Source organism: Maylandia zebra, linkage group LG12, assembly GCF_041146795.1.
Source record: "Maylandia zebra isolate NMK-2024a linkage group LG12, Mzebra_GT3a, whole genome shotgun sequence".
NCBI classification, from domain to species: Eukaryota; Metazoa; Chordata; class Actinopteri; order Cichliformes; family Cichlidae; genus Maylandia; species Maylandia zebra.
Window position 1 is genome coordinate 2,488,705 of NC_135178.1, and position 144,179 is coordinate 2,632,883.

The 144,179-nt window shown below is 43.6% G+C and overlaps 1 protein-coding gene and 1 long non-coding RNA gene across 3 annotated transcripts; one reads left to right on the plus strand and one right to left on the minus strand.

Annotated features, from left to right (window-relative positions):
* The first annotated feature begins 639 nt into the window (after nucleotides 1–639).
* On the plus strand, nucleotides 640–120,281 carry nr6a1a (nuclear receptor subfamily 6, group A, member 1a). Of its 2 annotated transcripts, XM_004558598.4 has the most exons (11): nucleotides 640–954; nucleotides 29,836–29,880; nucleotides 68,864–68,887; nucleotides 105,433–105,663; nucleotides 108,065–108,120; nucleotides 108,994–109,154; nucleotides 109,800–110,030; nucleotides 111,272–111,526; nucleotides 113,665–113,786; nucleotides 113,867–114,019; nucleotides 115,152–120,281. In XM_004558598.4, exons 1-11 carry the CDS (start codon nucleotides 888–890, stop codon nucleotides 115,280–115,282), a joined length of 1,476 nt encoding a protein of 491 aa, XP_004558655.3. In that variant the 5' UTR covers nucleotides 640–887; the 3' UTR covers nucleotides 115,283–120,281. The 2 variants fall into 2 exon arrangements, with proteins under 2 accessions (XP_004558655.3, XP_004558656.3); XM_004558599.3 differs by lacking the exons at nucleotides 640–954; nucleotides 29,836–29,880; nucleotides 68,864–68,887 and adding an exon at nucleotides 82,618–82,881.
* Nucleotides 37,836–49,025, minus strand: LOC143421419 (uncharacterized). Its single transcript, XR_013101049.1, has 2 exons — nucleotides 48,596–49,025; nucleotides 37,836–40,072 (listed from the first exon to the last, which is right to left on the minus strand). It is a non-coding gene; the product is annotated as an uncharacterized LOC143421419 (long non-coding RNA).
* Nucleotides 120,282–144,179: the final 23,898 nt, after the last annotated feature.

The following is a 144,179-nucleotide window of genomic DNA, read 5'->3' on the forward strand; positions in this document are numbered from 1 at the left end:
TCAAAGGAGCTTGCAAAGAAAAGAAGTCCAGACGCTTTTCTTTGCAACCACCTTTGACCATTTTCTTGTAGCTTTTACTTTCTGATAACTATGACATGACCTACTCTGCTCAGTTCCAACTCCACTCCTGAACTTTACTAGGATAGCTTAGCTATTTATCTTATACTGGGCCTTAGTACAGCATCCTCTCTTAATCAAGCTGTTTATTTCCTTTCCTCCTTCCTAATGATTGGCTGGCCCTAAAAATAAAACTTGTGGTAAGTGGGCTTCTGTTTACAGTTGGAGCTGTTTGCCTGAGATGCCCATATTAGGGAGACCTGCTATCATCATAAAGTGTCTAAATTAGAAATAAAACTGCCTGAAACTGAGTGTTTAGAGCAGTGTGAAGTCTGAGTTTTTGCTTCTCAGATCTGCACTGACTTCATCACTTGAGCATCTGAAACTACACCACTAATGTAAAGAAATAATAAATCATAGATATGAAAAAATATTGTGTCGTTATTATGTGAAAGGATTTCAGTCATAAATATAAGATGATGTGACGTTTTGCATAGAAGCCTTTGTCCAAGACTCCCATCACCACTAATTGATTTAAGAAGCTGCCGTCCACCACCCTCCTCGACATCCTCAAACGCACCATCGGTGGGGGGTGTGGATCCAGCTATTCCTTGCTGACTGGAAGCAGGAGGGTCAAAGCATGGGTCCGCGGTTCGAGTACTGAGTCAGTCAAGCTAAACACGGCGACCAAAGCAGCGCCAGCTTCACTTTAGACCGAAGCGCCAGTGCTGTCATCCTGCCCCTTCACCCCCACGCGCGTGGTTCTTTCTCCGCGGCGCGAAGGGGCGACGTCGGACTCGAGCTGACTCGGGTTCAGTCCATGCAGGAGGATGGAGATACAGAAGAGGGCGACTGGGTTCGACTACCCGGAGAGAAACGACGCCAAGCCAGTAAACGGTAGGCAAACCTGGCGTGGAACAGCCTCCTTCGCGTCCGCACACGAGCACACGTAGCCCGGCTGCTGCTGTCCCGGGCACCGCTGCTCACCTCAAAACATGAGCGCGTGGCTGTGGCTGTGTGATCAGCGCCTCATCACTGCTGCTGCACGAGCCTTTCACGTGCACCGCAGCCTTTCTGAAGCGGCGCTGATGAAAACGCGCAAGTTTAAAAAAGGAGCAGCGGGACAGCCGCGTGATTTTATTTTTATTAGACTCGGAGACGTTGGTAACGAAGTTAGCAGTGTAGCACGGATGAGTTTGTTTCACTGGTGGATATGACTTAATCGTGTGTGTGTGTGTGTGTGTGTGAGACACACAGAGAGAGATGGCGCTGGGCTCGCTGGGAACTGAGGTCGGAATGTTTTTATTTGGAGGTGGTCAGTCAGGCTCGGGAAGATCGTAAAAGGTGAACTTTTGAACTTGGAGAATGCCCCGAAGCCTTTAGTCCTTTAAGTCCTCAAAATCCGGCACTTCACAGGATGGCAAGAAGGCCATAACAGAGGATGCAGAGGTCCACCCCCCTACTGCACCGGTCCCGCTGACTTTTGTTTACAGTGGCACGGTGCTGCTGGAAAGGCTTCTTATTCAGTGTGCCTGATACTCGTTTCTAATATTCTGTGATGCTGACCAGCTCCAGGCTCACACTAAGCCCACAATGCCTTGCAGCAGACTGTCCCAGGCGCCAGTCCCATATCGTGCCCCCGTGCGGGTGGCTGAAGATTTATTGACATTTCCAAGATTAAAATTCCTTTAACCCTGCCAGCCCTGAGGACCTCAACGTGACTTATGGATATCGGGGTGGACTTTGTGTTCTGATCCACTTAATAAGTCTCATTATGAAGATTTAAGACTGTTTAAGAAGCACGTTAGATTGAAATGTCCCCCTAAGAATTTCCCTTAGATTTCTTAATTTAATAGTAAAATTAATGCATAAAATTTTTAGGCTTAGTTTCATTTTAATACTGAAATTATTTCGTGAATGTACCCACAATTATTTATTAATTTTGATTAAACATGAATAATTTAATATTTTTTAAAGTATGTTTTGTGGTGGTGACTGCTGCGTGAGTCGTTTCAGGCGTTGTCTTTGTTTCACTGAAACACATCCTCTGTGGGTTCCAGCAATAATCAACAGAATAATCAATAATGACGACAACAGCCTGAGCAGTTCTACAGATTAAATCATTTTAATTTTTCAATCGTAGCATAAAAACACGAGTAAAGAAATACACCCCAAAAAATAAAAAGTATTTCGTAAAACGTTTTGAAATCATTTTAGGCTCGTTGATAATTCTGTAAATAATGTTTTCCCTGCATATTGTTAGAATATGTCTCGTCAAAATGTTTATTTCTTCATCATGTCTTAATTCATTAATACCTGGTCTTAAAATTCAGGATATGGCAGGAATTTCTAAACGCCACACATGACTGAAGGAAACTAATAAACACTTCAAATGCACAGATAACCGATTATTCCACGTTTCTGTGGTGGTCAAACACAAAAGTTGATGATTAAAAATGAACGTTCAGCCTTCAGCTGTCGTTCACACTGTAACACCAAACTGTGAAACAAACAATACTTAATATTACCCATGAGTCAGTATCTTTAAAAAGACTGATAGCAGCTGATTCAATGGTCAGTGTTATCTTTGCAAACAAAACGGCTTATTTATCATTTCTAATTGTTTGCAGAGTAGAAAACAGTAGGTAAACAGAAATGACAAACAGGAGGAAATACATGAAAACAAAGTAACAGGCTGAGTATTTGTAACAGGATTTTACTTTGAATGGTTTTGGCCTGATGTCACTCAGCATCAGCTCGTATGTCCACACATCCCTACTTTCTCGTTTCATTTGAGATTTGATCTTGAAAGTGACCACTTTGATACTTTTTCATCAAAAGATGTTTAGCAGAGTGAATATTGTTGTTTACTTTAATGTGAGTTAACACACACACACACACACACACACACACACACACACACACACACGGGAAGATAGGTTTGATGCATGGGTGAAGTAGACTGGCATGAACTGGTTGAAACAAAGTGCTTTGTCAGCCCCTGCTCTGCTGGTACATTTGTTGTTGTGTGTGTTTTTCCCTTGGGGCAGAGTGAAGGGGGTAGCTGGCAGTGGGTGGGACAGGGACAGGATACAAACACCACCCCCGCCATCCCACCCCCGATTCTTGAATGAGCCAGGAGTACAGTAGAGGCATGTGGGGGTGGAGTGGAGTGTGGGGGTGACAGGAATGTAGATGTGATCCATCATGTTGTGTTTTTTTCTTAAGAACACTTCCTCTGCTGCCACAATATCAGTGTTAGCATCAGCAGCCACACACACACACACACACACACACACACACACACACACACACACACACACACACACACACACACACACGTTTTCATTCAAGTTAATCAAGAGAAGAAACAAAAATCATTGCAGCGCCTTCAGCATCATAGTGATTCTTGTCTTTCAGTCAAGCCTTTTTTGAACACACTCCCCACCAGGTGGTGTCGCGCTTGTTTTGTTGTTTAAAGAAAGGAAAAAAAGATAAATGTATCAGAGAGTGATAATACAAAACCAATATCATGTATGTTTCCGTTTCTAATGAAAAGCTCATTTTCCTCTGTGGTCTCTGTGGATGACAGACTTCACTGTGCTGTAAACTGAAGCTCAGCTTTCATGAAGCAGGACAATAATTTTCTCTGTTCGACTCGTGAAAAGCCTCGAGTGCACTTTTACTCTGTGGCTGTGAGTATTTTAACATTAGATGGTGAGCGTCCATATGGACGTCTGTTTTGTGACGTGTGGACTCGCCCATGTTGACTTAACATCACAGCGCACCGTCTGCACTCCAGGCGGTGGTTTATAAAGTGTAGCAAGAATGACTGCTTGGCTGTGGGTGTCTGCAGTGGAGTGTAACCAAAGCATCAGGTCTCTCACAGGTTCAACTCTGTAAGTCTTAACAAACGAAGATGTATTATCAGAAGATCCTGTAAGTGCTGCAATAAATGCACATCGCTGCAGCGAAAAACAAACAAATAAAGCAGGTGGCTTTATAATGTGACCCTGGTATAGATCAGCTTCATCACACAGGCCTGTGGTCAGTGAGTAGACAGATTTCTAAAATGATGGAGTAATACAAAAACCTACAAAAATGTCCTGTTGCAATTACATTACAAGTACATGTTTGGTTTTTAAAGTATATATTTGTTATTAAACATTCAGAATCTGTATTTATATTTATATATTTTTATTTTCTTTATATATCTGCAGCTGTGATCACTGTGATAGTGCCCTCAGTCGTGTCCAACGTAGAAATATCTCTAGATTTTCAGGTTTTCCTGTCTCGCTGCTGCGTCTCTCCTGATAATATGATAAGACTTTAGTAACAACATCAGGATCTGTTTGCTCTTTCATGATTATCCCACATACTGAGAGGACATCTGGCCTGATTGGTTTAACCTTCTATTTAGATGTCAGAGGTCATTACAGCTAATCTCAATTTGATTCTTGACCCAAGACAGCGTGCGTGGAGTACAATCTGATTACATCTTCTGCAAAATGTTTAGTATAACTCAGATACTTTTTTCACCCTTACAGGGAAACATTCACCTCCCTGATTTCATGTTAAGATGAGAGAAACTATTAAAGAGAAGTTAGTCGAGTATGAGCGGTGAAAACTGAGTCCTCATCAGTTCCAGAGGTCTAAATGCTGCAGTTCCTTCATGCTGATGGTGCTGTTTCCAGGCAACACATATTGCGGGTCAGCTGGTGATGGATGGGATGAAAGACAAATAATGGGGAGATTAATTAACACCATTTCAAAGGAACTAAAAGAACATGTTGGATGGATTAATTCAATTTTTAATAATGTTCTGGTTTGTTGTTCCAAAATGTTCCCCTGCAACAAGTGAAATATTTTAGTTTGGTGCTCAATTATTTCCATTTGCTTTCAGGCCCTTAAAAACATCTTGTCTCATAAAATCTTGATAAATATTTTTCCAGTTCCCTGTGATGGTCTAAGCCTTTTCCACTTCACTATGCTATTTTCAGTTCACAAACACTTCCAGGGTTTTCTTCGCCCTGAGCTCTGAATCTTCTCCTAAAGTTCTGCTTGTTGTTTTCTTCTTGTGTGTGCTGTGATGGACATGTTGGGGGAGGTGGCGGATGAGAGCTATGGGAACGGCAACCAGGGATGTTGCTCTTGAAGCATTAATGGCCCTGGTCTCTGCTGACCTCACCGTAACCCAGGAAAGTATTTACAACCTTCACTTGATCCATGAGGTATGGGGCTGGGACTGCTCTCTCACAGAAGTTTGCTGCCTTGATCCTGGCATAGGCTGAGCATCTAACAGCTGCTAATGAGCTGTGGGGGAGGATGACGAGGGAGGACATAGCATGCTGCTGTGAACCATATTTTGAGAGGGAATGTATTACAGTAAGTACAATTGGTCTGAGGCTGTTGGCAGTGCTTTTGCCAAGCTTCTGTTGTTTTTGACACGAAGCCTGGGCCAAAGGCTGTAAATGGCTTCAATTTGAGTTTGAATTTGGGTGGAAGATGAGTTTATAGGCAGCTGTAAAACACTGAACTTGGTATGCAGAGTAGGGATCCTGTAAAGCTGCAGTACTGAAGGATGCAGTTGTCTGGGAAGTTATAAAAGAGCAGCTGAGGAACTGCAATATTTCCATTTTAAAGGGGAAAAATAGGGGCTTCTGTTGCCACTCACTGCAGCTAGGTGTCACTTACTGGGATATCTGAATCAAAGATTTGCCTAAAGCAGCCGGTGACACCCTGGAAGTCTTTAGGGAAATATGGGTATTTCCTAACTGGTTGGCAGGTGTTTGCTGGAGGTTGCAAGCTGTCACTGGGTGAAACTAGTTGCAAACAGTGTGCTGCAAAAACCTTGTGTTCTCATTTCCAGCAGGTTGCTGTTTTCATCCGTAGTTCATATAATAGATCACAACTTGTCTACAAATGCTTGCTAATAAATCAGGGAGCATTAGTGAAAGTTTTTTTTTTTTTTTAGTGTACAGATTTCTAGAGAGGTCCTCACAAACTGTGGGATAAAGTTTCTGTCCCAACTAAGTAGCAGAGGCATTACAGAATTAATAAGAGGCTTTGGTAAGGTCAGCTATGAGCTAGAGCTGGGCGATATATCGAGTTTTTAAAAAATATCGATATATTTTTATACGAGATATAAGATCTGACAATATCCTTTATATCGATATAGTCTATGTTACGTTATAATTATACTTGTGGAGCCGCAAGTTTGCCTCTCTTTCGTCCACTTTCGTCTTTACGCAACGTTACTCGGCCTCGCCTCTCCTTCACTGAACACAACTCCCCCCTCCTCCCCCATCGCTTCACCTGCAGGAAGCGACAAGATGGACACGGCAAATCTCCTTTAACGAGTTACTGCGCATCGCCCCGTGCGTGGGGCGGGACGGCGTCAATGTGTTAGCTAGCTAACCACGCTAACGAGCTAACCACGCTAACGCCATGCAGCCCAGAGGTGCTGCACGGACTGAAATCCTTTCATTTTCTCAAAAGTTGACAGCGCGCCTTATGTATGAATTCTGGTTGTGCTTGATGGCCGCGCACCGATTTTATGTGGAACACGGCGCTCAGCAATCTGTCAAAAAATGTTTGAGTACGACTTTAGTAAGCTACGGAGCTGCACCGCTTGATGGATTGTCGGAGCATTACGGCTGAGCCTCGCGGAGTGATACGTACTGTGCTTCAACGTAATATTACCCTACTGTGTATAAGGACCATAAATGGCACCTGTAAGAGACGTGGTTGCGAAGCGGATTACAAACTCCAGGCTGTCAGTCACACAGTAGAAGTTGGGAACAGAGCAGCTGTGAAATCTGTCTTTGTTATTGTGCTCAGCGTCTTTTAGTTTACATTTTGACTGTACCATTGTGAGCTTTTTGTTATGCACAAAAACAACATTGTTTTCTTTTATTTATGGAGCATTATTATTTAATAAATGCTCATAATTTATTTTTGAGTAAATTTTATGTACATCTGCTCTGTTAATAAAGGTGCCTGTGTGACATCTGGGACACAGCTTTGACTAAGAACTCTCTTCTTGTTCTTACTTTATGGCTTTAAAAAAATATATCGAGATATATATCTTATATCGCCATCCAGCTAAAAAATATCGAGATATGAATTTTGGGTCATATCGCCCAGCCCTACTATGAGCTATATTTACCTGACAGCAAGAAAAAGAAACATAAGGTTTTCCACATTATCCTGTTACAGGAATTTTAGGTTCCAACGCAAAGGTCCATGCAGCAGGTTAGGCAGCACTGTCTTTGTCAGGAGAAGAAGAGGGAGAACGGTTTTCCCCACAAACAAAGCAGAGCTGAGTTTAGTGTCTCTAACAAGTCTTCAGGCATCCCACCAGAAAAATCTAAGAACCCTTCTTTACAGTTGTTTCAGGAGGAGTCTGGTTTCACAACACAGGTGCAGCACAAAATACACCTGAGGGAAAATGTTCCAGCCTCCAGAAAGTTCTACAGAATTCCAGCTGCAGCTTGGGTAATTGAAAGATCAACAAATGGTGAAGCCTAGTTATGCTAGTCCTAAAAAAAGATGGATCAGTGTTCAACTTTTAGCCGTTTTCCACTAGTACCCACTGGGCTTAGCTCCGCTGACTCGACTTGACTTTTAGGTTTTTCCATTAGGTGGAAGTACCTGATACCAGGTATGTTTTTAATACCTACTCTGCCAGAATCCCAAGCCATCTGATTGGCCAGTTAGTGGTGTCACTCTTGAGTCCTGCACAAAAATTAAAACCAGCATTTTTGAAACCCAGCAAGAAGTGAAATGGCTCTCCAAAACCAACACTGTGGTCCAGCGACGGTGTGCAGTCCTGTACCAACAGTTTAGAAGCAGGTATCTCATCGCCTTGATGTCCACCATTGTTGTGTGGTTTGTGTTGCATTGACATTTTGGGACGTTCAGCTGAATCTGATTAGCCGAGTGGGTACTAGTGGAAAAAAATTGGAATTAGTCTTCAAGTTTGATCCCTTACCTGATACCTCGCATTGACGAACTCTTGGAAAGGGTGATGAGAAGCTGTGGCCCCAGCACCAGAGACAAGGAAGGTGACAGCCTTCAAACTCCTTTTTGGACTGTTTCAGTTCAAGTTGCAGCAACCTTTCAGCATCTCATGGACCAGGTGTTGATGGATCTGTGTGTTCTCCACCTCAGATTTGCTGGCTTCACGAGCAGTCCTAATGAATGTAATCAGACACAGAGCCAGGTGGAGTACCTTGAATATGAGGTTGGACATGGACAAGTCAAGACTTTAAGTGGAGAAAGTGGAAGTCATTCATGCATACCCAGTGCCCACAACAAAGAGGAAGGTGCTGGCTTTTGTAGAACTAGTGGGGTGGAACACCAAGTTTATTCCCTACTTTGCAGAAAGGGCAGCACCTCCCTGGGATCGAACCACCAAGTTTTTGATTAGTACCTGACCTGAGACTCCTAAACTGCAGCCACCCCATTCTCTTCTTTTTTTTTTTCTGAACAGCTCAGTAGTCCCCCCCCATGCTGGGAGTACTGGTCATAGGTGACTGGCAGTGGAACCATAGTCGGGTGAAGCTCAGCACAGGACACTGATTGTTTCACAGTCAACAGACAAGATACACACAGAGCTCTGTGCACATCGTCAGGAAAATGCTAAACGGTGACTCTTCTCATTACTTCAGCACACATGCGTTGAGTAAATGCTGCCTGTTTGGACACTTCAAGCTGGTGGTTATGAACGGACTCAAGAATGCGTACACTGTAGTAATGGAAATATTCTGAATGCAGTAACTTCCTGCTTTGCTTGTGTGAAACATTAAAGCAGTATTCAAATCAAATCAAATCACTTTTATTGTCACGTCACATGTGCAGGTACATTGGTACAGCACATGTGAGTGAAATTCTTGTGTGCGAGCTTCACAAGCAACAGAGTTGTGCACATGCAGAACGTACATGTATTCACATGCAGAACGTACATGTATTCACATGCAGAACGTACATAAAATATGTAAGTTATTTCTTGTTAGATATTATTTTCACTCCTGAAATAGATGAATGTACTGCATTTTTTTCTAACTTAAAAGTGAACTAATGAAGAAAAACTTCAGACTCTTTGGCAGGACATTAACTCCGCTGCTACAGAAGTTTTATTTATTCAGCACAAAGTAAGAAAAGGCTGAAAAAGGCCAGTTTCCCAGCTAAAACTTTTTTTTGTCATTTTAACATTAATTACGAGGACATATTATAGCCTGCACCAAATCCTGATTAATCTTGTTCCTGTTTGGTGTAAGGCCTTTCTTGAGAATACTGTAAAATGTTCTTAATGAAGAAGCAAAGTTTTAGCTTTTTCATTCCTGTTTTAAGCTCATTTATATTGCTGTTCAGCCTGTTTTTGTACCTGTAAATCAGCTAATGCCGATGGATTGGAATGGGACACATGAGCAAACTTAACAGTTGCAGGTTTTGGTTTTGTTCAGGGGTGGGCGTCGGCGTTGCAGCAGTGGTGGTGTTGAAATGTTCTGTCAGTTAACTGACAGACGACCACCGCAGCCAACTAACATGATGTTTATAGGTTTATTTTCGTGCTGGTGTAACCGGACAATATCGCCTCATTTTTAGTGTAAAAATGTGAAAGTGCGACACATGTGGAGCATCCGTACAGTGCACACTGAACCTTGTGGCTCCATAAGCAGACTCAACTGTTTCTGCTGTTTTGTGAGATGATTATTATCAGATGGCTGCTGCAGGGCTTAGTTCGCACAGTGCTTGTACACTCACCGGCTGTATGAGGCAGTAAAACTCTAACCCCTGGTATGATGAAAGGGAAGTTGCTCCTTTGAGCATGTCAGCCCGCAGTGATGGTGCTCCCCCCCCCGCCCTCTGACCACAGCCTGACCCCCAGCGTGACTGCCGTCGGGATTACCACAGATAAACACAACGGTCACCAGCTTCATGTGGATGAATGCTCTATGAAACATTTATCCCACTGTTTCATGTCTAAAGTGGGTAATCAATTCAGTCTAATTATATATTGATGAATAATAATAAAAATAATATCAAATGATAACATGTATTGAAATAAGTGGAAAAATACACACTGTTCAAAATAAGCAAGCCTGTTTCTGCACGTCTGTTCTCACCTCGACTTGAATGCTGCATTCGTTGCCTCCTGTGCAGACGACCTGTCGAACAGAACCAGTCTGCTTTTTCTTCTCAGACCTTTGACATCAGATGTTCTTTTATCAGCCAGTTCTCTTAGAGATGCTTTTGTGGGGAAGATCTGACTATATCCTCTGTTTCTGAAACACTCGGACCAGCCCGTGTGGCACCAGTAACCATGCCACCTTTACTGTCACCTTTCTCCCCAATTCTGAAGTTCTTTTTGAATTTCAGCAACCCCGTGTCTGTCTTTATTCTTTAAACTGGGGTCCTCTACCAGAGGCCTGGGAGCTTGAGCGTCCTGCACAGCATCTTTGCTGTTCCTGGACAGAGATCTCGGTTGTCCTCTCTGGGATCTGCTGGACCCACTCTCCGAGTTTGGGAGTCACTATCCCAAGAGCTCCTATCCCCCCTTCAGCTTACACATCTTCTCTAGCTCCTCTCTCAGCACTTTGTGTTTCTCCAACTTCTCATGTTCCCTCTTCCTGAAATTGCCATCACTTGGTAAAAGTACGTCTATTACTACAACCTTCCTCCTCTGCTTGTCTACTAATACTGTGTGGGGTTGATTAGTCATCACCGCTTTGTCCATCTGTACCTGGAGGTACTACAGGACCTTAGCTGGTCACTCTCAACCATCCAAGTGGGCACTTTGACCTCAGGACATCAAGACCATACTCAGCACAGATGTTCCTCTATGCTATGCCAGCCACTCAGCTACAGCGTTATATGTCTGCCCTACCTACCAGCTTCTTGCACCCTGCTGTGATGAGCTGCATTTTCTCAGGGCCATCTTTGGTCTTGCATGGTGTGGTAGACCCCAGCCTCTATCAGTCTTGTGCTTAGAGGTTTTTCCTGTGCCGCCATGATTAGTGCCTCCAGCGTGGCTGGTGCATGCCGTGCAAAGGCCTGTGCTTCTGTGGCGACTGGCGCTCTTCTTTTTCGAGTTTCAGTGGCCCGAGTTATTCACCAAACTGTTGTGGTCATCTTCCCGATGTGCTTCTGGATCTTTGTTGTTTCATTCTGGATCGTGCTTCTGACACTCACTGGTCCTTCCTGGGTTTAGCATAGAGGCTGTTGAGCTCGGAGTGAGACCCTTCATACCTGATAAAGAGCTTTCTTATGTGTTTTAAGGCAATAAGATTACAGATATACAGCAACTGTGTATATTAAAAAATCTATGTCAGTACGAAAGAGCTTACATAATATCACACCTACACAAAATGCTATTATGGTCTGCTCTACACATGAAAAGTCAAACATTTGTGGAAACTCCTAAAATATCTGGATCTTAACAGATCTATAGCCTGTGCAGCGCTCTTCTAGCTTTCAAAGCAGAGACCGTGTTACATTAAAATGCTGCTGGTATCTTCAAACTATGCAGTCAGGCACGGAGGAGAATCTGCTCTCCATCATTTCAGCCAAAGCATGTGCTGAGAAGTTGAGGGGCACTGGGACAGCAGCATCACACGGTCACGGAGAAGCAGCAGAGAGGACAGAGTAGATGCTCCTGTGTGCTGTGTTACACAACAAGGTCAAGGGTCATGTGTAGAGGTCAAAGGGATGACCGCCAAGCAGCCTGTGAAGGCAGCCCTTGAGTTCCTTAACAATCTGTCAAATCTAATGGAGCACTGAGCGCTCGGGCTGTCAGACTGAAAGTCAGATTACTGATTGTTTTTTGAAAGGCTGTGTTTGATTAAGAGTTGTACCTGTGGGGAGAAGTACGAGGGACTCTTGGATCAGGTTTTTATTTAATAAACTTGGAAAAAGCTGTTGAAAGCATCCTATTTATAACTCTGTCTGCCTTCACTCTTTATTTACCCGGAGTTAATAGAGGCCGCCTGGTCTTCTTTGGTAGGTTTAGTTCATTTATTTTATATTTACTGTGGAATGCAACAACGGTTTAAAGTGAAAAACACGATTCTTCAAGATTATAATGAAGTGAAAACTGATATTCAGCATCAACAAAATATCAGTAACAATCTGTGTGAAATATGAACTCTAATAACTGTGTGCAAGGTTTGTGAGCCTTGTGCTGTCAGTTTTCCATATATTGTCACTTTTATACAGAAACTGTCTGCTCCGCTCATATGGCCACAGCGTTTTAATTTTGAACTTCTTTAGGTGGCTGTAGCTGCCTTAGACTGTCCTTCGCTGCTGTTTGTGGGGGAAGTGATTGGTTGAAGCTGGGTGTCGGTGGGCAACCTGATGTCAATGAAGCCCCAAGTAGATGAGCACACGGGTCTTCCTGGAACTCCTGGCGAGCCCGCTGTTTCTGCTGGTGTTTGCCACATGATTCTTGGTGAATTATGAAGCTGTTGGTAACAGAAATGTCCAGGAAATAATGGTAAACTGTAATGTGCCGCCTCCTGGTTTTCCTGTGGACTGAGTGGCTCCTCAGCATCAGGCCTGATGTGTCCACTCCTCCCATGTAGTGGTTTGCTCAAGACAAACTTTATCCTTCATCCATGTCACTTTCCTTCTGTCTTTCACTTTTTCTGTCAATTGACAGTAAAAATGGTTCTTCACACCTGCCGCTCGCTGCTCTGTGTGTAGGGCTGCCACCATTAGTCAACTAGTCACGATTACGTCGACTATCAAAATCGTCAACGACTAAGTCGACGACTTTGAAGCTTTGTAAGATCCCAAAAGACGCAGGAATAAGTAGCAGGATTTAAGAGTGTAATAACGGACTGAAACAGAAGATGGCAGCACTGCATGTACAAGGATGCCAGCTGCCGTTAAACCCCGAAGAAGAAGCAGCTGTGTCCGGTATCGTAGCTGTGTCCAAATTCAGGAACCGCATCCTCCTGTGCCCACATTTGTAGGCCGATTACGTTACAGCGACACGACAAAGCCTGTCCAAATTCGAAGACTCCGACAAATGCGCCCTTCATTCCCCAGATTTGAAAGATGGGTCGGGTGTATACTTCGTGGTCCAAAGCTATCCCAGAATTCATAGCGCAGCCCAGCTCAGTTTCCAACAATGGCGGCAGCTAGTTAGTTTTAATATTACTCTTATTATTCTTTCTGGGTCACAAAATAAACGTTTAACATATTTTCAGGCGAGAATGTAGCTGTGTAAACCTCAAATATCGGCTCAGTTTATCAGGACACCACATATTTTCAAAAGCGCTCCGACGTTTTCGGAGACGTCTGTTACCCACTAGCTCGTTAGCGAGCCGGGGGCTAGGCTAACTAGAGCCGTGAGAACACCGGACTCCCCGCAAATCGTTTTCAAACCCACCGCCGTCTTTCGCTACTCAGGTTAAACATGATATATAAGTCACTCAGATAACTTGAAATGTTATTGTTTGGCTTTTTTCAGTGTTTTATTTGTTCCTGAGTAAATCGGTTTGGCTGAGATTAAAGTTATAGTTTTTACACAGCTGAATAAACGTCAAACAGACAGCTGATTATCAGAAGTGTGAGATGCTCAGAATTTACTCCGGTGTCCTGTTATATTTTAGATAGCAAGGAGTTTATTAAACTTCACCGAAACAATCTGCAAATGTCATTAAAATTTAATAAACTATCATCTTGTCTTTATTTTTAGTTAGCACAGACCTGAAACACTTAAAGCTGTAAGCTAATGATAGTTATATAAGAGCAGATGCTGCTGGTGCAATAAGCTGTACGTTTTACGTCCAATGGATGATGATCTGATTAGTCGACTAATCGCAAAAATAATCGGTGACTAGTCGACTATCAGAATAATCGTTTGTGGCAGCCCTACCTGTGTGTCATTCATTCTTACCTGTGAGTGGACTATGGTGGCAGATGCATTGCTATGATGTTCTGTAAAGCTTGTCATTTGTGTGAACTGCACATGGTAAAATGTAGGCAGGGCTTATTTTTCTGTCTGTGTTCAGACAGCAGTAGCTTGTGAATGCTTTGTACTACCGTAATATGCCGAATATCCCTGTAAAGCTTCTCTTCTTTCTGAAACTTTTTACTACAAAAAAAATGGAGATTTCTGAAGGAACTTTTATATTAACAACAACATCATTGGACTACAGTCTCTATTTCTACGTTTGTTTGCTGCTGTTGCTCTTAACCAGATTGACATCACAAGAAGATCAGTCTTCAACAGAGCTCGACAGACCACGTGACTTTCAGCAAAATCAAAACACTGCATCAAGCGCTAGTATTTCCAGCACCGGTAATCATTAATTCTGCGGTTTTAATCCCTACTTTCATTTTATTTGCCCCAAAAACAGTGATGTACAAAACGACAGAGAACACGGCAGGTCCGCACAAAGACAGACGTGACGAGGAGGCAAAAAAAAAAAGAGGAAAAAAATCAAAGGAGTGAAAGGGTCAGATCCACACGAGCACAGAGTGGGGTAAGGACATTAGTGTGCTGCCCAACTTTCATCACGCACATATTTATTATTATATGGTTCTAAGTTTTAGGGCATATGTTTAGTAACTTCAGATCCTGCAACAAGCCCAGGTCCAGTTTACTTTGGTGATTTGGACGATTCCATCTCACAGCTGCTGTTACAGGCCAACGCATCTACAGGGACTGCAGAATTATTAGGCAAATGAGTATTTTGTCCACATCATCCTCTTCATGCATGTTGTCTTACTCCAAGCTGTATAGGCTCGAAAGCCTACTACCAATTAAGCATATTAGGTGATGTGCATCTCTGTAATGAGAAGGGGTGTGGTCTAATGACATCAACACCCTATATCAGGTGTGCATAATTATTAGGCAACGTCCTTTCCTTTGGCAAAATGGGTCAAAAGAAGGACTTGACAGGCTCAGAAAAGTCAAAAATAGTGAGATATCTTGCAGAGGGATGCAGCAGTCTCAAAATTGCAAAGCTTCTGAAGCGTGATCATCGAACAATCAAGCGTTTCATTCAAAATAGTCAACAGGGTCGCAAGAAGCGTGTGGAAAAACCAAGGCGCAAAATAACTGCCCATGAACTGAGAAAAGTCAAGCGTGCAGCTGCCAAGATGCCACTTGCCACCAGTTTGGCCATATTTCAGAGCTGCAACATCACTGGAGTGCCCAAAAGCACAAGGTGTGCAATACTCAGAGACATGGCCAAGGTAAGAAAGGCTGAAAGACGACCACCACTGAACAAGACACACAAGCTGAAACGTCAAGACTGGTTTTTCTAAGGTTTTATGGACTGATGAAATGAGAGTGAGTCTTGATGGGCCAGATGGATGGGCCCGTGGCTGGATTGGTAAAGGGCAGAGAGCTCCAGTCCCACTCAGACGCCAGCAAGGTGGAGGTGGAGTACTGGTTTGGGCTGGTATCATCAAAGATGAGCTTGTGGGGCCTTTTCAGGTTGAGGATGGAGTCAAGCTCAACTCCCAGTCCTACTGCCAGTTTCTGGAAGACACCTTCTTCAAGCAGTGGTACAGGAAGAAGTCTGCATCCTTCAAGAAAAACATGATTTTCATGCAGGACAATGCTCCATCACACGCGTCCAAGTACTCCACAGCGTGGCTGGCAAGAAAGGGTATAAAAGAAGAAAAACTAATGACATGGCCTCCTTGTTCACCTGATCTGAACCCCATTGAGAACCTGTGGTCCATCATCAAATGTGAGATTTACAAGGAGGGAAAACAGTACACCTCTCTGAACAGTGTCTGGGAGGCTGTGGTTGCTGCTGCACGCAATGTTGATGGTGAACAGATCAAAACACTGACAGAATCCATGGATGGCAGGCTTTTGAGTGTCCTTGCAAAGAAAGGTGGCTATATTGGTCGCTGATTTGTTTTTGTTTTGTTTTTGAATGTCAGAAATGTATATTTGTGAATGTGGAGATGTTTTATTGGTTTGACTGGTAAAAATAAATAATTGAAATGGGTATATATTTGTTTTTTGTTAAGTTGCCTAATAATTATGCACAGTAATAGTCACCTGCACACACAGATATCCCCCTAAAATAGCTCAAACTAAAAACAAACTAAAAACTACTTCCACAAACATTCAGCTTTGATATTAATGAGTTTTTTGGGTTCACTGAGAACATGGTTGTTGTTCAATAATAAAATTATTCCTCAAAGATACAACTTGCCTAATAATTCTGCACTCCCTGTATTTGTCGTTTCAGGTTGTAGTGTTACACAACATTTTCAGATCTAATAGAAATAAAATGACTGTTTCGTAATTCATTCAATTTGTCTTTATTTAGAACTGACATTATTGTTTCATTCTATTATAGAATCTTACAGGAAAGAGGCAACATTGTAAAAATCCATCGTGCTTTATTAGCTGCTTCAGTGAAAAACAAATCAACAATGCAAAAAAACCCAAAAACATTGCAAAACAGCATACTGGAAAACAGTTATTCATCACTTGATTGCTTCAATACAACCCTTCGGCACATATATGCAGACGTTTCGTGACTGTTTTGATCTCGCTCTCTCTCTCTTAACCGATCAAACTGGCTGTGGTAGCAGCTTTCAACTCGGTATGACCCAGGTTGACAGAGGGGCCCAGTCTGGATCGCATTCCTGCATTTTGTAGGCTGGTTTTCCTACAAAACACAACAAACATTAGCCTGCAAAGCCACAGTGAACAAAGCAGCAAAGCGCAACGAATTCAATTCAAATCAATATAAGACTTATTTGTAACCTACATCAATAATTATGTTATGATAAATTACGTAATAACTACAACAGCAGACTGACCTTTGTGGAAATGCTTGGAGCAGACTAACATGTGAGCTGGAGGGTTCTGGGACGTTATATTTGGTCTTCGAATGGCAGCAATTCAGGCCATCCGTCACCTCTTTGTTACTTCGGAAACACGGCTCGAACAATTTCTCTTCCACGACGGAATCTGATAACAACTGGTCTCTTTACCCGTCAGCTTCCCGTAGCTGTCATGCGACCGGCTATTGCAGCTAATAATACAATAGCTTCTTGCCAATTTTTCTGTTTCTTTTTATTGCTGTGTGACTGTTTTCTTGTGAAAGCCTGCGAGCACTAGTACCGCTTGCCACTCGTTCCCAGAATCCTTTGCGGTTTTGACGTCACATTTTCGAGCTCTATCCGGTCGTTCAGTCTGACGTCACTAGCCGTGTCTGGGCCTAAACTCTGCTGCAGGTCCATATATCAAACGATCACTATGGCATTACTGAGAGTTGAAAAACTGTCTAAAGTCTTTCATCTTTAATAAAATGATCAGCCTTCTCCTCTACCAGGTGTAACAATTGAGTTTAACATCCAGGCATCCATGAAAACGGAATTTATGACATTTAACGGAGTTAGAAGTTAGCAGGAAGTTAGCTCGCTAGCTTCTATCTAAATACAATATAGCATGTCCTGACTGCGGGGTTTTGGAAACAAATTAAAACGTACAGCTCTGTTATCACTTCCAACATAAATGAAGACCAAAAACTAAACAGCAGTGACGTTTGTAGGGTTACTGAAGTTGGGCTAGCTGGTATATAATGATGTGCTACGTGACCGCTAGCGACACAGCTATGTTAGCATAATATAAACAAGCTAACTTTTTTTCCACTCGATAAAAGTTAACGTGAGTGTTCTCGGTGGTCAGGAACAAATGTAATCGCATGGCGGGATGCTGTAAAAGGACCAAACTTCAGCCAGGAGAACAACTGAGATAATCCATCCACAATACGAGGTTAGTCATTCATATACTGCTGCATGGGCTGGGCTGTAGTTGCATCCTAAGGTTTTAAAAACTGAGCTTAAATAAATGATTAGCGGTAATAAAAGCCGAGGGAGGTCAACAGTGATCACTGACTGTTTTAGGAGCTTTTTGAGATCAAATAGAAGAAAATACAAAACATTAAACATGTTAACAACACAAAAGCCATATTAAACGCAGACTACTTTAGGCCCGGAAGTAGGATTCGTCACATCATCACTGAACAACCGGATTGTTGTATTTATGTAGATGACTGGGGAGATGCTGGGAAGCAATCATTTTGCACAAGCTTAAGTGTTCATGAAGGTGTTTGTCACATAGATACAAAATAAGCTCCGAGATTAAGCAGGTGTTAAACACAGGGTGCTTAGTTTATGTAAAACATGCAGTTTGTTGCTGTTTTGGTTTACGTGCTGAAAATGGTTTTATTTGTGTATATTCATGTGTTAGACTTGTACATAGTTAAACATGTATGGATCAAATAATGTTGAATTCTGGATTTGTAAGCAATGAAATTTGAAATAAGGGGGTAGGAACAGGACAAGCTCCTGTTCGAGCAGATGCATTCTGTACACATAGACATGAAAACGTGATGATTTTGAAGGTTTGTTTTTTCTCTTGTTGTTTCAGTTATATTTGCATGCATGGGATTTAAACTGGGGGAGAGAACCAATATTTCTTATTTCAGGGGGCAGAGAGCTCCACAGCCTGGGAGCAGAGCAGCTGAAAGCTCTGCTTCCCATGGTGCCAAAGTAAGTATCCACAGCTGGCCTGTGCAACAACCGATGCAGAGCCCATTAAAGATACTTGAAGCACTATTTTCGTAATTCTACTGTTTCAGTAACCCGGCCTTTTCACTGTTACTTTTGCAAACATTATGATGAACCTGGAGAAGTGTTTACCTTTGCTGACCGAGGCTAAAACGGCTTCATTTGATCTTACTTTGCTTTCTGCAGGGATAGGTTTGAGGGGTCATGCTTCTTTCTGATGCTGATGTTTATGGACTAGAATTTACATACATACCTGCACTCTGGATGTGTCGGGATGATACTTCAGTCTGAAGCCTGGAACACCTGGGGATCGAACTACAGACCTTCCACACCTCCCATCATGTACATTCTGCTTGTTCATTAGTGCTGCACGGTCGAATGATGCTCTCCTGTCTCCTTTTAGCCAGCAGGCATGTGGATATGAAGTTTATGACTATTCTGAATCTGCCTTATGATTCCTAAAAAGTAGCGCATGTAGACCTGCAAGCTGAATGTTTGTACTCTTAATTTCTTCCATCTTTTTAAGTTCATGATATGTTTGATGAAACGCTCGTTTTAACATGTTTACTACAGGTTTTCTATTAAGTTTACAAACACAGATTCAACAGGCTGTGCACGCACTGGAAGTACCTTTGACCCAGTGAATGTACAGTTAGACTTAATTAGCGGCCAGCTGGATAGGATGATTCCAGTAAGCAGCACGGCTAAAGCCAGGTGGTCGTATAACAGTGACAGCGTCTCCCCTCTCCGCTTGGTTATAACCCATCTGCTCCTTCAAGGCTATCTAAGGCAAGCTGAAACTCCTTACTGTTATGCATGGGTGTCTCTGCTGGAGGTGGGGTGGGAGATCAAGTGGTGCCCATGGGGTAAAGCAATCCTCTCTACTCTGACCTCTCAGCAAGCGCAGGATTCATTATGTCCTGCTGTTGTGGAGTGAAAACAATGGTCTATCTGTGGTCGGCACTTCCTCTCATCCATCTTCTAGTCAGGGTGGGTGATTGATTAAGCAGAGAGCCGACGTCACACAACCCACAACTGTATTGTTCATGTACATACCAAACGAGACAGTCATAACCTCGTCATAGCAACATGCTATTATAATCTTTGAGTTTCTGTAAATGTCCTGTAATCTTAGTTGTAGCGTCCTCAGTAAGTAAACCCATCACGCTCAGCCTGCAAGAGATACTGAGAGAAAGCAAGTTTTCATGAAATGGGTAAAATTACTGTCTGATATCTGTCAGCAGGATAATATGCAAGTAATACAGTTTTAATCTGCTGACAATTTAGAGTCAGTGTTGGAGTTGGGATACCTGTGTATATGGGATTTTCACCTCTTTGGAGTGTCCACGTTCCATAACATGTAGAAGTACATGTATGTAAGTGCACACTTGATTAAACGGGGAGCATCTTCTCATTTCTGAAACTACATTTGTTTAACATTTGGCTAAAATGCAGCCTAACCTCGAGTGTTCCTCCAGCAGCCTGGTAGATCTTTATGGCGTTATTTCCGTGCCTCTATTCTGAGCGCACGGAAAAAACATTTTGCAAGTACAAATGTTGCATTTTGAGGAGAAAATTATTTAGAGTGAAGAAAAGTTTAATTTGAGCGAACAAAATTCATTGCTGCGTGCAGGAAATGTTCAGTGTTTGCTGTTATCCACACAGTAACAGCCCCTCTCGCTCAGTTGTTGGCATTTGCCCTCAATAGAATAGAATAAGATGAACAGAACAACATACAAATGGTAAATGGCCTGTATTTATATAGCGCTTTACTAGTCCCTAAGGACCCCAAAGCGCTTTACATATCCATTCATCCACCCATTCACACACACATTCACACACTGGTGATGGAGCTACATTTAGCCACAGCCACCCTGGGGCGCACTGACAGAGGCGAGGCTGCCGGACACTGGCGCCACCGGGCCCTCTGACCACCACCATACAATACAAGTACTAATAAGTAAGTAATTAATAAGTACTAATAAAATACTTTATTACATAGGAAAAAGTGCACTTGGTGCTGTTGCACATGGAGGAGACAATCATCCATTTTTATTTATTTATTTTTTCAAATTGCACAGAAAAACCAAACCAGTAGGACCACACATCATATTTATCAGGATCTCATGATATGTTTAATGGGCCGATGTGGTTGTGTTTGCAGTGATGCTAAAGAGCAACACATACTTAAATTCTAGTTCATTACTGCCGTCCCTGACCTAAAGTAACAGTTGTTACCACTGGAAATAATCTTCCTGTTTCGCTGCCTTTGAATGTAAAGTCACACTTGCTGACTTAATCAGGTGTGTTTGTTAGTAGCAGCCAGGTGATCAATCTTAAGGCCGTACTTTGTTTTCATAGGACTGCATAGAGTGATCCTCGATAAGCACGGTGCGTCTAAAATAGCTGTTAGGTAACAGTTGAGGTTTGTTTGAAATACCGACCAATGCCTGCCAATTAAAGAAAAAATGTCGCCATCTATCCTCCCTTTCTGTGATCACACAAAGAGTTAGGAATGAGCAGGCCATGTGTGCTGATGTAACCTTCCAGTGTTTTGTATGCATATGACAAACCATATATTTCAGTCTCCTGTCAAGTTGAAGGTTAACACTGTTTGCTGGCAAAACACTGAAATATTGACCAAAATCTTCTTTGCACTTGATGCAGTACCTGCAATAAAAACCCACAACGTTGACTTTAGGGCATCAAAAACTGAAAAAATTAGCCTTTTATGAGAAAATAAGTAGATGACAAGTGTAAAACACATTAAAAGGAAGGATGGAAACACTGGGAACCTAAGGCACTTAAAGAAGTGGCAAACGATGTGCTGTGAACTGTGTGTTATAGTGGCATGTGGGTCATTCAGAAAGCTGTGGATACTGTTGTTTGCACGTGTCTGATGAGACGTCTTCACACAGGGACTGACTTGGAGTGATGTGATGACATGATAGGAAAAAGTGACAATTAATGACTTGAAGCGATGATGGACAAATAACCGCGAGTGGGTCCCAACTCCAGCCTTTCAGCTCCTAGTGGAGCGACTAAGATGACTGTCAGTGACAACAAAGAATACAACTCATAGAAATATAAGGGTAAGTACTTTGGAAGGTTACCTAGGCAACTGGAGCTTGTAATGTCAACAAGGCTTAAATGTAACTTGACTGACCGTACAGTGGCCAGGAGACGCTGAATGACTTCATATTAGAGATGAGACTTTTTCCACTCAGTCATTCCCCAAGCCTTTTTACTGCGGTATTCTCATATAACAAAGTGTTTGCCTTTAAATATTAACATTAAAGTTGAACTGCCTGAGCGTCACGACAGACGGCGATCTGATAAAAGTGGTCAGTTTTGTCTTTATCAGCAGGAGGCTGCTGCAGTCAAAAGGGGGCAGGGATTATCCTGTTAATGGGCTTATTCGCGGTATTCAAAGAAACACTTGTGACCTCGCTCATGTGGCCAATGACGGGTTGCTCTGACATTATATACTCTCCCACTTTTCTACATGCCTGTCAGTCTTTCCCGTCTTTGCAATGTTCAGTCTTTTAAAGCGGCCGTTCCAGTTTAGCATGATGTCCCAGAATGCTGCTGGGTGGGTTTTTAGCAATGAAATCAGAATGTCGCTAGTCTGGTTGGCATGGCAGGTAGACACTAAACTACTCGGATAACAAACTGGCGTTGCCCTCCGCTGGCCATGTGGAACCCTAGCCCATCTGGGACAGAGGAGCTGGGATGCTGATGGACTGATAGAGTTGCTGCATGAGTGCTGTGAAACCCCGGGCAGTGTAGTGGCTTCAGGTTGAGGATTTCTGTAGGTTTAGGGGACTGGTGTATATTTAATATGGAGGAAATGTAAATCTTTGTGGTGTCATGAACAAACATGCCCAGCCTTCTCAGGATGGAACAGAGCTTATCTTGTATTGTAATAGACATTTACAGTCCTGGCTTGGAATAGTGCTTGCTCACTGCAATACATAAGCAGTGAAATCATTACAAAGTGAGGCTTTCTTCTTTGTAACCACACTTTAGATTTTTGAGCCGTTTAGCCAGTAACTTAGATTACATGCAAGTAAGACTGGACAAAAAGACTGACGTATGTTACACTCAGTCATTGCTTGTTCTTATTTAGAGGTGTCAGGCTGGTATAACATTCATATATTTTAGCCTGTTGTTGTTTGCAAATGCAGAAAAATACATTTGCTCAATACAGCTCATAGCTGCCCGTTCTGATAGGCTGATGCAGTATTGAGCCACTTGTTATAAACCTTGCATTGAGCATGTCTCCATCCACAGGGGGACAGGAGGCCGTATGTTACTTTGATAGCGAGCTGATTAGCCCTGAAGTTGCAGAGGTTTTAAAGGTGAAAGGTTAAAGATGCAGCCTTTCATTGTCCGCACACAATGGGCCACGGCGGCGCAGGCTCTGCTGCATTGGCTGCTGCTGGAAGCCTTTCCAGCCTCAGGCTATCACGGTCAATAAGCCGTCATGAGGATTAGCAACAGAGACCACACACTGGAGAGCTCTGCTGCTGGTCTGTTATCGACAGACACGACAACCGAAACACGACTTGATCCCAGTTAGCGCTGGGCCAGATCATACCATTCACAGTAATACCGGTATAATGTTGGGCAACGATAACAAAATGAAATATGGCGATAGAATATGGGTAAAACGTGGCGGAAAAAGCATGGCGCCGATGGCGAATGAGAAGAGCGAAAGCGGATCGTTGAATGAAACAGATGAATCTGAACTGGTTTGTAAAAATGCTGCAGCTTCACTGGTGTGGAACTGGTTTAGCTTTCGTCCGTCAGATACACAACAAAGCACTATTTTTGGTAGCGCATGCTAGCGGGCCGTCGTTATTACCGTGTTGTTTGGAAAATACGACACACTTAAAATCAATCCTTTGATTTTTCTGAAAGTCGACAGAGCCCCTTATAATCCCGTGTGCCTTATGTATGAACTCTGGTTGTGTTTACTGACCTCGAAACGATTTTATGTGCACGGCGCTCGAAAATCTGTCAAATGTTTCAGTACGACTTTGCTGAGCTACGAAGCCGCACCGCTTGATGGAGTGTCGGAGCATTACGGCTATCGTAGGCGGAGCCTGGCGGAGTGATACGTACTGTGCTTCAACATAATGTTACCGTATTGTGTGTGTATAAGCTCTTTTTAAGTTTTGTTGATGTTATACATGGTTATGCTGAGGATATGTCGGCCAGTTTCCACTGGAAATGCCTTTTGGTTAAACTGTCAGCGAGGAGTTTGCACTGTTACATTTTTATATAACTTTAATGCAAAAAACAGCTGCTTGTTTAAGTGAAAATACATTGATGGGGGTTTTTGCACTACTAAAGTTGTGGAGTTGTAAAGTATTTTGTCTCGTGTCAATTATATCGTCAGTTATATCGTTATCACAAATTTTCAAATGTATATCGTGATAAATATTTTTGCTCTACTCCGTCACATAAACGTTGTTGTTAAGAGCTGACGAGAGAGCAGAAAGAAAATTGGAAAATGATGTGTGGCAGGACCGCTGTGCTCTCAGCGTGGCCTCTTACACACACTGGCCGGATATTGAAAGAAGACTTTCCTGCAGCACATGGTAGTGTTTTAGATTTTAAATGTGTTCTTGCTTCCAAACACCCACCATCTCCAATAATCTCATTCAAATCTGTAGTGTCTTATACTCAGACCTCTCGTACGGTCTGAGTATGAGTCTAATGGAAACAGAGTAGTAGTCAGCTATGCTTAGGGTTCCAGAAACAATGGTTATTCAGAAAGCAGTGAATACTGTGCCCTAAGACACGTCTTCACACAGGAATGGACTTGCAGCGATGTGCTGAGTGGACACCATAGAGGAGAAAAATCTAATTTAAAAAATGAACGACTTCACGGTGGTGCTGGGTCCCAGGTTAATCTTTTCAGCTTCAAGGTGAGCGCCTAAACTGACTGTCAGTGACAATGAAGAATACACTGCTGTGTATGTAAAGAGGGATGAGTACTTTAAAAGGTTGCCTAGGCAACAGGAGCTCGGATTGTCAACAGTGGTTGTAGTGATGAACGATAGTCTGTGGACCACGCCGGCGCTCCAATCAGTGTTAGTTTTGCTCATCCCCCATTATTCATCATTATAATAATAATATGTTGATACGACACTCAAATCTTGCTTGTTATAGTTTTCATGTTGAATCTCCACACGTGACAGATGTGATGAGTGTGGCTGCATCTGCAGAGACTCACTGGGTGATTTTGTGGCCGTGTGTGATGAGGGCACGATGAAGTGCAGGAGACACAGGTGGGAATCTTTTGGAAGAAACAAACAAAAAAGCGACAAACCCTTTACTGTGGTATTCTCATATAACAGAGGGGGTGTTTTTAACTCTTTTAAAGCCGGTCGGAGCGGGCACGCTCCGTTTTGCTAACTATTTTTAAATCCCGGTAGCACTGCAACCACATAAGCTAGCGCCATAATTTTTTTTGCATATGAAACCGGAGGAGTTGTACTTACATCTTATGCCATCAGCTTGCCCTAAGTCACAGTTTCCTTCCACATATAGCTTTGAAAAACTGCATAAAAAGCGCTTGCAGGAACAAAAACATAATATTCCAGAAACACGCTTTGCCGATCCGATCAGCACGAACTCTCGCATGTCCTCCATGTCCTGCCCGAAACCGGAAGTGACGTCATTTTGCGGAAATGTAGTTTTTTGCCTTCAGGGCCTCATGAGCCTATACTGGTGTTTTTAAAAGTTATGTTTGACTTTATGACTTCCTGTGTCGTTTCTGGGATGCTGAGGACTCATATTGCACTGCTGGAAATAGTTTATTTTGATGCACATGCTGTTATTTTGCAAATTTGCATCATAATATTTATTTTCGTTTTTCCTGCAGTATATGAAAATTGGTGTATTTCAAAAATAAAACTATAAACACACTCAAAATAAATTTCCTGTGGTGGGAAACTATTTTGTGCAACTTTTTTGTATTTACAGTTTTGAGGGATAAGCCTCTTAAATTTCTCTAACTAGAAATATATGTTAAAAAACAAAAACGATTTTCAATTTTTTTGTAGTTTATTGCACGTTTTTGAAATTTATGTAATTACTATGCACTTAATGCATGCATATTATTAAAATTTGGGCTATAATGGTTGTATTGATGTATAGCAACTTGAAATGCTCCCAAAAATGACACTACAGCCTGTAAAAATATAATATAAGCTCTGGCGGACTATGGCAGGTCTTAAAGGGTTAATTATTAACGTTGGTTTCTAACTGTAATAGGTCTCCTGCTTTTGTTACAATCTTATGGACAACACCAGTGGACGTGGAAACATTTGGCACTGACGCTGTGTCTGGATACAGCTTCACAGAGCTATAGTCGTGTTAATTGCTGTGAGCCTCACAAATGGAATCCCACTGATGCCCATTGTTGTGTGTGGGGGTGTGTGAGGAGTTAACACAAAGCACTTTTAACCAGGCTACTGTTAACCATCTTTAATAGATAGATGGTTTTTATTACTCATGTATGTTTTTGAAGTTTTGGATGCCAAAATACATTTTGTGTCAACGAAACTGTAAATGATAAATATATTTGTCCACAGTTCCATTCTCTGATTCGTGCTGATGTGGAGACAACATTTCAAAGCCTGAACCCTAAAGAGCAGTAATAAAAAAAACGTGACTTTTTTTAACAGGTTATCAGCGACTCGTTAATGATGAGGCTTATCTTAGGTACATCTGCCATACCTACACATGCCTCTTATAACTAAACTGTAATTGTAAGAGATGTAAGATAAAGACAGTTGGTGCAGTCACATAAAAGTAGGTTGTGGTCCTTCAGTCGACAAGTTCCAAATGCTTTGAGTCACATGGCAGATATAATGGCTGGAGGTGAACTTCTCTGCAGTTCGAGGTGACATCCAAACTTCTTGTCTCACTTCAAAGCTGCAGCTCCTCAGAACTGTGTGGAGGTGGGGAACTTGTTACATGGATGTTACATATGTAACGTATGTTTGTTCGGCTGACTGAGGCACGCGTGTGTTCGTGTGTGTGCTCCAGGGAGAACATATGCCCTGGTGTTGGAGGGGGGTTGGGAAGGAGGGGTCAGGTGCAGGCAGCTGGCGTGTGTCGGGTCAAGGGTCTACAGCTGTTGATAGCAGGGTGATACACTGACACAGATGGGGGGGGGGGGTTATGCACCAACATTCTGCACCAGTCTGGATGTGACTGATGGAGCTCGCTCGGTGCTATGTAAGTGAGAACCAGTCACTTGGTGGTTGCACAGATGGCCAGGCTGCTGCAGGAGGTGAGACGGGGAAAAAATGTGGGTCTAATAAAGCTGAGACAGCAAGTGGGTAACTAATATGAAGCAAACAGACTGTCGTGGGGTTAGGGGAGCCCGATGATGTGTCAGGCTGTGCATAAAAGATCCATAAAAATGTTTTCCCACTGTGTGGTCCAGCGCGGTCAGCTTTTACTGTTGCTACTAGTTTGGTGGAGACTTCGAGTCTTTGCGTACAACAGTTCTTCATACATGGACGCGGTGACACGTGAAGGAAACGTGCTGTAAAGTGCTTCCTACAGAAGCAGCATCAGATAGGAAGGTAGGGAGTATTCCCTGATCAGGGTTAGGGTTTGTTTCATAACTAATGACTGAAGCCTGGTCTCACAATAACCAAGTTAGCAAGTCAAAATGAATGATAGTGAAAACAAACGTGCACGAATGAACACACATAAGATAAGAAGGTAAGCTGTATTAAAACTACTCATGTTGTGTTAAGTGTTGGGGATTGATCAGAGTTATAATAATATTTTGGTTTATTTTTACTTTTTATAATGAAACTTTTTTAGCTTTAATGTTCTTAATGATATGGATGTTAGAGGTGAATGTGCGTGGCATTAAAGTTCAGATGTTGCAGCGCTCTGTGATGGCAGGTGACTCACAGGAAAGCACCCAAACTTCATCAGGTTGCTTGTGAAAACTAAATTGACCAAACTGAGATCAAACCAGAGAAATTTCCTCCACATTTTCATGCTAACACATTCCCCACATCACTACAGCTCCACCACCAGTCTGTAGTGCTGATACAAAGCAGGATGGATCCCCGCTTGGAGGATGTTTATGACCAATTCTGATGGTAACTGTCGGATTTTTTTTTTTTCCAGTAGAAATTGAGATGTCAGACTGGGCAACATGTTTCCAGTCTTCTATTGTCCAGCTTTGGTGAGCTTGTGTGAACTGTAGCCTGAGTGTGAACAATGATGGTGAGGTGGCTGTGGTCTGCTCTTAGGTCCACTCGGTTGCTGTTGTGTCACACCTCTTTGACACCACACACACAGTGTAAGGTCTGAGTGGGTCTGCCCTTTATTACTCCATGTAACTGAGAGTGCTCTTTCTGTTTCAGATTTGTGAGTACTCTGTACTGCCTCAGTTACTTTGTTTTGTTGATTTTTATTTTTGTTCACTATTTTTTGACGTCTAGTTTTAGTTGACTTGGACGCCTTGTTGGTGATCATCGACTGCATGTAGCTTTCCAGTCTTACAGTGGGAGCCCCTTAAAACTGCATTCATCTTAAAGGCCAGCAGGGGGAGACTCCTCGAGCTGCCAGATGTATTAAAGAAGGGCCCTGCTTTTCCCCTGCCGGATGACCTCGCGTAACACTTTCCTGAGGAGTGCACGATCTTCATCATTAGTTTAAATGCAACATTATGCTTATATTGTAAAGTCTCAGTGGAGCCAACAGGTTGAATAAAGCAGTATATGCATTACTATATGATACTGCAACCTGTGCTGCTCCCCACATGCTACTTAGTTTACAATCACCTAGAGGATCAGAACGAGTTTCCTTAGAGGCTTCACGCTGAGTCTTTTATAATACAGCCTGTTGTGGTGGGATTTGTCACAGGGGTGAGCATGAGTCACCAACCAGAAGGAAATAAGAGATCATCTCAATCTATTTACATAAAAAACAACATAAAATGAAGGAGATCGATGCTGAGTTTGCTAAAGTAAGACATGAATTTTAGTGATGAGGTTACAGGTGAAAAGATGTTTAAGACACTGGACTGAAACATTCACACATCATGATGCGTGAATGACGTCACTGTCATTATATTAATGCTGCTATCCTGTATATATTGTACATACTATTGTTTGAGTACTTACGATTGTTTTTTTTGTACTTTTTATATTTTACATTTATATTTATTATTGAAACTTGCACCAAGGGAGTGGCACTCCAATTTCGTTGTACTCTGTACAATGACAATAAAGGCTATTCTATTCTATTCTATTCTATTCTATTCTATGCAAGTCTCCTTTTCCACTGTGAGATCTACGATCAGAAGATGGATAAGCTATCTTTAGAAAAGCATAATAGTCTTAAGCTGTGGTGTTTAAGCAATATTCTGTTGGCACTCAAAGGTGTGTGAAACCTGTACCACTGATATCAAACAGGATGGATCCACACTTTTATGTTGTTCATGTGAAATTATGTCTGATTGTTGCAGTATCAGACCTGGCAACATTTTGTGGTGAGCTTGTGCGACAGTTTCTTATGCTTAGCTGCCTGGTGTGTTCTTCTGATGTTGGGGGGGTTTCTCTGCATGCATCCTCATCAAGCCGTGTTCATATCTGCATAGGACACACTGTGATGGGACTTTGTCTGTAAGCCAGGGGAGTGTGGCCACAATCTAGTTCAGGTAGACTACTCTCTCCTCTGGGCTCAGCATGTCTGCTCTGCTCACTGTTGTTCGCACTGGGCTGTAGCCTCCAGACTTCCAGCTTAAATGAATGGACTGGCCTTAAATGGCCTATGTGCTCTACCTGAGCACTCAAAGGGCTTTATGTAACTTGCCTCATTCGCCCAAGCTTTCTGTCTAACATTCACACACATTGGACATGTCCAGTACACCAGAGAGCAACGTGGGCTTGGTATATTTGGCGTGCAAACCAGAGCAGCTGTTAATAGACGACCTGCTCAGCTACCCTGAGCAGTAGCGTTGGTCAGTGTGGATGTGTGGGCTACAGGCACAACACAAGTCTGACTGACTGAACTGCCAAACTAAAAGAAGCCAAACTTTGTGCTATAACTTTTGTGTCTTACAGCAGTTAATTGCACGTTGGAGTTTGAATCCTTTTTGTTAATATTATCATAATTGCCAGTACTCTGTAACAATTGGAGCACTAACCTCGCACCTCTTTTCTGCAGGTTTTTACAGCGATCATCAGCTTGAAACTGAGCACAACAACATGGGTAAGTTCATAAACCTGCACTTACCTCAGATTTCAATCTTACTTATCTTCCCTTACTTTTCTGTTTAAGTACTAATGAAAAATATTTAGTTACATTTGCCCCCAGTATCTGTTTACTCCAAAATACATGAACTTTTCTCTGGTCCAACAACGCTGAACCTCACTTTTAGTTTCTGATCTTGAAAATGATCTTTGGACAAAGATCTCCCTCTAGTGGTAAAGTGAAATGTGAAATTAATAAATGGGTTCTAGTTTCCAATCAAAACCACAAGAGGGGGGTATAAACCCAACGACAGCCGCTTCCATCCACACGAGCATGGAGAGAGAAATCCAACAAGTGGAAATGAAATGTCTAAACACATTTACACGTTTCATAAAGCAACGAGTCTTGATGGTCTGCTTCAGCGATGTGATCTCAGAGAACTTCAATAAATGAAAGTAATCGACGTCTTTGTTGTCTTCAACATCTCTGCGCGGTGGACGCAGTGCAGAGATGCAACACGAGCTGTAGAAATGTGTCGGGAAGACGTGACTCCTGGTTTCAGGGGAAGCTGGATGCAGGGGGACAGGGTGAGGCAGTGGTCCAATGTTAAGGTCCAGGTTCAGATGAAGTTCACTCAGGACTCCCCTGGCTGCCATTGCAGCGCCAGGTGGCACCATGGAGAGGGTCATAGGTCATGCACAGTTCAAAAAGCGCTGACCTCACCGTGACTCCACGCTGACCTGTTTGTGTGCAGCTCTGCTCTCATAGTTCCTCCATAAACCTGTGTGTGTGTGTGTGTGTGTGTGTGTGTGTGTGTGTGTGTGTGTGTGTGTGTGTGTGTGTGTGTGTGTGTGTGTGTGTGTGTGTGTGTGTGGGGAGGAGGGGTCACTAAGAAGTAGAAGGAAGCCGAGAGGAACTATTAAACCTGCGCACACACTGAATGGTGGGCATTGTCAGCGTGCTGCAGGAGAAGGCGTGGATTTATGAGCCCAGGCATGATTGGGTTGTAAACTTGACGAGGTGGGTTCGCTCTGTTAGCTCTATTCTCATCCCAGGATGCTGCAGTGCACGCACTGGGCAAGGGTGACGCAGAGGTCAAGGGGGGCTGCAGAAAGCCTCCTCCGGCTTGTAAATGCTGTGACAGGGCTGGGAATTCACAGACCTCCATTCAGTGACCAAAAAAAGCCAGGTCAGGGACCGAATAGCTGCGCTCGCAGCAGCTGTTTCCAACACGAGCCCAGTACATGAAGTCCTAATATCAACTCTGTTATCTCAGAAATGTTTTTTCTTCACTAGAATCTTAATCTCTGAAGGTGAATCGTGTTGTGGTCATGAAGCAGCAGATGGTCATTTATTGGAGATGGATTTGTGCACCACGGGGCTGTAAACCCACGACAGTGTGCTGTCCTGGCCACAGATGTTCAGAGCTCTTTGGGGAAGCGTAAAGAGATGAAGTCCATTTAAAAAAAGAAAGAGCTGCACACTTCATCACTCACACGTTCATCTCCATCAGCTGGAAGTTAACTGTTTAAAAGCCAAATTCATGCAGATCTCTTGAATTCGTGCGGCAGTGACATTTGATTTGATTCTGGGAATAACTGAGCGTGTCGGAGATGAACCTCGGGCCAAAAACACCGAGTGTGTTTGGATTAATAGAAGGTCATTCTGTCTTGAACAGGGAGCCAAAGTATTACTGGGAATAATATTTTCACATGCTGCATTTGAATGTCCTGAACTAGTTCTACTGAAAGTCCAGTGCAGTGTTACAATAATCTCACCTGCTTGTCATGAATGCAGGTCAGAGTCAGGTTTTTTAACTTGATATATTTTTCAAGTAATAGAAAGGAGGTCTGGTGGCCTTATTAATACGATCATCAGAACTTGAATCACAGAAATGGAAGTTAAATCTGATCAAATTTAGACAAAGAGAAAGTCTTTGACACATCTGCAGTTAATGTGAGTGCAGCTCATTGTGAACAGAGGTTAGAAGATCAGAGTAGAATGTAGCTCTGTATCATCTACATAAGAGCAGCAGGACACATTATGACTCTTCATATTATTACCAAAATACTACATCAAGGTTAAAGAGTAGTAGACCAAGGACAGACCCTTGAGGAACCCCTGACTGAAGCCTGTGCAGGTCTAAAGCCATCGATCGAAATATTAAAAGTTCGACCCTTTAGCTGTGATGTAATCCAACCAGGAAGCTGACCTGTTAAAGCAACTCATGAAGTCTTTGAATTAAAATGAAAGGGATCAAATAAAACCAGGACTGTGAGTCACTGCTGGTCCTCGGTGACTTTAGTAAGAGCTGTTACTGAAACCTTATTGGTCCTTATCATTACAGACTGTGAGAAGTTCTTCATACAGCTGTTTGTAAATGTGTTTTTTTCCAAATATTGAGCTGAGAAAACGGTTTAGAAACATCTGTAAATACTCATGGCTCTGGAGTAGTGGAGTGATTACAGCACTTTTGAGAGAAACAGAGCTGGGTGGATGGGATCTAGATTTGTAGGTTAGCAGGTATGTGGACTCACAGCAGTAGTTTGATAAGAATGTGAAGCAGTGCTGGATAAACTAGAACAGCACACATGACCTCTAACACTAAAACATTTGTTGTGGAAGAAAGAAGCGAATTCGTGACATTTATTTATTGAAAGAATTTTGGTGAATGTGGTTTTGGAGCCATTAAGTCGTTTAAAGATGGATAAAAATAAACGACTGAATTAGACTCGTTATTGTTAATCAGCTGGAAGCTGATTGGGTGATGGGCCATTTCTATAGGTTTCAAAATGAATTTGTAGTTTATGTATATTTTCCATTTTAAACATAGTTAATTTCGTGTTTTGAGCTCCACCTCCAGTCGCCCTGTGCTGACCCGGTCCTCATTCTTCTCTGACCCCCTCCCCTTCAGTGACCAATGGCTTATCAGTGTCCTTTGGTGATGGTCTGTGGTTTCGTGGTTAATCATTACCAGGTGGGGACGAGACTTTCTCTTCTCAACTTTGTCCCTGAGCAGTTGGACTGACTGGATCTGTGCACACAGTTTCCCACTCAGTCCTGTAACTGTTCTACTCAAACTAGAAACAAAGCAAAATAATGTAATATATGTATTTCATGTCCGTCTTAGTGCATGTGGACTGGTGGTATATAAAGAAAAAGAGGCCATGAAATAGTTTAAGAACATTTATTTCCTTTTGCATTTATCAGACTGGACCTGGTTGACCGCGAGCAGAAACTGATACATTTAGTTTGTTTATTGGTTTTGTTCCTTCAGTTATTATATCGAAGTTCATTCCCATAAATTGGTGTGACAAATAAATGGTTTACAAAGTCACTCTGTGTTTACTCATATGGAATATTTTTACCTCACGTTTGTTAATGAATCAGTGACCTCTGCAGTGGTGCACATTACAAATGATGACATGTAGGGCGGTTTCATGATATTTATAATATTCCAATAGTTGTTGCTTTGGCTCAGCTGTTGGAGGACAGTCCTGCGTGCAGTCCTTTCACTTCGTTGTTCTCATTGTTCGCTCTGATGTGCTAAAATATTTGCAAACAGTTACAGTGTGACAGTGAAATGAACGGTCATAGAATAGCAGAATACTGTGTGTTTACATTTGCTGCGGCCTTTATCTTCCTGGTGCTGCTGCCCATGCACGGGCAGTGTGGGAGCTGATCATCAGTAGTCTGGTATCAAGGACTGTTAGCAAATGAGAAGACGTGGAATACATTTCTGGAGTTGTCATCTGACAAAATAAACTCTTTACACAACGTCAAAGCTGCTTTTCATCTTTCTGTTTTACTAATAGTCACTACACAAAAAGTGTCACGAGTTAAAGGCTCTGAGGGAGCTGCAGACCAGCGCTGTGTTGCTGTTTCGGACGATGAGATGTGAGAACTTCAAAGCCGATGCAAGAGATGTGCCAAAGCAGCTGACCTGTAATGTAAACGTGCCTCGTGAATGCGACACTGCACGGCACACACCATAAGGGGGCAGTAGATCCCTGCTGGACCCCCACGTGACGTATGATCCCACGTGCCACCTGGACCCAGTGAACTCAGCACCCATATGGAAGTACTTGGCCTGTGCCCAGCACATGCTTCTCCTTTGTCCTCACATAACTGGGCTAACTTCATATGGCTGTGTCCAGAAGTCATTCAGGATCACCAGGTTTAGATTTTCCTGCGTGCTACGGAGCAGAGCAGTCAAACACTTGCCCTGCTTCAGATGCCTCCTCTTTATTCCCTTCAGCTCACATAAAGTGGATTTCACCGTTGGCGGGGCTCTGCTGCTGCCCTCTGTGCTTTCTCATCGTTTTAGCCTTTAATAATTTACGTTGAGCCTAGATTTCGTTCGCTGTGCCTTTTTTCTTCCTTCGCTTGATGCGAGCTGCGTTGGCGTTGGACTGCAGGTCAGCCTGCGGAGTGTTTCCAGGTCAGGGAGAAGTGGGTCACGCAGTTCCCAGTGTCAGTGCCTGTAACTTCACAGTGTATGATGACAAAGCCCGACACCACAGGGATAAACAAGCACAGTTTGTGTGGCCCTGATATAAGTAGCAAACGTGTCCATCCGCCGCGTGCAGGCCTCTGTAGATAGTCCTCTTTACTCACAGTTGCAGAGAACCTGCGCTGACATTTCATTTACTCATTTATTTGTACATGAATCCCTCATTGAATGCCAGCACAGTTTACCTGGAGCTTTAGAATTGCAGCAGGCTTATCGTGGCTCCAGTTTATAGACGACGAGTGTTTTCTGCTGCAGCCGAATCCCAGATAAGAGGATTTCTTTAAAAAGGTCGACATTTAGATTTATCCTCTCTACGTTCATCTTCAGTTGTTTTTGTGCTCAGATCAAAGTATTTAACTTTTCAGTTCTTTCTTTCATAACATATCGTAATATTTTAAACACGGATATGTGCACAGAGTTTATGTTCCCTGATAATACACAGATATGTACACAAAATGGATCTGTGGCCCTCTGCTGCTTAGTAAACCAGTAAAGACCCAGGCTGCTCCTCAATGCCCCCCCAACACTTTCCCACTGTAAATGTAAAACACACACACACACACACACACACACACACACACACACACACACACACACACACACTTTGGGGTCTACTCTGGCTGGAAAAACATCAGTGTGTTTGAAATTTCCCAGCATGTTAACATAACCTTACAGTTACAGCATTCCCACATGTCTGCGTCTCCTCCAGTGACATATGGAAATAAGGCTCAACCCTTAAAAAAGTGTATATATTTAATCATATTTAAGGTGATTATAAACTGAAGTCATAATATATTTGGGTGCTGGTTGTGTAATTACAAAAGCCCCCCACAGCAGCCATGTCCGTTCTGTCCCTGACAGGCTCGCTTCCAGCCTTGGAATTCCTGGAATGTCGTGAAGTATGACTGACTTTGTAGCTCGTTGTATTTCCAGCCTGGCTAAAGGAAACGAGGCGACATTAACAAACAGGAGCAGAAGTATCGCTGAGGCTTTCAGTTAGTAATGGAAAACTCGGGTTGTGGAATTCGGCGTCTGGATCGTGGTGGGAGGACCGCTTTAGGCGACACTCCGAGCCCCCTGCCTACGCTGTGACTGCCCGCACCGAGGGAACAGTCGCCACAACATAACAGTAATGCTAAATAAATGCAAAGCGGCGTCCTCGATGTTCACACAGAGCCAGGATTCAGGGAATCGCCAAACAATCAGATGAAGCCTGGAAAAAAGAAAAACCTGCTGTTAGTCATTGTCAGTGATGCATCAGTCACACGATACAGTGACACCAACAATAAACCAATGATACGATCGTACAGGGAGTGGCTATAATTCTTCCCTTCAATGACATGCTGTATTCTACGATATATTAATGTTCTTAGATTATCCCATGTCCGAGTCTTTGCTCGTGTCACTCTGCTCATGTATGGAAAACCAAGTTTCAGTAAAATTCCTTCTTCCTCACTTTTCTGAGCATTTATTCTCTGATGTTAAGAATTCTCCCCTCACATGTGAGCACGATTAAAACCCAGTGTTTGTACTCGCAGGTGCTGGGACTGTGACAGGCCCACTGTGGGGAAAACCGTCTTAAAATCTTGTCTGTTTGTGGGTTTTTTGTTATGCGTCTTTTCAGACTGTGATCCATTTGTAGAATGAAAGCATTGCTCAGAGGCCTGGAACAAACCTTTGCTTGCTCCCTGTGATCAACTTACATTTACATTTAATTGCCATAAAAAAGACAAAAAAGTAGTTTTGTAGATGCATTTGACTTTGATTTTCCCTTAAACCCCCCATCAAACCTCTGTTCATATCAGAACTTTTCTGCTTCAGTGAGACACCCTGATATGTATGCATAAATATATATGTATGATATGTATGCATAAATATATATGTATGATATGTATGCATAAAAAAGAATCTAGTAATGTTAAGAAGTTATTATAGTGATAATAACTGATTCATTACTGCAGTAAGTCTAATAGCAGATGTTGTAACAACACACGGTGGATTTTTATGACTGTGATAAAAGTCAAAATGTGATATTGTGACAGTCCTTTTGTTAGAGATGTGCTGTTGTGTGGTGACAGTAATTGTACACTAACGGCTGCACAACAACAGTGGATAACAACGCATACAAACAGCCATGTGACGTGCTCGTTGTGCAGACAGTGCAGTATACATGCGGACATTCTTAATCCTGGCTTGGTATGCTTTCAGAATTGCGCAACAATTTAAACTAAGTGATGCACTACACATGTAATATGTGCATGAAGTTCTAGAACAAAGGTGTATGTGTTGTGTATACTGACTTCATCTGCCAAGGCAGCATTTGAAGAACTTGCTTCACAGAGAGTTTCAGGATTTATTAGTCCGGCTAATAAAAGGTTCTGAAATCGCATGTTTAAAATGACCGTACTCATCATTAGAGTCCTTGTTGCTCTGAATAGGTCTTATGAACAGAGGGCTGCTGGGTAATCAGCAGCTCAGGGTGTGTCGTGTCTCCGTTTAGCCAAAGAGCTCGTTCCTGTCATTACTGTGGAAGCGTCACAGCTGGATGTTATTTAAACCTGGGTGAAAATCATGACAAATCGTGGCTCTACACACCGCCAGCTGTTAACAGTAAACTGGTATATGTTTGAAAAGGTGTTCACAGGGCAGGGTCAGTGATGGCTATTTAAAATAAATCTTATGTACAGATGCATGCAGGGCTTCTGTGTGTGCATTCCAGTACATCCATTACTCCCATGTTACTGGGACTTAAAGTAGCATCTGCTGCTGCTTTGGCAATCTCAGACTTCATGTGTGTCACAATTACTTCTATGAACAATTATATTGCACAACATGAGCTCCCCTCCACAGGAGCCCTGCCCCGGTCACATTCATGGCTTTATTAACTGATCCGTTCCTTCGTTTGATGAACCCACCTTCTCTTCTGTCTTTTTCTTGGAGGCCTTCTACAAAAAAGCTTCTTCTTTAAACCCAGTCGTGGTGTTTGGGTAACGGGGTGTTTGAACCGCAGTCTGCATTCATTGATCAGTGAGTTATTCTGCTGCAAACCCACCGACAGCAATGAATGTTTATTGCAGCCTTTAAGAGTGAGCTCCTCCAGGGGTGCAGCTCCTCTGAGGTCTGTGCAGGAGACTCGATGGTGATCGGCTTGATCCAGAGTCCGTGTGCAGATGTGCAGACTGTTGTTTTGTTTCTTAAATGTTGCAGTTAATAAGAGCAGAACTAAAATGCATCATGGCAGAAAATCCAGAGTCATTTGTGCTGTGGTGTCCCTCAAGGTACAGTCAACGGTCGATGGTTTTCAGTCAGAGCTCAAACTCACCGACAGCGTTGAATGTTCCCCACGGGCACCAGAGAGTGACAACATTTGAATGTGTGTTGAGTTGTACAGTTGTACGAACCTGCAGATAGGACTGTCACGATACTTCGAACTTGATACTAATATTCAGTAAATACTTGATACGTGATGACATTTTTATTATCACAGACGGGGAAATGACAAACTTAAGAGATCATTTTCAAAATATAGATTAGAGTAACACTTGTCTGTCCAGATCTATTGAGCCACAGCTTTGTCATCATATTTTCATCCTGATCAAATACAGTCGCTCGCTGTTTCTGTCTGGTCCTCCGTAGCATTTTCTCGCTTTCAGTCGAGGACTTGAAGAGATGAGTAACATTTTTAGACATGAATAGTTGTGAATTAACGCCGCCTTCAACTGAATAAGCTGAATTTATCTGAATCAATGTTGCTTTTTTGACTGTTAATGTTACAGAGTGTCAGTCTTTCAGTTTGTTTTGCTAATAGTCAGCAGAATACTTGAGAAGCTAGTTGCAATGTGTCAGCAAAATTAGCGTGTGTGCTGTTTCTTTGGTTAACTCTATCAATAAACATTGAGTTTATTAGCATTGCTTTCTTTTAAATGTTACTATATGCTAGCATTGCAGAAACGATAGCCACGAAGTTAGCTACTGTACTGTACTTCATTAGCCTGTGGTTGCTAGCTGAGTAGGTAAAATCATTGATAACAGATCTTCTGGGGAAACATTGTTTACCTGGGATGATATCGTTAGCTCATCAGACGGTGTATGTTGGGTCGTAGCTACTGCTAGCTCTGTAGATAATATTAGCTAATGAGTGAACAATTTCTAGCTAAATAAAAAGGCTGGAGTATCTGGTTATTACAAAGCTTATAGCTAACATAATTAGAATATGCGGCTTATCTCATCCGATTTAGGTCTTTGACAGACCTGACCTCACTGTAGTGGTTTCTTACAGTGGGCAGTTCTGCATTTATCTGATATTTATTTGTTTCAGCCTCGGATGATCCCGGAGACATTGTGTGGTTTATCTTCGTGCTATTTTGTCTGTGCTAAATGACTATAACTCGTATTTGCCAGGTAGAAACAGACCAGCTAGAGTCCAACCCTGACTCAGTGACAGGATGGACTTCTCCATCTCCATGTTTTGGTCTCGCACTGAGACTGCAACGCCCTGCGATGTCCCAGCAGCCAGAGGTTTGATCCTGGGACGTACACCTCCTGCCACAGCTCTGCACTGCTGCTGATGCATGAAATCCTGCAGCAAACTGTGGCCATGACAAACCTGCACGGGACTCACTCAGTGGGTTATGTGGACACAGACTAACTGCGTTTGTGTTAACAGGTCAAAAAATGAATCCGTTTAAATCTGCAGGGTGCTGCTGCGAGCCCCTCTCATCAGCGGTGTTACTTTTGCACGGACAGAAAGAGCAGAGCTGGCAGCAGCGCCGGAAGCTTCCATGCAAAGACCAGCCTGTGCGTTTGCTCCACCTCAGCTGGAGTCCCTCTTTAAAGGGTTAATATTGTAATAATATATGAAATGTTGCTGCCAATGACCTATCTCAAGAATCCTATACTACTTATTGAAATTATTTTAGTTTTAATAATAAACATCAGCAGCTGTACGGGTGTGCAAACATGCTGTTCTTTAAAGGGTTAAAATCCCAAAAGTATCATTAAATACGAGTCGTTTTTAAAAAACTGATATTTTCACAGCTTTTTTGGGGAAGTTGCCGTTTTGTGGTCACGAGTGTCAGATGTCTTTTTTATTTTGACGTTAGATTATTTGCTGCAATCATACAGCAGTTTAAGGGAAGGTGTCTGTCGAAGCGCTCGAATTAAACTACCTCAAACTCTGAGCAGCTGGATAGTTACTGTCTGCTTATTGCAGCTCTTTAATGAGACATGCAGTACATGTTAAATTATTACCTGTCGGGTAGTAAAGAGCTTTTGAAAAATCCATATTTGTCTCACACAGAGACACGTCTTCCCTAAAACTGCTCTAACGTCAGGTGTGCCAGTCGTTTCTGTGTTATGTGGTTATAAAGGTGAGAAATATTAACTTTGAAGGTAATTTCCCACAAAAACGACAAGCTGTGCTGTTTCACAAGCCTCGGTGTCTGTCAGTGTGCGCTGCTGTGTTTGTCTTGGCCTGCGTGGAGCACCTCCATGCCAAAGCACGTTACCACCCTTGTTGGCGTGCAACCTCGAGTGACGAGAAGCCGGCAGGAGCGAGCGAGGAGAGGCGGTGATGCAAAGGTTGTGGTTTCCTTTAATAGCCCCGCAGACACGATGAGCGCCATCGTCTTCGTTTTCACTAAACTACCGAGAAAACTGGAGTGTCTGCGCTGAGCCGGCGCTGCTGTCACGTTCAGCCTGAAGCAGAAAAGAACACAAAAGGAAGCCGGGGTAAAAAATCAGACAAGTTGCAACTGAAAAGACAAAAGATAAGAGTCAGTCAGGCTGGTGGAAGGAGGCGAATGAGCGTGATCAGAGAATGCTGCCGTGCCCCACAGCTGAAACTAGTGCACTGCAGTGTTGAGCTAGTTAGAAATTACTGTTCCCTTTACCCTGCGCTGAACCTCAGCTACTGCTCTGGGAGTGCGCCTTCCTGTGTTCGCCTCTTTGAGGTTGGAAAATCATGCAGTCATGTTTTATTAATGCTCTCTGTGTGTCTGTCTCGCGCTCCGTCTTTCTCTCCCGTTTTGACTGCTTCCCCACAAAAGTGAAGAAGAGATTTGGAACAGCGTGTTTTATTTGTTCTGCATCCTCTTTTCACGTTGAATCGAGCCGCTTTATGTAGGTTGAGGTTTTGATTTGGAGGGGAACTGAAACCGGTTAGCGAGGTCGGGAATATATGATGCAACTCATTGTGCAGAGATTTGTTGCAGTTGTGCAGGATTAGTGTTGAGATGGTGGATGTGCACATTCTCCTGCTTTCTGCATAATGAATGATCACTTTGGGAAGAGAGGCACGATTCACTCTCTGCCACTTTGACACAGTTCACTGACCGTGGACGAGACATCACTGGAATTGAGTGTTGTCGCCCAAAATCATCGGAAACCTGGAATTCTGAAGATTATTTGTCCGTCAGAATTAAATAAAAGGGCCAACATGGCATCACTCTGATAAATAGGTAAATACTTGTCTTTATTGGACCGTAGCCTGTGAGTCACTTGGTATTCCCACGTGAATTTATGAGCCGTGGTCAGGCAGACGAAACGGTTTCTTTTCACTGAATAAATTCTCCCTCGTCTACCTAATTTCCTGCAGTGTGTTTGCTCTCAGACGAGGTGGGAAGTAATAATTTTTCAGGCCCCTTGGCTCTGGCTTCAATGGCTTCCCCTCCTTGGCATTTGGACTTTTTGGCTGCGAGCCCGAGATGCACAAAAGCTTTCCCCCACTCGACTCCCACTTCCTGTGTGTTAAGGGGCTACGCATCCACGCCATCACCTCAAACCGATGACTTATTGAACAGTTTTAGGTGTGGTTGCACTTCCTTTTTTCCTTTGAATAACACTCCTACTGGTGTGGGTATTATCATAACTGAAAAAGTTTGCATAACTGACAAACTTTAAAAAGGTTTAGGGTGTAAAAATAGCCGAGGGCGAGCATGAGAGGCTGACGGGGCCAGAGGGAAGAGTGCAACAGTGTGACTGAACCAGTGTGAACCCTGCGTCGTCAGCACATTCCTGGGGTTGGACAATGAGAAGCACACTGTGTACTGAGTGGCGCTGCCTGCATAGCTGGCTTCTGTGCAGCCAGGAGTACGTGCTGCCTGAAGTGAGGCCAATGCAACACAGATGCACAAAATTCTGCAAAATGCTCGATGAGCTGGGGAAAAGTGACCAGGGTGACTGTGGCACTGTCCCTTTGGTACCGTTAACCCTGCTGAAAAAGCCCGATGACCTAAACACTTGCTTAAATTGAAAAACGTGGTCTGTGTGGAAATCTGTTCTTAGAGTAGAACAACAGGCTGTGATTTTTATTGGACTGGGATTCGTTCGATTTAAGGTAACTGATCCTGGATTAGAGGCTGAATGATTCCAAACTCCTGGAAACTCGCAGTATAAAATCTTCTTGTGCCCTTTTCACACATGCAAGGACCCATAAAACCGAACGTATTTAGGAAACGTGTAGTATCGGTTCCTGCCGCTGACCATCCAAAACTGTCCTAACATGTGCGCGTTTCCTCTGACAGTACAAATGTTATGCACCTAGTGTAACTGTAGCCACAGTTAACCCAACACTCCCAGCACAGCTCCAGTGCTTGTTCAAAAATAGGCTACTCAGGCTGGGAGCCTGCCAGCATATGCTCTCACACACATTCCCATTCCATCAAGCCTCTTGACAATGATCATTATACAGTCCACCGGCGCTGGGAGACATCTCCTAATGGAAGAGCACGAGGAGATTAAATCGCTAAAATCACTTGGGCTGCGAATGATCCTCTTGGTGGGCAAACTCAATCAAACCCAACAAATATGCCTTAATTGCTGTGTCAGTCGCAAAATAGGCTTAAAGTCAGATTGGACGTTTTAATATCTGCTCGATTAAGAAGTTTTATAATGAGATGCTGCAGTGCAGCGGGGTCACTCTGTATCACATTTAGCTGTCACGCGTTTCCAAAACGAGCTGTAATGCTGGCTTCATGCCGTGCATTCGGGATGATGTCACTGGATTGCTCTTATATTGAAAACTGACGGTTCAAGTTGCTTTGATTGGTAAGAAAAATGAGCAAATGACATTTTAAACATTATTTTTGGTATTAATTTGTCTGCTGGCAGCATCGCATTCAAAACACAGGTGCACAAATGATGCCAGAGAGTCTGTGTACAGCGTCTTATTAATGCATTTGGTTTTCGAATATCACATTTAACATGTTTGGGACGTCACAGTGAAGTTCAGTTTGAGTTGAGTCGGTCAGATCACAGTCGTCTCTGCACTACAGCATACCAACATCTACAAGCACTAATCTAAACTTTGTTATGTTGTTTTGGAAAAATGCAAACGTGTCGAGGTGGTGAGACACTCTGCAGCCTCGACTCTAGAAAAGCACACAAAGATGTCGTCATTTTGCATAATATTTAAACATTGATCGTCTGTGACAAAGGTTGGTGCTGCGTCTCAAAGCTCTGGGCTCGGCCAATTTCATGGTTCAGTGTTTGTCTACAAGTACAGGTTCTCAAAATATTTTCTGTGCATATTTCTGAGGATCTAGCAGACGTTTACAGTCGTTCAAAAGCATACTTGCTGAACTTGCAGCGTCCATGCCAGGCCCGCTCCAGTGCAGGGACTTCCTCAGGCGGAGTGCCAAGCCTTTCCAGAAACTCCCTGCCTCCACGTGCCATGGATCATCTCGTCATGGCTCCAGGGGTTTCAGCGCCTATTCCTGCTGCCAGTCCCTTCCTCGGCATTAACCCGTGACTCTTTCTTACCTCTCCCCCCATCTCCTTGTCAGTTCCTCGTCGCAGCAGGCTTGCATCCTCCCCTTTTCCCTGCTGATTGGCGTGCTTCTGTTTTCCCTCTCTCTGCCTCTGCACCTTTGAACCCGGCGTCGATGCACTTGATCGCGTCACGTCAGTCTGGCTGCGGCTGACTTATCCACTTCTGCAGCACGCCTGAGAGAACTGCACTGTATGTCACACTGCTCTCTCTTCTCCAAAGCTGTGTCGGCTCATTTCGGTCGTGAGCACCGAGGCTGATGAATATGTATCTGCGGCTCCTTCTCGCAGCAGTTTTGAGGATCTCTAACAAAGCGGGATGAGAGAGCCCTTTGTGGCTGTCTGCTGGATTTAACCGTGACATTTCTCTGTTGCCTGCTGCCACTTTTTATCTTCGACAGACTCTATTCCCAGGTCGCGCTCGCGCCCCCCTTTGAACGCTGCATTGTCAAAACTCAGACCCACAATCCGCATTTCAGCTATGATGTATATCGTTATTAGCGTCTCTTTGAGCCTTAGTTGAGTCAGAAATGTTTCACTAACAACACTGAAAGAAACCCAAAAAGCTCACTTATGGTACATAATCCATGTTTTTTAATATGTGGAGTCGCCGCAGTGCAGTGGCGGGAACTCGAGGATCAGCGTTTCCTCTGCACTCCAATTCGCTGCAGTAAATCGCAGCGAGCGGTGAACCAGGCCGTCGCCATCTTCGTCATTGTCATCGTCGTCGTCTTAAACCACCTTCTGCACCCACCCCACCCACAAACAGCGGCTCAGAGCGAGGCGAGCCAAAATTGTGATTTCATATTTGTGTTATCAGTGGGAGGCAGCAGGGGAATGACCTGGATACTGCTCAACCTTTACTCCCGCCCGTGCCGCCTTACAGCCAGGCGCTGGATGGAGCTCGCCCCGTGAGCAGAGCTGCTGTGGGACGCAGTGAAACACCTCGTTGTCACACCAGTGATGAGGGCGTCTTTACTCTGCCGTCCCTCTTTCCTGCACCACCCCGTCCTCCATGTTTAGCGCCGTTCTTCCTAAGCTAAACCGAGCCACCGCGCTCCGTCTGTATTTTGTCTTCGTTTTATTTCTATGAAGCCACGTTACCCGAACATCACAAAGCATTGCGCCCCGTCCCAGCAGGGGATTGTGGGGACACTGTGCCCTCAATGCGCTGCTCTGCGCTTTGTGCTCTGTTGACCCGATCAGCTCCGCCTAAGCCTGAGTTAAGCTCATCTTTTTTGTCCTACTGTATTTATGAAAGACGGGCGAGCGTCGAGCAGATATCGACGTTCGTCGGACGCTGCGGTATAACTCGGGGACGTCTGAGTTGGAACGCCGCAGAGGTCGGAGTCGGCTGATCCTCTGCGGTTTGACGGCAGAGTTGCCGAGGCCGCTGCTTTTCGGATAGTCGCTCGGGGACTTAACCTCCTCCTTTGGCACCTTCCCCCTCTCTCTGTGTCTCGCTCTCTCTAGCAGAGGAAAATCTCTGCTGAATTTGTGTCTCCTTTCAGATTTCTAAGAGGCGTTAAACCTTTCTGGATTAAAGAAGCTAATCTGACAGGCAGAAGATTGTATTAGCCTGAGTGTTGGCAGAGCTTTTAATTTCTCCTCTCCTTTCATCCCCCCCATCCCGACTGCCTCTCCTGCTGACCTGCTCGATGGTATTATTGTGTTTTTCCTTTTGAATTACAGCAAAAACATCCACATCTTCCCGCTAGTCACGCTCCTCTTTCCGTCTCGCACGCTCTCTATCCCACTCCTCCTTCCATATCTCGCCTTCCTACCTCTCTTTCTCTCCGGCTCTTCCAGCAGTGACAGCATACTTGCGTGAACCCATGATTTATCATTTGCTAATCCGTGCTGATTATGGAGCTTTCCACGCGGCCCTTATCTGTTGCTGAGCTCGCTTTTCACTCCGTAGCTGCCAATTATCTTTGAGGCAGCCTGCAAACAGACCTGTCTCTGTCAGCCAGCTGCACAAGCGCCACCGAGGCCTCTTACTCTGTATACACAAGTGTGCGTGCACCGGAGCGCTGCCGACAGCCTCCCTGGGCACATGTATTTTTGGTGCTTATTGAAATGTCAGCACTGAAAAAGCTCAATAAGGTCTCGCCAAGCCCCACTGCAGAGGGGAGGGACGGGAAGCTTGGAAAAGTAACCTCCATCGTGCACACTCAAAGCTGGAGCCCGAGACAAAGCCACTGCACCCTGAAGTTTGCGTGTTAGTGTATCAGCATCAAGGTCAGGAGGGATTCGTGCGAGCTGCCACCTACGCAGTCAGGATGGGAGAGCTGGGACGGCGATGCCTCGTCGTGACTCGCCCAACACTTCCTCTAGCTGAGCGGCGGCACGGCCAGCGTTGGCATTTGACAGCACGAGGTCATCGAGGGGAGCGAGGCCTTGCCCGCGGGGAGGGTATGCAGATCACGGCGGTGCTCAGCTGACGCGGCGTCCAACCGTCAGCGTAATGGGAAGTGACATGCACATCAGAGCAATGTGGGTCAGAGCTCCAGACGACCAGCCCACGGCCTGTATCTGCTCTGCCTGTCTAATCTGCTGCAGCTCGACCAGACGAGGCTCCCTAATCGACCTTGATATTCAGTGAGCACGCATTACCATCTCCCCTTGTGCTTCAAACACACTCACGCACACACGAAGGGACCATCTGAGACTTTTAAAAGAGTCAAATGTAGCGGGGTGCCGCGGTACGACGATAATTAATTGTCAGGGAGGAAGGAAACAAGCAAGCGCGGCACGCTTGGCCTCGGGCTCTGCAGCCGTACGCGACAGAGTCTGTTTGGACTCCACAATGTTCACGAACTCACCGAACGTGCGTTTATCCCACCGTCTCTGCTGCTGTTCCTTTGATGTGTTTAATCTCCACTTTTAAAATATTTATCTGAGAGGCGGGATTCAAATGCCGGGCCTGCAGTTTTTCGGCAGTGCGATGTGGACTGAGCTGTGTGTTTTCCTCCAGTGGCTGAAAATGGGTCGAATGGACACACAGCTTAACAGGATTCCCATGACATGGTTGGCGTCTGAAGGGAGGAAGAGGAAGGGAAAGGAAAGGCCAGGGAGGGGGCGTCAGTAGGAAGCAGCGGTGTGGGGAGGGGAAAATAGCAAACTTTTTTTGTGAGTGTTTGCTGAGCACCTGTGTACAGAAAACAACTCCATCCTAGCTGGAGGGTAATGACACATGTGTTGAGGGGGGGGCGGGCTTGAAGTGTTTTGACATTTTCAGCTCAAACAGGATTTTTTTAAGCAGAGGGAAAAGAGGAGTTCAGCCTGCGCAAATCTGCCTCTGCCTCATCAAAGGCTGTAATTTCCTGTTCATTTCGGGCCCCCTTCCCCCAACCCCGAGCTCTCGTCTGCTAATCCCACCTCTGCAAAATGCCCCCACTGTCCCCCCCAATCCCGGGGCCCTCCTGCTGGTGTCCTGCCTGCCTACGCTTCAGCCTGCTCCGCTCCGGGCTGGGGTCTGGGGAGGCTATACGCTTTGTGTCAGCAGGCTTGTGGCAGAGCGTCAACAAATCCTCATTGTCCCGTGCGGGAGTGGTGACAGAGGAGGTGGATGGGAGGGGTGGAGGAGGCATCGCTGTCTGGTTTCTATTCAAAGCCACATATACACACATGTGTGTATGTATATCGCACACACGGGCCTGCGAGGGCACAGAGGGGTTTACACAGCTCCAAGCTTGGGACCAAAGTCCATCCAGAGCACGGGTCGCACTTACACAACCGCTGCCTTCCTGAACTGATCAGCCAATCAACAAGTGATAACCGGACTCGAAGCACCAAGAATCCTAAAAAACACAAAGAATCCCTCGAGTTCACGTTATCAGTCTGTCAGCACAGGACTCTAACATGCGATCCTGTAACAGTCAACAAAGTCCTCGCATGCAGACAAAACCCTTGTGTTAGCAGCTGCATGTGGGCCGAAGAGTGTAGTTTCCACTCAAAGCTCGTGTTGATTGGAGGCTACAGAGTGTACAACATCAGCTGCCGGTGGTGAGGGCTGAGATGTGTATCTGGCTAACAAGACTCTACATGTAGAGGCATTTCACAGAACGACTCTGTGCTCGTCCACTTCTGTATTTGAAATTAATCTTTTCCAGACCGCGACTGTTTTGTTGTCACCGTCGGTTTTAGCCCTAAAGCGATTACACTCGTCTGTAACAGCTGCTTTTTCTTTGTCATCACCAGCCCAGACTTTATTTTAGCGTCTGTATGTGCGAGCTGGTGTTAAGCCCGTGTGAGGGCTGTGGATGTGTTTTCCTGCAGCAGCCATGATGCACATCTGTGATCCGGGGAGATGTTTTTGTCAGTTGTTGCTACCCCTCACGCACGTAGCTTTTTTTTTTTTTTTTTTTTTTTTGCAGTGGATTAAAAGCTTTGGACAAAAGCAGACCGGGACAAAAAAAAACCTGGGACGGCCTGCATTTCCTGTTACCAAATGCATTCCAAAACCAGCGACCCCCACGCGAGCTGGCGGGGGAACCAACGAAAAAGGGAATAGAAAAAACCAGCCTGTGTGAAATCGCAGTTTCTTTTATCCTTCCTCTTTTGTCAGCATCTATATTAAACCACCTCCTACATTTACTCTTCCTTTGCTGCCTTTCTTAACTTATTGACATTTTGAATTGGACAGCGTCAGTATTTCTTCTACACAAAGAGAACATTTAACTGTGACAGCACGGCAAATTATTTTTAGCTCATTCAACTGATGCATCCTCTGCCTGCTGAATGAGCAAAGCATTCTGGGGGTTTCTCAAAGCGGGAGAATTGCAAGGTGAGCACGCCGAGAGGCGGTCATGAAGCAAAGCGTGGACACCCCCTTAACCCCGACCACTCTAACCCTCGTGCTAAAGCCGGGGTGTCACCTCCCTTCCCCTCACGGAGCAGCAGCAGCAGCTGGCTGACCCGTCCCTCCACTGCAGCCTCTAATGGCTGACCTGCCCTGTCTGGCCGGCCTCTGCTTGCTTTTGTGCGCCGTCTGCCTCAGTTCCTCCCCACTCAAACACTGCTGACGAGCCCCGTATTCCCACAGAGCAAGCTGAGGTGAAGAAAAAGGAATATCCAGACAGACAGACAGACACGCAGACGCTTCACAATTTGCACACTTTGTCCCGCACACATAATCCCTCTGCCCCCCCTAACACACACACACACACACACACACACACACACACACACAGCCTCTGTCTGCTTTCACAGTTTTGGACGAACCGTACCAAGCACCAGGTAAAGAGTGCTGCTTTAGCTGGAAATGAAAACATTTCTTTCTCTTGTTTTTACTAGTTTAACAATTGTTTAAATAAAATAGCAGCTGTTAGTTTGAGTGAGATTTTGAATGGACTCATGCTCCAATTTGAAAGTACAGCAGAAAGAGTGAAAACATGCTTGAATCCGTCACGCTGGAATTGAAAAAGACAGACGAAGAGTTCAAATACTTACGTCAAGTGCGACCAAAAGTTCAGCGGCAGCGTGAAACTGTGGCGACGTTAGGAGGGAAAAATCAAACGCGAGAGCAAAAAGCTTCCATATGTGAGGAGAAAGCTCGTTTAGACGGGCTGAGAATTCACTGCTGAAATGAGTTGAACGGGTTCCTCTCGCTCACTGTCTGCATGTCTCTCCCACACACACACACACACACACTCCTGACACGCAGTCTTTCAGCGTGATCTCTCTGCCTCTAGTGGGAACTCAGCCAGTAGTTTGCAAATACAAGTGCCTTACAAATCTCTCCCCCTCTCTCACCCTCCCTACCTCCCGTTCCTTCCGTGCTTTTACACAGATAAACAAGCACATGCATTCCCACATGCATGCACCCCCCACTTCCTTCAAACACACACGCGCACACACAAGTCTGGCGACGACACAAGTTATTGAACTGCTCCACATTTTCTTGCATGCACTATATATGAGGCGGTTGACGGACAGCAGCACATAGTCATGTGTGCAGCCAGGGCTGCTGCGATTGGCTGGAGGCCTGGGAGCCGAGGGGGGGAGGCGGAGGATGGCTGCGATTGGTCCGAGCTCAAACCATTGAAAGCAGAAGATTTTCTCTGTTGAATGGCTGCTGCTCTGGGTGGAGCCTGAGTGACACTGCTTGGGGAAAAAACCTGCATCCGGAGAGTTTTGTGCCTTTACTGGAGTGTTAACAGCTGTGGATGAATGCTGTGGAAGTGTGTGTGCCACAGCTGGGACACTCAAACAAGGTGGTTTTGGACAGAAAAGACACGTCTGAAATGATTAATCAAACATTAGATAGTGCTCAGTTTAATTCACATGTTTTCTTTTGCATTAGTAAGCTTTCTAAACATGCATCTCATTCATTTTACCATATTTGAAAATGTGCTTTTACTTATTTGTTTTTACTGATCAAAGAAGGAAACAAAGCTGCCACATTAACGATTGGCTTTGGTCAACGCAATGTTAAGAATACATCGTTGATCGATAATGCTGGGGCTGCACCGGTATGTCTAATATCAGAAACGGTCAGTATTGACTTGGATTTTATTTATATGGTTTTTACACGGCTCGAGGTTCTGTGCTGAAGAGCTGAAAGTCATCACATTAAAGAGGGTTTGTTTCTTTAAGTGGGTTCAAATAGAACAAAAACAAATACAGGAAAAAGATGAGCATCAACACTTTTGTTATTGTTATTCCAGGTCAATGCACATCAAAGTAATAATATTTATCTGGCTGTCTTTCATTTACAGATGCAATGCTGTTGTATTTTTGAACCCTGACAAAAACAACAGAAGGAGGTCATGACGTATGATATTAATGAGCCCAATAATCCAGTGGCTCCCACATAAACAGGAAGATTAGGAGTTGTAAAGCCACCAGTCTCAAATGTGTGTGGTCATGTTGTAGTGTAGGTAGCTGTAGTGAGCCATCATGTGGAATGGCGCTGTGCTCTGGTGCGGCATTTATCAAACTGGCGGCTGCAGACTTATCAACATATGCGTCCTGCTGCCTTCAGATGGCTGCAGGGATTTTCTGAGCTGCAGAAGTTTTTAATGCACCATAACCAGCTGTGGTCATCACATACTCCAGAAATCACTGGCTGATGAATTCATACTGATTTACTATCATTCCTGCTTTGAGAACATTGAAAGTTTTGATGACAATTTCCAAACATCTTTTGGCAGAGGCATATTTTCTAGCATTAGGTCATTTACAGATTAAGCTTTATTCTGTTATTTCTGCTCCAACTGTTCAACTGAGATCATCAGAGTGGAAGCAAAGTCACATTGTCCCAGAGCCACAATATCTGTTTTCTCACAAGCACCAATTAAGATGACCTTCATTTGAATTACTTTGCACCTGTTTGTGCCTCTTCCCTCACCTGCACGCCGAGCTTGGAGCATCAGAGCGTCACACACGTGACTGCATCCAGTTTCAGGAATATCCTAAACTGTTACAGTGCTGCGTGTACTGGTCTTTGACTAAACACTAGCACAGCAGGAATCCATCCATTCCACGTATCCTTATCAGAGTCTCCACAGTAGGAATTTAAAACGCAATGTAGGTAACAAAGTCAAAGGTGTAAAACTATGTAGTGTTTCAGAATTGCATTCAAACTCTTTAGAACACTGAATGTAAATGGACGAGTTCTTATATCGACCTTTTCTACTATATCCGAGCACTCAAAGCGCTTTACATCACTGCATGTGTTTTGTAACATCTGTCATTGTTAGTGGAAAAACTTACCCCATGACTTACCCCAAGCAGACATATTGAAACTGTCGGTTTGTATCCTATGTGTGATTTTTGATCATACGTAACGAAGGAAAAATCTCTCGTAAAACCTTGTCATCCTGTGGATGAACTCCAGTTCTACTATTTATGTATATATGTATATACAGTGGGGCAAAAAAGTATTTAGTCAGCCACCGATTGTGCAAGTTCCCCCACTTAAAATGATGACAGAGGTCAGTAATTTGCACCAGAGGTACACTTCAACTGTGAGAGACAGAATGTGAAAAAAAAATCCATGAATCCACATGGTAGGATTTGTAAAGAATTTATTCGTAAATCAGGGTGGAAAATAAGTATTTGGTCACCTCAAACAAGGAAAATCTCTGGCTCTCACAGACCTGTAACGTCTTCTGTAAGAAGCTTTTCTGTCCCCCACTTGTTACCTGTATGAATGGCACCTGTTTGAACTCATCATCTGTATAAAAGACACCTGTCCACAGCCTCAAACAGTCAGACTCCAAACTCCGCCATGGCCAAGACCAAAGAGCTTTCGAAGGACACCAGGAAAAGTATTGTAGACCTGCACCAGACTGGGAAGAGTGAATCTACAATAGGCAAGCAGCTTGGTGTGAAAAAATCAACTGTGGGAGCAATCATCAGAAAATGGAAGACATACAAGACCACTGATAATCTCCCTCGATCTGGGGCTCCACGCAAGATCTCATCCCGTGGGGTCAAAATGATCATGAGAACGGTGAGCAAAGATCCCAGAACCACACGGGGGGACCTGGTGAATGACCTGCAGAGAGCTGGGACCAAAGTAACAAAGGTCACCATCAGTAACACACTACAACGGCAGGGAATCAAATCCCGCAGTGCCAGACGTGTTCCGCTGCTGAAGCCAGTGCATGTCCAGGCCCGTCTGAAGTTTGCCAGAGAGCACATGGATGATACAGCAGAGGATTGGGAGAATGTCATGTGGTCAGATGAAACCAAAGTAGAACTTTTTGGTATAAGCTCAACTCGTCGTGTTTGGAGGAAGAAGAATACTGAGTTGCATCCCAAGAACACCATACCTACTGTGAAGCATGGGGGTGGAAACATCATGCTATGGGGCTGTTTTTCTGCCAAGGGGACAGGACGACTGATCCGTGTTAAGGACAGAATGAATGGGGCCATGTATCGTGAGATTTTGAGCCAAAACCTCCTTCCATCAGTGAGAACTTTGAAGATGAAACGAGGCTGGGTCTTCCAACATGACAATGATCCAAAACACACCGCCCGGGCAACAAAGGAGTGGCTCCGTAAGAAGCATTTGAAAGTCCTGGAGTGGCCTAGCCAGTCTCCAGACCTCAACCCCATAGAAAATCTGTGGCGGGAGTTGAAAGTCCGTGTTGCTCGGCGACAGCCCCAAAACATCACTGCTCTCGAGAAGATCTGCATGGAGGAATGGGCCAAAATACCAGCTACTGTGTGTGCAAACCTGGTAAAGACCTATAGTAAACGTTTGAGCTCTGTTATTGCCAACAAAGGTTATGTTACAAAGTATTGAGTTGTATTTTTGTTATTGACCAAATACTTATTTTCCACCCTGATTTACCAATAAATTCTTTACAAATCCTACCATGTGGATTCATGGATTTTTTTTTTCACATTCTGTCTCTCACAGTTGAAGTGTACCTCTGGTGCAAATTACTGACCTCTGTCATCATTTTAGGTGGGGGAACTTGCACAATCGGTGGCTGACTAAATACTTTTTTGCCCCACTGTATTAGGGGTGCAACGATACACAAAATTCACGGTTTGGTTCGATACTTTTGTGTCACGGTTCGATATTTTCTCGATACAAAAAAAATGTTCATGCCTTTTTAATTTGTCATTTATTAAATTTTCACGGCACATTCTGCACCACATCTCTGTGCGTTCATCATTTGTTTGAAGCCAGCTCACCTCCTGCAACTACTTTTCTGAGAATACGCGCTTCTTTTGTGGTTCGGACTCCTTCTGACATTTGTTTGGAGGTGGAGGAACATCACAGTAATTGCTTAAAGGAGCTTCTTCGACATCTTTAAGAGTTCTAAACAAATGTCTGTCCTCCTCCTGAAAATCTTATGTATGCAAACACCCGTTGCAACTTCTTATCTTGTGCGTGTTTTTTATTTTGACAGCGAATGCGCATCTGCGGACCACTTATGTGCAGCCCTGGTTATTTAGCTCATCATATTGCAGCCACAGAAATTATTTTGTCCATGAAACCATAAAGCTGCACTTTCTTTTTGCCTTATAGTCTGATTTGTCATAACCTCTCCGTTTTGTGGTAAGCTTTTCTTTGGCTGTCACTTCTTCACCCTGACCTGTCTTATTTGGCTCAGCAGAACTAAAATATATATCCTGCTGCTTTTACACACTCACTCACATAAGCTGAGCGATTCTCTGCGCGATCAACCTCTCACATGTTTAAGCTGCGGGAGATTTCACTTGTCATGTTTGCATAGTAAGCTAACGATTGATAAGACGATGTCAGAGGAATTGGTGCGCAAATTATCATCACTCACAGATCAGTGCTGTCGCTCTCTATACACAGTTCACGCGATTGCAAAGTGAAAGCAAAAAAACAAGCGCAAATTCAAACGCGATTTCAATATGTCACATATTGACAGTGGCTCACCGATGCCAATGACATAATTACCCAGCTACATTTCTGAAAGAATGCAAAAGCATTGACATATATTTTTCCTTCCTACAATAGCCGGACGGGCAGGGAAGAGATAGATTTTGGTAGCCCGACTGAAAAAATCGCTAGCCCCAGGACGTCAGGCTAGCGATATTGCGAGCCCTGTATCTGATTGAGGAATCACTCATCTTTGGAAAAGAGAGTTTATTACAGAGAAATGTCTCTTCCCAAAATAAAAGCTATACTATCCGCTTCTTCTGGGCTATATTCTCAGCAGCATATTAAACAGCTGTCTAAGTGACTCGGCTAAAGTTAGTAGCATGCTTGTTGTTTTTGTCTTTGCACTAGGATGATGTCGGCGTAAACGTGCAGTCATATTCGTTGTGTTCCCACTAGTGCTGTCAGCGTTAATCTGAAATGACGTTAACGCCACAACACGGCAAATCTCCGTTAACGAGCTACCGCCGATCGCTCCGTGCGTGGGGCTGGACGGCCAACACGTTAACGAGCTAACTGCACTAACACACTAGTTCCCACCCATGTAATTGAGCATTGCATGGCACATCCAACATACTGTTTTACTTTAGTCCATGACTCGCTTACCTTCAGGGTCATACTTCACATGAAAACCAAAATAATTCCAAACGCCAGATCTGAATGAGGGTGGGGGAGGTCCATGTTGCAAGGAGAGCTTAACTTCTGTCTCGCTAGCTTGCCCTGCGCTCAGTGAATCTGCGTTCAACTACTCTGCCTAGGCTGCACTGTCGAGCACAGACCCACTGAGCGCTCAACACAGACAGCATCGTCAGAAGGAAAGTTGATAAAATAAATTAAAAATTTTGTATTGTTCGATACATATGCGTACCGAACCGAAAGCACTGTATCGAACGGTTCAATATCGATACGAATATCGTTGCACCCCTAATACATAAATAAATAAATAATAAATATATATATATTTATTTATTTATTAAATATAAAAAAAAAACACCAACCGGACATAGTGGTGGTAGACAAACAGAAGAAGACGGCCGTAGTGATCTATGTAGCGGTTCCGAATGACAGCAATATCAGGAAGAAGGAACACGAGAAGCTGGAGAAATACCAAGGGCTCAGAGAAGAGCTCGAGAGGATGTGGAGGGTGAAGGTAACGGTGGTCCCCGTGGTAATCGGAGCACTAGGTGCGGTGACTCCCAAGCTAGGCGAGTGGCTCCAGCAGATCCCGGGAACAACATCGGAGATCTCTGTCCTGAAGAGCGCAGTTCTGGGAACAGCTAAGATACTGCGCAGGACCCTCAAGCTCCCAGGCCTCTGGTAGAGGGCCCGAGCTTGAATTATAGAGCACCCGCAGGGGCGAGATGGGAATTTTCTTTTTGAATTTATATAATGTGTATAAATATAGTTGCTTTAGTAAACCAGCCTTATAAACACTGAAGCACGCAGCATGAAAGACAACGGGCCTTTCTTAAACTCTTTCTGAAGCTGGATGTTGTGTGTTTGTGGCTGTTTTGACTTTTTAAATCAGGAATGATTTCGCTCGAACAAACGTGCCGGATACACAAACTCTTATCAAGGTTTTGCTGTTACTCAGAGTGAGAAGGACATTTGTTTGAGTGGCAGATTCATTTGTTGTAATGAACTCAGTTCTTTCATTGTTTTCACCATTTCTTTCTTTCTTTTCTTTTTTTTTTTGCTGACTACATTTTTACAGCTGGAGCAGAGTTTTTGAAGTTGTTCTTTTTTTGTGGATGTTTGCGTAAATTAAAATTTCATGCTATGCACTTATTATGGTTTGAAAAGGATTGGGATGAGTTCATTGCCAAAATGCTCGCTGTAGTGGAGGTGGTTAAGGAAGATCTGGAGTTTATTTAGCCTGAGCTGGTTTTTGCCCATACAGCACTTGGTATCCTGAGGTTTTTGAGAAAATGTGAGTTTTTGCAAGAAGGAACAGAGCTCGGTTTGTTACGGAGCTGGATTTCCTGAAAGCAGTTTCTTTGAAGGACATGACAGATTTCTCCGTTTGTCTCTCCTGGTGACTCTGTGGTTTCAGTCTTTGGCACATTTGTGTGGCTGTGTTTCACCATCTGATGGATGTTGTTCTGTGACGTGAAGCTTGGTGATTGGTGTGTTTTCTGAATCTCGCTTTGGCCACACAGAAGGGAGAAGACAAGAGGAGAGTGTTTGACTCTCTAAGTTTGGGTTTGGGCAGGCTGTAGTGATGTTAGGAAAGGTCAGATCCTTATTTAGGCACAGGTGGGTCGTATTGGGGTTTTCAATGTTCCAGCTAGCTGAAGTAAGTTTGACACTATCTATCCATCCATCCATCCATCCATCCATCCATCCATTCGCTTCCGCTTATCCTTTTCAGGGTCGCGGGGGGCGCTGGAGCCTATCCCAGCTGTCATAGGGTGAGAGGCGGGGTACACCCTGGACAGGTCGCCAGTCTGTCGCAGGGCCAACACACAGGGACAGACAACCATTCACACTCACATTCACTCGCACATTCACACCTAGTGGCAATTTGAATTATCCAATTAACCTATCCCCACAAGCTGCATGTCTTTGGACGGTGGGAGGAAGCCGGAGTACCCGGAGGGAACCCACGCAAACACGGGGAGAACATGCAAACTCCACACAGAAAGACCCCGGCCTGATGGTGGAATTGAACTCAGGACCTTCTTGCTGTGCGGCAACAGTGCTAACCACCGTGCCCAAGTTTGCCACTATTTCACCCAAAGCAAAGAAACCATCTCTGAGGTAGCCGTCACATTAACTTGTCCAAACTCTTCTTTTAGCGTCTGCTCTGTGTGTTTGTGGCTCATTTTGATTTCTCTTATATTTTTAAATCTTAGCTGGTAGATCTGTTTGCATTATTTCTTCCACTTTATTTTTGGTTCATTTAGTTGATGTTTGAGTTTATGTTTAGAGTGAGGACACCACATCCCTCAGCCGTGTCGCTGGATTCAGTTCCCCTCCTTTTGTTTACTTTGGTAAACGGCCCTGCTGACGTGTTTGTTCGTGGTTATTTATTCATTTTTTCCATTTAGCAGACTCTATAGGTATATTTATGAAATGCATTTTTGCATCGATGTGTCCTCGCTCTCGTAGCAAAGCAAGTGTGCGTGTGTGTACGTGTGTTTTCGCCTTCCCCCTGAGTGATGACGGCATAGCGCGGCCTGGAGCGCAGCCAAGTGCTTTCATTCACACATGATTAGATCACTCTGACCTGGATAACACGCAGAGCTCCACACTCGGCAACACGCTGCTGCATAAGCCTTTTGTTTGGCTTTAACAAAATACCTCCCCGGCTTCACTCGCCTCCCAGTCACACCCGAGTGATATTAAAGCGTCAGGACGACAGAGTCGATCCACCGATCCACTTCCCTGTCATCTAAATAACGTGCGTGCCGTTTCCTCACCTGAGCTGCGTCCTTACCCGGCCGTACGTAGACCCCAGAGATTCTGTTTTTACTTGGGTCATGTTACGTTTGAGTCACAAAACACAGCTTTGTTGTCATTCTTGTGTCTTGTTGTTTTGTTGTTGGCTTGATGCTGTCTGGAGATGTTAGGATGCGTCACTGTGCTAGAAGTTTTTGAAGCGTCTCGAATAGGGCTGCCACAAACCATTATTGTGATAGTCGAATCATTAAAATTTAATAAACTATCATCTTGTCTTTATTTTTAGTTAGCACAGACCTTAAACACTTAAAGCTGTAAGCTAATGATAGTTATATAAGAGCAGATGCTGCTGGTGCAATAAGCTGTACGTGTTACGTCCATGATCTGACTAGTCGACTTTCACATAATGGTTTGTGGCAGCCCTAATAGACAGATATAGATATAGACAGATATTGTTGTGATTGATAAGTTGTTAGTCCTGTACAGGCTCTTGGTAAATGCATTGAGGAAATCAATGACTGGTTGTGCCACAATTTTCTCCAGCTAAACAAAAACAAAACTGAGGTAATAGTCTTTGGCGCCAAAGAAAAACGATTACAGGTCACCAGAGAACTTCAATCTATACATCTAAAAACCACAAACCAGGCGAGAAATTTGGGTGTAGTGATGGATGCAGACCTAAACTTAGAAAAACACATTAAGACAATAACAAAGTCAGCTTACTATCACCTCAAGAATATTTCAAGGATCAAAGATCTGATGTCTCAACAGGACCTGGAAAAACTAGTCCATGCATTCATCTTTAGTAGGCTTGATTACTGTAACAGCATCTTTACAGGTCTACCTAAAAAATCAGTCAGACAACTACAGCTCATTCAGAACTCTGCTGCTCGAGTCCTCACTAAGACCAAAACAGTGGACCACATCAGTCCAGCTCTGAGGTCTTTACACTGGCTGCCTGTCCGTCAGAGGATAGACTTTAAAGTTCTGATGCTGGCCTATAAAGCTCTGAATGGTTTAGGACCAAAATACATCAATGACCTCCTGACCCAGTATGAACCTTCCAGATCCCTCAGGTCATCTGGATCCGGTCTTTTATCAGTTCCCAGAGTCAGAACCAGACACGGAGAAGCTGCATTCAGCTTTTATGCTCCTTATATCTGGAACAAACTCCCAGAAAGCCTCAGATCAGCTGAAACACTCAGTTTATTTAAATCCAGGTTGAAGACTCACCTGTTCTCAGCTGCATTTGAATAAAGCACCAAATCCACACTTTAAGCTTAAATTTCAAAACTTACATTTAACTACTGATTTTATCTACTGTTCTGATTTTATCTGTTTTGATTTTATATACTGTTGTTTGTTTGTTAATTAGTTAGTTAATTTGCTTGTTTTATTCAATTTTAAATCATGCTTTTTATTTGTTCTTGTTTCTAATGTCTCTGTAAAGCACTTTGAATCACCTTGTTGTTGAATTGTGCTGTACAAATAAACTTGCCTTGCCTTAGTCGTTAGTGCTCGAGTGTGCAGTTTCACAGCATCAAGGTAGTGCTGGTGAAAACTCATCCTGAGACTTCATGACGGGACTTCAGTGAGTGATGCTGGCTGGTTCACGTGTTCTGTGCTGTCCATGGCTCTAAGATACAAAGTTTCTTCCGTTCAGACCAAAGTGTGCTGCTCTCTTCACTGAGTAGGAGGCAGAGGACAGTTAGTGAATGGACTAATACACTCTTTTCTATGAAATTAACAACTTTCTGGTAATTTCAGAGTTGGAATAGCCTTGAATTCAAAAACACGTGCATGGCTTTAAGAGGAAAGCTTTTATTCAGAGCATCAGTACGAGCCAGAATATCCTTCAGCTGTGCTAACAGGCTGGATAAGCCTTTAACACGAACACGTCAGGTTGGGTTAAAAGATGTGCTGCTAGAATACAGTCGAGACATGCGCTGAAAATGTATTCAAAAAATACTTTAATCTTTAAGTTTTATGAGTGTTTGTTTTCATTAATAGCTGATATTTACATTTGTGATAAACTTGATGTTTAATAGAAATGTTTCTTTCTTCAAAAGTGATTTTAAAGCTTTGAGTGGTATGGATATTCAAACTGTTGTCCTGCACTCACACGTAGAGAGTCGGGAAGCTACAGCGTACCACGAGAACAGACACGTGGATGCTTTGAAAAATATTTTCTTCTGCTTATCTTTCAGAATTTAACATATGATAGTAATGATTATTTAATACATTATAATAGTTGCTCTGGTCATTTTGGTAAATGCCATTTAACACAGTAGAGACACAACAGAGAGACGTGCGGCACTTTGCGGACGAGCTATTTCAGCCGCTCCTTTGATCGTCACCTTCAGTCTGAAACGGTGGAAGTGTGTCGTCATGACAGCGTCTCTTATCTTTTCCATTCTTTCTTGGCTTCAGTTTCCAGTGTTTGTGCTAAGCTAGCTTAAAAACATCCTGCTGAAAGTTTTAAAGTTATGCTAATGGTATGAAAACTGCAATTTCACAGTGACGTTTTCCTTTTTTATACGTGACAACGGCTCAGTTTGCATCTCCTCCTTTAGCAGTCGACACTACGCCTTCACATTAGCATGTTTTTCTGTATCGAACACAGCATCTTTTTAAGGGATCAGTTAATTACCCTGCCGGGCCTGTCTCTGAAACACCTCTTTGTTGTGCTAATACGCTCTCTATGATAGCATCGCCATCCTTAACCTTCTCCATGTGTACAGATAACCCAGAGGGGGTGGAGTGGTATATGTAGGGTGCTGGGAGTTGGGTAGTGGGGGTCGGAGGGGCGTCGTTGCAGCACGTCCTCCAGCTGTGCCTGTGCGATGACAAGCCCGTCCTCAGCCAGACTAAACAGAACACGCAGCTTCACCTGCAGGGCTTCCTCGATGCCTTTTCCTTTCCTTTTTGTGCTTCCTCTTGTCTTGTGACTTTGGTGAGGATTTGGGGCGATGCGGGATCACAGGCACACGTCTGCATTGCAAGCTGTAGTTAAAGCAGCTGCTGTTCCCTGCTGCAGTGCGATTGGTAGGTTGGTCTCTCACCAATGTGCACTGGCCTGGCTGAATGCACTGAACCAGGTTTTTTGTGCCCATAGCAGTTTCAAGGGAGTCATGCTTGATCTTTCTGGGCCACATGGAAACTAGGTCAGTGTGCTGCGCTGTCAGTCATGTCTCACTCGTGTGTGTGTGTGTGTGTGTGTGTGTGTGTGTGTGTGTGTGTGTGTGTGTGTGTGTGTGTGTGTGTGTGTGTGTGTGTGTGTGTGTGTGTGCAGAATAAAACTGTAAAATAGGGCTTTTACATAAGGATGGGATGGCGTCCACAGATATGCAGTGTTGCTATTATGGAGATTCTCTCAAACTGCAGCACAACTTCCTCAGCCCCCTCTGTACGCTGCCACATAGGGAGTGAGCAAGATAGAAAGAAACAGAGGGTGGGGGGGGATGAAATTCTCATGCTTGGTTCAGATCCCTAAGAATGCTTGGGAAAGCAGGATCTTATTATCACAGCAAATTTGCAATGTGCAGAGTGGAGGAGATTAGATGCGTCTTGCCTTTGAAGTGTATTTTCCAACCATTGTGTGATGGCAAATTCCATCAAGTGTTGGAGGCAGCCATGATAAGAGGCACGGGTTATGAATGCTGCGCCATTAAAAGCTGTCATTTGAGCAATAAGATGAAACACTCCCAAACTCCTGCTAAATGGAAAAAAATCTCGCCTCATTTGGGCTCTGTCATTCATAACTGTCTCAGATACTAAAATAACAAGGTGCCTCGATGGCCTGGATGAATGTGTCAGAGTGTGTGGACTGTGGATTATAGTGTATATAAATGAGTGGGTATTGGCTTGTGAATAGGGGATATTTTCCTCTCAATCAACTCTGTTTATTTATTTATTTGTTTACAAAGGACTGACTGAGGGCTTATGTTTCCAGAGATCCTACTGGACTTTGATCAGGCTGCCTTGGTATGACCTCAACTCTTTGACCTTCACTTTGAGCACTGCGGCGTCCGGGAGTTTGGTGTCAGGACATGCCCAGAGTCACCAAAATAAGTTCCTTCCTCCCAGACGCACTCCTTTGCTCCTCAGGGGCTGCAGAGTGAAACGCTGCCTGAAGAAACCTGCCTTAGGAGTGATATCAGCCCGGGCCTCAGATACTGTTGCAGCCTCAGACCAAACACAAACAGCACAGAGCTGCAGGAGGTGTCTGAACATGCACGTGTACATACTTCCAACACAGTTGGTCTACTTTGTCTTTGACATCAAAATTGTGGCGTTCTGAGTTTGCAAAATGCAGAATAATAATTGATTAAATCCTTTTATTGTTCATTCTTTCAGCTTTTAGCGCTCGCTGGTGGTGATCCTTCAGCTTATTAGTGGCTGTGAACGATGGATAACTTCTGATTCCCCTGGAAACAAATCTTTTGTATGATTGAAATATTTGATCCAAACTGAAATCTCACAGGAACTGAATGATCAAGTTTTTACAGTTAAGTCTAAGATTTGTTGGGCAAAAACATATATTTTAAAAAATGTTCCTCTGTGTACAACCCCAGTAGGTTTTAAAACAAAGAATTTTAAAACAAAATAAGTTTTAAAACAAAAGTTGAGCATCAACATTTTAGGAATTACAGCTGTTTTCGTGAGGCTCAAAAATTAGACAACGTGGCCAAGTGAGGCCTGTCTCCTGATTATTCCAGGACACTTTGGGCAGATGACACATCTGGAGCTGATGCCATGATCCAACTCACGTTCATTATGTTGCCACTGACATCACTGACAATATGATGTCCAAAGAGATGTTGGGGCAACTAAAGGAGGCTGTTATTTAGCTTAAAACCCAAATCAACCTCAGAGAGGCAGAGACAAATCCAAAATCTGCTACCTTCTTTAAAAAGAGGTTTGGAGCGGATAACTGTGCAGCACTGAAAGCTCTGGAAGACCACAGGAAAAACTAAGAAAAACCCCTTTACAACATTTAGCCAAGTCAAGTACAACAACTGCATCTGCTGTGCAACCAGCTCCCAGTTTGGACTCGTTAGACTACTTTCCTTTATGATAAAGCATATAATGGATCAGGTGGCTCATCGTCCTTCCTTAGTTACGCTGCTGGACGCCTAGTAGGGGTGGGGAAAAATCGATACTGTGTAGCATCGTGATATTTTGTTTGCTAATAATGTATCGATACAGGGACAGCAGAAATCGATATTTTGTTACAAAAAAGGGTTTTTGTGCTCTGACTTCAGAGCATGTTGATCCTTTTTCTGAGCAACAATCCTGACATTCCTTCACTGTCCAAATGTGTTTAACATGTTTTATGGCAGCAATAAACATGACAGTTTACTTATTTTAATTTAAGACACGTTTTATTTTAATTAAGTTTAAAACTTTTTTATTTAATGTAAAATTATATTTTGTTTTAATTTACTTTCAAATTCTTCAGTTGCTGAAGGGGCTGCATAGTTTTCATAAATTGCATAGTTCAGAGTAGCTGTAATTGTACCAGATGGTTGCATTCAGTTAAGTTGGACTAGACTGTAATACAAACCGTTCAGTTTGTCAACAATAAAACTGAACTGAGAGAAAGACTGAGTGTGAGACTTTGATATTAGATAAAATGAATATTGATAAAGTTTACCTTTATGTACAGAATCTGAATATCGCAAAATATTTAAAAAAATTGCAATAATATCGTATCGTGGGATGTATGGTGATTCCCACCTCTAATGCCTAGCCTGCTGGATGCTTCCCATGAAGCATTCAAAAAGTGCTTTGAGGGCTCAGGTAGAGTAGAAGAGCACGATACTCACCATCTTCAAGTCTGACGTGAACAATTCAGCGTCACGTGTGATGTCAGAGGACTTCACACACACTCAAATAACAACGTTTAAAAATCAGTGGTGGATGAAAACTAGGATTGAGAATTCATAAGAATTTAGCAATTCCATTATCGATATCACTTCCTTATCAGTTAGGTTCCTTATCGATTCTCATTGGCTCTTCTATGAGCATCACCAAGTATCATGTCAATTCATTGCCTGCTGTATGGCCAAAGCTTTGTTCATGTTGAGGTCATTACTCAAAGAAGTCAGAATTACACATGTTACACAGAACACTTTCCCTAAAAGTAATGCAGTATGCTACTTAATTACTTCCAAGAGAAAGTAATTGATTATATCACTCGTTATTTTACTGTCATGTTTCTCTTCATAGAACATAAAGCCGACAGCTTGAAAACCAGCACAGACTTTACAACGACCCCCACAGCGCTGTTCTACTCTGAGCGCTCAAAGCTTTAGACAACTTTATACAGTCACACAAGCACTTTTTCTGAGCTGTTAAGTGCTTAACTATCTAACATTCATACACATGGGTTAGTGCCTTGCCCAAGGATATTTGGCATGCAGACTGGAGCAGCCTGCGATCGACCCACCAACCTTCCACTTCGTAGCTGACCTGCTCTGCCTCTGAGCTACAATCACTCCATGATTCTACTTTAGAATCATGAACAGGTAGAAACACATGATGTTTTCATACCTGTTGAAGTTCAGGATCTGGCTGCCTGGCTGAGGTCGGGGTTCACTCTGGGTTCTTGTTTAGCTTAGCGTTAGCATGCTCTCTGTGCAGGTGCTTGCAAAGAGCCAAAGTTGTGTTAGCAACATATTGCAGTTTATTGTCTCGGATGCTTGGATTTTGTTTTTTATGTAACAAAAATAAAAGTAACGTGCACGTGCATGCTTTACACCGCGTTCCAAATTATTATGCAAATGATATTTTTCTCAGATTTTCCTAAATAGTCGATTCAAATGACAGTCGGCATAGTTTTGCAGTCATCAGCCATTAGAGTATAATTCATATGTTACTCATCAAAGCTGCCAATGAAAACAGTATGTTGGTCAAAAATAAAAAACTTAAAACGCTCTGTTCCAAATTATTACACACACAGAGTTACAAAACGTTTTATAGGTTGTAGAGAATTGAAAATGGTCATTTGTTAAATTTGCAGCATTAGGGGAACATATTCACTGAAATCAAAAACATCTAAACAGGTCAACTTGCATATTAACACAGGACCCCTTTTACAATTCTTGCATCCATGGAACTTGTGAGTCTTTGGAAAGTTTCTGCTTGAATGTCTTTGCAGGATGTCAGAATAGCCTCCCGGAGCTGCTGTTTGGATGTGAACGGCCTCCCACCCTCTTATTTGTTTGCTTGAGGATGCTCCAAAGGTTCCCAATAGGATTGAGGTCAGGGAAGAATGGGGACCACACCATGAGTTCCTCTCCTTTTATGCCGATAGCAGCCAATGATGCAGAGGTGTTCCTTGTAGCATGAGGTGGTGCATTGTCTTGCATGAAGATTGTTGTGTTGCAGAAGGCACAGTTCTTCTCTTTCTACCATGGAAGAAAGTGGTCAGTCAGAAACTCCACATACCTTGCAGAGGTCATTTTTACACCTTCAGGGACCCTAAAGAGGCCAACAAGCTCTCTCCCCGTGATTCTGGCTCAAACATGACTCCACCACCTCACTGCTGATGTTGCCGCCTTGTTGGGACATGGTGGCCGTCCACCAACCATCCACCACTGCATCCATCTGGACCATCCAGGGCTGCGCTGCACTCATCAGTGAACAACACTGTTTGAAAATGAGTCTTCTTGTAGTTCTGGGCCCACTGCAGCCGTTTCTGCTTGTGAGCATTGGTTAGAGGTGGTTTATGCACAACTGCAGGTCTCTGGAGGATCCTACAGCTTGATGTTTGCAGCAGCTTCACATATGTGTTTGCTGCTTTGTGATGGCCTTTTAGCAGCTGCTCTCTTAATCGGATGTATTTGTCTGAAACCTTCATCATTGTGCCTTTACCTGCACGAACCCGTGTGTGCTCTGACTCAGCCACAAATCTCTTACATTATGGTGATCACGCTTAAGTTTTCGTGAAATATCTGAGGTTTTCATTACATGTCCAAGGCATTCAACTATTTCATGCTTTTCAGCAGCAGAGATCATTTTTCATTCCTATATTGCTTGAAAACGGTGACCTGCTTAATAATGTGGAACATCCTTCTTTAGTAGTTTGTCCTTTAATTGGGCTCACCTGGCAAACTAATGCTACAGGTGTCCGAGATTGTTTTCAGTGATACAAAGAGTCCCGAGACACAATTTCATCCATGGGTTTAATTGAAAAACAACTTATTTCATCTGTATGACACTTAAACACAATAATAATTAGGAACGCGGTGTAGACTGTGACGCTGTTCCTGCAACACACAACTGAAATCAGCTGATTGTAGCGCAGCTGCAAGAACTGATAGGCAGGCTCAATAGACAGGTTGACTAACAATTGTAGGGAATTGGACTCCCACTTAATTCCCATTCCTAATGAAAGCCAGTGTTGAAATCTTTTATTTAAATTGTCGTATCTGTGGAGGAGGTCAGGAGAGAGGTGCAACACTGTCACAGTGTGGGGTTTCAGTTCTGTGTGAAGATCCTCTGTCACTAAGTTGCAAAGATTGTTTAACATTTGCTTTAAAAAAATCTATTTTTGCACATCAAAATCCATGTTTGTGCTGTTTCTTCACATACTGTGTGTATGTATAATGTGTGCTGCAGCAACAGTCTAGGGTCCTCCCCCTACTCTGGCTGTGAGCTGCACATGTGTGACACACTGTGTCTCTTCATTGAAAGTTCAAATTGACTTGATCAAAGTAACCCGATACTATGAAGACTACGTATGTTGGTGTGGCCTCAACCGAAGCCTCAGAAAAGAGTACTCCCCCACATACTTGTGCTAAAATATTGAGGTGGTTTTTGGGGAAACCTTCCCACCGAGCTCAGCTTCGGTATTTTTAGACTAAGTAGAGGTCTGAGAAACAACACTCGCGATCCCCCACCCTTCTCCTTTTTCCCGTTTCTCGTCTCTGGAGGGACTCGTCTGTTCCCTGCTGGATGTTTTTCTTTCTAAGCGGATGAATATGAGGATGATGTATAGAGTTTCCTCAACCATGTGGTGTAAATACGGTGTCTGCATCATTAAAGGCTTTATGAACTGTTTTCTGTTTTAATGTCTCCACACTGACAGCTAACGGATTTGTCCCAGGTGTCTCCATCGCTGCTCCCATATGTGTGCGTATGGAAAAATGGCCCGTTCCTTCTGTTTTCTTGTTGAAGTGGAACTATCGCAGTGCTGTATGCACATCCGAGGGCCCGCATGCACAGAATAATTCATTTGATGCTTTGATACGCGATAATGGACCCAGTAAGGTATTATTCATACGCCCCAGATCTCTTTGGAGAGTATGGCTTCTACAAAGTGTCCCGCTATCTTCCTGAGTGCCCCCCACCCCTCTTTTAAGACTCTCTCGTCATTTATTATTTAAATCCCTCCATAATTCATCCAGCGCCCGCCAATACCCCCTTCTTTGCTCATTCTTCATTTAGTGCAAATTAGCACGAGCTCTGAATGTGCATTTGTGGAAAAGCAAACGGAAAGAAATGGCAGCGGGTCGGTCCGGTGGATACAACTCGATGCTTATTTCCTCAGTCCTGCCTGTGATGTGATGCCATGTGACATATTGAGTCTAATTTGTAGCCTAAAGAAGCAAACAGCTGTGGCCTATTTTGTTTAGCTGTTGTTCGGGTGATGTCACCGTTTGTGCCCCGTAAGGCTGCCTTGCTTTTGGCAGTTGGTGTGAAGATGTCAGGAGAATTTTGTTAAGCTGCTGATGAAGAGGACAGGGGTTGTGTAGCCTTTAGATAAATCTGATAAGTCAACCAAGGCGGTTGTGTGCAGTTTGGAAGACATCTATTAACCAGTGTCACAGATTCACACACACATTGTTGCTATATTTTCCTATGTTGGACCGTTGGGACGTTCATAGAAGCCACAACAGTTTTAGCCCAGGAGGTTGCTGCCGGCATATAAACGTGGATGACCACGAAACTGAAGCTAACCCGAGCCAGCCGTCACATCTGTGACCCCGATGCTGTTGTCGTTTACTTTCACTAAACAAACGAATCACTCAAAACTCCTGCAGCTGTTTAGCACCCACAATACTTCCTGTTTAGAACGTTCTAGGTAGCGTGTATAATGAGCTCATCAGCAAAACTAGAAACACTTTTGGACACTGCTGTCATTTTGCAGTTAATTTCTGGTGGAGCGACATCAGAGACTGCGCTGCATGCAGTGGTGAACTCACGATATACTGTATATTTTTGGTCTCCACCTAACCGGTTGCAGCAGATGGTTGCCCCTCTCTGTTGAGGAGAGCTCTTCCTGTTAAAACGGAGTTCTTCCTCCCCACAGTGCCCGAGTGCTCCTCATTAAGGAGCGTCTGATTGTTGGGTCTTTGCTCTAATGTTGCGGGTGAGGTGACTGTAGTGCTGCTCGATATAACGATATATATCGGGTGTCGATATAAAAACATCTGTCGTTTCATTTCGCGCTATCGTTTGTTTTGTGGTGTCCCAAAATAAACTGTTTACAGCAATATTTTTTCATGGTTCTGATGTCACTATAGTGACTTTATTAATTTCTTAAAGTTCTCTCTTTGTCTTATTTTTTAATATAGCCACACTACGGACAGAGACGCGCCTGTTTTTATGCGTTGTGGTTAGCAACAACGACGGCAAAACCATCGCGTGTCCGCTGGTTTAGTTTCCACATAAACCTTTCACAATAAAGTTCAAGATCCTGTTGAGACTTTTCAAAATAAACTGAATCACGTGAAAGAGGCAGAGTATTTACGGATGAGAATTAAAAAAGAGCCGCCAGGTGCTAAAAAAGAAACCTTAGACTCAAACGTTAGAACAGGCTTTTCCCCGCAGCACGCCGTGTAAGAAATGCTCGCAAAGAAAACGGCGCCGTTACAACTTATGTCTAAAAATGTATCGTTTCATGCATCGTTAAAACAGCGGTCCCCAACCCCCGGGCCTCGGACCGGTACCGGTCCGTGAGTCGTTTGGTACCGGGCCGCGAGAGTTGAGGCTCAGGTGTGAAATGTATAGTTTTCAGGGTTTTTATCGGTTGTCAGCGTTATTTTGTTATCGTTTTTAATCGTTTACTCTGGTTTCCTGGGTCTTTCACGTGTGTTATGAATAAATCTTCTTTTTTTCGGTACCGGTACTAGTTTTATTTTGTTGTATTTATCCGCGACACCTTAAAGGCCGGTCCGTGAAAATATTGTCGGGCATAAACCGGTCCGTGGCGCAAAAAAGGTTGGAGCCCGCTGTGTTAAAACCCTCGACTCCAGGTACGCGACGCCCAGCTGGAAACACTTCACCAAGTCGAGCTGCCCGAGATTCACAGAATTTACAGAAAATGTTACATTCTTGTGATTTATATGGTTATCGGACGATAGATGTCTTATATCAGGATATGAGATTTTGGTCATATCGCACAGCCCTAGGTGACTGTTGCTGTAAATTATAAAATTGTATTTAAAAGTTGAAATGAACACTGAGCAGTATCAGAGCCAGGGCTGCACATCAGTTGATTATTGAAGAATGTGAATAATAGTTTAAGGGGATCTTAAACGTGGCATTACAGCGTTTAACTGATTGTGTTTCATTTGCTCGCAGAGAAATGAAGAGTCTGTTTTGTTGTAGTAGTTTCATTTTAAAGGAAAGAGACAATATCGATCAAAAATCCAGAATTTAAAAAAACTTCTGGCAAACTTTAAATCATTATTTCCGTCTCTGCACTGAAGCACATATGTGACTTAACTGCACAGCAGCGAACTGCTGAACTGGGTTCAATATTCATACCTGCTCCTTCCTCCTGTGCAGGTCTCAGCACGTCAGCCTGCGTCCCTGCTTAGACATAACATTACTGCTGAAAAAGCCGACAGTCTCACTGCCTAAATATGCACTGACGGTCTATATCTGTTGATCATGCATATTGATAAGAGTTTTGTTTTCTGTGTCCACAGATGCAGTCGGGGAAAATAACCTGGGTAAGTGGAACATTTTGGGAGAATTCAGATACGCTGTACTGAAAGTTACTGTAAAGATAACACGTCAAATATCAAACGACTGAAATACTGTGGTTGGTTTTTCCACTCCTACTGCCAGTGTTATTACTACAGCCAGCATTAATGCTGGTACTAGTATTGATACGTGGCATTAATTCACCTTATACAGCACACATCGTGTTGGATCGTGTAGCTGCCTTAAATAATAATTTTCAATAAAGTCGTCCAGTTACACTCTTTTCTAGCCTTTGGCATCACGTCTGCCCGGTGACACATTCACCGGCTCACACTCTTCTGTTAGTATTATTGGACATTAACTCAGCTCAGACTCAGGTACCTGGTCCATGCTTGATGGGGGCTCACTTTGCTGAGATGTCCAACACTGATCAGTGTAGAGCTCTGTCACTTTCTCTCTTTGGTTATTTATTTGAGAAAAGATCACATTTAATTTTGAAGTGAACATTTCCTTAATGAGAGATGTGAGTTTGCTGTTTTTGAACGACGTCACGTTGGACTACAAAAAGAGAGGCTGATGCAGAATGTAGAGTTTTTAACAACACATGGATTTCTAAATATGTGTTTATTTAAATCAGAGGTAAATGTGCTCAGTTATGGGAGAGCAGCCATGTTTAAAAATTACGATTTGAATGGTCATTATGAGACATGCACAGAAACGCTGGCTGATGCAGAACAGGAAGAGACGTCTGAGCTTTTGACCGAGCGTTACATCCAAGAATGGAGCAGCCACAAAAACAATAAAACATTTTGTAAATGGGAGTTAATCAAAGAGTCGGCCACGCTTATATAGCCTGTGCAAAATAAACATTTGAGAATATGCCATGCAAACTGTAATAAGACGTAGACGGGACTGTGGGAAATGTGGAGCTTAGTCGAAAAACAATGTGGACAAATTTGACTTGTTCTCCTTGAAAAGGAGGATGACAAGGAGTGATTTGGGAATAAAGGAAAACTGCAGATGAAGAATTTGAACTGCAAGCAAACTAGCATAGCGCTTTGTATAAAAATAGAATTCGTTTTTGTTTAAATGTTAAATAATGATAACGTGATGGCCTGTTTCACATTTTCATCGCCTAATTGTAACGTCTACTCTTCTGCTTCTACTAAGCAGTTTATAAAGAGATAAACGGAATGGAGTCCAGCTGATTGGTGCCACAACTGTACCAATCAGGTCCAAACTGATCCAAAGCAAAGGCCAGCATAGGTGGGGTGGGGGGCGGAGACCAGTGTCAGGGGTGAATTGTGACAGAAGGATGGCAGCAAGAGTGAAGGAGAAACCTGCTGTGATAGATGGTCCTAACCAAGACACGGAGCTGCCCGGGAGGAGGTCCATGCTCATGGATTGGTGTGGTACAAGAGGAGGCTGGAGATGACGTAAGAGGACGTACTGTATTTTCCGGACCATAAGGCGCGCTGTCGATGAACGGGTCTGTTCATACATAAGGCACCCTGGATTAAAAGGCGCATGAAGTGAAACCAAACAGTCAGATAAGTCAAACACTGCTCAACTCATTCTTCTTGCTTCCTCCACTTCCGTACCATCGATTCATTAATGTTGAGCTAGCGAGCTAACTTCCTGCTAACTTCTAACTCCGTTGAATTTAATAAATCTGTTTTCATGGATGCCTGGATGTTAAACTTCATTGTTACACCTGGTAAAGCAGCAACGCTGATCATTTTATTACAGATGGAAGACTTTAGACAGTTTGTAACTCTCAGTGATGCTGCAGCGTTCGTTTGACTTTAGGACCTGAAGCTGACGGAGTTTAGGACCCAGACTCCTGACTACAGCAGCCGTAATGCTCCGACTATCCAGCATGCGGTGCGGCTTCCTAGCTTAGCAAAGTCGTACCAAAATAGTTTTGGACAGATTTCTGAGCGCCGTGTAGCACATAAAATCAGCTCAGTGAGCACAACCAGAATTCATACATACGGAGCACCGGATTATAAGGTACACAAGCTCATATGTATAAGGTACACTGTCGATTTGTGAGAGAATTAAAGGCTTTCAAGTTCACCTTATAGCGCGGAAAATACAGTACATAGAAAATAAACAAATAAAAAAGAAATACATATAGAAAATGAATCAAAGACAATAAAAACTCACATAATGTAAAATACATATACATACTCCCATTAAGCTGTGTCTAAAAATACATAAAATAAAAAAGCAAAATTCAATTGTAGTAATAATGTCAAGTACAGTTTTATGTGAAATGCAGATGTTTATTGACAGCTATAGTGTAAAGTACCAGGAAATAGACCTGCTCAAAGCTCAGTTACCTGAGTGGTTACTATCCTCTGTGGGTCACATATGCTGTGGGTTTGGCCATTACTTCATTTAACTAACTCAGACTTTTAAAACCATCTTTGCATGAGAGGATTCACATTCATCAGCACTCAGTGGTGACACGTACAACATGGGACGTCTGTGATCGTAAATCCACAGAAGGTTATGCACATTATGTAATGTGTGGTGTGTCAGAGCTGCAGGTACAGCTATTTAAATATTAAAAGCGTCACTTCAGACCTCTTCTGTGCAAGTAGGCAGCAAAGTGGAGCTAACTTTGGCATCTGGAGGAGCAGCATTAGCACAAAGCAGCTGAATATTCGGTTAGTTGGGTAGATGAGTTCAGCTTTCCATATGTAAGAGCACAGTCTTGGTACTGATCAGCCGTCCATGTGCTCATGAACAGCTGATTATATCCCTGAACTAAGAAGCATGCTGATGATGACATGTGTCCAGTGTCTAAAGGACTTTAGAGTTGGTCACTGCTATACTTGTGTGTAGTTTGCTAGTAACAGCACCTACTTCCAGCACGCTGTGTCCACACTGCTGCTGTTTAGGAAACATCCACTGGTTTGTAGTTGCAGGTTGGCTTTGGTTAGGTTTCTCAGATTAGATCATGGTTCTAGCTCAAATCCAGCCTTTCAATTACATTATCCATTTCTTAGAAAGCATGTCTGCCAAAAAAAGCACAAGAACAACAATGTTTACTGCCGGTACCAGTTCCCATCACATCCCCTGAGAGCTGCATGCAGGGCTCCTAAAGGCCGAGGTGAGGCGCAGCCAGCCCGTTGCCTCTTTGTCTCCACGCTGAATCCAGCGAGACCGGCGTCTCCTGGTGTCTCTGCCTTTCTGATTAGAGATCTCCTTGGGGAGTAATGACAGAATTGTGCTCCTGTCAGTTCCTGCTGCTCAGAGTGGGCTAATAGTCATGTTAGCGCATGCAGCATGTCATTAGCTCTGCCCTAGTAGCCCAACGAGGGGCGAGTCTGTCATTTTGAGGCTAAATCACAGGGCGGGTAGGCCTGAGATCACAGTCACAGCGGTTCTCTGTAGCTCCAGTGTTTCCGCCCACCCTCCTCTGCCTCGCTTAATATGCACCGACTTACACATACTGTATTAACTCTGAGGAATTACTGCGACGTGGGCTGGAGAAGGCAAATGGAAGTCAAAGAGAGCCACTCTGATGGCTGCTGATACAGCGATCATTCAATCAAAATCCTAATTTGAAACACACTGCTTATTTCTGACTGTGATTGGATGATTCATGGTTATCACTCGGATGATTAGCAGGCTTGCGTAGCATCTATCAGAGCATGGGCTAATCTGCTTTGATTATTAGCCTCTAAGCCTTCCTTCCACGCTGGGCTTGTCGGGTACGGAGTGATGAGAAATTGCGCTCTCCTCGTGTTTGTATTAATCTATCTGCGCTCACTCGCCAAACTGATAATTGCACGGCCCAGGCTTCAGATCAGCCCCTCCCCCGAGGAATGTTTTCCTGTAGCCTTAAACATGCAAACATTCCTTTGCACTCGTGTGTAACGTTCCAGCATATCAATCAGTTTTTACAGAGTAGATAAAATTTGCACATTCTTACCGTGACAAACAAAATCTCCACCCCTGTTGGGTTACATTAGTTTCAGGTGTTTGGGTTTGTTCTGCCCGAGGGATGCTAGTCTGGTTTGGCTCTTCCCCTCTGCGGTTTCTACTGACCATCAGTGGACGTGTGCACCGTCAAACCTGAAGAAAGTCTGCTGACGCTTCAGCGTGCAAATCAGCCATCTGCATGGAGCGTCTGTTACATGTATGTATGCCATGGCAGAATGCTTCTGTGCACAATAAAAACTTCTGCACATTTTCCAGCTCATTGGTCACAGTGGGCTTTTAATGCTAAGCACAACTTGCCCCGCAGCTGAAACTTTATGGGGAATAAGCTGAGCATGATATATTTAAAAAAACGTTGAAGCCCGTGGCTCCATAAGAAGATAAGAAGTGGATCTGTTTTTTGATCCACATGAGGCAGATCTTAGCAAAGCCGTGGGTTGATCTGTGAGTCTGTGGGACGAGCTGATAATTGCGAGCGAGCGTGACCGTGTTATACAACACGCGCGCATCTTCACTCGGCGCCGTGACCTTCTCCGCTGAGATTTGCGTCCGCCTAACTGCCCTTTTGCTGGGGCATGTTGTGTAAGTGAAGGGGCCACGACGTGAATAACATTGGTATTTGTGCAACATCCTGTGTGCTGAGTGGAGAACTAACTGGAGCAGGAGAATGGCGCTGTTCGGCGAGGTTCACGGCTGTTATTCCTACAGGCCATGAGCGTGAAAGCAGCTAATGACATCTGACAGTTCTGGAGCAAGAAGAGGAGGCCTGGACAGAAGGGGGTGGGGGGAGGTTGGGGGGGTTAAGAGATAGAGGGGGTGGCTGTGGGAGAGTATGGGGGGGTGAGAGAAATAAGGGATGAGCTCGGTGTGGACAAAGCAGGGATGAGGGATACGGGAGGGGAAGGGCTAAAGAGGCGAAACTGTTGGGACCTATTGTTAGCCACTGTAGAGGACGGCCTCCCAGTGCCGCCACTGTGGGCTTTTACCTCTATCAGCATGAGATGTCCAAATATTCTGCCCAGATGTCGTCCAGACCTCAGAGCTGAAGGTTGCCAGTCTTTAAATCTTCGATGTCCACATCCAGACTCCTCCCTGAGTTCATGCAATGGCTGCCATTTTGAAATGTGCCTTTGAGGGAATTCCAGAAACGCTCTCAAAGCATCCAACACGCTTACGTCCTCGCAGATATGTTTAGCCCCCCGCCTCCTCCAAAAATACCCCCCAAAAATCACCAAAGTGAGTTACCAAACCCCCAAAACAGACAAAAGATTGGGTGTAGAGGTGGGGGGTGAGGATTGGGGCGTGACAGATGGAGGGAAGAGGGAGACGAGTTGGGATCCCACTGTAACGTGACAGACCCCGGTCCCACCCGAGCTTCAGCACCACTGCTTTTGAAGAAGGCGTAGCAGGCGTCCTGCTGCCAGACTCACCTGTGAACCCGACATCTTATTGTCTTGTCCTCCTTCAAAATAAAGGCGTGAGGTTTACGTCTGCTCGCCGCTTCGTGGCATTCAGACAGACACGTGTCTGCGTTCGAGTTGCACAGCGGGTGTTGGGTGCCCCCAGCTGTTTTGTACAGTGAAGTCTGGGGTGGGGTCTCCACTCGAAACCCCGACTGTAGGTTGTACGTTTGGGCTTGTCTGCATTGGTTTGAGCTGTGTGAGTATTTTTATTTTGCTAAACTTTCACAAAGCTGCTACAGAGAACTGTGAAAATCATTTTCAGTCTCCAAAGCAAACGAATTATGTAAACGGGCTTTTGACAGCCTCGTACAAATATCTGTACTTTGATCCAAAGCAGTCGTCCACCAGTGGAAAAGAAAGCGCTTCTGGTAAGAGAAAGCAAACATCAAAGGTGGCGCTGGCTGTTTGGCTGTGGATGAGACGAGCAGCAGGCGAAGCAGCCCTCAGCACCCTCGAAGCTGCTGGCCCACATCTATACATTGTGATGGCTGCGGTCACACGCTGCTCTGCAGATTGTTGATATCTGTGAGTGAACAAGTCACCTCATGCTGCTGACTTATCGGGCTCTTTGTCTCCTGAGCTCAGAGGGGCTCTGGGTCTGTGTGTGACCACCCTCTGCTGGGGGATTGTGGTACAGCACCTCCATCACCACTATAGCCTGACGATGATGTGATGGTGCGACAGAATGTTTTGTTTTAACGAGGTAACATCTTTCAGTGCTTTGGTGAAATGATACACACGTGTGCTTTGTTTCCCACTGGGCTTAAAGGCAGCATGAAACCAAAGTTTGGCACTAAGCTGGGATTGAACACTTCATACAGCTGCTTGCATGAACGCTGTCCTTCAAAATATTCCACAGTGTATTAACAACGGGAACAAGTGACTGTGTGGTTACCAAGGTTACTGCTGTAATGTAAAACAACATCATTCAACATCATTGGCATCGTCACTGCTTGTGTCTTAAGGCAAGTGATCACATTAGTTACTCCTGATGTATATGTATGTAAACATGATGGCAGAACAAAATCAGAAGAAGAGAATCTGTAATAACTGCTCACAGCATGGTGATATCACATGTGCTTTACAGCAGAACACACAGCAGCTGAGTTTCACACCGGGAAGGATTAACATGTAATTTTAATGACTTTGCTATCAAATTATTGCCAACTCATCAAAACAGAGAGAGAGAGGGCGTCAGTCAAACAGGGGTGTGTTGTCACTTCTGGGAAACTCACTGTGGAAAAATCAACAGGGCATGGGGGGGGAGTCCCTCCTCCTCCTCCTCCTCCTCCTGTCCTCAAGCTTGTGACGAAGCCATGATTTCACCTTTGACCTTTTGTCATGCTGACTTGGCCCACTGTTCCCACAGCTTGAGCATGAAAACTGGTCAATATTCATTGTTTCAAAAGCTAAATGAAGGAAGAGCAGACTGGTGATTAGGTTTTTGGTTTCACGTGACATAAAAAGACTGAGTGAGCACTCGCTGTGAGTGCCTTTGATTTTTTTAATTTAAACTTTACAGAGTTAAAAATGTTACAGAAACTCTAAGTGTCCCGTGACAAACACTTAAGGTCACCTGAAGGAACAGAAACGGATGCAGCACTCTGTCAAAATATAAGCTAATAAATATAAAGAGTCACATGTCGTGTTAATAGGCTTGTTCAAAGGGCAGGCAGTTCAGAAAGCAGTTTCATTTCATGGTGTACTTTTGTTTTAATTATATAAAAAATTAAAACGTCAAAGATGAAGCAGCTTGAATCAGTCTGCAGAAATGCTGAGTGCCTTGCTGGGTTACATGCAGTCCGCTGTTCCTCTGCACGTCTGTCTTTAGCCACGTGCAGCTGTCCTGTCAATATGTTAACATCTGCAGTCCCACCTGACAGCCGTGCCGACACAGTGATGGCACCAAAGGAAACCACGAAGCTTCATATTTATGAGTCATCCTGGGTAATGATTAAGATCAGCCTCCATCAACATGACTGCGTCTTTTTGAAATTCTGGGTTACTTTGTTCTAGTAAGCTGACTTTTAGCAGAAAGTAGAATTACATGAATGAACAGCTTCTCGTATAAAGTAGCTGTTAGACATTGAACTTTGATGTTTTAACCTTCCATGTGTTTAATGACAGGTTGGCATAATGATGGAAACGCCTACTTTGACTTCCCGGTGCAAGAATATCTGAATATGTGTGTGAAACAGAGGTGTTGCACTTCACCTTGCTTGAACGTTAAAGGCTCCTCCTGTGTGTAACGGGCACATTGCAGCTCTGAGTTTGAGATCATTAAATGCCAACATCAGGGTTTTGTCTCTGACAGTTCAACAGCTTGTTGTGCAGTTGCTGGTGCATCCATCCAGCAGTCCTACAGAGAGATTTCTATTAAAGCAGAGCTACAGAGAGACCACAGGCCAGTGTTAGTGGGGTATTTTAATCGGGATCAAAGGAATTCTGGGAAACTGGTCACAGATGAGGTAGCGGATGAGGAGAGTATTAAAACACTCGATCTTCAGGTGGGCAGGAAGAAGATCTGCACTGAAGGTTACGCTGTTGTTTGACATGCAGCCTCATTTGGACTTGTTAGAGTGAGTGTTAGTGTTACAGCCAGTAATATTACTGTTAGATGGATGTGTGAAAGGCTGTGAGATACTGAGCTCAAATCACACTGGGATTCTTTGTTTTCCTGCTGGCTGCAGGCAGATGTTACGCAACCTGCTGGCTTTTTCTTTCATTGTCTTATTGTTTCTTTTGCCACATTTTTGATTCATTATTTGCTTTGTTTTTATATGAATTTACTTAATTTATATTTCATTTACTACTAAAAACTGACCCGTGGTTTAGACGTTTTAATGCAAGGAAGCAAACTAAAGCTAAGCAGAGCGTGGTGACTGCACAGGAATGGACGCACAGCGATGTGGCAACCAGAGCTCGAGGAATGTCAGCAACCTGGAGCAACGACTGGAAAAACACCGAGTTACTCAGAGTGGGAAAGGCCCAAGTTAATGTTATGTGGAAATGTAAAATAAGCCAGAGAAAGTGGCTGCTAAACATTTATCGCAGGCAGAGCTGACCTGAAGATGGTCTTTAAGCGAATAGTCTGGACGTCATCATCTGTCATTTTCCTGTGATTTGAAGTCAAATATTTAAAATGTGACTTTCAGCTTTCATTCACAGTGTTAACAAGAATATTCCCGTTTATGAATGACAGCTATTTTTATACATCGTCAGTCGTTTTCAGAAGCCCAAACATAACTGGGAGAACTGGTTGCAGCTCTGGGGCTGGCCCTGCTTTGTTGTTTAATGCTTTACATTATGGGACTTGATTTTCTTCCCCACGTTGCTTCCATAAACAGATCCCATGAGATGGTTTATATTAGCATCAACATACACTGATCGATGCAAACAACATAAAATTAGCATGTTTCGTATTTTGCGAGCTGCATTCTGCGCTTTATTCAAATTGAATGTGATGAGCCCCACGCTGTCCAAACCCCGGACTACACTCTGACCAGCAGATGATTCGACCTGTTTTTATATGGCTGAAATATTTAGAAATGGATGTAAAATAAATTGCAAACATAACTCAATTCATGACGACTGGCTTGTGTGATTGGCTGTTTTTGGGCTCGCTCAGTGAAATCTGGAGACCAGGTCACCTCAGTTTTACCGTTTCTGCCTTTGGAGCGTCCAGCGAGAGAGCAGCCGCATGGATCCACTCATCACCCAGTGATTACCCCCCACACTGGTATTAATCATGAATATAAGCGTCTATTCCACTGGCTTCCAAGGTTTTTCAGCCTCCTATAGAAAATGAACTCCTTGTTATCACATGGAGATCTGACTGACCGAAGGTTACACTGAGACTGATTCATATTTAATAAGAAAGCCAACAAACCATCAGCAGTTCGGCTCGTCTGTCAGTACAATATTACAGTATTAGTAGTGTTAGAAACCCAGATGTTGATGATCTGAACATCAGGAAACGTTGGCTGTAATCTGACACTGTCCTTATAGAACAGTAAACCTGAGGTGACCTGTTTTTAAACGTTATTATTGAATACATCGAGACGAAGCGCTGTTATTCAGCCTTTTGTGTTAGGTGTGTGGGTCCAAAATAAAATTGTGTGTAACTCATGAAAATCCCACCCTTGATGTGGTCTCATTCATGTGCGACCAAAAGACGCATGGATTTACCAAAACACAAGAGAAGGCTTTTATTTGGCCTCTGAACATTCATCATTGAGAACAACTTTGCTCTTAGGAGGAGTTTGTGAGGGTTTCTGTGCTGGCCTTTGGCAGGGGGAGGCGGCTCGTTCCAGGTTTCAGTCCGTAGATCAGCACCTCAAAGCTCTGAAGGGAAAAGAATGAAAGCTAAGTGTTAACAACAGTCAGAAATAAAGAGCTGTGGGTTTACCCGTCTGTGTTTCAGTGTAGAGCTCAAATGCTAGAATGGATGGATGCTGCCGATTGCTTTGGGAAATGGTGTGTATGTTTGCAGGAGAGCGAGAGCCGTGCCGCCTGTTTTTCTTGAAGCTCTTTGTCTGAAGAGTGGAGAGGTTTGTGACAGTGTGGAGAGGGGGAAGGGAGCTCAACCAGAGCAATGCCCTTTGTTACCCAAATGTTCAGGGAAATCCAGCAAACAAGCCACAAAACGGCTCTTTCCAGCTGACTTTGTAGCACATCAGCGTTTAGGAACAGAACTTTGATTTGTTTTCAAAATGTTATGCAAACATACAGCATTTTAGCCTCTCATGAAACATGCAGTTGTGATACTAAGAACTTGTCTTTTTCATCATGTGAAAATCATGCATAACCCATGCATAGTGTTTGATGATTTGATTGTTTCCCCTGGTCTCAGAGCTGTGAGAGGAAGCCTGATATCGACATCCTTTGACCCTACACTGCAAGCTTCCACACATTCACTGGCTGCTGACTGCATTGACCCGACATGAAGTTAAAGTTAAAGGGATTTCATACAGTGACAGCATAGCCAACAGCCCAGGGCCAGGATAGAGAACAGGCCTCCCATCTTCTCACATACATCTTATATACATACTCTGACTTTAGCTGTAGTAAGTTGAAGCGTGAGTCTATTACATGTCACTTCGTTTTATAGTAAGTATTTATGGCACAGTGTGTGATGACAACACTTTGTGTCCTAATGCCGCAGACAAAAGCAGGAAGATCTTTGATTTTAGCTATGCTGTTATGCAGCCGTAGCCAAGGTAACTGCCTCCTCTGAGTTAGGTGTGTAACCTGGCAACAGCTCTGACATGTAACAGTAAGTGTACTGTGATAATGAAGCACCATTATGACAGCGCTGTGATCCTGTGAACACATTTATTGAAGTGTTGCTGAAGATGATAGTTTTCCTTCATCCAGCTGCTGCCCAACCTGTGCATTGTTGCCTTTGCAACCGTGGCTGCTCGTTCACGTCGTATATCGCTTCAGTTTTATCTTCATAGTGCACATAAGCAGCTGACTTGGCAAGAGTGGGAAGGAAAAACTCCAAAACAGACTCATTAAAGGAAGTGTTTGAGGCTGCTGAACAAAAGAGTACAGGCAGTGCAGGACTTAACAACGTGAGACTTAAACTGTATTTGCAACAACATAAATACTAAATACTCTGTAATAGTGGATTCACAAAAGCTCTTTAAGAGCACGTCTGTGTAAAGACCCAGATTGTTATCAAAGAAAGTTGATAACACTAAATAAATCACTAAACCCTTCCTCAGATCACCTGTTCAAGTTTGTAGCTGCACCCATGCACTGTCAGTTTAACACAGGCTCAAAGGTAAAGTTAAATAAGTGCACATGCAGACAAACCCTTCTTACTACACTTATTATGTACCGCAACTTTAACCTCGACTCAGATCCAGACATGGGAGACAGGGGCGTGTTTGCTATTTGCCCTATGAGCAACAGACATGTTGCGTTTGTGTCTCAGCAGTGAGCCTGTGAGGTGTTCAGTAGGCAAAGAGTGAAACTGCATCACGGATGCATCACAAAAGCTACACAACTGTCAGAGATGCACATGTGATACAGGCACTTCTAATGTTTTGCATGTCTGTGTTCGTTTGGCTGTGCAGTCAGTCTGTGCTCGGTTCCACTCGGTGTGATTTGAGTTATATATTTAATAAAAATGTGAGCGTGGCGCACGTTCAGTGCCAAGCAGCATAGATATGTGTGGTCTGTGTCAAAGACAGTCTGGACCTCTGAGGGGCAGAAAAACCAGAAACTGTTAAATAAAAAATGAATAAATAAGATCTAAAAACACATTTTTGCTGATTATTATTTATCTGTTTAAGAAAAGAGATTTTATAGAAGAACGATCATCAGCTGTACACACACACACACACACACACACACACACACACAGTCTCCCAGGCCCATCCCAGGTAGCGCCTCCCTCCCCGTGACCACAGATAGGGCGCTCGGCGCTGTTTTGTTTCCCATTGACTTCAAGGTTAAAGGCAACAGGGGTCATTATGCTGTGGGAGGATAACTGCTAAGGTCAAGGGTGACACGTGGTACATCCCTCCCCCACTGCACGGCGCAGGTTTGATTTGTCATCAGTATCGAGCTGATTCCACTTGGAGTAAAAATATTGTGTACCAACACAGCCTGTGTCTGTTAGCATTAAAGTTCTTCTTCCTGCCGAGGAGACGCTGTGTGCTGCTGTGTTTCCTGTGCGTAACCTTTGAAAATGTCTCTTAAGCAGGACTATAAAAGTAAATAAAGGGTTGCTATGAGAACAAAGGTTTTATCTTGTCAGCTCCACAAAATCTGCAGCAAAAATCTGCACGTGTAAAATTTGCAGGTTAAGGATGGTTTTCTCTACGTTTGTCCCCTGGTGAAGAATTTTAATCCTCGAACGTGCATGGACAAATATACTGGTCAGGTGCACAGCTATGTTTGATATCCAGCAGACGACACACTTTTAGGTTTTCTCTCTCTCTTCTTGACAGATTCAGTTAGATTTTGGGTTTGTTGCCCAACCACTGTTACTGTAACACACAGATATTCTTACACATTATCAAACTGTGTAGTGATTCAGTTGATGGAACCATGAATTCTGCTCTCTGAAGGGAGAAGTTTGGGCGTCAGTTCGTCATCCGCTCGTTCACCTCTGACTAACTGAAGCGTTTGGAGCGCTCGTATCAGTGTCTGGACTTGAATCAGACTGAGATGCTTTGCGATGAATTTTACAGGCCCTCCAGCTGCATCAGTCACAGTTACTTTTTCACACCTTAGAATAACTTAAAATAAAAACTGCATTTTGTTTTTACTCTGGTTATTTCTAACGTTACAATTTGTTTGATGATCTGAAACATTTAGGTTCAACAAATATGCAGAGAAATAAATCATCACGAGGCAAATGCTCCTTTTTGGTTCACAGATCAGCAGATTCTGAAATACTCAGAGCAACAATTAAGTAACACGTTGTGATGCTTGAACTTCAGCAGGTCATCCAGAGAAGAAGAGCTCAGCCCACAGTGGATTTTGGGGCTGATAACAGGGAAGGATGCGTTAGGGCTCCTGTGATATTGGGCGTATACTTCATGAGAGCAGTGGTCCTATTATTAGGATATCTATAGAAGATTTGGAGAGGAAAATGCAAGAATGAAAAAACATCTGTAAATGTTTTACTTTTTCCCAAATGAATTAAATTCTAAAAACAAATTTTAAATGAATCGATTACTGTCGCCCGTGCTTTCTCTTTGGACAGCTCCAGTTAATCTAACTGGTTTTCAGTGCTGCTAACATGGTTTGGTTGACTTCTAATGGTAAGGAAGGCCAACATGGAGCTGGGATGTTGCAGCTCTCACCAGGGTGTTTGTTTAAACTCCTGCTGACCCTGCTAAATGACTCATAATCAGATAATAAATATTTCCACCGTGTTGTGAAATCAGTAAGCAGAACCTGGCTCCTGGTTACCATCCTTACTCTAATCCACGCAGCATTAGTGAGGTTTAGAGGTCGGACGGGCAGCTTCAGCATGAAAACATGTGGAAGGTGGGAACGTGCAGGAGCACAAAGTGTCTCCGTGCGCTGCTGTTTGGCTTCCTGCTGTGCTCACTTTGTAACCAAGCAAGGTGTGAATCTTTAACCTGCTTCCCCTGTTTCGCTGAGCGCGTCAGTTAGTTAATGTCATTGTGTTTTGCCAGCTTGAACCTGTGTTTATGCTAGGGCATGCACGTCCTCCTCCCAAGTGCCAGAGGGGAGTTAAAGGGGAGGCTAATTTGGGTGTGAGGGCTGGGAAGAAAGGGCGGGGGCAGCATTGTTGAACGCCAGTGAAAATAGGACTATCATTTCCACTCAGATAACCCCTGGCTGTCATTGGACCACAAGCCAAGCGGTGACCCCGGGGGCTTGAACTCTTGCCGGTCATGTGACCAGGCAGTAAAGTGACCAGTGCTGATCTCTCTGCGGTCAGAGAGGGGCAGGCTGTCGAGGAAAGAGGTTGGTGGGGGAGAGAACAGAGGAGCCGGGCAAAGAAACCGAGAGCAATGTGGAGAGCAGGCCCAGTGGCTTTTTCCTTTAGCAGAGTCCATGCTTGAATGGGGTCCAGGCAGACTGGGAGAAGCATGAAATGGATACATGGGAAGGTAAGCAAGGATCACTTTCTTTCCTGAATGCGTCCCACGTACAAGTAGTGCAACTACATCTGAGTGGAACTGAGAATATATTTGAAATGTATGAATGAAACTCAAACTGCAGCACTGTTGATCGTCACTGTTGGTTTCTGTCTAATATTTCGAGTCTGAATAAACAGTGTGATGCGTACTGCTTGTGTGCAGGTTGGCAGGATAAGGCCTTTATGCTGTAATTAGTTAATGATTTTCAGGCCGGGCTAATGAGCAGAGAAAGCCCAGCTTGTCAGAGCCTCGCTGGCTTCCAGCACTTTGTTTATGTGCTGCTTGTGACGTAGCTGCAGCTGCACGGTGCACCTCCATATGTGCTGCTCACTTGATATGTTTTTCTTCCTTTTGGCTGTTTTATGCAAATGGTGTTGTGTGCTGGGACAAGAGGAAATGTCAAAAACAACAAACTGGTTTTTGGCACTTTCCACACTTTAATTCCGCCCACCACACCACCGCTGCTCCTCCCTTCCTCCTTCCCTTCCTTGTATCACAGGAATTTGGAATGGGGTCCTTTCTCACTCTTAATATCAGCCCCACGTGAGAGGGTGTCTTTTTGGGCTTCGGTCACATAACGTTTCAGCTCAGCTTGGGACAAATTGGACGGAGGTCCACAGACACAGCGCTTTCTGGCCCTTCGATCGATGTTTTCCTTTAAGGACTTTGGTTTGGCATGTGGAGGGAGCATGCTACTGTACTGATCCCCTCCCCCTCCTTTAATCCCCTCAGCCTGGTTGGTTTGTGCTCAAGCTGAATTAGGGTTAAATAGCACTGCTGCACCTCAACACCAACACCTTCTGTTTGGCAGTAGTTCTGTGTGTGAGGAGGATTGTATTAAGCCCAAACTAATCATGAAGGAGAAAGCAAGCATAAGAGGTTGTTTATGTGGATGAAGGGGGCAGAGGCTGTGTGAAGATCAATAGTAACAGTGGGGGGAGGTCAGGGACTGCTGTGACTCTGTAATGCTCATCTATAACACGGCTAAAGACGCTTCTCAATGCAACCACTGCTTTTCCCCTAATTTCACTGTGAGATATCCGCCGTCTCTCCCTGGCCACGTGAAGCCAAACGCCAGCTCCATCACGCTGTGCATCTTTGCTTTCTTGTTGTTTTGCAAGGGTGTGTTATTTCAACTGCCCCTGCACCCTTCCCCCAGGACAAACACAGACACACACTCCAACAGGATAAAACTTATCTGATGATTTGCAAATGCAGTTTTTGCCTCTGGGATTATTTACAGAGAGCGATGTGTTTACTTCAAACGAGGCAAAACTGGCAACTGATTTTTAATGCAGGCAAATTTACAATGTTTTGGCCCCTTTTCTGTGTTATATGGGAGCGGGAGGTCATCCTACTGTGTTTAGGAGGTCCCGTATTTTAATACACAGCAGATTTAGCACTTTTATGCAATTGTGTATCGCAGGGCATGGGCTGTGAAACTTCCCACATGGTTTGCATCAGCATGAACTGGCAAGTTAGACCTGTCATTAAAAAAAAGAAGCTCAGGGCCAAACAAGCTGAGCTTCAATGCTCTGCAACACAAATGAGAGAGGAACAAGGTGCAGATGAGCACACACACATCTGAGACTCCAACAAATCATTCCTCCGGTGCATTTCTGGATACTTTTCCACAAAACCTTTTAGAAAAATGTATCAAATTATCACAAGTGTTAGCAAATTCCTGAGATGGCACAAACTGTCCAGACATGAGGGAATATAGGAAGAAGTGGGAAAAGCACGAGGAATAAATGTGTTTTTAAATAACAAGTCTTAGCAGTTTATGGACTCACATGTAGAACAGGTCACCAGGTTATCAACATCATCACGTCTAAACGCTGGGCTCAGTCTGCGTGGCTCAGCGGTCACATGGTGGATGTTTCCATGTACTTAGCAGCAACATTTGAACATCGGTCGCACATTTAATGGCAACAAAGATAACAATGTTTGTTTTCAACACACAGCTCCTTTTACATAAAAAAAGAAAATAAGAGCGGCTGAGGGAAATATTCAGTCGGACACGAGTTTCCTGGTTATTCTGTGCGGTTCATGACTGTAATAACTGGGAGCTTGTAAGACTTCCAATGATTCCTCCTTCTGTGAGAAAGCAGCCCGTCAGTGTTGTTTTTGTGCAGCATTAAGCAGCTGCATAATAAAGGACTTGATAGTGAAACACTGTTGATATTTACCTGATGTTTCATTAATACAGAGATAAAATAAGACGTCTGTATTCCTGGTGTTACAGTTTTTCTGTTAGAATCTTTCAAACAGGTCAAACTTTCTTAATATTCACCATATTACAGGGTTAGGATTGTTTGTGAATATGTAATTAAAAACAATTTTTCTGTTAAGTTAAATTCTTAAAGCTCGTTAAACCATAGAAGGCTTATCAGTAGTTCAGTTGGTAAGCTTAAGTAGAGTATTGCCAGCCTTTTACTAACATGCATATATGTTTTAAAAAACATAACACCAGCACACTTTACACGGAGACACAAGACCTTATGTGGAATTAACATTTGCCAAATAAACATTTCAAATCTCTTTCAGATGAAAACAAAGCCGAGACAATGAGTCAGACTCCTGTGGTCTCTTCCCCACAGAATGTAACAGAGTGGCATTACATGCTCCTGACATTAGCATTACATTAATATGGAGCCTAACTTTGGTGTGGTATTACTCAATGCTAATGACGTAACCTCTGAGTGTGGGTGTATATTATCAAGACAGCAATGTCAACAGGTCAGTATTGTTCTCGCTGATGAGCTCAATCTGCAACTGCATGCACATCGCTTTCAAGATTAGCATCACAGTGTCGGCCGCCAGGAATGTCAGATCAGAGTCCCAAAGGGTCTTGGCATGCCTTTAACCTCTGTGAATGTGGTCATGTACATTCCTGTCATAGTCGCGGGACACATCCTCCCCTCCTTCGAGCCCCAGGTAGGAGAGATAAGCTCGAGAAGAAAAAGAGATACGAAGAGGAAAATGAGAGGCTGAGGGACGGGAGAGAGGGAGGGCGGCGGAAAAGTACAGCAGATTCCTGCAACCCCCGATCCCTGTCTCAGCTGGGCATGATTGTGATGGAAAGCCTGAGACAAAAACCTGAAGAGAAAACCCTTCATTGGCAGGCACTGCTCTGTCAGCCTCTCAAAAGGCTGCTTTACACTATACATCAGCCTTTGTGTCTGTGGGATGTGGACAAAAGGGAGATTTGGCCACGATACATCTCTGTTCCCAGCATGATGCAGCTCAAAGAGGGTCAAACCTGGGGACCTTCCTGCAGGAATCCACCATTCTTACTGAAAAAGCCCCGTTCGTGCACATTCAGCTCATTCGCTCAGACTCTTTATATTTATTACAGTGGACGTTTCCTGGAACTCACGGGGAGCAGTGAGGAGATGCAGGTGATGCTTGTTTAACACTGAACAGGGCTACAATGTTTGACTTGCATCTCCTGGTTTGCGTTAAAGTTTGGAATGAAACCCAGGCTGACCCCTGGGAAACAATGCAGCCTTTAATGAGCCCTGGGGGGTTGGGGGTGACTGTGTTTGACACAGAGCATTGGGGGTTCTTGTAACCAAGAAGAGAGAGGGTGGAGTTCAAGATGAAGCAGTGCTTTTATGACTCCTTATCGTCACCTCGGGGGGAAATTTATCGTCACCTCGCCTTTTATGACCTTGTGATAACCTGAACATTTCTGAAAAGAGCCTTTGAGAGGATGAGAAATATTGCACTTCAACTGCAGAAGGCTTTAATCTCATGCAAAACCTCACTGTTACACCAATACGTCTCTGCTGTGTCACTTTTCTCCACAACGGTTTGTCTAATCAAGCCTCGAACACAAAACGGTTATCAAGCTGTCGTTGTGTACATGTGTGGAGATGATGGCAGCTTCTCTTGGAGTTAAAGTCCAGCGTGATGTTTGCTAGCGTGCCAGCATTAGTGTCAAACTCAAAAGTACGTTCTACACACTGCGTTTCCCACACTGCAACCGCAAGCCACAGCTTTTCCCTGCCCCTCCCTCTGCTGGCCCAGTCTCTTAACATGCACCAGGAGCACTTAACAGTAGGATCGTGTTGCATTATAAGCAAAAGATAAAAAAGCACATTTTCACAAACACGTGTATACATTTTTTGTCAGCTTATTATTGTAGGTTTTCAATTTAGTCGTGCTAAATAAATCATAAAGTTAAAAAGTCCATCCACCCGTTATAAATGACTTTGGCCCATCTGCGGCTCGTGGACACACTTGTTGAATCGCTGTCACTTCACACTTATATCATTCCTCCGTAGAGCACCTACACCTTTACCCAAAATCTTAAAATGACTTCTGAGAACTATGAAAATATTCCTACAGGACAAAAGCACTTTTAGTTTGATTGTTTATCAGAACGAGATTAAAAGCTGAGGTCAGATTATCTAAGCACTGTCTGATTTTCTGAAACGCTCTTGTTAAGAATTTTTAGTAGATCTGGACTAAAACTAGGGCTGCCACAAACCATTATTGTGATAGTCGACTAGTCAGATCATCATCCATTGGACGTAAAACGTACAGCTTATTGCACCAGCAGCATCTGCTCTCATATAACTATCATTAGCTTACAGCTTTAAGTGTTTAAGGTCTGTGCTAACTAAAAATAAAGACAAGATGATAGTTTATTCAATTTTAATGACATTTGCAGATTGTTTCGGTGAAGTTTAATAAACTCCTTGCTATCTAAACTATAACAGGACACCGGAATAAATTCCGAGCATCTCACACTTCTGATAATCAGCTGTCTGCTTGACGTTTATTCAGCTGTGTAAAAACTATAACTTTAATCTCAGCCAAACCGATTTACTCAGGAACAAATAAAATACTAAAAAAGCCAAACAACAACATTTTGAAGTTATCTAAGTGACTCATATATCATGTTTAACCTGAGTAGCGAAAGACGGCGGTGGGTTTGAAAACGATTTGCCGGGAGTCCGGTGTTCTCACGGCTCTAGTGAGCCTTGCCCCCGGCTAGCTATCGAGCTAGTGGGTAACAGACGTCTCCGAAAATGTCGGAGCGCTTTTGAAAATATGTGGTGTCCTGATAAACTGAGCAGATATTTGAGGTTTACACAGCTACATTCTCGCCTGAAAATATGTTAAATGTTTATTTTGTGACCCAGAAAGAATAATAAGTAATATTAAAACTAACTAGCTGCCGCCATTGTTGGAAACTGAGCTGGGCCGCGCTATAAATTCTGGGATAGGTTGGGCCACGAAGCAACCCATCCTTCAAATCTGGGGAAATAAAGGACGCATTTGTCGGAGTCTTCGAATGTGGACAGTCTTCGTCGTGTTGCTGTAACGTAATCGGCCTACAAAAGTAGGCACAGGAGGATGCAGTTCCTGAATTTGGACACAGCTACGATACCGGACACTGCTGCTTCTTCTTCGGGGTTTAACGGCAGCTGGCATCCTTGTACATGCAGTGCTGCCATCTTCTGTTTCAGTCCGTTATTACACTCTTAAATCCTGCTACTTATTCCTGCGTCTTTTGGGATCTTACAAAGCTTCAAACGAAGCTTCGACTATTAAATCAGTCGTCGACGATTTTGATAGTCGACGTAATCGTGGCAGCCCTAAATAAAAACCAAATAAACAAACAGCGAGCCACCAAGATAAAAAAGCTAACATCAGTTTCTCTTGAGCCGAACATGGATAATCCACATAAATGAAAATTCATCAACCAAAGTAACATTTTGCTTGCTGAGAAATTCCTTGTCACAGTCAAAAGATATGAAATCCCTAATAAAGTTCAAAAATGGTCCTCAGACATTCAAAAACATTTTGTTTGTCCTTCACTCTATCTTCTAATAAAACACGTGGCATAATACTCAACGATATTATCTTTTTAGTTTATCTTTTTCTTTTTTCTTATTTTTACTTGAATGTTTTTTTCCTGGAAAGCAATCGGAAACTGTAAGAAACTTTTTTTTTTTTGCGTCTATAAAGAAACACTGAACACATTTGGTTGGTAATGTGAGCGAGCTTTATGATAGAAGATGTCAGTTTTACTGTTATGTGCATGCACTTACAGGCATTTTTGGTTTTACATGCTTTTACTTTGAAAGGCGGATTTTTTTCAGTACCTGTTGCTTTTATGTCTGTTTTCGCTTTCAGTTGAGACCTGAGCCATGAGGGAAGAGTTCAGTCGCATGTCAGAAATGTCAGGGTCAACTATTATATTTAGAAAGTCATGAATATTTAACTTCAGTCATCTGCTGGCAGAAGGAGGAGGAGCCATATGATGTGACATGCGAGATCAAGTGTGTGAAGGTGTGAATCGCTCTGTTTTATATGGCGGCCATGCACTTGAAAGAGGGTGAGAGATTTGGCAAATAAGCCTGAATGAAGGCAGCTAATAGCTATTGTGTTCTTAGCTCAGTGAAGGAAGTTGGGTGTTTCACGTGGGGTGGCCAGTGAAATATGTGGTTTCAATGTGTTCTCTTAACGGGCGCTCGGGCTGACAAATGGCTGGCCGAGGAGGTGACGACACATACGTTACACTGTGAGGTATTTGATCTGCCACATTTTATGGCGCCACAGTACAGTAGAAGGATTTATTTTCTTTTTCTTTGGGCTGAATTTGTGCTGCTGCTGTTAGAAGAACAACAGTTCGTTGGGTCTTTATTCTTCACGAAGGTGTCGCTCTGCGGCGCTCATCAGCTGTGAAGCTCTTTCTATTCAGACTGAAGTTTGCCTGAACCGCCCATCACTTCACACCTGAGTCATCTCAGCAAAGTTTATTCAGTTTTTCTATGCAGACGCTTCAAACATCGTAGTAAGATTTCATATAGTCGTTCAGTAATCCAAGTTTCAGTGTGGAACACACACTTGTTTTTTGTGTGTGTCGATACCGAGCAGCAGAATAAGTTCACTGTGAGAGACTAGAGTCATCGTTTTATGTGTAACATCACACCAAAAAACTAACAAATAGATTTAGCCAAGAATTTATTGTTATATATATATATATATATATATATATATATATATATATATATATATATATATATATATATATGAAAAAAAATAAATAAATAAAAATCTGGTTTTTGTAAATTCAAAGAAAATATTTGTATTCTAAATAGGAAAAACATGAACTTTCCTGTCATTTATATATTTCCTCACTAATTTGGTGGAGATGAGTTTAGACTTTTCTAAATAGGAAAAGCTGTAAAACCTGGATATTGTCCAGGTTTTGCAGCACCATTCAAAGTTCAAACTTTCGTGACATTTTCAAACACTTCCAGCTGGCCACATGTAGCGCTGTTCGATATAATGATATGTGTCAGATGACGATATGTAGACATCTATTGTTTCATACTATGCTATTGTTTGTGATCGACACTATTCTCAAACATCAAATTTCTGAATATGCATCAAACAAATCACCTCAGATAAAAACATGAGGTAACTATAAATGGCACTTACAATCGACGCCCAGCTGAAAACACGTCACACAAGTCGAGTTGCCTGAGATTCACTGCATTTACAGAAAAGAAACTATTTTGTGATGTATATGTTATCGGGATAAGAAATGTCATATCGCGATATGACATTATGGTCATATCGCGCAGCCCTGGCCACATGGGAGTCTTTGTTGTGCTGGTTCTGGCCCCCGTGCCTTATGTTAGACACCTTTAGTGTAAGCTTTTACCCTTTAATTTGTATATTTGCTAGTATTTTGTTATCATAAACTATCCGTCATCGATATTCATCCGAGTCTTAACTTCCTGGTAGTACCTGGGAGAATGGTTGGTTGCAGTGAGTTTGTGTTCCCGGCTCACACTGTGCTCACTGTCCTGGAAACACTTTGGAACGCTGTGGGCTTCCGACTCGGACAGCAGTGTTTTGGTTACTTCTGTCACATTTTCTGCTGCTTTCCTGCCTCCATGTTTCCGCCCTCCACACCATGTTTCCTTACAGAAGTAATGTAAAGCCCTTTGTTTAGATCCTGATCTGCTAACATCGTCATGGTGATACAAACAGGATAGGCAGGTACGCACGTTTAATGAATCCAGTGTTCATTTTATGTACGCACTCGATTTTTTTGCACTTATAATAATGAGTAAGACTGTTTGAGATTAAGAGTAAGGAGATGTTAGGACAGCATGTTTGCTCTGAGTGTGTCCATATTGTGTTAGCTTGTCACCTTGCAACAGGTGCACTGCTGCTGACAACATAGAACTGAAGTGAAAAGATCCGCCCTGTGTCACAGCACATGTACATTTGGTGCATCACTCTTGAACATCCACTTACTTAACAGCCAGTTTGTGCCTGACGGCTTTAAATGAACCTCTTTATAAACCAGTGCTCCATCCAGTAACACTCAGCAGCTCACCCAGTCACTGTGCTCGTCTCCCCATAAAGAGAGTTAATGAAACTGAGGAGCGGCTACATTCACTTGGAGTAATAGTAGACGTTTTGATTTGAGCTGTTAGGAAAAGAAAAAAAATTATAATCAGTTTTTTGAAGATTATCAAGTTTTAATGAATTAGCAGTTAAAAGTTGTTTTATTCTGTTTTTGCACTGATAATCTGAAAGTATGAACATTTTGCAGTTCATTCAGGTTCACTGGCACTTATGTGTTAATGCTTTAATATGTTGAACGTCAGTGAAAGGTCACAGTGTCTGTTATGAACCTGAATTGCAGGACTTTTCATGTAAAGCCTATAACAGGATTATTGTTTGTTAATGTTAATATTTCAGAGCCAGTGTTTCTGTTTCTGTGCTGTTTCTTCCTCTTTATCTTTGAGGTCAGTTATGATCATATCATAGCTTCCCATTTCAAAACTTTTCAACCAATCAGATCCAGAGGATCCAAATGTGTTAGTCTGCAAAAGCAACTAAAAGTACAGCAAAACTATAGTAGTAAAACAAACAAACAGTGAACAGTTTACCCTGCCTGGGATAGGGTTACCGGGGCCCCGCCCTGGAGCCAGGCCCGGGGAGGGTGCCCGAGGTCGAGCGTCTGGTGGCCGGGCCTTAGTCCATGGGGCCCGGCCAGGCACAGCCCGAAGAGGAGACATGGGCCCATCCTCCCGCAGGCCCACCACCCGCAGGAGGCGCCATAGGGGTCGCGTGCATTGTGTGCCGGGTGGCGGCCAGGAGCGGAGGCCCTGGCGGACTGATCCCCGGCTGCCAAGACTGGCAATTGGGACATGGAATGTCACCTCTCTGGTGGGGAAGGAGCCTGAGTTAGTGCGTGAGGTTGAGAGGTACCGGCTAGATATAGTCGGGCTCACCTCTACGCATGGCTTGGGCTCTGGAACCAGTCTCCTGGAGAGGGGCTGGACTCTGTCTCAGTCTGGAGTTGCCCCTGGTGAGAGGCGGCAGGCTGGGGTGGGTATTCTAATATCCCCTCGGCTTGCTGCCGGTACGTTGGGGTTTTTCCCGGTGGATGAGAGGGTTTGTTCCCTGCGCCTTAGGGTCGGGGAACGGGTCCTGACTGTCATCTGCGCTTATGCGCCGAGTGGCAGTTCAGAGTACCCAGCCTTCTTCGAGTCCCTGGGGGGGTGCTGGAAGGTGCTCCACCTGGAGACTCTGTTATCCTGCTGGGAGACTTCAATGCTCACGTGGGTAACGACAGCGAGACCTGGAGGGGCATGATTGGGAGGAATGGCCTCCCTTATCTGAACCCGAGCGGTGCTTTGTTATTAGAGATGGACCGATCCGATATTACGTATCGGTATCGGTCCGATACTGACCTAAATTACTGGATCGGATATCGGAGAAAAATAAAAAATGTAATCCGATCCATTAAATATCACGAAAGCACCTCACAAAACTTGCAACACGCCATAACTCACCTCAGAACGTTAGCACTCGGAGCAGTATGCATCACGTGATAGAGCGGCTGTGGCATGCGGGACCTGTCGGTGGTCTGGATAGCATTTGGAGCTTCGCTAGCAACCCGGCATTTCATCTCCGACAAAGTTATCCCCGAGAGAAGTAAAGCAAGTGTGTAAGTCCATCTCTGAATGTTTGTAAAGCATTCCTGCGTTAAGCTTAACAAGCGATATATGGAGCGACTGCCTCTCGCTCTCCGGCTGCTACTTCAATCATGAAACTGCTTAACGATCAGCTGATCGGCTTTTCTGTCGCGAGTCCGTCTCTCTTGTTTGCTTTTGGCCCACTTTGCACCAGAAAGAGGAAACCAGCGGCTGAACAACAGCAGCACGTTTAAGCTTGATAAGCTGTTGTTAGAATGTATTTAATATTACTTTCTACTCAAGGATCTTTTTCTACGTAGCTGACGGCTGTAACTGTGCAGGGGCGGATCTAGCAAAGTTTAGCCAGGGGGGCCGATAGGGCATGAACAGGGAAAAGGGGCACAAAGACACACTTTTCTTTATTCTCATTTAAAATGTCTAGCTTTTAATAAATAATTATCCGAATCTTACACCCAAAGTTTTAATTTGATGTAAAAGGAATAGAAGTCCATTACTGTATATAGTAACTATTAAGTCTACGGTAATATATATACCCTAGTAAGCTATAGTACTTTTTCCTTTGGGAAGGTACCATCTGTGCAGTCTGCAATTTTGCTGAAGAAAGATGTTGAATCTATTTAATATTTCTTGAAAAATAATTGATTTCTGTGCATTTTTTTTCACACTGCATCAAATTAAGGTTGATTACGTCGATTAAGCATCATGAGGTGGAGCGTGAGGGGTGGTTCCCTATTTTTTATTTATTTATTTTTGTTGTTGCTGGGAGTTGGAACCCTATTAGTTAGGTTGCTTAATATTTACGCTAAGTACTCTTTAAAATACCAGAATAGGGAGGATGGTGTAGGTTTAAGTTTATTAGATTGATCAGTATTGCTGAACTATGAAATATTTTTTTTTGCATACAGGTATAACAGAATAGCTTTAGTGTAGTTGTTGTTTTAAACTTGAGTATGAACTTATACAAAATTCAGCAAGATATTTAAAAAAAAAACAGTTTTGTTGATTAAAAAACACTATCGGATTCATATCGGTATCGGCAGATATCCAAATTTATGATATCGGTATCGGTATCGGACATAAAAAAGTGGTATCGTGCCATCTCTATTTGTTATTGGACTTCTGTGCTAATCACAGTTTGGCCATAACGAACACCCTGTTCGAACATAAGAGTGTCCATAAGTGCACGTGGCACCAGGACGCTCTAGGCCGTAGGTCAATGATCGATTTTGTAATCGTATCACCAGACTTGCGACCATATGTTCTGGACACTCGGGTAAAGAGAGGGGCTGAGCTGTCAAATGATCACCACCTGGTGGTGAGTTGGATCAGGTGGCGGGGGAGGACGCTGGACAGACCTGGTGCACCTAAACGCGTAGTGAGGGTGTGCTGGGAACGTCTAGCAGAGGCCCCAGTCCGCGAGATCTTCAACACACACCTCTGGCAGAGCTTCAACAGCATTCCAAGGGAGACTGGGGACATTGAGTCCGAATGGACCATGTTCAGCGTCTCCATTGCCGAAGCTGCTGCATTGAGCTGCGGCCGCAAGGTGGTAATCCCCAAACCAAATGGTGGACACCAGAGGTGAAGGGAGCCACCAGGCTGAAGAAGGAGTCCTATCGGGCTTGGTTAGCCTGTGGGACTCCGGAGGCAGCCGACAGGTATCGACAGGCCAAGCGGAATGCGGCTCGGGCAGTGGCTGAAGCAAAAACTCGGGTGTGGGAGGAGTTCGGAGAGGCCATGGAAAAAGACTTTCGGACTGCCTCGAAGAGATTCTTGCAAACCGTCAGGCGCCTCAGGAGGGGAAAACGGTGCTCTACCTGCACTGTGTATAGTGCTGGCGGAGCACTGCTGACTTCGACTGAGAAAATTGTTAGGCGGTCGAAGGAATACTTCGAGGACCTCCTTAATCCCACTGACACGTCTTCCGAGGAGGAAGCAGAGTCTGGGGATGAGTGGAATGACCCGCCAATTTCCAGGGGCGAGGTCACTGAGGCAGTTAAACAACTCCTTGGTGGCAGAGCCCCTGGTGTTGATGAGGTCCACGCCGAGTTCCTGAAGGCTCTGGACGTTGTTGGGCTGTCCTGGTTGACACGCCTCTGCAATGTTGCGTGGAGATCAGGGGCAGTACCTGTGGACTGGCAGACCGGGGTGGTGGTCCCCATCTTTAAGAAGAGGGACCAGAGGGTGTGTTCCAACTACAGGGGGATCACACTCCTCAGCCTCCCTGGGAAAGTCTATGCCAGGGTGCTGGAATGGAGAGTTCGTCTGCTAGTCGAACCTCGGATACAGGAGGAACAATGCGGTTTTTGTCCTGGTCGCGGAACACTGGACCAGCTCTTTATCCTCTCGAGGATACTTGAGGGCGCATGGGAGTTTGCCCAACCAGTCTACATGTGTTTTGTGGACTTGGAGAAGGCATTCGACCGTGTCCCTCGGGGTGTCCTGTGGGAGGTGTTGTGGGAGTATGGGGTGTTTGGCCCATTGCTACGGCCCATTCGATCCCTATACAACCGTTGTAAGAGCTTGGTTCGCATTGCCGGCAATAAGTCGGACTCGTTCCCGGTGGGTGATGGGCTCCGCCAGGGCTGCCCTTTGTCTCCGGTTCTGTTCATATGGACAGGATTTCTAGGCGCAGCCAAGTGGCGGAGGGCTTTCGCTTTGGTGGCCTCAGAATCTCATCTCTGATTTTTGCGGATGATGTGGTTCTGTTGGCTTCATCGGGTGAGGGCCTCCAGCTCGCACTGGAACGGTTTGCGGCCGAGTGTGAAGCAGCGGGAATGAGGATCAGCACCTCCAAATCTGAGGCCATGGTTCTCAGCCGGAAAAGGGTGGAGTGCCCACTCCGGGTCGGGGATGAGTTCCTGCCCCAAGTGGAGGAGTTCAAGTATCTCGGGGTCTTGTTCGCGAGTGATGGGAGAAGGGAGCCAGAGATCGACAGACGGATTGGGGCTGCAGCTGCAGTAATGCGGACGCTGCACCGGTCCGTCGTGGTGAAGAGGGAGCTGAGTGTAAAAGAGAAGCTCTCAATTTACCGGTCGATCTACGTCCCTACCCTCACCTATGGCCACGAGCTGTGGGTAGTGACCGAAAGAACGAGATCGTGGATACAAGCGGCAGAAATGAGCTTCCTCCGAAGGGTGGCTGGCCTCTCCCTTAGAGATAGGGTGAGAAGTTCGGCCATCCGGGAGGGGCTCAGAGTAGAGCAGCTGCTGCTCCACATCGAAAGGAGCCAGCTGAGGTGGTTCGGGCGTCTGACAAGGATGCCCCCTGGGCGCCTCCTGGGTGAGGTGTTCCAGGCATGTCCCACCGGGAGGAGGCCCCGGGGCAGACCCAGGACACGCTGGACAGATTATATCTCTCGGCTGGCCTGGGAACGCCTTGGTGTTCCCCCGGATAAGCTGGAGGAGGTGGCTGGGGAGAGGGAGGTCTGGGCCTCGTTGCTTAGGCTGCTGCCCCTGCGACCCGGCCTCGGATAAAGCGGATGAAGATGGATGGATGGGATGGATGTATGAAAGCAAATGATGTGTGGAGCCAGTTATACAGTGTGTTTGAACATTTTTCATTTTTAATGGTTTGGAAACGTAAAAATGCTCAAAATAAAGTTTTAAAGGTCAGATCTGAATCGGTAATATTAAGGACAATGATGAAGATTATCATTTGTTTTTATCATTTTATACTCAGGAACATAAGCTCAAAAACTGAATCGAATAAAACATTAGCATTGCATTAATCATGTTTCACTTACATTGCTCTTAAGAAAATGATCAAACGAGGCAGCGCCAGGCGATGCTTCTCTAACTGCTGGGCTTCCTCTCAGACTCGACTTAACCTGTGTACCGTAGAGAGTTAATCAGCAGAAGAGTTCAATTCTAATCCCAGGACGGGCTCGCCGTGTGACGGCCCATTGTCTCGTACAGTATAGCTGCCCCTGCAGTCTTCAGCAGGCAGCAAACTTAAACCTCACACCATTTAAATGGTAATCTGTCTCTGGGCTTTAGAAGTCCTCTATTCACCATCCTGGGAGAGGCTTTATGCCACACACCCCCACCCCCCTCTGCCTCCTTCTAATTACTTTTAGTACATGAGCCCGGCAGCCTGCTTATCCAGGCCCCTCCCCTCTCTGGGAGGCTTAGCTCTCACCTCAGTCACATATCTCTTTCTGATGAGCTGCCCCTTCAAATTATACACGCACAAAAGTTTAATCCTGCTCATTTGAATAATAAAGATTATGTTACTGTGGTCTGTTTGTTGTCAAAACACTGAGCCTTCTAATCAGGAAGGCATGACTGGGTCAACCATTTACAACAGCCACAGTATCAGGTTTCCCCAAGTGTGTGTGTGTGTGTGTGTGTGTGTGTGTGTGTGTGTGTGTGTGTGTGTGTGTGTGTGTGTGTGTGTGTGTGTGTGTGTGTGTGTGTGTGTGTGTGTGTGTGGGATTCTTCTGCTGATTTAGCCACACACACACACAACAGGTTCAAAAGTCATGTTCTTCAGTGTGTGATTTTTGTCTAGCGCACAGGTGGGTCTAATGTTCAGACTCACCAGGTGAACCTTCCCAGGATGAAGTAGAAACTTTATTAAATCACTACCAGCTCATTTTGTCGTTATTCCAAAGTCGGTTGATTCTTTTGCTTAAATGCAGGCTGATTCTGGCAAACTGTTTATTTAAAGACAGGATGTGAAACTGTGTTCGAGGCAGCGTATAACAATAATAGTTTCATTTAAAAATGCCTGAATGACTTCAGTTAAGAAATACTGAGGGTTTAACTTTAACTGCACTATTTTATAGTTAGAAGGATTCAGATGGTGAGTACAGGACATAAAGATACATCAACAAGCTCTAGAAGCCTTCATGCAGTCAGTCTCAGGAAACATGTCTGTCACCATTGTTGGCTTTCCGGCCACAGAGTCCCACCTGTGTGCGGTGCATTAGACATTAGTTATCTGCATTAGACACGAGTCTTACATTAATAAGATCTACAGGTTAATCTTCACGCTCAGCAGGCAGCATTAACCTACCGAGCAGCAGCCTCCTTCTGACTTGTTGGTAATGGCTGTAGCCCTTTGTCATCACAGCCACTGGTACCAGCAGAACAAACAGACAAAAAAAAGAAAACCTAAAAACTGTTCCCTCAACTCATTTTTAAAACACAGCATACAAACAAACATTAGAAGGTTGTATCACAACTCAGAGAATACTCTAAACCTGCAGATTGGCTGGCAGGCAGCGCCTTCGTTCTTAATAGGACTGGTGTTACACGAAGTCTATGACAAAATGACCCTGCACTAGAGCTGGGCGATACAAGATTTGTTCATATCACGATATGTTTTTTTCATTTCAGGCGATAACGATATCTATCACGATATAAGCCAAATAACTATATTTGTAAGATTTAAATGTGCCGTTGCTCACAAGTAAAATGTGAAATAATCAGCAGCTTGTTTTGATTTAAATATTTATTTCCCATAATAAGTTCAACAGGGTAGATGTACTTAAGGAACATGAGACTTTTTCAGATAGATAAAGGCAAATATTGCAAACTACACAAAAGGCAGCCGCTAAAGCGTTTAAGTTTCAAAATAGAACAAACGAAACAGACTAAATTCCACTTAGAAACAAAATATTAATTCTAAAAATAAATCTTAGTTTGTTTTACAGAAGAACAGACAAAACTGACTAACTTTTGTCAATATCAAATAAACTGAGAACTAAAAGGAAATTCTCAATCTCTCCTTGTTGTATAGCTGAGCTTTTCAAACAGTTTTAACAGTTACGTTAGTCTGACAAAAGCCGAATGACGAATTAGCGCTTCCAGTCAGAGACTGAGCATGCACCGCTTTATTGTATTTCCAGACCTGCTTTACAGTGCAGCTACTCTGTTTTTTGTCAGACTTGAAATAGCCGAAATACCTTCACACTACGGAGCTTCTATGGCTCTTCTGTTTGACAATCTCTCCGGCGTTTGAGCCGTCATCTGTTTTCTCTTCGGTAACCTTCGGTCACGCTCTCGGTGGATTTTTCTCTAGTCGGCACACTCATTTCCTCCATTACCCGGGCGGCACGGCGTCTGGCTGCTTCCCAAATACACATGTGCGGCTTGGCACTTGTGCTGTACGTAACAAGTCACGTGACATGACGCTCCGGCTGTGATTGGTTCGGCTCTGCGCTAGTTAATTTGGATTGGCTGTTCTTCTTCTTCTTCTTCTTTTTTTTAAGAGGACAAGAGAGATGAGGTCTATCGCAATATTTAACTTTTCTATTGAGAAAAAGTTATTTCGCAATACGTATCGTTATCGTTCTATCGCCCAGCTCTACCCTGCACCCATTTAATGGATGATGTTAGTTAACATTCAAATTCAAATTTTATTTGTCACGTACACAGTCATACACAGTACGATATGTAGTGAAATGCTTGGACAACTGCTCGTGACCTAAAGAAAACAAAAAAGGAAAAGGCTATGAATAAGATAGGAAATAAATATGAAAAATTAAAAAGGGTAAATTTTACTAGGAAGGAATAAAATATAAATTAAGGTTAAAAATGAAATAACTGTACAACACAAATTAGAATGAAGGGTAAATTTAACTGGGAAGAATAAGATAAAATATATAAATTAAAGTTGAAAATAAAATAACTGTACAACAAAATACACAATATAGAACTATATAAGAATGTATGAAGAAATATAAATAAATATATACACAATAACAGCAGCATATACACAATAACAGCAGCGTGATTTAAGTAATGAAGTGAAAACAAAGTCCAGAAAGTCCAGTGTGTGTAAGAACCATATGTGTGGGTCAGTACTGTGTGGTGGTGTTATTGAGAGACCGTATCGCCTGCGGGAAGAAGCTCCTCCTCAGTCTCTCTGTGTTGGTCTTCAGGGAGCGGAATCGCTTTCCTGACCTCAGCAGAGAGAACAGTCTGTTGTTGGGATGGCTGAGGTCCTTCACGATCTTCCTGGCCTTGGTCCAGCACCGCCTGCTGTAGATTGAGTGCAGGTCAGGGAGCTCGGAGCGGATGGTGCGCTCAGCTGACCGCACAACCCTCTGTAGAGCTCGTCTGTCCTGCATGGTGCTGTTCCCGAACCAGGTTAAGATGTTTCCCGCCAGGATGCTCTCTATGGTGCAGGAGTAAAAGTTCCTGAGCACCTTGGAGGGCAGTTGGAAGTCTCTCAAGCGTCTGAGGTGGTAGAGACGCTGTCGGGCCTTTTTCACCACGGTGTTGATGTGACAGGACCATGACAGGTCCTGCGTGATGTGAACTCCGAGGTATTTGAAGCTGTCCACTCTCTCCACTGGGCACTCGTTGATGACGGGGGTCTGGTAGTTCCTCTCCTGCTTAGTGCTGAAGTCCACTATCAGCTCCTTTGTCTTACTGACGTTTAGAAGGAGGTTGTTCCTCTGGCACCAGTTCTCCAGATTCCTAATCTCCTTCAGGTAGGCCGTCTCGTTGTTATCAGAGATCAGGCCCACCACGACGGTGTCGTCAGCAAACTTGATGATGGTGGTGGAGCTGGTAGTGGCCACACAGTCATATGTGTACAAAGAGTACAGCAGGGGGCTCAGAAAACACCCCTGGGGGGCTCCAGTGCTGAGAGTGGTGGAGGCTGAGACATGTCCGCCCATCCTTACTGCCTGTGGTCTGCCAGTTAGGAAGTTGGAGATCCACTGACACATAGATGAGCTGAGTCCCAGATGCTCCAGCTTGGTGGTGAGTGTGGAGGGAATTATGGTGTTAAATGCAGAGCTGTAGTCTATGAAGAGCATTTTAACATAATTCCCCCTTCTAGTGTCCAAGTGAGTGAGTGATGTGTGGAGGAGATGAGAGATGGCATCGTCTGTGGAACGATTTGGACGGTAAGCGAACTGTAGTGGGTCCAGTGTGTCTGGTAGTGAAGAAATGATGAAGTCTCTGACCAGGCGTTCAAAGCACTTCATCACTACTGAGGTGAGGGCTACAGGGCGATAGTCATTGAGAGAAGCAGGGTGGGGTTTCTTCGGGACAGGAACAATGATGGACTCTTTGAAGCATGTGGGGATCACCGACTGAGATAAAGAGATGTTGAATATCTCAGTGAACACAGGAGCTAGCTGGTATGCGCAGTCTCTTAGGATACGACCTGGGATGCCGTCTGGTCCTGCTGCTTTCCTGGTGTTCACTCTCTTGAAGGCTCTCCTTACTTCATGCTCGGAGATGACGAGCACGTTTCCGGTGCTGGCAGTATCTCCCTGTCTGCAGCCGTTAGCGCCGCTAGCACTAGCATCGTTGGAGTCCTTAGCTGCAGCCTCGAAGTGAGCATAGAAAGTGTTCAGCTCGTCTGCCAAAGTCACGGCCGCGTTCGTCATACCGGTTGTTGGTGCTTTATAGTCCGTTATTGTCCTTAGTCCCCGCCACAGGCTCCTAGAGTCACTCTGTTGGAGTTGTGACTCTAGTTTCCTCCCGTAGCGCTGCTTCGCCTCTTTCACCGCCCTCCGCACGTTATATGACGCGGCTTTGTACGGGTCCATGTCCCCCGTTGTGAGTCCCGTGTTGTAGGCAGCGGTGCGGGATCTCAGAGCGTCGCGGATGGTTTTATCCACCCACGGCTTCTGGTTGGGAAACGTTGTGATAGTCTTTGTCTCCACGGTATCATCCGCTAGTTTCCCGATGAATCCCACAACCGCTTCCGTAAACACGTTGACGTCATCATCGGAGCTGTTTCTGAACATGCCCCAGTCTGCGTCATCGAGTGCGTCCTGTAACGCGGCCACCGATTGATCCGTCCAGCGCGCGACCTTCCTCTGAACCGGAGCTTCCTGTTTCAGCCTTTGTTTGTATTTTGGGATGAGGAAGATGGCGGCGTGATCAGATTTGTCAAAAGGAGGGCGGGATTGTGCCTTGTAGCCGTCCTTGACCGTAGTGTAGCAGTGGTCCAGTGTCCTTTCACCTCTGGTGGGGCAGGTGATGTGTTGATAAAAGTTCGGCGCTGCGCGTTTGAGGTTGGCGCTATTAAAGTCCCCCGTCACAATAAGCGCAGCGTCCCGGTGTTGTGTCTGGTGCTGTGTGAGTGCCTCATGCAGCTCGCATAAGGCGGTGACCGTGTCCGCTTGTGGTGGAATATAAACGGCACTTACAATGACCGATGTAAATTCCCGAGGTAGATAAAAAGGACGGCACATGATGGACAGTAGTTCCAGATTTGGTGTGCAGGAGCGTGTGAGAGGAACAACGTTCGCACTGTTGCACCAGTTGTTGTTCACCATTAAACACACGCCGCCTCCCCTTGACTTCCCCGAGTCCCGTGTCCTGTCCATGCGGTGAACCGAGAAGAACTCGGCCGGCTGGATGGCGTGGTCCGGCACCGCTGGGTTCAGCCATGTCTCGGTGAAGCAGAGGAGATTGCAGTCCCGAATGTCTCTCTGGAACTTTATCCTGGCCCTGAGGTCGTCAAGCTTGTTCTCCAGTGACTGGACGTTGGCGAGCAGGATGCTAGGCAGAGGTGTGCGGTGTGCACGAGCTCTCAGCCTGTTCCTGACGCCGGCTCGCTTCCCTCTAGGCCGCCGCCGCTTCCCTTTGTTCTCCCTCGAGATCTCACTCGGCCAGCTCGGATCCGGAGTTAAAAACTTCGAATTGTGAGTACATTGTATACCAATAGAAACAAGAGTGTCACTGTCATACCTAATGTACCCAATGGTGGTGATTTTGCCGATTTAGAAACGCTGAAAACTAACTTAAAAAACAAAGACAAAGAAAAAGTGGTCGGAGCAGTCGTGACGGCAGCCGACCTCACCGGCGCCATCTTTTTCTTCCTGATAAGTTTATGGTTTCAGTCGCTAATTTAAAGTCTTATTAAATATCAGACAGTGGTTTGAAAATCTCTGCACACCCGAATGAATGACGGGCGCATCGGACCAAGATCTGTTTTTATCTAATAGTTAGAATCTGTTTTTATTGAGTCACAACATTTCGGCCCAAATAACCTTCCAGTATCATCCATCCCTCTTCCGCTTATCCCGAACGTGGTTGTGGGGGCAGCAGCCTAAGCAGAGAGCCCAGATCTCCCTCTCCCAGCCACCTCCTCCAGCGTGTCCTGGGTCTGTCCCGCCCAGGACGCATCCTTGTCAGCTCACCTCAGCTGGCTCCTTTCGATGTGGAGGAGCAGCAGCTCTACTCTGAGCCCCTCCCGGAAGGCTGAACTCCTCACCCTATCTCTAAGGGAGAGGCCAGCCGGCCTTCGGAGGAAGCTTCCGCCGCTGTTATCTTTAATATCGTTGTTTTGGTCACTACCCAAAGCTCATGATAGGTGAGGGTAGAGACTGCAGCTGCAGCACCACTCCGTCTGTCGGTCTCCCGCTCCTCTCTCTCCTCACTTGTGAACAACCACCAGATACTTAAACTCCTCAACTTGGGCCGGAACTCGTCCATGACCCAGACTGGGTGACCCTCCTGTTTCTGGGTGAGGACCACGGCTCAGGTGCCAGAGGTCACCTACTAATCAGAAGGTTGATGGTTCGATCCCTGTCTGTTCCTGTGTATGTGATAAATATCCTTGGGCAAGATGAAAACCTCCTTTAGAAAATATTTGCAAAATTAGAATTAAAGATGATATTTTCCAAATCTGTGTTCAGACTGTAAATGCTCAGCACAGACACTGAGCACTGCAGTGGAGAAACGGAGGCCCGACCCTGCACATGTGGACGAACAGGGCGAGATAAAACAGACAAAACAATAAATACCCAAACCTCAGGTGGATGATCAATGATGGGAGCTTCCATCCCCGTCCTGCAGAACTGATCCTGCAAATTCCTGAAACAGAACCAACTTGGAGTAAGACGGGTGGCATTTTGTGACGTTTGATCTGTCAGAGGGTGACCAACTTCCTGGTACAACATCACAACGAGAACTTTTTCAAAATTACTTTCTGTTCAAAGTTGATGCTAAAGTTTTATACTTGTCAGATCCAAATAATCCCAAAGATGAAAGAGAAAAATAAATGAATAAGAAATCAAATTCGGTTTTTCCTGTTATGAAAAACAGGTTGATTGTCTGGATTTTTAGCAGGTGTAGCTCTTGTGGGTGCAGCGATTGTTCGACTGTTCGAGAAGCCTGACGTCAAACTGCATTATGTTAAAAACTAAACTTCACACACGGTGCTTGATGCTGGTCTGTTTTCAGCCTTGAGACGTGGCAGTTAGTACAAGGGATGAACTGACAGCTGTTATTTTACAAGAATCTGTTTCAAAAGTTATTAATTATTAAATTAGTAACATTATTCCTAATTCATTTTTAGAAATCCATTTACTTCTTTTTTTGTTGCATTTTTAAAAGATTGTCAAAATCATTTTTTTAATTCTGAGAATTTAAAAACATTTTCCACTAAGTTTTCAAATTTAGAATAATGTTATTGTCAAAATACAAAAGAAAGTATTTGTCGCACAATTAACAGTAAGTAACAAAATGACTCGTATTTCGATGTGCGTGGCTCTCCTGGTCCTTCATGGAGGAGGGTGGAGAACAGCTTTTTGGTGTCTGTGTGTGTGTGTGTGTGTGTGTGTGTGTGTGTGTGTGTGTGTGTGTGTGTGTGTGTGTGTGTGTGTGTGTGTGTGTGTGTGTGTGTGATGAGGCTTAACTCTGCGAGCAGCCGAGAACACGCGCTGTAACTTAAGCTTCATTATGTGCGTTCTGTGGCCTGGAGGTAGATGGAGGATTAAGGGAAGATTTTCAGCAGCTTCCTCAAATTGCTGTCTTTCCAGTTTGAGAGTAGCTCTGTGATTAACAAAGTGTAGCTTCACAAGGATGGTCCTGTGTTGGCTCTTTCATCCTCTTCCCCTCCTTCATGCTGTATTCCTCGTTTCCCTCACTCCTGGTCAGCCAGCTGCCACACCAGGCTTACAAACACTCATTGGTATCATTTTAACTTTGATTTTACATCATTTTATCCAGAACATCAAATACGTGTGAGCCCTTTCCCCACGGGTTCCTACCACCTCCCTTCCTAACTGCTTTTCATTGTTTGAAGCAATCAGCTGAAACTGCGCTCTTTAAGGAAACAGGATGAAGGTTAATGATTGAGGGGCCGCCTGTGTGGAACATCTGTGCTAACACTAAGGATGCAACAGGTGCTGGGTACAGTAATACTGTCACATATTGTTACCTGAAGCAGGTTTTGTGAAATGTGTTATTTTAGCGTCAGGTGTCTTGTAAGAGAAGCGTTTTTATCAGACACTGCTGTGGGGAAGAGGAGAGAAAGGACGCGCTGCAAACAAACCAGCTGTGTCCTCATTCAGACCTGCAGACGTTTCTCTCATCGTACTGCCTGTTATACCTCCACTTTCACTAAATGAGAGTTGGAGCTTAAGAATCCTTTGGATTATCCGGTGCCTGGCTAGCACTTAAGCCCCAGCCGCCCTCGTGATTTCAATTAAAAATGTGTGCCTTCAGCAAGGTTTTTGCTCCCACTCCCTTTTTTAAGCTTTAGATGAATTACTGTAAAGACGCTGATGGAAATGGCTCTAAACCCTCTCCTGTGCCCACTCTCCTTCCATCTGCAGATGATCCAACTGACCAGCGTACTTGCCTTATCTGTGGAGATCGCGCCACAGGCCTGCACTATGGCATCATCTCCTGCGAGGGCTGCAAGGGCTTCTTCAAGCGCAGCATCTGCAACAAGCGCGTGTACCGCTGCAGCCGGGACAAAAACTGCGAGATGTCACGCAAGCAGCGCAACCGCTGCCAGTACTGCCGCCTGCTTAAGTGCCTTCAGATGGGAATGAACCGTAAAGGTAAAGTAGATGTTTCAAGCCACCAGAAACAGACGTTTGTTTGGTAATAAATGTCTGACTCATCGAGTTGCGGTAACAATGAAGCATCAATGACAAAAGAATCAGTACCCAGACCAGAAAAGAGTCAGAGGTACTACGGTTGAAGGTCGTGTCTGGAGAGTGACTGGCCTCTTAAATGAAACGTCTTCAAACTTTCAGTCACCTTGTTTTTCTGCTTTTAACAGTTTTTCAGCACAGTGCACTGTCAGTATGACTCTGAAACCAACGGTAGGTGAACTGATCATCTTGTTACAGGGTAAACGGTTCTTGTATAACGCTTTTCTGCTCAGAGGACTCGAAGCAATTTTGCCTCATTCACACGAGTTTTTTCTATCCTCTGTTTCATACTCTGATGCATCCATCGGAGTGTCTTGACCAACGATATTTGGCATGCAGACTTTGGCGAGCACGCGGGGATCGAACCACCAAACTTCCAATTAGTAGGTGACCGGCTGTACTTCCTGAGCTGCAGGCAACCTTTGATTTAAGCATTCATGTGGACTTCACTGTGCCACTTAAACACTGTTGAAGATGCAGCACTTCCCCTGAATGTCCACAGCAAGCCTGAGTCAATGAGGCGTTTAAACCATCCACACCTAAAGGATGGACGGACAGATGCTGTTCCCTGGCTCGAGCCTATCCCAACCATCATGGGGGAGTTTGGGATTGGCCACATGAATGCTTAAATGAAAGGTTTCCTGTAAGTAGAGCCGGTCACCTATTAACTGGAAGTTTGGTAGTTCGATCCCACCGCTCTGTCACAGCGCTGACAGACCGGTGGGACTGTGGTGGCGTGGGTGAAGGTGTGTTATTAACCCTCTGGGGTCGATGGACACGCCGGTGCCCGCAAGTCATGTGACCGGTTTAAGATGACATAGTAACAAGATGCGACTCTGCTGAGTCTCTGTTTAACTTATGGTTAAAGTTAAACTACATGGCAGTTTTTACATGTTGCTGATAGGCCAGGTTACACCAGAGTTATGATAAAACATCCACACACTGCTTTTTTCTAAATACTATATGTTTAGTGCAGGAAGGAACAGTGAACATGGCCGCGCTAACAACAACAACACACCAAGGAAAAATGCCTCCCCTTTCCTATTGGTGGAAAAATGCACCAATCCAAAAACGATATGGCTGAATGTGACCTTTGTTGTTTAGGAAGAGGTCAAAGTTGTGGGAGAGAGTCGGGATATCGATGGGAGAGATTTGAGATGTTTAGCGTGTCTGGAGTGTGTAGTTAGTGTGTAGTTGTTTTGTTCTGTCCACCGCTGAGTGTCACAGTCAAAGGCTGCAGTGTAAACGCTGCGTCCAGGTGGAAGACGCCTCCTGCTGTCTCGTGGTGGACACAAACTATTTTTTGGAGTTGCACAATCATTTGTGTGGCGTCTTACTGTGACACCTAACACTTCCTAATTTTTCAACTTCAAGTTATGTTTCTTGACTGATTTTTAGATCATTGTGTGAATGCAGTAAGTCACCATGAATAAAGAACTTTATTTATTCAAGACGAGCTAAACGGTTTTTAAAGGTGAAATACAAAGTAGTCAAAAACAGCCTGAAAGATGAGGTTTAAGTTTTTGGTAAAACTGTGTTCACAGTGCAGATTTGTGTAAATGTAAGCACGTAACAGAACCTCACGTGGAGTAGCTTCTAGATCCACCTGCTTATTTATGAAAAGGTTCTACAGTACAAAGTATATGGGTAAATGAGGAGGTTACAGACTGTGTGTATATGAACCGTGTATAGATCCGCCCCTGTAATTTAGATGTGTCAAAATCAGGTTTTTAAGATGCTGAGTGGCCAGAGCTGCTTCTGTCGGGACTTTGCTCCATTTATCTGTGAGCCAAACAAACAGCTGCTCGCAAAGTCTCTGAAAACCTGGAAACGCTTGAATATGTCAATTCTACCAATAAATCTGTTTCTCCCTCCTGGACACACACACACACACACACACACACACACACACACACACACACACACAATCTAAGCTGCAGTTTTCCTTCCACAGACATGTGCTGCCCCCATGTGGCTAAAACTTGTAAGTGACTGTCCTCATGGCCTTATTCTTCAAGTGCCTGTCTTAGAATGGAGATGAGACTGGGACTCACCCAGTCAGACACTAATCACAGCGATTTTATCTACACTGCAGAAACACTCACACACACTAAGACTATGAGATGAAATGTACTTTGCTTGTAAGTGTACCAAAACAATATGACTGCCCGCCAGCAGCAGCTGTGTTTGGAGCTGGATGGTGGGACAGTTTTGCCTGATGTGCTTTAGCCACTAGGGAGAGCTGTGACACCGATCATGTTTGGTTAACGGAACAAATGACTTTTCCCTGTTTTTTGACATGTAGCAATCAGAGAGGACGGCATGCCTGGAGGGAGGAACAAAAGCATTGGACCTGTGCAGGTAAATGGACTGAAGGATTGTGTTGTTTGTGGTGCGCACTGACCTTTCCCCACCTCCCAGCCAGCCTGAGCATCATCGCTGTGGCTCAGCCTCTGAGGAATTGTGCTTACAGTAAACCCACTCAGATCACAAGCCATTAAATAACACAGAGCTGGAGTGCTGCAGTGCTACTCTTCGGAATGCTCATAATGAGAGCGAGCCCTGACCTTGTTATATCATCTGTATAATTGTGTAGCAGCTGATTAGTCCCCATTCAGCGGTGCCTTTATTATTAACGTGAAGCGAGGGAACAAATGGTCAGAAAAATGTGTGACATGAGGATAAGTACCACTGAGCCGCTATTCACGGGGAGGGAGGCGCTCAATTCATTCGGGCTCAATTGAACGAGTCAAAACAGAGAAACACGGCTTCCATTAAGAACCAGCGCCCTTAATGAAAGCAGGAGCTTTCTGTCATGAATATGGAATGAAAACGCCTGTTACAGTGTTTGGGATGAACTGATAGAAATGAAAGTGACTTGACCTCCCTCAGACATGAGACGTGGTATGTGCAGGCGTGCTGAAGCCTTTCAGAATGGCTTTTGTCTGCGTTTTCTGCTCGTGCTGACCTGCACAGATCTTATTATTTTACGTGTGTGAATCATCCAATCAAACGCGCACACACACACGCGCCTCTTTTCTTTCTGTGTCATTATGTGATTGTGTCCTTGCTCCTCAGCATTTTAATGAAAAGCCGTGTGCTGTTAGTTGGTGCTAATCAATTGAACTGATGCACATGCATGGATGTGCTGTAAGCTCCAAACCTCCCTGTGTGTGTGTGTGTGTGTGTGTGTGTGTGTGTGTGTGTGTGTGTGTGTGTGTGTGTGTGTTCTAGATAACAGAGGAGGAGATCGAGCGGATCATGTCGGGCCAGGAGTTCAAGGAGGACGCCCCGGAGCACACCTGGGGCAACAACGGCGACAGCGACCACAGCTCGCCAAGCAACGGCGCCTCGGAGGGCAACCAGCCGTCGCCTGCCTCCACTCTGTCATCCAAGTGAGTCGTCGATCTCATCCGCTCAGCTACGCGCCTCTGACACTCGCCCCATCTTTGAGATAATGAGCCGGCCCTGACAGTCTAACACCTCGTTCCCATCTCACCCAGACTTTAGTTAAAGTATTCATCGGCCAAAGAATGCCTGAATATGCAGCCACTCAGGCTCGCTGATCGCAACCAAACACAAAGAGCTCACCGCACTATCTGCTGTTCTTGCTTGGAGACGAGCATATTGTCTATCTGCACTCATCAAGGACAAATATTGTCTAGGTACTTGCATGATGGCATTTATTTTAGTCTCAGTTTGTGTAAACATCAGGTTTTATCTCAGCAGCCTGAAAACTATTCAGGGGATGGCTTTTCTTTTTTTATGAGATGGAATTAAACCTTGCCAGAAATGAACAGCAAACAGAAAGCCTGCGTCGCATGCGCTCGTGCACATGCCCAGAATGCAAAGTTTAGTCTGCAAGTTTGTGAAAAAATGCAAAGAGTTTGATTGGGGATGAAGCTCAGCACATCAGGGTGAGGTTAAAGGAGGGTTTGCCTGAGAAATGCAAACCCCGACGTGTGAGCCAGTGTGTTTTTGTCCCCGCAATACTAATAAAATCTGCATTACTGTAACCTTTGACCTTTGTGTGCTTCCAGTCGCTCCGCTGAAATGAACGGCTACACGGCAGCCCTGCGGGACCAGTACATTAACACCTCCATGCCCACGCATTACCAGCTCTTGCCTCACCTGTTCAGCTACGCCGCCCAGTCTGGCCTGCTGGCCTCTCAGCCCCGCAACCTCTACCCACAGCCCCACCCTCTGGTGCAGCAGCTGGTGGCTGCTGAAGAGCTGGCCCCCCTGACCACTCCAATGCTTATAGAAGAAGAGTGAGTTCATACTCAGCATCGTGCGTTGTGTAGAGGCGCGGCCAAATGAAAGGAGTGCAGCTGGTTTCAGAAAGCAAAATTCTCAATTAGATACTCATTTTGTAGCAAACAGTCCTTCCCAGTAAACCAAACTTGTTAGTCTTTTTCTAATTGTATGTCGTGAACGTTGCCATTTACCTCGGTAAGTGAGATGCAGGTGTGTTGGAATAGGAATTAGGCTCTTGAACCTCTATGTTAATATTTTGAGAGCCTGGCGCTCTCACAAGCGCTCCAACAGGAGGATATTCTCTGAATATCAAGTTCATCATGTTTTTGGTCGTTGATGCTGACTGTGTGAGGTTTCTTCATCATTTCTTCCACTTCCACATACACTGAAGCATCCCCACAGCATTCATTCCCACCATCAGTGTTCTTAGGGTTGCCTTTTCTTCCTGTGTACAAACACTAGCAGTGTCGCGGTGACCAAACAACTCTGGTTTAGTGTTATTTGACCAAAGGACAAAGGATTGTCCTCAGCATTCTTGCCTTGAAGGAGTCTCTTCTGCTAACATGGAGCTACTCCTGTGAGCTCGTTGCTTCATTAGTTTCTCCCCTCCAAGTCTAAAGTGATTTGTTTTTGGCTTGATGCATTTTCATGTGGCAGCTCAAACTGCTGCCAACGTTTCTATACTACGTGTAAACTGGAAGATAAAACACGGCAGCGTTTGTGCTGTGGCTCAATGAAAAGCTCTGTTGCTCAGTGGGATAATAATACTGACCATGATCAGCGTTTTATCCCAAACTAGAATTAGTTTGAAATGCTCTGTTGACATTTCTTTGTCAAAATTAGAAAGGTTTGTGATTTTGAAAGTGCAGGAACTTTCTGATCACATCTTGATTTTTTCAGCATTACATTATTTTAAAGATTCTTTTAAATACATTTTGTGTGATTGTTTATTTTTTCCTCATTATTTTACATTTATTCCTCAGATAAATTCAGGGAAATGCTTTAGGAAATGGCCTGAAGTCAGCTGCTCTCTGTTGGTAACAGAGGTTAGAATTAGCTGAAGGCTAAGCAGATCTGCTCTGTGAAATGAGGAGAATATAGAGGGACAGGAAGTCAGACGGTGAGGGACGTGAAGGCTGCTGAAAGCTGTTTGTTGTGGAGTGGGATGCTGATTTGAGCCACGTCAGGCCCATTTTGACATGATGAGAGTTTTCCTGCCCACCACACATCTGTCTCGTTGTTGTTTGCTCACTAGGTACAAGGTAACACAAGTGGAGCTGTTTGCTCTGCTGTGCCGTCTGGCAGACGAGCTGCTCTTCCGCCAGATCTCCTGGATCAAGAAGCTGCCCTTCTTCTGTGAGCTCTCCATAGAGGACTACACCTGCCTGCTCAGCTCCACCTGGCAGGAGCTCATCCTGCTCTCCTGCCTCACTATCTACAGTGGCCAGATCTTTGGAGAGCTGGCCGACATCACAGCAAAGTACACGCCATCTGACGACGAGCTTCAGGGGTGAGTGGCGAGTGCTTAAAGAGCAAAAGGAGAGAACAATTGGGGTGTTTTGTTTATGAGCTTTAGAATAACTTGAATTATTGAGGAGCCAAAAAACACCCACATTTACTCCATTTAGTTTATAACTATTACATACCTCCCCTGAGTTTCTTAGAGGTGCACAGAAGAAACGATATGATAGATGGACACTGTGACGTCGTCCACTGGTTTCTGAGCTCTAGTTTGTTTTACCATCATCACCGTGGTTTAAAAAACAAGCAGACAACAATTACTTGTCACGAGGACGGGCAGGTCTGCTTGCTCATTGGCTAATCAATGTCATTAGCCAATGAGCAAGCAGAACAAAGTTGAACCCTCCTTGTTGAAGCATAGAATTACTTATATTTCCAAAAGAGACATTATTTTTGTATTCAATAAAGGCCAAAAAAACTCATCAGGAAAGTGTTTACAGAGGTCAAGTCTTTTTGCAGCTACAGCTATCGCCATCTGGTGGCCGTTATGGCATTTCTGCATTAACGTCCTTTTACCAAACTAGAACCTGCAGTCAGCTGTGCTTCACTTACTGCTCTCAGAAACCTCGTTTCAGCCACGGCTGTTTTCTCTTTTTAGGGAAAGAGCTATACGTTTACCCACTAGCAGACAACTGATAGAGTTAGCAACTAGCTAACTTCTAAAGCAGATCTTTAAGCAAAGTCAAAGGCAAGACAATAGGGCTCCGAATGATGGCTTGCATTGCTATTTGTGTGCTGGTATTATAACAAGACAGCTGTTTGTAACTTTGTAACTGTAATTCAAATCATTTATTCATATAGCACCAAATCACGACAGCAGCTGTTTTTTTGTAAAACCTTCTGCGAATGTTACAGTTACACTTTACTGGGTTAGCAACATAAATCAGTTATTACTATTACCATTAATATTGGATATTGAGCTGGCATATTTTGTACATATTATGTTAGCTAGGCAGCTGGCACAGACAATGACCTTTAGATTGTTTTCATATTGTTTTCTATCATCAATAATCAAAATATTATCCAGCAGTTAAGGAGTTGTTAAGGAGGCTAACCGTTTAGGCGACAGTGCAGAAACAGCCAAGCTAACTTCTATGCTAGCTTTTAGCAGTAGAGAGCTTCTGAATTACTATATTGTAATTTTGTAACAGAGACTACTTTAAAAGTAACCTTTCCAGACACTAAAGTTAAGTAGCTCAAGCAAGAACAACAACAAGTGATCTTATTCTATAGTCATGATATTGATACGTAGCAGAAAGAAACTGCCTTCATTCGTTCTGTTTTGGTAATTCAGCCTCACCCACAGCAGTCACAGTGGGGCTGTTTCACTATAAGATATTAAATGTTTCTTTTTAGTCTCTGGGAGCTGTGCTAATTCAGTATTTCAGTAGAAATGAGAACAGCAATCAGGAATTCAACATTCCCTCTGCACAGCCAAGCTGTTTCACTTTGTGAGCTCATCATCTCTAAAAGGGCTTAATATTTTTCTCCAAGTGTTATTGCTGGGTGAGGCCCAGTGAAGTGGTCCGTGAACAGGAGGCCTCCTCAGAGCTGAGCTGTGGCTAGCACTGTCTGGCATGTGTACTATAGACGCTTGTTTCACTTGAAGTAGAAAAGGATGCGTGGGGGAAGAGGGGGAGTGTTCCTGTGTAAATCAAACATGTATAATTTGACCTTCTGACACATTCTCCTAATATAACTCTGCTGCTTCAGTCAATTTGCCCACAGTTTAGTGGTTTTAGACGTGGACGTTTGATTTACAGTGGCATTGTTGAAGTTTGTGAAAGAGATTAGAAGTGCAAGGCAGAAAATTGATGTTTAAAACGTGGAATGAACTTATGAATCTTCTCTTCAAAAAGCTGTGGAATCAGCAGGACGCTTTAAGCACTTTTAATAGATCTGACATATTTCCTCCCTCATTTTCTTTGCCTTGTCCATTGAAGCATGGAAGCTTAAGATAGCGGTGCTGGGGGGATTTTTGTCTTCTTTTTTTATGTGGATTGTAGTGAGGACAGCAAACCTACAAAAGTCTATATCATGGTTTGAGTTGGAGCCTTAAAGGCACCGTCTGGCTTCATAGAGCTGCAGTTTTCAGCTTAACTGACGGGTCTGTGTGTGATTCCTCAGATTCAGCGAGGATGGGATGGAAGTAATGGAGAGGTTGATCATTCTGTTTCGCAAACTCCACCAGTTAAAGATCAGCAATGAGGAGTACGCCTGTATGAAAACCATCAACTTCCTCAATCAAGGTAACAACAAAGTCTCCAGCGTGTTGACTTTTTGCCATCGCGACCTTCCCGGCTTGACTGTGATAGTTTCTGCTCCACAGATATCAGAGGACTGTCCAGCATCTCCCAGCTTGAGCAGCTGAATAAACGCTACTGGTGTGTGTGTCAGGACTACATTGAGTCCAAGTACCCACTGCAGCCTAAACGCTTCCCTGAGATCATGATGTGCCTGCCGGACATCCGCTGCATCTCAAGTAAGGCCTCAAAGAACTGTTTAGGCTGTTGTTGAAGACTGACTTTAGAAATGCACTCAGATACTCATACGTTAGTTTGTTTGAGCTACAAAAATGTGATACTACCCAGTGTATTGTGCCACAGCGATTTATGTTCAGCCATGAAAGTTTCAGTTTGTGCCCTTACGACCTGTGTTGTTCCCCGCCCTCTACAGTGCCTTGTCGTTGGGGAAAAACACTGAAAATACAAAAACCGTTGCAAAATTTTATGTTTAATGAATTATTTGGTTAAATTATTTGAGCTAATGGGATAAAAGAAAGCATGGCTTTTGTCATTAAGACAAACTATAATAAGTGCATTAACCCTGTAAGACCCAACCCATCAAAAAATAGCCAGAAAATTCAGATTTTTGGAGCTGAAATGTTTAATAACCCTTAATACACAAATTTTATTTTGCTATATCATGTTGCTTACGATTTATTTTTTGTATTCCATTTGATACATTTGGCTTTTTCTTTTTAACACCAATGTTAATTTTAAAAAGCTGTCCATAACATTTTGAAATTATGGCAAGTATTGATCATGTTGATGGGTTAAAGCTTGAATCACAATCTAGTTACTTTTGTGGTTTTAGCTTATCAATTAAATCAAACACAATCAACTGTTCATTTTTCTGGTAATAAATAAAATCATGGCCAAACCTTTGGATAAATAGAGACACTTTGCATACATTTCTTTTATTTACCAACTCTTTGAAACTTAAGAATGATTGGTCGAAACAAGTAATCTAAATAAAAACTGTGAAATAAATGCTACTGCCAGTAATTTTGACTAACTAGACGTAACTGAACCGAAATCAGCTTCATAAGTTCTAAAAAAGTAAATGGCCTCAGTGAAAATTGTGTCAAAGAAAGGTCGTTAGATTTTGTACACGTAACCTGTCCAAATTAGACCGTTTAACACGAGCTGGGCACACTGCTGGAGCCAGCCTCTAGTGGCCGCCAGAGGAACTGCAGCATTCGGCACTTGGGTTGGCTTCATTTGTCTCGCAGGTTGCCTCCTGGACACGACTGTGACCAATGAAAATGTCGGCTGTACAGAAGCTAAGCTAATCATGAACTAAAGTGCCGTGTGTCTCGGGTTTCTTCTCAGCAAAGCTGGTGAACGTCCCTCTGGAGCAGCTCCCCCTGCTGTTCAAAGCAGTCTTGCACTCCTGCAAATCCAGCCTGACCAGCTACAGGACCGGCCTGTCGCCCTGCGTGACCGCCTCCACCGGAAACTAAACCCTCCCCGACACCCGAGTCGAGGACTGGTCTCCCCTCTCGTGAATGTGACAAGCAGCTAGTTTGTTTTTTGTAACTTTTTTCTTTATATATTTATTACACGACAGAGCTGAATGTATGCTGATTTACACTGTGCACATGCTTCTGTACAAAACAAATGCTCGTAGATGCATTGGTCTTTGGAGTTTACAAGCGTGTATCCATTTTGCTCCATGTGTCAGTGTTGCCATTGTTAGAGCTAGACTTTAAAAGAGTTTATTTTATACAGATGGGGCGCCTTGGCACGCGCGACGAGTGTTTTGAGACTACCTCAGGAAGATGTTGTTGCTATTTTCAGGTACCTTTTCTTACTGTTAAATGAAGAGTTGCCCAGTCTAAACCAAAACCCTGTGGATGCTTTGGTACCTCAATCAGAGATGAATGTTCAAAGAAGCTGCATAAATCAGTCTGAAAAACAGTTTTTTGTTACACTGAAAATGCAAAATGAATTAGCAAAAGTACTCAGACATCCTGCTTTTAGGAGGCGGTCTTGTCAATTTAACATTCCATGAGTTAAGGTGGCTGTTGTTGGATCTGTGGGATCATCGAATAGGAGCATACGGGTATTTTTTAACAATCATAGACTAGGGATGTATGGCTTTATTGCAGGGGAAGGGGCGGATAGCTAGGTTTGCTGTTTTTCTTTTTATTATGTTTCTCTCTTGACCAAAGTGTTATGCAAAGATTATATCAAGCGCCCGCTGATGGGTAGGGAGCTGACAGCTCAACAAAACCCTTTTCTTATCCATGAAGGACGAGGATAAGAAATGAATCAGTCTGTTTCAGAGGCAAGACGCTCTGCAGGGCAGAAAAGTTCCACGTTTCATTGCAAACATGCGCGTTTTGTCGCGTGCACACATATGCACAGAGCAGACACGATGGCTCTCATTTTGTGCTCTTCATTGCCAAAGAAGATGGTGCGTTTTCGCCTGCTCTCGACACAGCTGGGTATATGTGATTAAAAATGTGCGAGCTTCACGGGTGACACACACCGATCAGCCACAACGTTGAAATATCGGGGAGGTTTCTGATGTGTTGGCACATTTGGGTCTGTCAGCTCGTCTGTGCTCTCTGGCAGTGGGTCGCGTCACGGATAACACTTCCTGCAGGTTGAATTTTGAGCTTGATTCAATTTGAGGACTTTGGAGAGCAGGTGAACAAACCACGCTTTCCCCTAGTCCTGAGGGAGACCGCTGGTACTGGGGCACGCCATCATTTTTAACAAACACCACATTACTGATTACCAAGGTTAGGGTTGGGTTTTTGCTTTACTCACAATGGAAACGGGCCCATAAATTTTCATTTGAACACATTTTAGCCCTGGGGAAGGATTTTTATTTGGGTGGTTGGATGTTATTGTAACCCTAACCCTATATGTGTTGGCCCCAGCACGCTCAAGCTCTCCCAGCAGAGCTTTGCATAGTAACAAGGTAACGATTACTGGTCACTTCACCTGTCCGGGGTTTTGATGTTGTGGCTGCTTGGTGTTGCCCATCTTAGTGGAACCCACTGAAACCAGCCATTTAAAAGAATCAGTGTTTATTGATCCGTCCGTTTTGCTTAAGAGTTCATTTCGATTTTTCAAAACAGTTGTTGAATTTCAAAGTTCTATCGGCCAGTTTTGAAGGGCAATCAAACGTTTTTAGATGTAGAATGTAAATCAGACCACACTTGGTTTCCACGGGCATCAGGCCGCGTGGACATCCAGGTACGGTCCGACTGTTTTTAAATGAGATGAAAGTGAAAATATCATTTATGCAGAATTGGCTTAAAGTTGAACGTCTAATCTCTTTAATCCAGCCGTAAGTGGACTCGGTGTGATCGGCTAGGGCTTTACCTCAATCAGTTTAGGCCAGGTTTGGAGAATTTTAGGGGATATACCCCTGGCGTGCATACCCACAGATATGCACGCCGTTTTAAAAAGTGTAGCCACAGAGAAATGGTCTTTATTTTTAAAGTGTGAGATTATCATTTCTGACCACTTGAAGTGTCTTTTCTGGCCATTTCACCATTTGCGTCATTTGAAATGCAGACAAAGTGCAGTCCCCGCAACCACTCCCTTTTTTGCACACGACAGTGAGGTTTGGAGACCTTAACCCTTGTTCTTGGCCACTGCCCACCCAATGTGTTCCTCTCTCAGGTCCCTGCTGACCTGGATATATACAGGGTAAAGTGAGTGTTATGTATTGCATTCAGGAGTTCGTCAGTGACCACACTGATGTACTTGTAGTATTAGTAGATGTAGCTTCCAGGACATTGTAGGTCCTGTTGTAGAAAGGTGTTTTTGTTTTTTGTTGTTTCAACTTTATTTCCCTCACCGTCCCCACCCCACCCACACTCCCCTTCAGTGAAAGTGGAATTAGTTTGCAGGGCAGGTTTTCTAAAGCTCTCGGCATTGATGACGGACGAAGCAAAAGGCAGCGGCATCTTTCCGATGTCACGGCTTCCCTCCCGTCGTGCGCAGCCTAACGAAACCACAGCCCAATCCAGCGTTCCTTGTAATGCTTCAGTTAGCCTCTTTTGATTTTTTTGAATGCTTTAATGTACCTTTTGTAGTTTATAATTAAGAATGTCTTTTTAGCTTTTTTGGGTTTGATTTGGAGTGAAGACAACACCTATCATTTTCTAAACTGATTTCTTCATTGTTGTTGTTGACGTTCACTTGTTCACTGTGTTCATTAAAGAAAGTGTTACTCAGGCTTTGTCAGCAATGCTTTACGTGCACGCTGCTGACATTTTGGATCTGTTTGCGTAATCTTGGAATAAGTTTAAACCTCAAATGTTGTGCTGTGGCGCCGTCTCTGGAGACAAAAGCCTCGTGTTCATCCATCAGGTGACCAGCACACCACACGGGGGCAGGGTTACGTTTGAGCCACGTGCCCGACGAGCACAGTTTGATAAACTCTTAGGTTTCAAAGTTAATCTTTGGGTGGAATAGATGTGAACCTCACCGTTACCATGGTAACCAGGTTACCATGCACGCGATCACCAGTGAACCACTTGGGTCCACATTTTCAGAAAGTCTAAGATGTTTAAATTCTTCAGTTTTGTTTCAGGTTGTATAAAAACAGCTCGACCGAACCCTGATCCTCCTCGCGTCGCTGGCTAACTGCTGGATGTTCAGATTTTGCAGAGATGAACAAAACCATTTAATGCTGCCTTTAGCGGCGCTGAAAGGTTTGGCTTTTAGCTTGAGATAGCTGCCTCCCTCCCAAACAACTGATAGTGTTATGTTTTTAAAAAACATACATGTAGAGGCAGCATTCCTCCACATGTATTAACTGAAAACATTAAACCAAACTATCTGACAAGATTACATTATCATGTCGTTTTGGTGAACCGACCCTTTAGATCACAGTATCTCAGGACACTTCTGTGTACCGAAGGTCTCACTGTGATGAAGCGGTTCAGATCCCCTCAAACGCTGCTCGGAGACCCTGTCAGGCTGTCCCGTGTCTGTGCAGCACTGCCAGAAAAACAGCAAAATGACTGGAGGAATGCACTGAACATCACACTGAGATCTGACAGCGCAGCAGGATCTGAGGGGTTTCTCCTTTAATGTGATGCCAAACTGTCTGCTTATCAGCGGTGAATCCCACCTTTGCTGGCAGCACTCGCACTTGTTCAACGTTACAGTTTGATACACACACGCTGGTGTCTTTTTTTCACTTCCTGTTTGTATTGGTTGTGTGCAGACAAAGGGATGTGTCATTCCTAAACTACCTCTGTATTTTTCACACCGTTACTAATGATCATTACAACAATGTTTTTTATGAGTTGACCTTACATGTGAACCACCAACACTTGTTTTCTTCTTCGTAGCCTTGTATTCCTCTCTACCTCAGGTACTTTTAGGGACCCTCTTCCTCCTTTGTTTCCTTAATGTGCTGTTTCATGTTAAATTAGCATCATCTTATATTTCACTCCTACCCTGTTATCAAAAATCACATACCAAAGATGAACGAATGTCAATGACAATGTCAGTGCACTGATTAAGCATTCATGTGTTATGTTCTGGCTGAAGTTAACCATGTTGACCTTATCCAAATATGCCTCATTATCTGTTGAATTTGCTGTATTCGCCATACCATGATAATCCTGTGTGTGTGTGTGTGCGCGCGCATGCACGTGCGTGTTTGTTGTTCGTTGGTGAAGCAGAGAACACACTCAGTATTATCCCACAGCAGCCGGTGCTGCATGTGATCAGTTGTCAATCGCAGGATGTAACTGTGCTCAGGCTGACTCTTCCTCCGGTTTGCTCACTCGTGTAACCGTAACACTGTGACCACAGATGGACAGACGGCTGTGGTGTGAGCACTGGGGCTGGACACACACACAGGCTCCGCCTTTAAAGTCGCTGTCCTGCTGTTAAACCTTTAACGCCATCAACTTATTTGTAAGTGAGATGTTCAAAAGACTCATGTTCCTACAGAAACAGCTTGTATTCACCACACTTTCTATATAACGCTCGTCCACTCCCTTTAGTTTTCATCTGAGAACAGCCAGTGGGTGTGGCTTCTAAACCAGAGCCAGAGATGACCATATTAGGGATTCCTGTTCAAACTGACTTCATACATGTTGGTGGGCCTGGAGCATTGTGTTTTTATGCAGACGCACACACAAATAGACATTTAGGCCCATATTGCTTGTCCTGGATGGAGCTCCATCCCCTAATTCCCTGTAACTGACAACACTATAGACGGAACAGCAGGTGTCCAGCTGTCAGAGCTTTGTTACAGGCACACGAGGAGCACACCGGCAACATATCTCAGGGAACAAACAGATTCATACACGGTCATCAGAAACTGAAACGCCATTTCTGTCTTTTCTCTTCAGAAATCTCTTGTCTGCTCTTGTTACTTTAACTACCTGTGAAGAATGTGATCCATTATGTGTTAAAAGCATGTTTAGAATGTGTTAGGACTTGAAACAAAATAAATGTGAACATTATGCAAGTGCACTCGGCTAACTTCCAGTTTCTCGCTGTCCAACTCTTGGCTTTTCTACAGGGAAGATGATAGAAACTAATGAGACCGTGTTCCTTTCAGTCACTGATAGGCAGAAGGTCTGCCGTTAAAAGCTGAGGGACCGGAATTTGGATGCGTTTGTCCCTGACCTTCTGCTTCGTGTACTCCAGTGTGTTGTTCACAGCGAGATAGTATTATTAGGATAAACACAAAATGTGTTTGAGCCTGGAAAGGAAACATGCCAGGTCTGCTCATTTACTGCAAGTCATGGCAACAAATAAACTTATTTTTTAAACACTCTTCAAATATAATGTGCTGATGACAATAATTTGCCTGCCGTTGTTTCATAAATGCAGCTTTAAAATATTTCTTATCCATCCGGGTGCTCTAAACAGCTGGAAATTTAAAAAAGCGTTCTGGATAATAACTGACCCCCCTAACTTTAGGGGGGTGCGCACTGAGACTCACCTGAACCCTGCACATATAGAAACAGACTCGGTGCAGTTTTCATCCCACATTCACCATCCAGCTGCTGTTTGAGTAACAACTGCTAAAACTGCAGTACCCAGGTCAGTGGTGCGTCATCATTCCAGATGAGTTTATGGTCTCAGTCACTAGTTTCATGTGTTACTGAAGAAAATATTAGATCTTTGAAATGAGGTGACTTTTGTTGTGATTTGGCACTATATAAAGAAAATTGAATTGAAATGAATTGAATGTTCCCCACCGGAGTCGGTAATATTTAATGATTGTGTACTACAGTGTCACAGTCAGAGCCGCGCCATTCATGAAGTGTGGTTTCAGATGGTGATGACCAAAGCTCATAGTTTGAGCCTGAGCGTGCTGATCGTGCTCCGTTTCACTAAAGTTCGACTCTCATTACCACACAGCACTGGAGTGTTGAAAGAAATGATTTTAAATACTAATCTGTCACAACATCAGTTCTGAACCATCGTGGCAAAAACATGGCGATGTGGATTTTGACAGACTGTCCTGGGTTACAGCAAAGGTCCCCAACCACCGGGCCGAGGACCGGCATCGGGCTGCGGGTCATTTTGTACCGAGCTGCAAAGAAATAATACGTTTGTTTCAAAAAGGGTTTTATTTTCATTCGTCTTTGGGGTTCTTTAGTTTACAGTGTACACAGACACAGACACACACACACACACTCAGGGCCTCTCAGCCAGGCTTGTTCCTCACATTTGAGTTTGTGGTTCCTGAGCTGTTGGTTTACACAGTATGTTAGACAAAGAGTGTAGTACAAAACATAAATTATGGTCCAACTAAAAGCTTCATACAGTGCAGATATAAAATATAAACTGCTGTTGACTGGTATAGACATTGTAACAAACGGGCCTCAGTGGAAGAAGCATACACAGCCACAAATTTTGATACAGGCACAATCTGGGTTACCAGAAGATCACAACAACTGGCAAGTTTTTCATCCTTACAAATGTAGCAACAGGCTTTCCAGCTGTACAGGATTTATTGTTGCAACAATGATCAAACCCACATGTTCTTACTTTCTTTGCTAGGCTTAGTAGACGTCTACAATCTTATACCAGGTTATATTAGACTGAAAAAATAGCTCACAGGATACCAGCATTAATGTTTCTATTTAAAATGTATCATCACTTATAGTGACATTTGCAACACTTTATGGAATCAAAGTAATGTAAAATAAAGCAGTTTATTATATTCACCTTCATCACTCAGAAATCACATTTTTAAAAGTATAATATTACATTAGGTTTGTTGGGCAAATTTCTCTGTAAATTGATGGGTTACAAACAAACCTCAATAACTCCTGCAGTATTTTACTTGATCTTATTTGATCGTACTGTTCCTTCATGATTGTCTAATGATGGGAAATAAAGACCCAGTGTTGGCTCATAATAAATCCCTCGTATCGTGACTTGGGCTACATCTTATGTAAACTGTACAGCAGGAGCAACCACGTGGTCAGATGTGGTTTGATTACAGTTTATGGTGTAGTTTTCATCTAGGCCAACAGATGATCCTGTAATTACCTGCATCATCCTCTAAGCTCAGTGGCACTATCTAAAGAGCTGTGGTGATGTCATTTGGTATATCACAACACTGCATTGCCAAAATTGTTCACTCATCCATCCAAATAATGAAATTCAGGTATTCCAATCATTTCCATGGCCACAGGTGTATAAAATCAAGCACACAGGCGTGCAGACTGCATGAATGAGTCGCTCTCAGGAGCTCAGTGAATTCCAGTGTGGTACCGTGACAGGATGCCACCTGTGCAACAAGTCCAGAAATTTCCTCGCTACCAAATATTCCACAGTCATACTGCAGTTATAACAAAGTGGGAATGTTTGGGAATGTTCTCTGGGTACCTCAGCTTTGTGCCACTGCTCACAGACATGCATGTTACACTAATCGCCATCTCTCTATGGTGACCCTGTGAGAGACTGGCAACCCATCCAGGATGTACCTTGCTTCTTGTCCCATATTAGCTGTAACAGGCTCTAGTCACCATTCTTACCCTGAAATGACAAAGGGTCAAATAATTCAGCAAGGAAAGTGTGCAGAATCCATCCATACACATCCAGTGCAGCAAGATGCGGGTGCTTCTCAGCATGTATGAAAGAATAAAAGATTTAAAAGAAGAGGGCCTCGTCCAGCAGATGGACACAGGGTTTGGTATATTAAGATAAGATAAGATAACCTTTATTAGTCCCACACGTGGGAAATTTGTTTTGTCACAGCAGGAAGTGGACAGTGCAAAAGTTATGAGGCAAAAATTAGAATACAATAAGAATAAATACAGTACACAGCTGTACAGAATAGAATAAAATAATATACTATATACAGTAGAATAAAATAGAATAAAAATATACAATAAGATAAAAATAGAATACGAATGCTATATACAACTGAGTAAAAATACAACGATGACAGAAAAGATTATTGCACTTAGTGTTATTGCACATGTGTGGATGTGTGTGTTTGTTCAGTTAAAGTCTTTGTTGTGGAGTCTGACAGCAGTGGGGAGGAAAGACCTGCGAAATCTCTCCGTCCCACACCGTGGGTGCCGCAGTCTCCCACTGAAGGAGCTGCTCAGTGCTGTCACAGTCTGCTGCATGGGGTGGGAGACGTTGTCCAACAGGGATGACAGCTTAGCCGCCGTTCTCCTGTCACTCACCACCTCCACTGGGTCCAGAGGGCATCCTAGAACAGAGCTGGCCCTTCGGATCAGCCTGTTCAGTCTCTTCCTGTCCCCAGCAGAGATGCTGCCGCCCCAGCAGACCACACCATAAAAGATAGCAGAAGCCACCACAGAGTCATAGAAGGTCTTCAGGAGTGGGCCCTCCACCCCAAACGACCTGAGTCTCCGCAGCAGGTACAGCCTGCTCTGCCCTTTCCTGTAGAGGGCGTCTGAGTTATGAGTCCAGTCCAGTCTGTTGTTCAGATGAACACCAAGGTACCTGTAGCTGTCCACAGCCTCTCTCCACTCAGTGGTCAGCAGACTGCAAACACAATCTCCGAGAGCCCTTCTCATAATATCAGGGGACTTCAATCATGCCTCTTTGGACTGAATTATCTACCACCCAGCCCTCCTCTGTAAACTGACTGGTGCTTGTACCTTTGTACTCAGCTGATCATTCAAAGGACTTGCTACTAAGTCCCATTCACACATTCACACAGTGCCCAAGCAGTTTGTAATTCTTCTCTGGGGTTCATTACGCTGCCCAAGAAGTTAGGGATCGATTCACCGACCTAACGCTTTACATTCAACCTACTTTCAAAATATTCTTACTGTTTTGTCCCTGAATCGGGCACATGTTAAAGTGCACACAGGTCAGTGAGTGATGGTTCTAAGTGGGGCTGCTGATTGCATCATGAGCGCAGAGCAGGCTGGAGGTCCAGGAGACATCGCTTTATCTCCTCAAGGCTGATGGAGTGGCTTTTAACAGGTTGTCCTAACCCTCCTGCCCCCAACCGCCCGCCACCCCAACTAGCCTCTAATCAGATCACAGCTAGTCAAGGCTGCTGATTCCCTTGGGCACAACACCACCACTGACAGCTGGAGGGCTAGGGTGGTGGGGGTGTGACAGGATGGATTTCAGACACGATTATGTAAGAGCCCAGAACCTGAGGCTTACTATCTGCAGGAGATAACCATCTTGCTGCGAAGGCGTGTTTATTTGCCTCGTGTGTTGGTGTTTCTGGTCTCACCTTGGCACACAGCATCACACGCTGCCCTTCACAAATGCTAGCCACTGAGATTGTGTTATCTCTACCACAGTCCAACATCCTCTCTCTTTGATAAAACACATAGATGTTTTACACAGTGATAAGATTCCTGGCCTGGACCCCTCAGTTGTACAGGACAACCAATGCTTCACAACTTCAGGATGGAATCTAAACAGTCAGGATTTTTCTCTTTCCGTTCTTTATCTCATTTAAGCTTCACAATTATAATTAAACGTTCTCTAAAGAAGCACTTTTTTCATCTAATGAGTCTTAAATCTACAAAATGAAATAATTTATTCAGTAAAAAGACTCAAACCAGTCAAAGTCAGGTGAAGTAAGTTAATAGTGATCAGTAGTAGTTTTTATGGCTACCTCACGACAAGACTCTCGGGTTCTGTTTCCAACCACACACCATGTCAGTAAGTTCAGGTAATCTTGGTGCACCATGGAAATAAAGCTTACACCCGAAAGGGAATCCACCCATCCAAGGTTTGTTGTTATTATCCATCCTCTTTCATTGTAGTGGAAACAAAACTCCACGGCAGATGGTGATTTCTCTCTGTGATATTGTGAAGTCGTGACTTTTCTTTCTTAAGTGCCACGAGATGTCTTATGATTTGGTAAATATATAAGTCAGATGAATGTTACATTTATAATGTGGCAACTCCAAACACAACATGAATCTAAATCAACTGCGTATGCGCTCAAGGTCATGTGATGTATTGAGTGTAGGCTGTATGTAAAGGATGGACATGGTCACCTGGTCTGAACAATGAAGCCCATGATGCACGTTTAAGTTGAATGTTCACACACCTGCGAGGTTTTAATGCATGTTTAGTGTGATACCCACAACATGCTCAGTGAACACTAAAGCTAAATATTTTGGCGATAACTTTAAAAGCATTTGAGCACTATTAAATATATTCGAGCACTGCAATTCAGATTTTAAATGTTTAGCATCAATCCTTCATGTTTAAGGAAGCGTTAAAAAGAGGTGATGATGTCCAGGCAGGTAGCTGAGAGACTTTCAGCAGGCTGTGTGTGTTTGGTGCTTACTGACGTAACACCTGATCTATTTTTCTTTTACAACAACTTTGTCAGAAAAAATTCCAACTGACCAGCCTAGAGGAACAGTTTCTTAGTATCACAGGACATTTTTAGGTTTGGCCACAGATGGAAAAACGTGGTCTGACATGTCCTGGTCAAAAATGACTCCAGAACTAGTCCTGGAAGCCATGATGATGCCATCCACTGACGTACCTGGTTAGACGCCATGTTTCTGAGGGTTTTAGCTTCAGATCCAAGAACTTCAGACATTTATGACTTTTAGATAAGAAATTCATTTTGAGTATAGTTTGGTTAAATGTATTTCATCCCACTAAACTATGATGTCATTGTTTCACGTGCTGCTTTAACCAAAATATTTTCTGCTTATATTCCAAGAAGCGCTTTGTCAGCATTCAGAGATTCTCCTCAGGTGTGCTTCACTGATAACACAGCTCTCAAATCTGTGAACTGCACAAAAGCACAAAGCATTGATTCAGTCAGTGAAGTTGTTACTTTTGTGCACAGATATCAGATGTGCTGCTGCATAAATCTTTCAAGCATGCGTCCCAGTTAAGGTGAAGGACTTCCTGAGGACATATTTATTTTGACTAATGATGGTACAATAAACACAAAATTCTCAAATGCAGATTCAGGTTCGACCAAAAGTTTCGCCATGTTATTTGTATGTGTAGTAGAAGTCACTACCAGAACTATAGCATGCTGTGTAAAAGTCTCAAGCCCAATAGCAAACATACATGGGAATAAAACCTATGGGATAGTCGGTATGACCGTCTTTATCATGTAATAAAACCTGAGCTGGAAACAGCTGCACTACTCTGCTAACCCAACAGTCATATGACCCCCTATGAACAAGCGCTTTGGTGACAGAGGGAAGGAAAAACTCCCTTTCAACAGGAAGAAACGTCCAGGAGGATTCAGGGTCACCTGATCCGGCCCCAGCTGCATGCTAAATCAGAAAGGAAAGTTTCAAGCTTTTGGATGTTGTCACTTCTATTTCTGAGCACCATTAAAGCACAGGAAGCTCTCCTGAATGAAAGGTGTCGCCACTCAGACTAGACAACTGCATAAGCACCGATAAAGAAGGAAAAGCTGAGACAGAGGAAGTTTCCTAATTGTGTAAGAACGATCATAGTGAAAGAAAATCTCATCATCCTGTAATTAGTGTCATTTAACCAAACTGTAGTTTTGTGGGAAAATTTAGAACAAATAAAGAAAAAGCAACAGCAGAACTTTGAAATGATTGTGTGTAAAGACAGACATAATGCTGTATTAGAGCTGTATTATATGAATTAGAGGGAGCCTCCTCAGTGAGTTTGATAAAATGCAGGTTTCATGCTAATGAAGAGCGTTTCCTCTCAGACGTACATGTTCAGTGGTGCCTTACAGCTGTGTGTGCTGAACATGACGAAAGGCCATCGACACTCGGAGGAGATTAAACGGTTCATTTTTGCTGTGTAAGGAACAAAGAATGGGAATAAATAAAATACTGTTTTAAGATGTTCATGTACGTTCTCTCTTTGTATTCTCTACATCCACCTACACATTAATTTAGTTTTGGTCGACTTTATTTGCGTCACTTGAGAGATGTGTCAAGGTTAGAACTGCTTTACTAAACTCCGCCTGTTTTAGCATCTTCTGGCGCGCACACTCCACCACGCTCCCGAAGCGTGCCTTCACCTGGTGTGGTCCTCCTCTGGCCCTCCTTCGTACGCTGTTCCTCTCATCTTGTTCCCCTTGACCCTGACATGCTGTGACCTGAGGCTGATAACGGGACAGCAGACCGCCATTCCTCACCCTTTGCCAGCTGACATGCTTCCAGCAGGAAGGAATAACCTTGTTCCCTCACATTTTTCTCTGTGCTCCTGAATCTAATCCCTGGTTGTCTCTCTTTTTGCTTTCATTCACTTTTAGTGATGCAGCTGCTTTAAAGCCATACAAATAAAACTAGTTATGAACACTGAAAAGCTTGTTTCAGATTCTGGGTTTTTCACGTGTCGATAACTGGGACAGAATTATATTCCAATGATATGGAGGGAAAAAGAAATGACGTTCTTTATGTCGGTGCATTTGTCTTCATGGGCATAAAGACTTTTTCTGTTAAAATGTTATTTATCCAAACTGGCAAATATCATACAAAGAGAGTTGGTTTAATGGGAGCCTACACACGACCTGAACCCCGAACCTGCTCGCTGGTCACTCGGGGACCGTGGCATTTATGGAAGACCACACACATCGAAATAAAGATTTCTGTGGTTAAATCATGAACTGTACAATAAATTATGCATCTGTAAATTCATTCACAAACTCATTTTGTATTATTTTATTAGTAATTTATTATTTAATAATTACATTTTAAACAAAAACTATTTTTAAATCTATTTGTTCCACGTGAATTATTAATTGATAATGAATTATAAATCCAAAATGAGTTTCACAACAAAAGAGTTAACTTCTCAATCAAAACTTCCTTTTACAAACATTTTACAATTCCAAATTAGAAAACAGATTTTTCAAAATCGTTTTTAAAACACAATAAAAAAGAGAAATAATTGTTTTCAAAAATCAAAGATTTATTTCTCATATTTAAAACGGTGATTCTACTCCTCATTTCAAAATCTCATTTCTGAAATCCTGACGCAGAGCGAATCAGCCCCACGGTGCGATGCTTGTGCACTACATTGTTATAAACTGTATATTCCACTCAGTCATGGATGTCAGTGATAAATCAGCAGTGATTCACCTGCAAGTAGGTAAAACCATCGCGTGTCCGCTTGTTTATTTTCCACTTAAACCTTTCACAATAAAGCTCAAGATCCTGTTGAGACTTTTCAAAATAAACTGAATCACGTGAAAGGATATGCAGAGTGTTTACGGATGAGAAGCAAAAAAGAGCCGTCAGGTGCTAAAAAATCAACCTTAGACTCAAACGTTCGAACAGGCTTTTCCCCGCAGCACGCCGTGGAATAAATACAAAGAAAATGGCAGCCGTTACAACGTATGTCTAAAAATGTATCGTTTCATATACTTCACGCAAGTCGAGCTGCCCGAGATTCACAGAATTTACAGAAAATGTTACATTTTTGCGATTTATATCGTTATCGGGACGATAGATGTCTTATATTGGGATATGAGATTTTGGTCATATCCCACAGCCCTACTTGAACCTGTTCCAAACAGGTTCACCACCAATCTTAGAAATATGGTATCTAAGCAGATTCTTCCTCTGGATGGCATTACCTTGGCCTCCAGTAACACTGTGAGGAACCTTGGAGTCATTTTTGACCAGGACATGTCCTTCAACGCACATATTAAACAAATATGTAAGACTGCTTTCTTCCATTTGTGCAACATCTCTAAAGTTAGAAATATCCTGTCTCAGAGTGATGCTGAAAAACTAGTTCATGCATTTATTACTTCCAGGCTGGACGACTGTAATTCATTATTATCAGGATGTCCAAAAAACTCACTGAAAAGCCTTCAGCTGATCCAAAATGCTGCAGCAAGAGTCCTGACAGGGACTAGAAAGAGAGAGCAGATTTCTCCTTGCTCATAGGCGGTCATATGATTGTTGGGTTTTTCTCTGTATCTATTATTGTACTACTGTGCAATATAAAGCACCTTGAGGCGAGGTGAGGTTGTGATTTGGTACTGTATAAATAAAATTGAATTGAATGTTTTTTTTCTGGCTCCCAAATCTGAGGAAAGTAGCCCTGTACATCTTGACCATGTTTGGCTCCACATACAGCTGTGAGGCAGCTTTCTCCACAATGAACATAATAAAAACTAAATATTGTTCCAGGCTCACCAATGCGCACCTACACATGTGTATGAGAATGGCCCTGACACCATTCCAGCCCAGATTTACAATCCTGGTAGGGAAACGTAAAGCTCAATTCTCTCACTGAACAACAGAAAGTAGGAAGTGGAATATAAGGGGGAAGAAAGAGAAACTGTAAAATTGATACAGGGCAGTGATACAAGGAATGAGAGAACGGAAGAGCACAGCAGCTTACAAAACACGTAGCCATGTTAGCACGTTACCTTCAACAGGTGGTCAGGCTGAGTCCCCAGGTGCACGCTGGGAAGTCCAGCTCTACCTTTCAGTGCAGAGCCTCTTCAGTCGTCACATATCCGTGTCGAGTGTAAATCCCGAGGATGAACGGCCTTTGTGCAAGCAAACATACAATTCTTAGCAGTGCAAAACTACGACCACAAACAGTGTAGCAAAACCCAGGCAGCCAGCAGCCTGTGTCTGTCCAACCAATCAGAGGGGTCCATGCACCGCATTGCTTCGGGATTTCAGAAATCCTGTTAGCTTATGGATTACCTATTATATTAACTTTTCCCCCAAACCTTTATTTAAACATCAGTACAATACAAAGTGGAATTAAACAGTACTACATTAAAGGTGTTGTACTTACAAAAATTGTAAACCATAAACAAACAAATAAACATTATTCAGAACCTACAATATACATATGCTAGGGGGAGAAGTTTAGCTGATTAAGCCAAAGAGTAAAGTGATTGAAGGATCTTCTGTTTTTCACATACAACCATAGTTTTTATAGCTTTTGGGTTAGTACTATTCTGAAATAAAGATCTGATAGATTTATTGTTGCTTTTAGAATTCTTAGAAAAGCAAATCTTATCAACGAAAGTGTGTACTGGAGATGCCAACGACCTTTGGTATGAAGCGATATTAGGTACATTCTTAAAAAGCATACAAACCCCTAATGGTATTGAGCCAAATACTTTAGTATAATCATTATAATTTATAGCTAAATTGAAATGTAGACAAAATTCTTCCATCCATCCATCTTTATCCGAGGCCGGGTCGCGGGGGCAGCAGCCTAAGCAGAGAGGCCCAGACCTCCCTCTCCCCAGCCACCCTTCGGAGGAAGCTCATTTCTGCCGCTTGTGTCCGCGATCTCGTTCTTTCGGTCACTACCCACAGCTCGTGGCCATAGGTGAGGGTAGGGACGTAGATCAACTCGCTGCTTCACACTCGGCTGCGAACGGTTCCAAGGTAAGCTGGAGGCCATCACCCGATGAAGCCAACAGAACCACATCATCCGCGAAAAGCAGAGATGAGATTCTGAGGCCACCGAAGCGAAAGCCCTCCGCCACTTGGCTGCACCTAGAAATCCTGTCCATAAAAATTATGAACAGAATCGGTGACAAAGGGCAGCCCTGGCGAAGCCCATCACCCACCGGGAACGAGTCCGGCAATGCGAACCAAGCTCTTGCAACGGTTGTATAGGGATCGAATGGCCCGTAGCAATGGGCCAAACACCCCATACTCCTGCAACACCTCCCACAGGACACCCCGAGGGACACGGTCGAATGCCTTCTCCAAGTCCACAAAACACATGTAGACTGGTTGGGCAAACTCCCATGCACCCTCAAGTATCCTGGAGAGGATAAAGAGCTGGTCCAGTGTTCCGCGACCAGGACGAAAACCGCATTGTTCCTCCTGTATCCGAGGTTCGACTAGCGGACGAACTCTCCTTTCCAGCACCCTGGCATAGACTTTCCCAAAATTCTTCATAGGAGAAAAGCGTACCATTTGAATCGAATAACTGGTTGGCTAAAACAATGTTATTCCTAAACCACCTAAGAAGAGAGATTTTCTTTTAAATAGGATATCGCTGTTATTCCAGATACTGTGTGGACTAAAGTTATGTTTGTAAACAAGAGTCCAAAAAGCTTGACGATGAAAAGCAGAGATGTTTATAGGGATTTTATCAATATCAAAATTACAAGGAAAATTTCAGTGCCACCTAACTTAGAAAACATGAACACAGGTATTCCAAATGGAAGTAGGATTATTAATTACATTATTTTGAATGTGTTATTTAGAGTGTTCAAATCTAACACATTAAGTCCTCCATTGACATAGGAGTTCATAAGAACTGTTTTTTTATTTAGTGTGTCCTATTTTTCCAGATAAAGTTGAAAAGTAACTTATCAGCCTCTTTTATGAGTTTATTATCAAGGTGCAATGCCAATGCTGCGTATGTAAGACGAGAGATGCCTTCTGCTTTAGTTATTAATACTCTGCCTTTTAATGATAAATCTCTTAAGAGCCACTGAGTAAATCTGTGTTTGAGTTTCTCTAGAATAGGATAAAAATGTTGTGTGATTCTTCTTTCCTGGTTTTTGGTTATTATGATACCTAAATAACGAACTTCTTGTTTTATTGGAATGTTACACAAAGCTGTTTTCAAACATTCTTTTATCGCCATAAGTTCACATTTAGGAACAATCAAGTACAATTCAATCCAGAAGCTTTGGAAAATGTGGAGATTGTTTCAATAGCAATAGAGATTTGATATTCATGTTTTAGGAATAATGTAGTGTCATCCGCTAACTGTGTTATGATTAAATCTTTGCCAATTAGCGATATACCTTTTACATTGTTTGACTTCATATGGTGAGACAATAGTTGGGCAATTAATAACAATTAACTTGTCTTATCCCTCTTTGTGTAGCAGGAGACTACTGTACCCATACGGCTGTGGGGGGGAGCTTCTGGTAACGAAGTAAAGTTGGGAAACTTCACCCGAACGTGCTGAGTCCAGTGTCCTCATTATACATGGTGTCAGAAGTGCGAACGGCGGGTCTCCACGGTATTTTCGAGTACAGTACAGTTAACTTGCGAGAGAAGTTTTTGCATGGGTGACCCGAAAAAGACCGGCATGCAGGTGAAGTGTGGCCGAGGCAGTTAACAGTGCTAGCAACAAGACGCACGTGCTCGGTCGAGCACGAGCCTCACATGTCGGAGGAAGGAGACGGGGTCGGCGCACCGGAAAGCTTGGATTCTGATCGCGAAGAAGCCAGGGATCCACACATCACGATGGCGACCACGGTACAAATAACTCCCCCAGAAACATTTGACTTTTCTCGTCCTGCCGACTGGCCAAAGTGGAACAGAAGGTTTGAAAGATTTCGCATTGCAACTGCTCTCGACAATAAATCAGATGAGTATCAGGTTAACTCACTCCTGTACGCTATGGGAGATGCTGCTGATGACGTTTTGGCAGTGTTACCACTGTGCGATGCAGATAAAAAGAAATATGCAACTCTCAAAGAGGCATTTGACAAACATTACGTAGGAAAACACAACATAATTTTTGAAAGAGCACAGTTTAACTCCAGACGGCAACAGGAAGGGGAAAGTACAGAGTCGTTCATCACTGCTGTGCACAAACTTGCAGAAAATTGTGTATTTGGAGCACTCAAAGACGAACTCATAAGGGACAGAATTGTGGTTGGCATAAAAGACAAAAGACTGTCCGAGCAGCTGCAAATGGACTCAGAGTTGACTCTTGCTAAAGCCATTGAGAAAGTTAGGCAGAGTGAAACGGTAAAGACACAACAATCAATACTTCACAGCAGTGCGGCAGTGGAAAAACAATGAACATGGACACAATACGGACAAATACAAAACGTGGGAAAACGCAGACGTGGCAGAAGAAAGAACAAAAGCCAATCAAGCAAAGTGAAAATGTGGCCGCTGTGGTCGCAAGAACAAACACTCATGGAAAGAATGTCCAGCCAAAGAGGTACAGTGTCGAAAATGTCAGAAGAAAGGACACTTTGCTGCGGTCTGTCGCAGTAGTGAAGCTGCAGTAGTGAAGCTGCAGTAGTGAAGCTGCAGTAGTGAAGCTGCAGTAGTGAAGCTGCAGTAGTGAAGCTGCAGTAGTGAAGCTGCAGTAGTGAAGCTGCAGTAGTGAAGCTGCAGTAGTGAAGCTGCAGTAGTGAAGCTGCAGTAGTGAAGCTGCAGCGCTACACGAAGTGACAGAAAATCAGAAAGATGCAGACAGCGAGGATGTGTGTTCTTGGGAGAAGTAGGGACTGAGAGGTCACAGCCCTGGGTGCGAAAGGTCAAGTTAAATGGGGAAAATGTATATTTTAAGCTCGACACAGGGCGGATGTTACGTCTATTCCAGAGGGTTTGTACAGTCCAGACAGGGATGGTAAGCTGCAGAGACCCAGAAAGAAGTTACTCGGGCCGGGCAGTTGCCCACTCAATGTTAAAGGCAGCTTCGAGGCACAGCTAGCAGTGAAAGGGCGCGGTGTTTCTCAAGACGTCTACCTTGTGTCAGGTTTAGTACAGCCACTGCTAAGCAGGCCAGCGTGTGAGGCTCTGGGTCTTGTGTGCAGAGTAACGGAATTGGTGACAGATTTCAGGGCAGCATACCCCGATGTTTTTAAAGGTTTGGGCATGCTGAAGGAGCCTTACCACATCGAGCTAGAACAAGGAGCTGTAGCCCTATCCGCCCCAAGACCTGTTCCTCTTCCCCTCAGAGATGCCGTGAGAAACGCGCTGCACAGAATGGAAGAAATGGGAGTTATCTCCAAAGTCACTGAGCCTACAGAGTGGTGTTCAGGCGTGGTATAACATCGGCGCCGGAACATTTCCAAAGGAGAATGTCACAGATGCTGGAAGATTTTGAAGGGGTGATTTGTCACGCCGATGATGTTCTTGTATACAGCAGAGACAGACAGGAGCACGACCAGAGGTTGCACTGTGTGCTCCAAATGTTTCAGAAGGAGGGTCTCACTCTGAATGAGAAGTGTGAGTTTGCTAAATGTCAAATAATCTTTGTGGGAAACAGAGTGTCAGCAAACGGCATTGAGGCTGATCCCAACAAGGTAACAGCAATCCAGCAGCTGCCGCAGCCTCAGAGTGTGGAAGATGTGCGCCATCTCATGGGCATGGCCAACTATCTTGCCAAGTTTATGCCACAACTAGCCACATTCACCACACCATTAAAGGAACTGGGGCGACCGTGGCTCAGGGGGTTGGGAATCGCATCTGTAACCGGAAAGTCGCCGGTTCGATCCCTGGGCTCGCTGTCCTGGTCGTTGTGTCCTTGGGCGAGATGCTTCACCTACCGCCTACTGGTGTTGGCCAGAGGGGCCGATGGCGCGATATGGCAGCCTCACCTCTGTCAGTCTTCCCCAGGGCAGCTGTGGCTACAACTGTAGCTGCCTCCACCAGTGTATGAATGTGAGAGTGAATGAATAGTGGCATTGTAAAGCGCTTTGGGTGCCTTGAAAAGCGCTATATAAATGCACTCCATTATTATTATTAACTGCTAAAAGACAGAAACGAGTGGATATGGGCGGAGCCACAGGAAACAGCGTTTCAGAGACTAAAGGGGATATTAAGCTCTCCAGAAGTGCTCGCTCAGTACTCCAACTCAGCAGATACACGAGTCGCTGCAGATGCATCGCCATACGGTATTGGAGCTGTTCTCACTCAGAAACAGTCTGACAACTCCTGGCGACCGGTCACATACATCTCAAGAGGTCTCACAGACACGGAGAGACGCTACGCGCAGATAGAAAAGGAGGCGCTCGCTGTAACGTGGGCGTGTGAAAGACTGTCATCTTACCTCATGGGCCTACAGTTCACTCTAATCACAGATCACAAAGCCCTGGTCCCTCTTCTGAGCACAAGAGGCCTGGACGACCTGCCTCCACGCATCCTGAGATTCCTCCTCAGGCTGCTGCGCTTTTCTTTCACCATTGTCCATGTTCCAGGGAAGAACCTCGTCACCGCTGATGTCCTCTCACGAGCACCGCTGGCGGGGCCTCCTTCTGCTGAGGAAAAGCTGGAAAAAGAGGTGGAGGTTTTCATGGACTGTGTAGTTTCCCATCTCCCAGCCACAGATAAAAGGCTGGAGGAGATTAAGTTGGTTGATTCAATGCAGAGAGGTCTATTAACACATAGTGAGTGAGAAACGTGACTAAAGAGGAAATACTCAATGCATCATGGGAATCCCCCGGCAGCCTACACCTACTGCAGCATAACTAAGGGAGGATTCAGGGTCACCTGGTCCAGCCCTAACTATATGCTTTAGCAAAAAGGAAAGTTTGAAGCCTAATCTTGAAAGTAGAGATAGTGTCTGTCTCCTGAATCCAAACTGGAAGCTAAAATTAAAGCAAATACTTAACAATCGTTATCTAATAAGCCAATTGGTCTCCAATTATCAATCATTAATAGTTAATTAATATCAATCAACGTGGTCAAACTTTGACTCATTGAACTGGGAAGTTGTTGGTTTCCTATGCTTTCTGCAAAAACCTCAAGAAGAAAGGGAGACAACTCTTCAAAAAAAGTTTGATATAATTCTGCAGTAAGACCATCGGTGCCTGGAGATTTATTATTTTTTAATAGCCCAATTGCATGTTTGACTTCTTCTAATGAGATGGGTTGATCACATAATACAGAATCTTCTTTAACATTACAATCACTTTTAACATTCAGTGATTCTAAGAGGTGATCTGAAGCTTCCTGAAAAAAATGTAGAGCTATAAAGTTCCTTATAAAAACAGTGTTTAGAGATTAATCCTCTGTTATAACCCCATTTATCTTTAATTTTCTAGTATTATTTATGCTTGAGTGTTTCTTTTCTAAGCTGATGAAATAATGAGAATTACGCTCACCTTCTTCAAGTCATTTAGATCTGGATCTGATAAAAGCTCCTTTTGCTTTGTCTGAGTAAAGGCGATCTAATTTATCTTGTAATTTAGCAAAGTTCAATATATCCTCTTCAGTTAAAGTGTCAATTTGTTTATTAGATAACTGTGTAATTTGAGAGATTGTATTTTCTTCCTCTAATCTTTTTGATTTCGCATTAAGGCTGCCAGCCTTCCTTAAATATTTGCCAATTTCAAATTTTAGTAATTCCCAGTTATTTCCATACTTTAAATCTTCTTGAGCTATAGACCAATCGTTTGAGATCAGTTCTTTAAGATCCTTTTTCACGTCGTCTTTCTGTAATAATGAGCTGTTGAGTTTCCAATATGTAGATTTAACAACAGAAGATTTAGGGAAGGAAGTTACATTTATTTTCATATATATGGCTTTATGATCTGTTGCTGGAGAAGGCCATGCACCTACATCTATGCTGTCGCTATCAAAACATTCTGAATCTAACCAAAAGTCTGTCCTTGAATGTCTTGAGTTGGAATTGTTGCACCAAGTAAACATTTTGGTATGAGCATATTTAAATCTCCTGTCTATGAGCTTAAGGCGTAGCATAACAGCTTTCAATGTAGTATTAATTCTGTTCGAATGTCCTGGAGGAAACGTATAAGATAATAATATATAAATAAATATATAATATAAAATAATTTGGCATTTGGAAATTTATTTAACCAGCTAGATTGTTTTTTTCAATCTTCAAAAATAAATTATCATTTTCTAGCTTCGTGTTAAACCCATATATGTTAGTTACAACTAAAACTAAATCGTTATATTTTATGACGACATATGTAATGACCTGCAGAATCACATTCTGTATGTAAAACATCCCCATTATATCTGTTTTTCAGGACTGATACCCCTGCTGATCGTTCCGTTCCATGAGAAAACCATATCGAATTTCCCCATTGAGAAAAACTAACATCATTGAGAATAGAGTGAGATTCTCATAAAGAACACGTTGTAAACAAACCTAAGAACTGAGATTCAGGGAACATTTTATTTTGCTTTCTTTATAATGGGCCACAGCTTCAGTCTGTTTTCTTTGTCCTCTCTCGTCAGGTCTTCAGTTAACCGCAGATGATTATTCTGAAGGAAAGGATTGTTCTTGGCAGCTTTCCACACCGCATCATGAATTCTCCTTGAGATGAACCGGATGATGATCCCTCTGGGTCTCGGGTCATTTTGTTTAGGTTTCCCCACTCGATGAGCGACGTCTAAGATCCCTGCAAGCTTTTCCCTTTCTGCTGGCAGAATCATTTGGCATATGTCAATCGCCTTCTTCTTTCTCCAGCTCTGGTACCCCATACAGTCTCAGGTTCCAACGGCGGTTGTAGCGTTCAACTTTAGAAATGCGTTCGTCACATTTCTGTGTAAGTGTTTCGTTCTTCTCAACCCTCTTCTCAATGTCCATAATCTTATCACTTATATCCTTTAGCTCTGTACGAACTGTTCCTACCATTTCTTCTATGGTGTCGCTCCTGGTGTTGATCAGATTGATCAGGGTGTTGACAGCATTAGCTTTCAGGGAGTCACCATCAGAGTGACTGGTAGATAATGTTGGTTTTTTAGCCACTGGTGGCTTGGAAGGTGTTACTGGTAGTGGTGGAAATTCTTCCTCAACCAACTGCTGACAATCCATTTCTTTCAGGTAGTTATGGTCGCTAGCTAGCATGCTAGTTGCATGTGGTTTGCTCGAGTTGCTCAACCTTTTCTGAGCAGATTTCGACATGTTGTTATTAAATTTGGTTTCAGATTTATCAGGTTTAATACGCTGATCTTCAAAAAAGTCTTGGAAGCTAGAAAGACGTCAAATAGGTGCTAAAAATCTGCTTTCTTATATTCTAGTGCTGAGCGCTCGAAAAAATCCTCCTCTTCATGCCGACATCTTGCCCGCTCCTATTATATTAACTACTGGATTAACTAGTTAATAGCTGATCTGTGAGCTAACAGGAAAGGGAAATGAATTTCGAAATGAGGAGTAGAATCACCATTTTAAATGTCAGAAATAAATTTTTGATTTTTTTGAAAACATTTACTTATTTCTTTTTTTTTTATTGTGTTTTTAAAATTTTTTCTAAATCTGTTTTTTTAATTTGGAATTGGAAAATTACAGAGCCCCGCAAGGGAGATTGGAGAAAAAAATAAAGAACTTTTGCGAGATAGGAGATAGAAGTTTTGCGCAACATAGGGCGCATGCTTCGCAGGTCGCATTTGAAGGCCGTGTCACTAGCTGATCCATGCCACGCATGTGTGAAAGGCGTCTACTTCCGCTCAAAGCATTTTACGATAGTTACGGGTCAGAGTATCTGTTAAGATGTTAACAATAATAAGGATCTCTTATAATGTTTGCAGCAATGAAACATTTCAGTATAATGTACACAAAAAATGAAAAAAAAAGAACGAGTTCCGCCCCGGCGACAGAAAGGAGGAGAGAGCGAGTGGAAGTGAGAGAGAAAGATAGAAACCTCCTCCTGGCCGTGACAGATGATGATGTCCGCTATCACTGTCAATTGTCAGTAAACACTTCATCTGGCTGACGAATCTTCACGTGACACATTACTAAGTCTATATTATTAAGTCTGTAATTAGGTGCCATTCTTCTTATTTTACAGCGCTGTTGTTCAATCGGGGGAAGATCTCCATTGAGGAGAAAAGCATGAATTTGTTTGTATACGAAGGTCGAAAAAGAGGCAGAGCTGTTGAGAAATGCTAGGAGCTAACTGGGCGCTAAACATGTCATTCAAATATATTAACTGTCACAATGTTGGCAAGCAAAGAGAAGAAGTGACGTAAGATTTGCGCATGCGCGGTGCGGATCGGGTTTCCGGTAGGGATCGGGTAGTGACAGGCCGAGTCTATCCTTCGTGGCCCAACCTTTCAAAGCGCGGCCCAGTATCCAACAATGGAGGCAGCTACTTAGTTATAATATTAGTCTTTATGGGTCGCAAAATAAACTTTTAATATATTTTCAGGTGTGAATGTAGCTGTGTAAATTTAAAATATCTGCTCGGTTTATCAAGACTAGGGATGGGTATCGTTTAGGTTTTATCCAATACCGGTGCCAAACCGGTACTTTTGAAACGGTGCCGGTGCTTAAAGAATGGAGAACACACACTTTGTCCAAAAACCTCCTATGTTTTTATTTTTAGCAGTCTCTTTCTTTTTCTGCAACACGTGACATGTAACACATGTAACTACGACGGTGTTTGCTAGTTCACCTTACATGCATTAACGTAATAACGTGGTTAGCCCACTCAACGTAAATTACACACGAACAACATTAAGCTACTCACGCAGAGAAGAACGGCTGCTGCTGCATCATCATCCTCATCATTTCTGCTACACTGGCAGGGCTAGGGGCCAGGACTCTCCTCTTCGGGGTTTTTGGGGGATGTTGCAAACTCCGGGTCCGATAACAGGCACCACACCCGCAGTAGATGTGCTCGGTGTGAGGTCTCGCAGCAAGCTATCAAATACGGCGCATTTCTCGGCTTTTAACAAAATGCTATACGTCGCCAGGTGTTTCATCGGATTCGAGGAGTTACCTCCTTTGACAGTATCACAGTATCAGCTTAAAGCACTTGTTGCTGCTGAGTTTGCATATTTTGCTGTGAAGTACAGCCAGACTTTTGACCGCTTCGCCTTGGGCATTTTAAACCTGTAGCTCTGCTCTAAAAGAACGTACGTACCTGGACCCGCCTACTATCCTCGGAAAGGTAAAATGATTGGCTAGAATCCAAAGTGTATGACATCTCAGGAAAAGAAAGCACTGAAATAAAGCACCGAAATGTGCGCTGCTTTTCGGTTTGGTTACTACCGTTTATGTCAGAACCGGTGCCATCATGGCACCAGATACCGGTACCCATCCCTAATCAAGACATCACATATTTGTAAAAGTTCGGAGACGTCTGTTACCCACCAGCTCAAAGCTGACCTGGAGGTCGAGGCCCACTAGAGCCGGGGGGAACACCGCACTCCCGGCACATTATGGCTCGACCTCCCGGTCAGCTTCGTGGCGGCCTGCAAAGGATGCGGCCTATTTTGCGAGATCTCGCAAAAGTTCATCTTCAATTTTTTTTCCCCTAAGGTCTCTTGCGGGGCTCCGTATGTTTCAATCTACTTTATATTATGTAAAACTTATTAGTTTTAGTTGGTTTTGTCCTACTAAACACTGGACATTGGATAGATGTGGCCAATTCTTGACATCTATAGAAAGTCTCCATTTTTCTGACCATTGCACCATTTCCCTCTGTGTAATATATGAATGTCTGAGCCTCTGTATTGATATTTCATTAACATGTCTGTAAAAACTGACATGATCAAGCACTAGTGTTGTCAATCTAGCGGCGGTGGCAACAACACAACGTGCATCGGCACCGAAACATCGGCCTGCACCAGAACTTGTGACTTCAATTTCATCACATGGCTCAGGCTGACAGGAGATGAATGGTAAGCGTAAAAGTGCCAGACTTAAGAGGGTTCATGTAAATGTCTTTTCACACTTAGTTTTATCTTTGCTATAATAGACTCAATTCCTATATGGCTAAACTGCTTTCTCAGTTTCAAAGAAAACTGATTTTTCTCTCCCACATCTGCTGAGGCGGTTCTTAAATAGTATTGTTGTTATTCAGCGATAACACACAGACTCACAATGAAGACTCCATTTGGAGGAAAGCCGGTTAAAGTTTTAGAGTTCTTCATCTTTTTAGTGAAGTTGTGAAAATTCTTCAGATGTATTCATTAGTATTTTTCCTTTTTATTGTCACATGCTGCACCCCATTGTGCCATCTTCCACCTCAGTGAAGTATGCTGTCAAATACAAGGACATTTCCAAGAAAGTTCAACATAGTTTTGCTCTAATCAGAAAGAAATCGTAGAATGTTTATATTAGCATACCGTTTTTCATATTCAATTTGTGAAGAAAAAATGCAATAATGTGTAGTGAAGTGGAAAAAAAGCTTAAAATGTGGTTTCTACAATGCATTCACCACTGGGAAAATATATATAACATGGAGGCAAATGTAATTTAAACACACACACAGACAGTCTGAGTCTGCAGGACTGTGGGGTAAAGACTGGTAAAGGGAGCTGGTGTGATGGAGAAAAGCAAAGTACATATACTGAAGAGTTGCTGTGATAAAAAAAAAGGAAAAGGTTTACAGTGAGTTGTATGTGAGGCTGACACTGAGGAAGAAGACTTTCACTGTACTGACTGGCTCCACCCTCTCTCTATTTTTAAGGCTGGGCTGCAGTTTTTCCTTTTTGCTAACCCTGATCGTTAGCGTTGGATCAGGTGAGCCTGAGTCCTCCCTCAGTCACGCTGCAATCAGGCTGATGGAGAGTGTTTTTTCTTCGCTTACCTCTTTTGACTCTTGATGTTTTACAGACCATTTAGCATTTAATTATTAGTTATTAATATTACCTGGCTCTCTTCCACAGTGTGTCTTTAGTCCCGTCTCCTCTCACCTACAGATGGTCGCCCCTCCCTGACCCTATTTCTGCTGGAGGTTTGTTCATCACAACAATGTGATTGCTCTCAGGGGCTCATTTAACTGTTAGGTTCTCTGTATTATTGTTGGGTCTTCACCTTACTTAAAGCGCTTAGAGGTGAGTGTTGTTGTGGTTTGTTGCTATATAAATAAAACTGAATTAACTTAAATTGAAATTAAACTGAGCTGGAAAGGAGTTGCAGCACTTTAGGCTCATTGTCTGTTGTCAAGCTCTGTTTTGCATTTTATGTATTTTATGACTATTGTTCCTTTTATTAATTTTGTTCTTTGTAAGGTGACCTTGGGTTTCTGAAAGGCGCCCTCAAATAAAATGCATTATTATTATTATTATTATTATTATTATTATTATTATTATTATTATTATTATTATTATTATTATTCAGTGCGCCCCAGGGTGGCTGTGGCTACAATGTAGCTTGCCATCACCAGTGTGTGAATGGGTGGATGACTGGATATGTAAAGCGCTTTGGGGTCCTTAGGGACTAGTAAAGCGCTATATAAATACAGGCCATTTACCATTTATTATTATAAGGGTGGTACAAGACATGTATGAGGACAGCAAGACAGTGGTGACATGTGCAGTAGGAGTGATTGGCTGATTCAAGGTGGGAATGGGATTACATTAGAGATCTGCTCTGAGCCCCTTCTTGATTGTGGTGGTGATCACAGGCTGACAGATGAGGCAGGCAGGAGTCTCAGTGCAACTATGATGTTTGGGGATCGCATTGTGATCTGTAGTGAGAGTAGGGAGCAGGTGGAAGAGAGCCTGGAGAGGTGGTTATGCACTGGAGAGAAGAAGAATGCCAAGACAGACAGAATACATGTGCAAGAGAGGCAACTGTGAGATGATCTGGAGATGGCAGAGGAAGGATAGTTGAGATATTGGACAAACAATGTTGAGTATGGAGTTGCCAGGCATGGAGAAATGAGGATGGCCTCAAAGAAGCTTCGTGGATGCAGTGAGGAACGATATGCAGAGGGTTGGTGGAGAAAGGATGATGCACCAGAAAAGTAGGATGGGGTGCACGCAGAGGATCTGCTGTGAGAACACATTTAAAGAGAGAATGATTTCAAGTATCATACTGTTACTATTATATACACCTTACTGCATAAATGTTCTCAATTAAACACAAAGAGTTTTCTTTATTTGCAAATTTGAAATGTCTAATTTGATCTTGATGCATGCATTACACAAATGCATTGTCAGTCATGCATTGATCCATGCACTTATGTAAACTGCAGCTTGCAACATGACATGACACTCTCATGTGTCCATTTAGACAAATTCAATTATAGAAAAAAGCAAAACAACGAAAACTAACACACGAACCAAAAACTAACTTGTGAACAATGCACGGGCATGCAGGATTAAATGCAATGTGAGGGTCACAGTGTTCTACGTGTAAGAGACGAGCCTTTGCAAACCTGGCCTCTGCTGTTCACCACAGGAGAAGTTTCCTCCACCTTTCACTCGACTGTGTTAACTGTCATTAAAAACCATATGCAACACTGTGAAACCATATCAATCAGCCAAATAGATATACAAGTGTACTAATATCAATGTGTTCCACACAGTAACACATGAGCCTGCCCTGTTTGAAAGGAACACACGGTTACTGTGCTGTCAAAGATTTGTAGGCATTCACAGAAACAGTATGTGTACCTTTGAATGTAGCATAATTACTCAGGGGCATCTGGACCATCACATGCCCCTGAGCGGCATTGGAACTAACAACGAAAGCGACTCCATTGATTTTAATTGAGTTCACATTTTGCCACTCTGTTTTGTAAGTAAGTGCATTCAGAACTGCCTTTCTCGCTTCAGTGTTTTGCTTGTTCTTGAGTCTGATGTGCAGAAGCATCTTTTATGGCGGCTAATTACCAACCACCCTGTCACGGCCTTGAAAATGAATGTAATTCTGGATAAATCTACACTTGAACATCTGGTGTCCAGATAATAACATTTCTCTGCACTGCTCTCATACTGCAATAAAAAAATTATGTTTAGCATTAGCGATGCTGGAAATGGTGATTGTGTGGTGAGGAGGACGGATTTTAAAGGAATCAAAGCCAATAGGCATCATCTTCAATTTGCAGTTGATTATATCCATAAATATATATGAAAAAACAACAAACAAAAACACTCTCGCTGCAGAAAGGGAGCACGAGGCATTTTAAAAATGTTAGGAATGGTTCACAGAGAACGGCTGTAAACATTCTCATAGAGAGGAGCTGAAGAAGCTCCTGCACACGTTCAGCAGTTTGGCTTACTTGGTGGATCCCTCCCTTTGAGCCATACGTGCTCCAAGGATCAACATGGTTAAGTAGTTTTGTTGTCCAAATAAAAAGTCTTTTATCCTGTAAAGCTCTTTAACATTTCAGATAATGTCAGAAAATGTTAAAAAATGTTAAAAAAACTGCAGTGAGTGGCTGCGTTTGCTTTTCTTTACATATGCATGTGGAGCGTTGATAAATGGCAGGTTGTGTGAACTCCTGTGATGCATGTTTTGTATTTGATCTCACTTATTGTACTTTAATGCAAAGCAGCTCACATGAAGGTTGGTTAATTGGTGAATGTAAGT

What these genes read in the sequence shown, in the direction of transcription:
- nr6a1a (XM_004558598.4), top strand. Translation starts at nt 888, where the DNA reads ATGGAGATACAGAAGAGGGCGACTGGGTTCGACTACCCGGAGAGAAAC. An exon ending in AGTCGGGGAAAATAACCTGG is followed by an intron (nt 68,888 to 105,432) that starts GTAAGTGGAACA and finishes TTCCATCTGCAG; the next exon opens with ATGATCCAACTGACCAGCGT. An exon ending in CCAATGCTTATAGAAGAAGA is followed by an intron (nt 110,031 to 111,271) that starts GTGAGTTCATAC and finishes TTTGCTCACTAG; the next exon opens with GTACAAGGTAACACAAGTGG.